Source organism: Haemaphysalis longicornis, unplaced genomic scaffold, assembly GCF_048455015.1.
Source record: "Haemaphysalis longicornis isolate Haplotype H1 unplaced genomic scaffold, Haemaphysalis longicornis Haplotype H1 scaffold_10, whole genome shotgun sequence".
Lineage (NCBI taxonomy): Eukaryota > Metazoa > Arthropoda > Arachnida > Ixodida > Ixodidae > Haemaphysalis > Haemaphysalis longicornis.
In genome coordinates this window covers 103709925-103854103 of record NW_027526204.1, presented here as the reverse complement: position 1 = coordinate 103854103, position 144179 = coordinate 103709925, and the positions used below count along the sequence as shown (strand labels likewise).

Below are 144179 nucleotides of genomic sequence, written 5' to 3'. Positions count from 1 at the left end.
ATGGGCGCTGCAACAGTCTTTCGAGATTTGAATTTTTTACCACTAGTGAAGCCGATGTTAAAGAACTCGGTATATAGTGTTTTATAGGAATACGTTGGGTTTTGGGAGAGAACAACTTTTATTATGATCATGTGGAAGTGGTTCCCTATTCAAGGGAGTCGATCCGTAGCCTTGAGCGAAAACGCTCCGGTATCTTCGTACTTTAGACCTGATTTTCCCAGAAATGCAAGTATGTTTACTAGGAATCGGACTTTAAGTTGGCTTGGTGTATAGCAGGGCGGCTTAAGCATTTATTAGGGACTTCCAACTTAACAGTTTCTAAAAATTCCTGGCGGGGAGTTCGCGCCTTACCATGGCGACGAATTAGGCTTCCGTAATCAGGATAATTGTCACGAATTACACCAAATTGCACTTGTCATTAATTACACCTAAAATCTCCACCCCGAATCACGAATATTTTGGACCATGGATTAAAGCGAATTAATATCTTACGAACAAATTTCCGCTACGTAATGCGCTAACACCTTTGAAGTCCCAAGAAATACAAGATGGAAATGTCGTGGTGATAGAACTGTGATAATGTCTATGCGTGCGGGCGAACACTTCAAGTCTTCATCAGCACAAGCCGGGCCAGAGTCCTTGTACTTAGCGACGCAAGTTAGGTCGCCACTCCGTTGAAGAAACACGCCTTCCGGTGGGCGGCCCGTTGAATGGAAAATGCTGGAAGCCAAAAGGTGGAGGCTGAGGTGTTCGTCGTGTAATAAAGGGCGGGGGGTGATCCGTTGGTTGGCGATTAACCAATAATGCCCTCGGAATCATCGCCCTCGCTCCATACGACCCACGTGACGGCGGCGAACTCCACAGCGGCTTCCTAGCCCCTACGCCCACTTCAGGGCGGCTTCGTTGTACAGGATACTGAGGTCCTCCGCGCGGCAGTATCCCCTGGGGTGTACGCCGCATCGGCGGCGGTTGAGGTCTACCAGGCGTCCTCGGAGCTGATGGTCTTGGTGCCATTCCCGTTGTTGACGGCCTTCTAGGTGGGCCCCCAGCGTCGCCACCGCTGAAGACCGGTGGCTTCGGCGGCTGGTGCGGCTTGCTCAGAGGAGGGTACAGCCGCCTTCTCTGCGGGCACATGGCGAAAGTGGCCGCGTGGGGACCGCCACAGTTGGCGCACCGAGGTTTCTTCCGACGGTTGCACTGGCGGTAGGTGTGACGCCCAGAGCACACCTTGCAGCGGGTGGGCGTCTTGCACATGCGAACCACGTGTCCAAAGCGTTGGCAGTTCATACACTGAGTGGGTGGGAGGTGATAGGGCTCGACGGCGTACGTGACGCCACAGAGCCCAACGCTGGACGGAATCTGGCTGATGTCGGGCCGGAACAGGAGGACCACGCTGGTCTGAGGAATGTCGTGATGACGTCCGCTGCGGAGGGCGTGGTAGGCGACGAGACGCCGTGCAGAAATGACGCCCGCCGAGGAGAAAAGGGACTCGCGGATGGCGGCGTCGTCGAACCAAATGGGGACGCGTCGGATCTTGGCGATGTTGCGGCCGTACCATAGCGGCAGCGTTACTTCTACCGGCGTGTCGTCGAGCCGCTTGAGCCGCTGCAGGCGGACGGCAGCGTCCGCTGTTCTGGCGCCGAGCAGCAGAAGACCATTTTGCGTTAGGCGCATGTAGTTAGCGGGTTCACCTGCTGCTGATCGAAGCTCGCTTGCTACACGTTCTGGGTGCAGATCCTTTACCGTCTTTGCAGGGTCAAGGCTCCGAATAAATATCGGTATTCCGGTGTCGGAGTTCTTGGAACTTGTGTGCAGGACCGAAGACCAGTAGTCATGCCCGTTTTTTCCACCTATGTTCTCTACTAAATGGTCTGTTTTTACCATTGGAACTTGTTCATTCATTATGCTGGGCTGTCTTAAAGAGCGCGGCGTTTTGAGAACAGGTAAGCTTGCGGAGAATTAGGTATGCGACTCAAGAAGTTAAGGGTAAGTCAACTCTTGCTTCCCGTAGCAGAACAACTTCAAAACCTCCAGCAACAGTTATCACGAGAAGCGTTTACAACAAATCTCGCATGTGTTTCATCGAAGCCACGCAAGATCATATAGCGTTGTTAATGAGGCACGAGCCATTCAAATAGTCCAAATGTGCTATTTAAGAGTTCTTACTTGTTTCGTTGATATAGATAAGGTTGTGGAGATTGAGTTACACCCCTGGAACACAGAATACATGCCGTGGTGTAGACGTCCAACTGAGTGCGGCAGCTCTGTAGGCTCAAAGGGAAACGCAGCGAAGTTGCGGAAGAAGAAGGGCTGCGCAGAACAAGAGGTCGTAAACTTAGTTGAAACGGAGGGCTGGTGGCTGTGTGTCAGCCCTGGCGTGAGATTTTGTGAGGATGGGCGAACAAGGCGATACGTAGTGCACCTGCGGCGAAATGATTAAGAACGGCGGCGTTTTAAGGCAGTGCAAAGGTTCCTTGGCGTGTGGGATGAAGCTAAAAGTTTATCCCCTGGTTGCGTACACTTTGCTACAGTGCTCTTCTCCTGTAAAGCGCTGTCATCTGCGGGAATTGTTTTAAAATTTGAAGTTCGAGATCTGGGGAACGCTTCGGGAATGTTCCAGATCAGACGGCTAAGTGGGCACCCAGCTACACTGCCCTGTAATTATAAACGCAGACTTCATTTTTTTGGGGTACCTTTTTTATATTTGTCACGTGAGGGCACTGGGTGTATGAAATTCTAGTGATTTTTTAATACTTTTTAAGTTTTTTGTTGATTTTTGGGCTCCTTAAATTTAATTCGAATCAAATCAATCAAATGAAATCAAAGTTTATTTAAACATTGGTACAACTTCCACAATGTTGATGGTCACTCAGGCACGAAGCTGTAGAGACAGCTTGACGGGGCCAGAGCGCCGGTGCAGCTGCGACAACTTTGGTCATAAACAATACATTGCACAGCTTAGTTTGTTGAAAACAAAAAAAATATGCAGAAGCAATGTTACGATAAACTGAAAAATATGTCACCATTATTAATCAATAACGTCGAAATACAAATTTACAAGGCGTCAAACACATACCACACAGTATGCCACCCCTTAAAGGGGCAGTGACACAAAAATTTTGCATCTTGTTTTTTTTTTGTGTTGCGGTAAGTAGCTAGTGACCTACTTATCACCTGTAGAAACCTCATTTGCTTCTGCATGCGACGGTTGTTTAATTAGAGGCATTTTCAATGCGGTAGTCGCAGTTTCGGTTTCAGCGGGTGCCGCGAAACGAAGGATTTTGTGCGAACAAAGCTAACCACGTGACCGTCGCAGGGATATCACAGAGCTGCCGTAGCACTGTCGAATCCGCATCGCCGGCAGTATCTGCGAATGCCCCCACGTACTGATCTCGTGAGCCGCCTAATTAAAAAGCGACAATGGACGTGACACGGGCGCTGCGAGTGCAAATGCTACAGCGGCTAAAGAACGACGCGCGACGGTCGAGACAGTGGGTGGCAACACGCGCGCTGGGAGCAGCCGGCCGGTATGCCTACAGGTCCGCCTACAGATGTGTTCGGCTTAGCACTGCGGCGGATATTCGATTGCCGCCCTCGTAAGCGTGCAGATGACAATTTTTAATGCAACTTGCCATCGCATCATTAACTCCTTTCTCATATGAGCTCCTATGGTTGGGACTTGGGTACAATTTCGTGCAGCGGTAATAAGCTATCACTCGAGCTACCTGCGCCGGCCTTCGCCACTTCGCGGCCGTGGCCACCGCCAGCACAGCGGCCATGCGGCTCGCTCAGTGGGCTTTTCGTGACTCCGGCGCATTTTCGCGTTCCATGTAAATAAAAAGTCATAAAAATAGAGTGCCTGGAAACGCTGTAGAACTTTGGTCGTGGCCAGCTGCCCGATGAGCTGATGAAATCACGGCGCCTCCGCCGCCAACGATCGGGTCGTTCGTTCTCGAGAGCAGAAGCTCCGCCCTCCGATTGGAGCGGCGAGCTGGGCGAGCCGGCGAAAAACGCCGGCAGTGCGGAAGAGGCAAACACAAACTCGTGACGTGTTTGGATGTTTATTTACAAAATATCCACGGGATGTCGATTGCGCGTGGTCCTCTGCTGGCTGCTCGGTTGCGTTTCGTACACTTTAAAATTGATTTTAAATATATTCTAGGCTGTATTCCCCGCTGATATTTTTAGATGATGTATATGTGTTCACACCAATCTATCTCCGAAGTTATCTCGCCTTCAAAATTTTGTGTCAGCACCCCTCTAAGTATACCATAAAAACAGTGATACCAACATCACTGTAATTTGTCGTTGAAAATTATACAATGCAATTCTTTACGACTTATACGGGCACATTAACCAATATGTGAACGTCATCGGTTAAGCATCACAAGTATGTTGTGGCTAAGCCATTGTAAAAAGTAGTCAGTGTGACGCTGAGGAACAATATATTTGCCTTGTTCACGAGTTCGACCTGTTTCGGTTCGTAATGATAGACCAGACATTTCCACTAAAAATTATGGTGGGCAGTGCTCGAAAAGTAATGCCGATACAAGAGACGGTACATGCAAAGATTCTGAATGTTGATTATGTTGTGATGCTGAAATAACTGTTTGGTGGGATGAAGATACGAAACATGACTGACGCATCGCATGCCCTTTTTTCAAGAAGGAGTGCATTGATGTTATTTTTAGTAGTCGTGCCCCATACCGAAGTGCAATAATAAAAGTGAGATCTGAAAAGGGCGTTATAAATGACGAGTTTAGCACTCATTGGGAAAATGTCACGACAACGATACAGTGCGCCCACAGCAGGGGATAACTTTTTGGCAAACAATTCCATGTGCGAGTTCCATGTCACGCGCTGCGAGAATACCACTCCCAAGATTTCATGCTCTTTTAGAATGTCGATGCATGATTAAACCAGGTATACCATTTCTAATTGGTATACGTTTGTTCTTTGGCGCGAATATTATAATCTTTGATTTCTTAACGTTAATTTTCAAACTATTTTGTTTGACCAGTGGAGCAATTTGGATAGAACAGTATTTACGCGCGAGGAAAGGTTTATAATATTATCACTAGGAATAAACAGACTGTTATCATCGGCGTACAAGAGGAATTCAGTGTTGTCGTTAACGTGCACATTAAATAAAAAGGGGCCTAGGACACTACCCTGTGGAACTCCACACAGAATATTTTCAAAAGAAGGGGGATAGCCGATCATAACAACAGACTGCAGGGGATCTGTAATGTAAGACTCCAGCAAAAGGTGCGGCCCACCAGGCACGCCGTAGCGGTATAGTTTTGAAGTAAGTGCTTAATGATTAATGGGATCGAAAACCTTGCTATATTCAACGAAAACACCCAAAATCAGCTTATCCGATTCTGATTTCTTCTTGCATAAGCAGCGTGGATTCCGTAGGCATCCCTTGCGAAAGCCATGTTGGCGAGATGATAACATTTTATGCTTAAAAAAGAATGATTCCAGACGTGAGATAAGTATTTTTCCGAGTCCTTTCATAACACGGGCAGAACAGAAATTGGCCTGTAATTGGTGGGGACATTTTAAAATTTTGCCTTGTATATTGCTGAAACTTTTGCTTGTTTCATTTTTGAGGGAAAACAACCAGACTCTTAACAGAGATTGAAAATGCGCAGAAGGCACGGGCAAATGTAGTCTAGGACGTATTTAACTGGTCTAATTTGAATGTTGTCATTATCCGTGGCTTTACTGTTTTTTAAAGAAATAAATGTGCGATGTACTTCGTTGTAATCGGTTGGCAACAGAAACAGAGTTTCCGAGGCGGTGAGGTCGAGAGTACACGGTTAAGCGAAGAAATAGCGGTGTCTGCTATTGAACTGATAAAATTTTCATTGAAATGCTCATAGAGCAAAGTGTTAGAAATAACTGTTCCGTCTTCAGTAATCTCCCGTACATCAGTCTGGTTTCGGCGCGCACCAAGAGCGTCATTCATGATTTTCCACGTGTGGTCCGGTCGGCGTGATGCGTCAGAAAAGAGTTGTTGATAGTAGTGAGCCTTCGCTTTCTGCAGCTCAGACTTCAAACGATTTCGAAGTTTTTTGAACGTTGCAAGATCCGATAAATTTTGCGTGATTAGGAACCAACGATATAATTTATTCTTTCCCTTGATTAATCTCAACTGCTGTGGATCAATCCAGGGTTTTCGTATTTGTCGCCGGGATCCAAATTCTTTCATTTGGAAATACTCACTATAATGTTTCCCCAAAATTTGCATAAATGAATCGTGCGCGCTATCTGCCGAGCCCTGACCAAGTACCTGGAACCAGTTACTTCTTCCATAAATCTATATTTGCACCATTATACCTCCGAATATGGCAACTCTACCAATCATGTATTTTTGTGCAGATAGTGGGAGTTAAACGGTGGGAGCCTTTCTGCTCTACATATGCCTTTCTAGTTTTCTTGTTTTATCGTCGCCGTGTTGGGGCTGTGTATAAGACAGGAATTTCGGTTTTTGTTGGTTCTTTTGTTATTATTTTACAGTTTCATTTTAACGTCTTGTTTTATTTGAAATAAATATATCCACTTTGCCAATCATTTGTTATTGTGCGAATACGTGTTATTATACTGTTTTTGCTGTGTGGTATTCAGTAAAATATTCCAACTCGTAAAATAGCACACCCTCCTCGCCGAGCGCCAAATTTAAACTGCCATGAGTACCAAGGTCCAAAAGAGCACGCAATGGTGCTGGTACTTACAGTTGCGCATGCGGTAGACCGTATAAAAGCGGGCATGCGTTCCACTGACTAGTAAACAAAAAGAAACATGATAGGTTGATAACGTCGCCGAAAACATCGAAAAAGAGCCGCAGAGGGGTATGAGGAGACATATTGTTCTCCTTTCGTAGTGCGACAGTTACAAAAGGCTAACAAGAAATTGTTGAATCATTGCTGGCTACAAATTGCTGCGGATGGGCATTCGGGAGAAAAATCGTGTGCGTTGAAGAGCCTCAAATACTTATCTGGATGACCTGAAGTGTGCTAACTTTACAAGGAAGGGGAGCTAGCAAGGCTGCAAAAAGAGTGTAAAGTTATGTGGGAAAATTTTGGAAGGGATTTCTGCATAAAATATCAATAGGATGAAGTCAGGTGCTTTTTTTATTAGTTCTAGTGATTATGCGACTTTTAAATGTTATAGGCAAATTAAGTCGTTCCGCATGACGCCTTCCTTTTATGTAACGGTATCACCTGTCGGACATCAGCTTCAGCGTGCGCAAGCATTGACCACTTCTTCAACCGTGAAAGTCGCACCAGACATCAGATTTTCTCGAAACAATATCGTCATCATTATCAGCATGCTCTTTTTCTCAAGAACCGTCATAGTTATCATAAATAACATGGTCGTCGTATTCAGTACTGACTAGCTGACGTATTTTTCAAGTTTGCCCATCATTTTCGAGTGTGCATCCTGGACTCTGATCTGACACAAATGCGTTTGCCGAACTAAGAGGACGCATTTTGAATCCCAGGCCATCGTGAAAAGTTTGCAACTTCTTCTCGCTGGGCTTTCCCACTTCCCGTTCACTGTCGTCTTAACGACGCCCCACTCATACAGACGCGAATGAAAATGTCGCCGGTTGGACTGAAACAAAGTCTCTATAAAGGCCAAAATTTGAGCGTAACGAAACAGCACTGCCCCTGAGCTATGAAACCAAAATACTGTACCTGAAGGGCATGTTTAAAACCTGTGCTCCTTGTAACGTATGCGTCGATACACTACGATCATTTTAAGAGCAATAAATCTGGCCGCTGTATAATAAACGCATATCGTTTCTTAGAACACCTGAAAACTGAGCAAATCATAGCGGCCACTTATCAGGCCCTCCATATAGAGTGATGCACTCACTGCACTGCCATCTCTATCAACGAAGCCGAAGGACGTTCGCTGATAATCTCTTTTAGCTTGAAGTATTGCGTCAAATAAACTGATAGGTATCAGGCCGAAGTACAGCGTGATGACGCCAAATGGGTGTCAGTGCATTAAAAACCGTGGTTTGCCGACTCCTCCGCTAACGTGCCCTGCCCCACCAAGCTTCCGGCAACTTCTGTCATCATTGATGACGTCATCTATTCTCGGGCCCTCTTAAAAAATAAACAGAGCGGATATGTAAATTATATGGAGAGCATGGTAGGCCTTCATGCCTGGGAGGTGTCCTCAGTGACCCAATATCCGTAACCTCCTCGAGGATGGAGGTGGAACAAAGGGGGCTCGGCACCCATGCTCGGCACGGAGAGATAAGGCGTGATGCAGGCGGTCGCCACCGGATAAAGGGGAGCGTTCGGCGCTTCCTCGCATTTCGAAAGAGGTAGGATTTCTGCTCGTTTGAAACGAGAGCCCGTTAAGTCGCCCTTGGTGCGTGTCTGCCCAGCGAACCCGGAGCGGAGACCGGAGGCAGCTTGTCGCTCTTGTACCTCTCTAGTTCGGCAAACAAAGAGATAGAAGCAATCTACGGGCATCGCCAGACGCCAGTCTGGTTTTAAGGAGTGTCCACTGGGTGGGACTGACAACAAGGGCGACATTGGCGTTGTGGGGAGATTGCAAAGAAGGGCGCTGCTGTCGGAGAACAACCAGCGAAGGTAAGCCATCTGTTAGAGTTTTGTTACCAAAGGCGGTAATAGGAGAAAGATTCACGCATTCAATTCCCTCCTGCAGCGTCTTCTTTTTTTTTTGTAGAGGCAAAAAGAAAGACATCCATTTTAAGGGGTCTAGATGCATTTTAGGTCTAGCTAGTTGGTTCTTATCGCTCCACTACGGAGATCGTCATATAGCTTTTGAGCTTAAAGGTACAATATGATTTTAATAATGCAGATGGGAGAGAAACGAATTAGGTAACGCTAATGACGAAAAATCACAACAAGTAGCTGTACGAAACAATAAGTACCGTCGAAGGACAGCGGTATTCTCAAGCTAGTCGAGGATTTTAGTGGTAAACACAGCTGTTGCCGCCCCGGTGGCTGTCAGTTCTGATGGAGGTGAGTGAAAAATGATGATCAGTGCGAGGTTTTGGGGCCGTTTAAAAAATCAGCAGCTGTTCAGTTATGATTCGCATCCCCATATATATGTAGTGCTTCGGTCCGCCTTACTCCGAAGTTAAATTTTTAATGCAGACTTCGTGATATACCACCAACACCACTCTAGGCTTCCGCCTGGAAGGTGGTATTCTCATAGAGAAGCTGTTTCGCCTATTATATTTTCGCCCAGTTTTGCCAGTCTAAACAAGGAAGCCGAAAGTATCGATAAATCCATAGTTCGTCTTACCTTCCAGCGTTTGACCTTATCTTACTGCCTCACAAAAACTGTGAGGTGAGTTTACAAACTGTTGACAACTTGGTTTCAAGCAAATACAAAAAAAAACTATGCGTGGGGAACCACGGTGTTTTATCTATGCATACTCTCTTTGATCGCCTAGCTGCAAAATTTGATATTACGTTTTCGTGCTATCCTTGCATCGCATATTGGTTTTATGGCGGCACTGGAAATACCACTGAGCTTTATTTCCCAACCTTCAGTTACGGATGAACGTCAATTGTGCGCGGTTATATTTTGCAAATTTTCTGATTCGAGTAAACGCAGTTGTGCCTAAAATAGCCCCCCGTGGTGTTCTTGTGTATTTGTATTTGCAATTGTTAATTGGGGTTATAGCATTTTCAACTGTCGTGGTTGTCTTTTGGTATGGTTCCACGCGTATCTGAGGGCCTCGTTGTCAGAGTGGCCGGTTTTAGTAAGGACTTGTCTTGGAAGAGATTAAACTGTTTAATGACAGGAAAACTGATTACATTGCGTTATAGGATGGGGAAATAGCACTGAAACGTCCGTCGCGACGCGCGGCGGTGGGGCGACTCCCCGCGCACGAAGTTCAGTTTACCCTCGCAAGCGAGGGTCCGAAATCCGAACCACTCGTACACAGCACGTATGAACGCGGGCGCCGCTCGGGGCGCGTGATGGTAGGTATAAACACTGGCGGCGACTCGGGGAGGCGTTGGCGGCGTAAGCTGTGGCGGTGTCGTATACGCTGCAGGGCCGTCTTCTCCGCTTTCCGTTCGTTCTTCTATTTTCTTTCGTTCGTCGCCCCCAGCGAATTCTTCGTAGCCCCTGACACGACCTCCCTTTAGAAGGATCTGTCCCCAGGTCCTTCACCGAGTTGGCGCCCGATGGAGCTATCCGCGAGCTCTGTGGGGTAATTGATGCGCTCGTAGTATGGACGCAACTGTTCCACGTTAACAGTTTTATCACTTGGGCCTCCGAGGTTTCCGATTCTCTTGATGCGCACCAGGTTTTCGCCAGCAAGGTCCGTGATTTCGTAGGGACCGTCATATCGTGGGTCGAGTGTCCACTTTCTGGCTCCAATAGAACACAAAACCTTGTCTCCTACGTTGAAATTCGGAGGATCCCTTCTCGCGTCGTATCGTCTCGTAGAGTATGCTTGGCTCTTCTGTAAGTTTTCTTTAGCTTCTTTGCGTGCCATCGCAAGCTCGTGAAGCCGTACCGAGTCTTCAATGTCATTTCTGACGGAGCCAATGTTCAGCTCACCGGGTAGTCTCGGCTGGTATCCGTGCATAAGCCAGAATGCGCTGTACCCTGACTGCTGTGTCTTTGCAACGTTGATGGCAAACACTGCGTCTGCAAGCAAACGATCCCAGTCGCGCGTCTCATTGAGCAGCTTTCTGAGAACTTGCTTTAATGTTGCCACCATTCTTTCGACGAGACCGTTGGCCTGAGGCCAGTAAGGTGGCGTGTTGACGTGTTCGATGCCGAGTCGTTTGTGAAGCGAAGCGGTCTTCTTGTTCACAAATCCTCTGGCTTGGTCGGTGATTATTACCTCTGGGACGCCGAAACGTGGAATCCATCTGTTGAGTAGATAATCAATGTAGTATGTCGATGCCGTACTTGGCACTGCTATTGCATCCATATAGCGTGTCGCGTGATCGATGCATACCAAGACGTAACCCTCGTCTTCGCTGTCATTAATTGGACCAAGGTGATCCAAGGAGATAACAGTGTTGGGGTCGTTCGGAATTTCTCGTGGGTGGAGGCAGCCTTGATTTCGTTTTGTTCTGGCGTTTATAGTCTGGCAGGTATGACAGGACTGAACGTATGTCCTGACATCCTTTGATATGGAAGGCCACCAATATTTGCGTTCGATGAGGTCCTTCGTTTTCGTTGCGCCGAGATGTCCGTTACTGTCGTGGAAAATCTTCATGACAGTGTCGCGCAGAGCTCCCGGTACAATAATTTTCTTCGATGAACGCCCCTTGTTGACGATTTCTTTGGTCAGAATGCCGTCGTCCATCTTAAAAGCGCTGTCCCGTCTCTGGCTGTCCTCCGTGAACCTGCGGCAGTCCGCGTCCAAAGCTTGGAATTTCCGCAGCGTCTCGTGATTGCCGGTGATGACGGTTTGAAGTACGTAGCCTCTCGCACCCTCCGTTTCGAGAATGTCTCCTGACATTCTTTCCGTTTCTGTCTGGCGTGATAAAGCATCTGCGGCGGTGTTGAGTCGGCCTGGGCGATGCAACACGTCGAAAGTGTAGTCGGCCAAGTCGAGCATCCAGCGAGCAAATCGTCGATTGATTGCTCCCTTCTTCATGAGGTACGTTAGGCTGAAGTTGTCCGTGAAGACGGTGAACCGTGGTCCTCCTCGTAGATACAAAGCGAATTTCTCTGTTAGAGCCCAGTGCAGCGCCATGCATTCCAGTAGGTTGGAATGAAGCTTAGAGTCGTGTTCGTTGAGCGCTTTGCTTGCATACTCGATCACTCGTTCCTTTCCGTCTTGGAGCTGAGTCAGTACAGCTCCCAGTCCCGTTTGGCAGGCGTCGACGTGGACTCGTGTCTGACATTCGGGACGAAACGTTGACAAAATTGGGGGACTCTTCAGCGAGCTTTTGAGGTTGTCAACGATGCTTTCGTGTTCTGAAGTCCATCGAAATTCAGCCTGTTCCGAAACTAGATTCCGTAGAGGTCGTGTGATTTTCGAGAAGTTCGGAATGAATTTGCGATAGTGGTTCGCAAATTGCAAGAAGGAGTATAGCTTCTTAGCGTTGACGTGCGGCTCAAACTTATCAATGGCTGCGATGCGTGAACCGTCTGGAATTCGGCCTTCCAGTGAGATCTCGTAGCCAAGAAAGTTGATGCTGCTGCGTATGAACTGGCATTTACGGATGTCCATCTTGAGTCCATTGATCTTGATTCGAGCTAAAGCTTCTTCTAGAAGTTCCAAAGCTTCTTGAATCGTGCGTGCGCCTTGACCAACATCGTCCATGTAGGTCGCCGTACGTGGTAGACCGTCGAATGTGTGGCGCATTATTTTCTGCATTGTTTGTGGCGCTTTGCAGAAACCGAACGCCATCCTTAGATATTCGTACTTCCCATCTGGGGTGACAAATGCTGTTTTGTGCACGTCGTCTTCCTTCACTCGAACTGTCAAGAAGGCAGCCTTTACATCCATGACCGTGAAGTACTGCGCTTTGTCCGCTGTGATATCAAAGATGACGTCTTCCATCACAGGCATCGGATACGTTGGGTTTATGGTCTTCTCGTTTAGCTTTCTGTAGTCGTGCACCATGCGTCGAGGTGTGGTCGGGTGATTCGGTTGGTCAACCACAATCGTCGGTGCGGCATACTCGCTTTCGCTTGGACGAACGATGTCTTTCTTTAAGTATTCGTTGACTTGCTCTTTCATAAAGTTACGATCCGCTGGAGAGCATCTGTAGGGTCGTGAAGCAACCGGTATGTTGTCTCGTAGTTCGATAGAGTGCTCGATGTGTGGACAAAGTCCAATCGGGCTTGTTTTGCTCGCGAAAACCGAAGAGTTTTTCAGGAGCAACGCTCTCAACTGATCACGTTCTTCGTTTGTCGCGTCTGTTGTCATCGAGGAAACGGCAGTTTCGATACCTTCACGGATGACTGGGTCGGTTTCGATTTCTAGGCCCTCGATGCGTACGAAGTCCGTTCTTTCGTTTTCGCGGTGACGGCAGAACGAGGCTATGAGTGTCTCTCCGATTTCATCCGGTTTCGATGAACTGGTTGGATCGTGGACTGCGAAAGTTGGGCACTGTTTGTCCTCTTTCGTTACGTTAACGAGCGTGACGTCATTCGTTGGATGAAACGTGACTTCAACGTTGGCGTTTCGTCGCCAGTCTGAACCAAGAATGATGTCCAAAGGCTTCGGAAGAGGGCTTACCACAACGTTCGACAGTGTTGTGCGTGTGTTGCCTACCGTGATGTCGATAGTTGCTGAAAGCTTGGGCTGGATGGTCCTGTCCAATATTTCGATGCGGTCTTGCGATTTCCAGTGGGTGACGGGTGTATCTGGAGGCAATGCTTCAGCAGAGATTAGTGACACGTTGGCACCACTGTCGATGCAAACTTTCACTGGTGAGGAGTTGTTCAAAAGTCCGTCTACGATCGGCAGCGTTCCACCAGATGATTGCAAAAAGCAATTCGCTTGTCGGCTGGAACTGTGGCGTCTATCTTCGGGCGCTGGTTGCGATCGACGCCTTTCTTCAGCTCGTAGTGTGGCGCTCGTTTTCGGTTTTGGGCACTGGCGGGATAGATGACCAGGCTCGTTGCAATTGTAACAGGGTCTTCCGGTCGGTGCCCTGAATGGCGAGAAACTGTTCGTTCCCGAACCCACACGTTCTGATTTTCTTTGGTTCGTTGGATTTGGTGTTTTGTCGTCAGTTTGGTCGCGTTCCGTTGATCGGCGGCAGTCTAGCATGGTTGCTCTGTCGATGAGGTCGATGACCGAAGTGCAACATTGCGCTGCCAACGGGTTGGCCCATTTGTCGTCCGTGATTCCAGCGAGAATGAGTGAAATTCTTTCTTCCGTTGCGAGGTTGTACGGTGCTTTCTCAAGCATGGCATTCTTCGCGTAAACGTACTCGGTTATGGTTTCGTTTTCGCGCAGCGTTCGTTGGGCTTGGTAGTTAAGGAACTCCTGCATGGTCATTTTGCGTTTGAAGCGTTCTGTTAGTGCTTCTTTCCATGCATCCCAAGTTTCTATTTTTCTGCCATAGCTCGTGTGCCAGTCGCGGGCAGGACCCTTCAACCGAGAGATCGCGTTCACCAAAGTTAGTGATGGAGTCCAGTGGGCTAGCGATGCGATGCGCTCGGTCTCCGCTGTCCAGGCCTTTACGTCTGCTCTTACTGAGCCGTCGAAGAAAGCAATGGCTGTGGAAGTATCGCTCGTTGAGTGGACCTGCAGAGGCTGCTGCGCTCGTGCTAAGCATTCGGCTATCGTAACTTGAGACTCGACCATCATAGCCATTAATCGAGCCATATCGTTCGTCCCCGATGGGGTTCTGCGGACTCCCAAAGTTTCGTCTCGTGGGTCAGCAGGCGTAACGTGCCGTGGAGTATCAAGGGTTGACTCACGTTGTTCGTCGATGCGCCCGGTATCAACTTGGTCGTCGTGACGTTGGCCAACTTGTTCCGAAGGGCGCTCATTGGCTGTTGCCATGAGGATCTGGAGCTGAGACTTCAAAGCGTCGACATCGGCTTGCAGCTTTTCGTTGGTAGCCGCCAGGCTCTCCATGCTTGCCAGCCGTTCGTTGCTGGTGTTGCGTAGCATCGTCAGAGAGTCGAGGGTACCGTCAGCTCGTCGCCGTGCGTTGTCTTCGAGAAGCCTTTTCACAAGTTCACCTTTGTTGCCCGTGTGGCGCAAAAGGCGAAACTTGAGTTCGTCGGTCAGCTCTTTCTTTGTGAACAATTCCAGGGAACTGGCGTCTTCCGATGAAAGGAGGTCAGACCCCGGAGTCGGGCGTGTCCGAGTTGAGTCAGCGTCGTGGCACCCTTGCGTCGAGCTGCAGGGCCGTCTTCTCCGCTTTCCGTTCGTTCTTCTATTTTCTTTCGTTCGTCGCCCCCAGCGAATTCTTCGTAGCCCCTGACATCGTACTTGGAGATATAATTTATTCTAGAGTTGAGCGAAAGCTTTCGCCCATGTCTCGCGTAGATGCCGCATACCAAAGCAAATATTCTTACTAATTGGTAGGCCTTTCTGACAAAACGTTTATTGCAGCTGAAAGTCACTCTAATAAAAACAAAAGTTCCCCACGGTTTATCTCTTTGAAAGCTAATATAGAAGCGATAAAGTAAAATGGAACATGATAGGTGTAACATTAAGGGACAAGAAAAGAGCGGAGTGGGGCAGGGAACAAACGCGCGTTAAGGACATATTAGTAGAAATTAAGAAGAAGAAATGGACGTGGGCAGGGCATGTAATGCGAAGTCAAGGTAACCATTGGTCATTAAGGGTAACAGAGTGGATCCCTAGAGAAGGCAAGCGTGGCAGGCGGCGGCAGAAAGTTAGATTGGCAGATGAGATCAAGAAGTGTGCGGGGATAAATTGGTCGCCGTTAGCATAGGACTGGGATAATTGGAGATCCATGGGAGAGGCCTTTGCCCTGCAGTGGGCGCAGATAGGCTGATGATGATGATGGCGGCGGCGATGATGATGATGACGAATATGTCGTTTATGGTGATGGTGATGATGGTGATGAGGATAATGATGATGATGAACCATGCCGAAATCGCGCAAATGGTTATGATTGTTCTCAATGGCTGGGAAACATCGAAAATCCGAATTCTTCGTCTCCTTTTTTTCCAGGCATCCTAGCAAAATGTGGCCTGGTGGCAGGACGCTGTTCTGCGTGGCGTTCCTCGGCCTGCAACTTTTACAAGACACCGGAGCCAATCCACGTGCCAGAAATACGTCCTCAAGCGTAGGGTAAATATTTGATGAGAGGCTTTGAACGCATGACCAATGTGCTGCTCAAGTCTGTCCCCCTCAAGTCTTTCTCCCAGGGACATCTGCTGGTTCATTGATGACTTCAAACGAAAAAGAATAAGCTTCAACCACCTGGCCCCATGGTTTAAGCAATTAACTGTAAGGGAGCTTTAGGCATTTTGTAGCATGCTCCACAGGTATCAGGTCACAAAATACCAATTTGCGTCAGTCAAAATATAGTAATTGCGGAATGAACAGTGCGTCATGTTTACGCGAACTGCATTAAAAAAAATTTGCTGTGGCTTAACTCAGTTATTCCTGGGTGTGCGTAGCGAGCGGTAAGGTTAATATAATTGTTTAGCTTGGTTCTCTTATGGCTACGACGCTTCTCGAGGCGTGCGGCTCGTCCTTCCTCCGTCTCCTCCGCTCGCTGCCTCCTCTTCGTTTAGTTCCGACGAAGACCTGACGATGATTCCCTCCGAGCCGCCCCTTCTCTGAACAATTTCTTCTATTTTAAATGCAGAGCATTTCTTTAACTCACGATGTCACCCGGTGTTGTCGGCGTGCCTCGGCGTCCGCAACAGCCGTTCCAGGTGCGCCCTCTCCCCCACTCCTCTTCTCTCGCATCACGCTACCCTCCTCGCTCTCAACAACAGGTCCGCACCCCTCCCCCTACACTATATAAAAAATAATACTTACCGGCGCCTGGTTTCGATTCCACGACCCTGCGGGCGGAACGCATGGTACATGGTGCTCTACCCACTGCGCCACAAAGCTGACACAGAATGAAAGGCTACGAACGCGCCTTATATCCTTGACTCATTCAAACTACATCAAGAAGCTGCTGATACAACGCATTCACTACCTGTGGGCGGAACGCGAGGTACATGGTGCTCTTCCCACTGCGCCACAAAACAGACACAGAATGAAAGGCTACGAACGCGCCTTACATCCTTGACTCATTCAAACTACGTCAATAAGCTGCTGATACAACGCATTCACTACCACCAACTCCCTAAACACTAAACGTTAACGCAATACACCCACCCGCTATGCGACGCATTTACTCGAGTACCCCTCGCGGGCAGATGGGCCCTTTTTATTCTTTGTTATTTTTATTCTTCTATTTTTATTTTTTTGTTTTATTTATATTTATTTTTTTACTTTTCTATTTTTATTTTTAAAATTTTTTATTTATTTATTTTTGGCGCTGCGAGCAGCGCTGCCAGCTGCGGCGGATAGGGAATCGTTAGGTTCCCTAGCCGTCGCAGGTTCCCTAGGAATGGCTGCCAGCTAGGGAACCGAGGTGCGGCCACCGGTCACAGCGAAACGGCGAGAATACGGCCATTGTAGCTCTCGCTACAAAAGGCTGAATAAACTGTGGGAGCCAGAAAAATTGACATGATGTCAGGCGGATGGCTTGGTGTTGCAAAGTTCATTACCGGTGCAAGCGCGTACCTTCCGTAGCGCTGTAGTTCATTGGTCTGAGCCGCAGGTTCATCGTTTCCATTAAAGGGAGTGCATGCGCTGTATCGCGTCAAGCAGTAATACGCCTGGGCTGGAACAAGCTGTTATACCTGTTCTGTGGCAGGAAGCACATCGAACAGAGGCCGACTTGAACACGCTGACAAACCGCGACCAGCGAGCTCAGCTTTCTTCATATCCAAGCCTCGTAAAAGCGCGACACAGAAACTGACCTACATCATTTACTACAGTCCTGCCTTGCCTTGTGTCGGACATTTGGCGGCGACGGGATTCTGTGTAGACACCGGATTTTCTTAATTTCTCTGAACACAGAATCCTTATCATTGTTCCCTTCGGTGCGTCATCCGCTTAGCGAGTCTTTTCATGTTCAATTATTTGATTTATTGATTGATTCATTCATTCACTGATTGACTGATTGATTCATTGATTGATTCATTAATTCATTTATTAATTCATTAATTAAATCCTTCATTGAATGATTGAATTATTCATTACGAGGTTTAACGCGCAGGCGCTACACAGGCGATGAGGCGCGTAGCGGAGGGCCGCGGATTAATTTTGACCACCTGGGGATCTTTAAAGTGCGCCGAAATCTCGACACACGGGCGTTTTCGCTTTTCGTCTCCAACAGAAAAGCGGCCGCCGCGGCCAGGAATTGAACCCGCGTCCTTGGGCTCAGCAGCAGAACGCCTTAGCCATTTTTTTCGTGTTCATCTGGTCAACTTCCTCATAACCACGTAATCATGCACTTTCATCTGTGCTTTGCGGCAATTTAAATGCTTAAAAGTGTTCCCCGAGTGTAGATAACAGTACAAATTACGTATAAATGTAAATTACGACAGCGGAGCACACCTTGTGCTTGTAGGCATCAATCGTAAACGCTTGTGTTTGCCGACTTAAACCGACGTGGGTTGATGGTATTACGAGTAAAGTACTCACGTTGTCAAACCGGCATGCTCACTTTGGTCGTCAGGTTTTTATTAGTATGCAGTTGATGTTAGTCTTGGCCTTAGGACTTAGTGAATGGGGAGGCAATCGGATTTAGACCCAGGATGTCAGGTTACCGTCTCTAATGCAGCTCAGCAAGACGCGGTTGGCAAATTGCGTGGAGCCACACGTCTTGCAGCAAATACAAGCCTGCCGACGTCACATGGTTTTCTGTGGCATGTCCGTATCAAAATTTTAAAACCTTCCGAGGTCCTAGTGTCGAATCAGGTAAAGTACGTTACTGACCCGTTGGAATCACCTTTTCCCTTCTACATCTGGCCGGGGTGGAAACGTTCTCCCGTTTGGTGATGTCTGGGGAGAAAGGGCCGGGAATAGTAGTTCAGGAATTCACGGACAGCGATGGAGGTCCTCTTTGGCAGTCATTCGTTCCCCCATAGATATACTGAAAGAAGGGCGGACTAAGACGAGAACGGGAAACAATACGCCAGCGAGTCAGCATTTTCATTCACGGTAATGTTGGCGTGGTCAGGCATCCACTATACACAAACACTTTACTTGGCTGTGGAGCTGGCGTATGGTTCGGCGGATAGGCATAATGCGGGGAATTTATCTCATACAGCAGATCATTCACGTGAAGGCGCTGTGATAACGTCCGCTACAAAGAGGCGGATGGGAAGAGACGGCACACAATGTGGTATCAAGCATATATCCTGCAAGCCCAACAGAATTGGGGGTACTTGTTGACGAGGTGTAGAACATACTGCCTTCCAAGTTTGGGTGAGCCGGGCATGGCTGGGTCCGTACGGCTGCCTGCCAAGGATACGGACTTGTCTTGCTTTTACGAGCTGCTGTTTGCATCAGAGTATAAATTAGCCGTTGAAAAGTGTGCCATGACTCGGTAGATATGGCCGCGCACTGCCGTATGCTTTGTCTTCGCGGCGGAGACAAAGAGACCGAGCACCGAAGGGAAGGAGGATATTAGTGCTAGAGCATTTTGCTGCTTATACTTCTTGGTAGACGAGGCGAAGCTAGGTAGCATTCGGGTCCAAAGCATATTAAAACTTAACTGAATCAGCGATATTGAGGGAGATATAAATAAGCTAGTTCATTCAAAATATCGCCACTCCCCAACATGTCATTCGGCATAAATGTTAACCGCGTGTTATGCACGCGGCAAGCTGGTGAGGAAAAAATTAGCTGTGGCATAGCGCGGTTATGCGAGGATATACATATCGTGAGCTAGGTTCAGCAATCAAATCCAATTCAATCCAGTCCAGTCCAGTCCAGTCCAGTCCAGTCCAATCCAATCCAATCCAATCCAATCCAATCCAATCCAATCCAGTCCAGTCCAATCCAGTCCAGTCCAGTCCAGTCCAGTCCAGTTCAGTCCAGTCCAGTCCAGTCCAGTTCAGTCCAGTCCAGTCCGGGTCCACCAGTCCAGTCCCTGCTCCTCGCGCATGCGCTGCATGACTCTCCAGGAGCCACGCGAAACGGCTATCAAGTGGCTCCGGTGCAGCGTCAGACTTGGCTACTGCGCCACGGAGGCGCACAGCTGGGCAAGCGCCGGCGCCAGTGCGTCTGCCGCGGCTATGACGTCACTCCTCTGGAGTGCGCAGACCGGCGAATGCGCAGACCCAATTCTCTACACACCCGTACTCCAATTGGACTGGATATGCAATCCAATTTAATTCAATCCAATCCAGTCCAATCCAATCCAATCCAATACAATCCAATCCAATGCTTCTCGCGCTTGCGCAGCATGGTCCTTCAGGGTTCACGCGAAACTGCTCAACCTCGGCCAGCGTAGCTTAGCTACAATAACCGTCGGTTACAAGCCTAAAAACTTCGCGACTTGAGAGAATGTTTTCAGTGTTAATATAGAGGACGACCATGGATGTGCAATACATGAGTCTCCGACTAGACACCTCCGTCGTAACCTGAACCCCAGCATTGTCTTCCGATTATACTTTTTAAAGTACACAGTAATTTCCGACAAGAAACCAAGAACCTGTTTCTGTCCAAAAAATAGCAGGCCGAAAGTACAAGCTTTTCTAAGCAGGAATGTCTTGTTGCGTCACGGCGTCCAGAAAAATGAGCCGCATTTTGTCAAGTAGCTTGACAAATTTTCTTTTTTAGAACACAAGCTGACGTGTTATCCAAGATAAGGGATTTCCTTGCTTCATTCTTTATTGTTTGCACTCTAGAGAACAAAGCGGCGAAAACAGAGTGCTACCGAGTAGACAATAAAATACCATCGGTCGTGGCATCACTGAAACGAATAAGGGTATTAGAAGGAATGGGGAGCCTCTGCGAAAACGTCTACTATTTAATGTCGACAGAAAACTTGGCGAGTTGTGAAATTAAGTGACGAAGGTGCTGAGAAATATGCCAATGCGTATCTACCAGCGCGATGCACAACTAAACGACTTTGACACAAAGACGAGCGTTTCTCGCTCGAGCGGTCTTCTTTCCTTTCTGGCGTCACATGCGTTGCTTTGGGAATGTCGAGGCAAAATGATCATTTCATTTTACGTTTCCTCTCGTTGTCGTTTTCAGTAAAGCCTCGTTATAATAGAATCGCTTCATTCTAATTCTGGCTCCATCCAAAATTATCCGAGGTCCCAACACTCCTTATAAGCGTTTCGATGCGAGCGATTATGACTTAAACGCCTATAAGGAGCGTTTGGACCTCGGATAATTTTGGATGGAGCCAGAATTAGAATAAAGCAATTCTATTACAACGAGGCTTTACTGAAAACGTCAACGAGAGGCACCGTAAAATGAAATAATCGCTCGCATCAAAATACGACTTACAACGAGCTTCTACTTTGTCCCCGTGACTTTGGTATTATGAGAGTTTGCTGTACGGGATTTTCATGAGGCGCGAAACTGTTAGTCAGTGAATGTAAGTGTTCATAACAATACGCATCTTCGTTCCTTTGTGGCGTCACATGCGTTGCTGTGGGCATGTGGAGACAAATCATTTCATTTTATTTTGTCTCTCGTTGACGTTTTCAGTAAAGTCTCGTTATAATAGAATCGCTTCATTCTAATTCTGGTTCCATTCAAAATTATCCGAGGTCCCAACACTCCGTATAGGCGTTTAAGTCATCATCGCTCGCATCAAAAAACAACTTACAACGAGCTTGTACTTTGTCCCCGTGACATTGGTATTATGAGAGGTAGGTGTACTGGATCTTCATTTCGCGGGAAACTGTTAGTCAGTGAATGTAAGTGTTCATAACAATACGCATGAAAAAGGTTGAATTTGCGCGATGTAGTGGTGGGCTCCGGATTAATTTTGACCACCTGGGGATCTTTAACGTGCGCCGAAATCTCGAACACATGGGCGTTTTCGCTTTCTGCCTTTATTAGAAAAGCGGCCGCCGTAGCCGGGGATCGAACCTCCGTCTCTGGGCTCAGCAGCACAACGCCATAGCCACTGAGTCACCACCGCGGGTATCACTAAAAAAGACACATACATAAACGCACATACTTTTATTTTCACCCTACTGATATTCAAAATATTTCGCATGATAACTAATTCGCTCAAAAAATGCATATTCATATGATGAGACTTTTAAGCTTCTTATTGCTTTTCCACGTCCAAATTGATAGGGTTCGCTGACCGTGTTTCTAGGCTATCATACCTTTGGTAACTAAAGATCTTCCCTCTCGCCTATAAGCAGAACATTTATTTAGCCTTAGCTTGTTACACTGAGCTTGTGATGATTGAGCGTATTAGTTCGGTCATTGGAAAAAAATAATAATTTCTCCTCCTTCTCCACGCCAACAAGCCGTACCTCCTCCTTTGCCACCTGCATATTATTGCCCCAACCTTGCACACGCAACAAAAACAACAAAAAACGAACATTTTATTGGGAGGGGTGGCTCAAGGCCGCATGCGGAAAGATGTGGGAGGGAAGATGAAGGCATCAATAATGTCCTAACATGGAGGAGTCGGACACACATAATCTGGGCTTGCTCCCACATTCCTCCTCCTTCCATCACACGCATCCCCTCCCTCGGTATGACCAGTGGAAAGGCATGCTAGCCAGCCCGGGCCCCGGTGACTAGTTTAAGCTTGTCAAAAGGGCCCGCGAGGCACCGATTGCCTACAGACTTTTAAGCTGAAAAGACCTCCCATCGCCACAGGTCTTAGATTAGCCATCTGTTGCTCCGAATAAAGTTTACTACTCTTCTTTGTCCCATCCCGAAGGGGGACGCGTATGAAATAAAAAATAACACTCATGTTGTTTCTCCATCCTTTGTCTACTTTCGGTCACCTAATGTTTTCATTCAATTAAAAAAAACACCGGCTTTGACACTTCTTTCGTGTTCTCAAAAATGGCATTTATGGAAGAGGTAAAAAAAATAAATCAACGACGGCTGCTCTTTGTGAGCCGAAGCTGGTCCTATTCTAAGAAGCAGTAAACATACGTGCTTGCTTCCGCTGAACACATTTCTTGCCTTTTATTAAAGTGAAGCTTTTTATATCTCACTGATGACGACCGTCCCATCATCAAAACGCAGTGCAGGAAAGCCAACTTTGAACAATCGGTTCACAGAACGATGATGATGATGATGATGATAAGAAGAAGAAGAAGAAGAATACGGAGGAGGAGGAGGATGGTGGTGGTGGTGGAAGTGATAAGCGACGACATATAAGGTGCCTAAAGAAAAAAAATTACACCATCTTCCCGTAGGGGAACCCTGAGTAGTATGCGAAGCATCCATGGGGTCGACTGAAGTTCCCATTACTTGTTAGTTCGTCGTTTCCGTTGGCGTTCAGCTTCGCGTACCTTCGTTGTATCAGTAGCTTCTTGACGTAGTTAAAATGAGTGAAGGACATAAGGCGCGTTCGTAGCACATGCTCCCGTCTCGGTTTGTAGCGCAGTGGGAAGAGCGCCACGTACCTCCCGTTGCGGCCAGAGAGTCGTGGGATCGAAGCCGGGCGCCGCCTACTATTTCTTTTTATAGTGGACTGCGCTGACGTCAGCCCAAACGCTGACGGGGCTGAAGATACGCGCATGCGCCGTAGAGTGCGGACGGCGGACAACAACAAGGGAGGGAGGGACACAGCCCCGAGCATATGAGATGCTTCGAATCTAAAAAACATTTCCCGTGGTCAGTATCTAGCCCGGGCCCCTTGAGTTATGAAGCCGACGTCTATATAATCGCACCATTCCGACACGGTGGACGCAGTTTGGATTTTGAACTTTGACTTTGACTCAGCTTGCACGGGAGAAAGCTTTGCGTTTTAACAATCTCGTTAGATGAGAAGGGCTGTTGTATTTTGTGTTCTCTTCACTTTTTCAGGGGAAACGCGGGTGCACCGCTCTTCCTGACCGAGTACATTCAAGGTGGCCGCATTCGAGAAGGCCAGAACAGAAGTGAAGTCCCCCTCTTCAAGAGGCTCGCTGGCGTGAAAGCGCACTCCGGATACATAACCGTAAATGCCAGCATGGGCAGCAACCTGTTCTTTCTCTACCTGAAGGCTGCAAAAGTAAGTGCTTGATTTCACCTTTCCGCCAATAACAGCACCAAGTTTCCATTGAGTGAATTTCGAAGCATCTGGCGCAGAAATAAAACCAGGCCGTAAAGACGACCTTGCAAAGCAAAACAATATGTTGAATAAGCGGTTTAACGCTGCTTTGGTACACATAGTGTAAGCCGCGTTTCTGTGGCGCCTCAATGCAACCTTGGGCGGATAGAAATGTTGCTACCAAGAAAAAGCTTCGTGAATCTAGCAACTTATTATTTAAGACTTTGGGTGTTAACTTTAATACACCCAGTATCACCTGTACAAATATTTACGCTTAACTTTATCTGTTTTCTTGTAAGGAGCGAACGAGCGCGGGGACTTTACCGTCGCTTTTAGTGCCAGGAATGTTTTTGCTTTTTCATGACTTCTTAAATCAGTATGCGTTATTCGTCGATGCCTAACTGCCTGCAAGTCATTTCAACTGTTCTAAGACACTATACCAACTACTAGTTTCCAAAACATCCTGTCATGACAGTGCCACCTATCTTCTTCATTATCTAGGGAAAAGTTCAAGTTTTGCTTTCGCTCGACATACACAAAAAATTGCGTTAAAACTATAAGAGACGTGTCAAAGACAATTCTAAAATTAGCGCCCTCTTGTGATGCGATCAGTCGAGTATACAAATTAAGGAACTGGGTAAGTGATTTTATGGCATCCTGAAGGTGGGGTACTCGAAGTCAGCGTGAGTCCTTGACCACTACGCCACTAGGCGCTGCTTTGAGAACAGTGACGCAGATTAATGTATGATGAAATGATCGTCCATAATCGATGGAAGCTATTTCATGGTCCCGTGTCATCGCCATTGGCCAGTTATCTTGAAGGGGAGTGTGCGGGTGCGGAGGGGTGACACGGCCGGGAACTTCTCTAGGCGAGCTAATAACTACTTCTTAGCTCGCCGACAGCAGCTCTCGGCCATACGAGTTACCATTACTTTTTTGTTGTGTTTGCTATTGTGGAACCTCTTTAGATCGTAAATTTACTCGCGTAATGAACGCACGTTTTCCCGCTTAAAAGACAAGGAAAGTTGGCGGTGCGTTTATTATGCGGGGTAATTTTCAGGAAACTTTTTCGAAGTGACCAAAGAAGGCCGCAAAGAATACCTTTCGCAGTAAATATACGCGTACACAATTGGTAAATAAACAGCGCTTTTATTGAACTGCACTCGTCTTTATTTTTCCGGGTTTCACTTCGTCAATTCCTAAATGCCTATACCGGCAGGACGGTTCCCATACTCAACTGCGTACTCCAGAACCTTTAAATTAAAACTGCTAGTGTAAGTACCATTTCAACCCATCGCAGACTGAAAGGTGCAAGAAGAGCAGAAAAGCAAGTAACGACGCTATCACAAAAAAAAGTAAGGCTGGACGCTCAGGGGAGTGAGCCGACTGCGCGGCGTTGTGACTGGCTGTCCAACGATGCCGCGCCGGAGTGTTTGTTCGCATTTACTCCGACAGATGGCTCTAGGTTACATGCGCGGTAATTATCAGCGGTAGCGAGTGACGAGGGAAAGCCACAGTACGGCCATTCATGGAACTGCAGGGTTAAAAGTATAGTGAACTAGAATACTTGAGTGAAAAGGCTGGGGGTGCGTTTATGACGCGGGGAAAAAATAAGCCTGATTTTGACGACTAAGTTGGGGGTGCGGTCTTTATGCGAGTGTGTGCATTACGCGAGTAAATTCGGTATGTTGTATATTGTGTTTTACCTAGTGTGTACTTTGCACCTATTTGTGCTTCGTTGTTGCTTCTATATGAACTCACTCTGTGCCGCTTCTCACACCTACTGTTCACACTTATAACCACAGACTTGATTTAAGGGACAAGGTGTTGTGTTCAATGTCTTGTGTGCACTTTGGTGTAGTTTGGTATCATCTCTAAGACTCAACTCAGTGATCTTTGCAATGACATCATAAGAAACATACACTTTACGTGAGGAGAAGTAGCCCGCTCTCATACAAGACGTCAACCTCTGCTTCGACTTAGTGGACTTAATGTGGCTGTCCCCGCTACTGATCAGTTCTGAAGGGTATGTGCGCGTTGAGGAGAGGGTCAGCGGTCTGGCGGTGACTTCATCCCCGTCTACTAAGGCGTGGAGGGGGTGGATCGGATTTTCCCCTGTTGAAGCCGGAATATGTTGGGATGCTGACAGCAACGAAGCTCACTCCTGCTGAGTCCACATATTACATTTGCGACGTGCGGGCGAATCGGCCATGAACTGCTTCGGACGAACCATTAACTTTTGGAATTTCTAATGACAGCTGCCAGAGTCATTGTCCAATCTCCCTGTGCCCTAGGAATCGGGGAATTGGAGTTCTGACGACGAATTCCGGAATCATGAAAAACTGAGGTGAAAGAGATACCAACAGCTTCGCTTTACGACGGCAAAGCAGAGAAAGACCCTCAATTTCCGTATTTCTCGGTCATCGGTCAATGTTACTACAAAACTCTAGGAACACTGGTATACTCGTTGCGCTAAGTTGGCCTGGTTTGAAGCTTTGCTTCGCATATGATTTTACATGGTTTTTGCGTGGAAGGAAACGTTTTTGGGAGACATTTACGGGGAACAATCACTTATAAAATCCTTTTAAAACGTTCGTGTGCATATCATTTTTTTTTTGCTTGGAGTCGGGGATGTTTAGTGTCTCCGGATTGAAATCTGTACAGCGACAGCATCCTTAAATTTACAAGAGAAATTAACTTGACGGAAACTGCCGGCAGAGACAATTGCGAGGCAATACACATGTTTGTTACTTCACCTTCGCTCGACAGACAGTACCCACACTTTTTCTTTTTACCAGGACCCAAGAGGCGACGCTCCCTTGATACTGTGGCTGCAAGGTGGGCCGGGAAAGTCGTCGCTGTGCGGTCAGTTTCTTGAAGGAGGGCCGCTGGGTATCGCGGCTGATGGCAGACTATACCGGCGGAAGCTGACGTTGCAGGAGAAAGCCAACATCGTGTATCTCGAACAACCAGTTGGCAGCGGCTACAGCTTCACGAGGGACCCGCGGGGATTCGCACGCACCCTGGACGACATCGCCGACTCCATCGAGGAGTTCCTGCGGCAGTTTTTGCTGCTGTTTCCAGAGAACACGAACAGGCGCTTCTACGTCTTCGGCGAGTCGTACGGCGGTAAGAGAAGGGATTAGGAGCACCTAAATGCACAAGCATTTATGTAGAATGCACAGTCGTCTTTCGAATCCCATCCCTTGGTCAAATCTCAGGTAACGCGGACTGAGCTCAAGGAGACCCCGTTCCTATTCATGCGGGCACAATCTCCATGAAGCAGCAAGAAAATCGCGGGAAAGCGTTCAAATTTGCTTATTTTAAATAACCAAATTGTTTATTTTAGATATATCCTCGAAGTGAACACGTTTTTTTCCAGCCAGTCACCTCAAGCCCTTAATAAACGTGCATTAGAACTAGACTTTTGGGTTTTCATAAGGAAGAACCGATTTGTATGCAGAAATATTCTTTTGATGCCAGAAATGTGGGTTTAGCAATAAAAAAACCTGGCCTTCAGGCAGAACAATATTGTCCCAATCTATATTTCCCACAAAAATTGTAGTAGCTCATTAAATTGAGTGAATGAATAAGCGAATTTCAACGTATCTACTGCAGGGTGCTGGTGTCCCTTAGATTTTCATGTATGATTAGCCATGTCACCTGCTCTCATACCCTTATATTGGATCTTCTCGGCTCTGTAGCTCATAGTGTAACCATTAGGGCTGGTATTTTGCTTCTTATTGAGCCTTCTAGTAGCCAAATGCATTGGCAATTGTATAATATTCATGGTCATGCAATCCTTTTTCCACAGTAAGAAGTACTATTGTTATCGGCTTTCATTGTTTACTAGAAATCGTGATTTTTTATTGGCAGTGACGTTTTACCCACACCGTAATAGTGCTTTCCTTTTTTTGTTTCTTTACTCGTTTAGCCCGGTCAGCAGTAGGCATCGTGAACCGGTTGCAGACGAACCACAAGCTTCCCTTGAACGTGTCCGGGGCGATCTTGGGTGTACCGTTCCTCGGCCCTCTCCTCAAGCTCTTTGACTCCTCCGATTACCTGTACAACACCGGCTTACTCGACGAAGAAGGTCGCCAAGCATTCGCGCAGCGCTTCCAACAGATCGAACAGGCTGCCAAAGTGAATCGCACCCTCGCTGCCGGACTGCTCCTGAGAACAGTGTTCAATGCCAACGTCGAAGGCGAGCCGAGCCTCTACGAACAACTCACCGGATACACAGACCACAACAGTGCGCTCAGGACAAAGGCGGAGCCGGAGACGATCAAGTACAAAGAGTACGTCACAAGCGACGCTTTCAAAAAGGCGGTACACGTCGGACTAGAGGCGCAACTGGAGGCCCAAAGGCTACCCCTATTCCTAAGCCTAGCTCAGAGCGATTACTTCGATGACGTCAGCGATACCCTGGCTCGTGTTCTTGACTCGGTCAGGGTTCTCTACTACACGGGACAGCTGGACACCGTTTTTCCGGCTGTGAACATCGACCGGTACCTGAAGAAGTTGAAGTGGAGCGGACAAGGAGAACTAGCGAGATCTGAGCGGAAGCCGTGGTTCTCAGCTTCAAATGCCACAACGCAACTCGGTTACGTCACGAGGGCGCGAAATTTGACTTACGCGCTTGTTCTGCGCGCAGGACATCTGGCGTCTTTTGACCAGCCCGCCGCGTTGTTCGACCTCGTGTACAACTTCATCCACAAGAAGAAACCTGCAGTTTAAAAGGAGAATTATATTAAACTCATAGCTAGTGTCTTCGTGTGTTCCTCATTTATAAAAAACTCGTCTGGTCTGGTTTTCTGTATAGCCAGTCGTTACATCGAAACCCACACTAAAAATATTACATATTCGTGAACATTGCTGCGTTGTCTTTACAGGGTCGAATACCCGAAATTTTGTTTGCAATAAACAAATGCGCCATAAGCAAATAACACGCGTGATAAAGGAAATGCGTTTCAAGAAAAGGAAGGAATTAACAAAAGTGGCGACCATGAGATTTGCACCTGGTTCATGCTATTGCTACCCAGAAGCGGAATCTTTACACCGCGAGACCGGCCGGCCAAATGTCGTTGAATCCGAGCATAAACAGCACGTGTATACATATTCAAACGTTCCCCAAGAACACGCAACGCGTCCTTGCCCCCACCCCCCCCCCCCCCCTTCCCCTATGACATTGAATGCGCATGCACGGCCCGGCCCGGCTATACAATCAACTGGGCTTGACAAGACAGATCTTCTATAGAAAACTTCTTGACCTCAAAAAGAAAAAAAAAATCCCGCCATCTCAACGAAGTGAATGATGATGAGAGGGGCGAAGCTAAAATGCTTATCAGTAAAACCGTGAAACCTTCTCCCACACATCATTTAAGACTCGACACGTTGTTATAGGTATTCTTGACGGCGCGCACCATCTAAATGAGTGAAGGACCTACGGCGCGTTCGTAGCCATGCTCGCGTCTCGGTTTATACCGCGGTGGGAAGAGCGTCATGTACCTCCCGTCACGGCCAGATAGTCGTGGGTTCGAAAAGACCACCACTCCTCGCTCGCAAAGCTTGAGACTTCCCACCGCTCCGTTGACAAGCCCGTTGACGACGTCGATGTTTGTGGTGATCATGTAGGGCTTGTTTGGGACGATGAGAATCTCCATGGGTAAGTTGGCAAATTCGGTGTGTGGCATTTTAGCCACCTTGGCCGTCGCTTTCTGCAGATCGTCTTGTGTCGCGTACCCCCGGTACGTGTCTTGAGCTTGCAGACGACGAACGACAAACTCTTCTTCCTCTCCTCCTTGTTGGGTGGCAACGAACGCGTTGAGCGTTTTGACCTCTTCATCCAATCTTTGGTTGGCTAATCCCTAGGGGCATCCTGCCATAATCATCATCAGCGGTATGTACACGGCAGCAACGAGGGACGGGACAGGGCCCAAGCAAGAGGAGCTTCGCCCCTAAAAAAACACGCAGGATTGGGGGAGCTCGAACAGAGGTAATTTTAAAAAGAACCAAAGGCTCCACCACAAAGCCACGAAAACCGAACGGCGGCCCCTCTGTAGCACTTGGTTAAAATAATTTCGCTGGTGTTGCAAGCGAAGCAGTAGATGGCGATAGGCGCCTTCACTTCGCATTGCATACGAAAAATTCAAGCCGTTGAACTCAATGTAAAAGCTGTCGGATGTGCAGAGCAGTGATTCGGCGTAATGGGCTGCAGCGCCGTTATCCCCTCAGTGCTACCACCCATTGCAATTTAAATTTCCCGCCTTCGCAGTGCTGGCGCGCACCCTGCCTGAAACTGCGTCAGCAGGAGTTCTGTTCATTTTGTGATTGCTTTTCCCCCCGAACGTGCCGGCGTTCTACTGCCACTTTTTTTCGTTTGCTATCGTAAAAACCAACCCAACGAGCATTCCTAACTAAATGAACGCGGGCGCTGCCTGTTAATTAAGTATATATTTCCTCAAATGTACCTATTGTTTTCTGTGCGCTAAAGATCGGGGAGATGTATGTCAGACGCCAGCGGTTCCCGAGTTTTCAACGCTTACCACTATATAAACCGGTTGGCTTTCGAAGCCTCTGGGTTACGCCACGACGACAGCCGCTACGACGGAACGCCGTGTGGCTCCATACTTCGGTCTAGAGAGAGAGAGAGAGAGAAATTAACTTTATTGAAAATATCCTGCGGAGGTGGGGGACCACGCAGGGTCGCCCACCACCCGACTTTGTTTATGGCGTCTTCGTGATGTTGCCTCCCCAGCCTACGCTGGACCAGCCCGCAGATGGCCGTTGGGGGCGTGCCCTCGACCACCCGCAGGCTCAGTCTCCCGCGCTTGCCGGGAGAGAGCCTCCTCGAGCCGCTGGACTGCCAGTAGCTGATTTGCTAGTTCGTGTGAATGCACTGCTCTTTGTATGTCTTCTGGCAGCCGTCCAGCGAAGGCTGCCACTTCTGTGGGGTGTAGTTCACAGTTACACAAGATGTGGGTCAAGGTCGCCTTAGAGTTGTTGCACACACTGCACACGTCGCTGCGGAACACTTCCGGGCACACGTGGCGCGCGAGCGCCGGAGTCAGCACTGATCGCGTCTGTATCTGCCTATAAAGCACAGCTTGTTCTCGCGTGAGTTTAGGGTGAGTTGGGGGCATGGTTCGACGACCGTACCTGTACCACCCCAGCACTTCTGCATACTCTTGTATTGGATCGTTTTCTTCGTCGTCTCGCTCGCCTGTGTCGGCGTTCACTGCACCACACCTTTCACAGTCTTCGCAGTCCGCCCCAGCCGTTGAGACGAGGGAGGTGGTGGTCGTCGCGCATCTGGTGAGAGTTCGCGCGAGCGAGCTACGACGACAAGGCGAGCCCCTAAAGTGCTCGGCAATAAAAGAACGGAGCGGTCGGGTCCGGGCTTTCTTTCAGGCCTGAGCCGGTGCGCTCCTCTAACAAGCGCACCTGTAACAGGTGTGTGCGCGCGCGCACGCAGAGACACATACACAATGACGAGGAGGAAAGGATAGTAAGATTAGCTGGAAATGAGTGGTGCTCTGAAACAAAAGTATTGAGGCTCTCGTGCTTTTATTTCAGTCCCTTAGAAATAACAAATGTTCGAAGCGTTCTTTTTGAGCAAAGGAGGGAGGTGGGAATTGAGTTTATAAGCACAAACCTGTAACACAACCAGAATCACGCTTCCATAGTATTCCCCATCCATCGAAATGATCGCCCATGAATTTCTGTTCCGCGCGTTTCCTGAGGGACAAAGCGTTGTTTACTGTTGTGGCAATGAAATGCCATGACTCACTTCGTCGCCAGAAAACACGCGTTTGGCAAGAATAAAAAGGCACGTCTTATTTAGGCTGGGGTACAGAGTTGTTTTTTTTCCTTCGCAGTCGGATGCCTTCAACAGCTGATGTGACGACTCGCTTTAAATGTTACGGGTCACTCTGTCAATAAAACGGGCTGAAATGTATTCGGAAACAGGTGTTGATTATTTTGTGTAAAGTCGGCTTTTTCCCCCAATACGTACAAGGGACGTTTGGATTACGCATGGCGAGAGGCTTCTGACCATTTTAGGTAATCAACGGAATAAGAGATGCTCAAGAAGCGGCAGAAAAGCGTTTCCAGCTTCTTATGATTGAGGAGAAACTGAAGTCCGTCTAACTTCCGAACTCAAATACGTTACACGGGCCCCTGCCACAACTTTAACGATAATGTGACGTGTTTGTATCCTAAGCTGTCTCTCTGTAAATGCCGATCGCTCAAGAACCGAGTAAAACAAGTCCGGGTAAGTGACATTTTGAGCAAGGAGTCGACCTGGGCATTAACACCGTAGAATATTTTGCAGAACTGTAGATCATTTTTGTGTTGTTGGTTGTCAAGTGTTACAGCCCATACATTTCAATGGGGTAGCTTGTATGCCTGTGTAACCTGCTATAGCCACGTGCTTATCTTGAAACTACTTCCAAAGCAAGCTTTCGCCCTACATGTTACCCGTGTCAAATACGTGGCATTGAAGTGACTCACCTCAAAGTAATAATTTCTGCAAGAGTTACGATGAGCCGGAAAACTGCACCTGCGGGCTGGCCCCGCAATACGCAAAAAACAACTTTTGTCCTAATGGAAGAAAATTACGCAGTTGAAATTAATCGTGGACTTGGGATAGGCTAGTTATTATTACATGCCATGAGTATTTCAGGAAAAAAAAAAATTTGCGCGAAAAATAGACAGGTGTCTCCAATGTAATGTAACCGAGTTGCCCGAAATAGTTTTTATACAGATAAACGAAACACACTGTAGTGGTGCATTGTATTGATAAAAGTGATGCGCTGAAGCGACCAAAATTAGTTAATTTGGTGCAGGCATGTAATTGCAATAAAGGTAAATTATGAATTAGGCCGTGCTAGTGACACCAATCCCGGGTATAGTGGTGATTTAGGCTGAGTGCTCGTCTTCACGAAGCAGCTGGTTCTGTGGCTGCGTTGCAGCGCATAAGTCCTGCCAAGTTTACTTCTTAAACAAATATAGTTTTGCTACTTATGACGGACGTATTGTCCATTCGCTAAGGCTGAAAGTTGGGCTAGTTGTTGTTGACTTAGAATCATATTGCCAGCAAAAAAACAGACAGGGACGAAGAAAGAAACGATTGTCCTGTCTATTTCTTTCTGGTCTTTTTTTGATGGCAATATGTTGCTATGTCCATACGCTAAATATAGCCACTTTCTTTAAAATACCGCACACGCGAACAGAAAAAAAGCTACAATTCTTACATTCACGAAGCTCTCCTTGGTAGAGCCAATGGAGCAAACGACGTCCCGGCAGACTATTCCTTCTTCCGTCCATTTCTTTCTTCCTTCCTTCTTTGTATCTGCAATGCCCAAACTCGCCCAACAACACAGTTCATCCAACTAAGTGGCGGAGCAGTTACAGAGGGGTCACCGCAGAGACACAACCCATTCTGTGGACTATGATTATTTACTTAAGTAATACTAGCGTTGTACTCGTCGTAGTAGGCAATTGATGGGGGACGTTCCCACTATGACCTCTGCAAGTAATAAGCCCTGTACCTCGTATGTTTAAGTAGGGACGACGAATACCAGCTACCACACGCGCATGTCTGGATTCGTGGCATCGGGTTACCCTACAGCGACGCCTCTAAGCGCGGCGGTTGGGGGCGATCGCTTCATTTGCTGCGGTGTGGTCGGTACTCAGAGAGAAATCGAGGTTGTGACAGACGGAATTCAGTAACGGAATTCAGTTGACCCTCCATACCTCTCTCATAGCTCCCACCACACGTCCACGCCAAAGTGTTCCCCTCTCTACTTGCGCCTGTGCTTCCCGTGTAGATGGCTAGACGTAATAGGTCAGACAGACAAACCAACGAAGGTGAAATAGATCAAGAATGCTAATCGCGTTGAATTTGCCCTGCCACATTCCTTTTGAGAATTTCTGTTGCAAATACGAGAGAGAGAGAGAGAGAGAGAGAGAGAGAGAGAGAGAGAGAGAGAGAGAGAGAGAGAGAGAGAGAGAGAGAGAGAGAGAGAGAGAGAGAGAGAGAGAGAGAGAGAGCAGAGAACGCGGCCGACGTGTCGCCACATGCTACTCTGCGGGATGGGGAACAAGGAAAAATTACACGCTCTTCCCTTAGGGGAACCCTGAGTAGTAGGCGATGCAGCCATGGGGTCGACTCAAGTTTCCATTAGTTTTCAGTTCGTTGTTTCCGTTGGCGTTCAGCTTCGCGTGCCTCCGTTGTATCAGTAGCTTCTCGACGTAGTTTGAATGAGTGGAGGACATAAGGCGCGTTCGTAGCACATGCTCTCGTCTCGGTTTGTAGCGCAGTGGGAAGATCGCCACGTACACCCAAGAGCAGAAGTTTATGGACCATGAAAGCAGCAATTTTGAGTTATTCCTCTGCCGCACGGCAGCCCAGAGTACTATATGCGGTATTTTTCATTAGTTCAGTACTTATACGACATCTCGCACGCGTTCGGCAGTTTGTCGGGCTGCTATAGGAACAGAAATAACCTAAAATTGCCATTTTCATGGTCCGTAAACTTTTGATCATGGCTGTACCTCCAATCCAATTGCGGCCAGAGAGTCGTGGGATTAAAACCGGGCGCCGCCTAACTGTTTCTTTTTATAGTGGGCTGCGCTGACGTCAGACCAAACGCTGACGGGGCTGAAGAGACGCGCATGTGCAGTAGAGTGCGGACGGCGGACAACGACAACTAGGGAGGGAGGGACGCAGCCCAGAGCATGACATGCTTCGCATCTAATAAAGTCGCTAAATACGAAATGCTTTCTGGAAGCAATCAATGGGCACGCCCAGTATTGGATTAAGTGGCCGCGAAGTATTCCTTTGAAGACCAGTAAACTGAGGGAGTTGGTATAACTTCATCGTAAAGAATGCGCAAAAACAAACACTTCGTAAGAACAAATGGACGACACGAGCACCGTGCCGTCAATTTCTTCTAGCGGAGTGTTTGCTTTCTTGCGCAGTTTTCCAGTAAATAGGGCACAAGCCAGATTGCACTGCTTTCGTCCATCGAATCACCTAAATGCTGACTCAACCATTTCTTTTTCTTTCTTTTTTCTTTTAGATGGCATTGTTTCCGTACTTGAGCGACGCCACTGAACTGATATTGCGACTCTTGGCAGGCTTCCTTTCTGTTGAAGCAATGAATGCATCCGATATTCGCTTTAGATAAAGTCGCAACTAAAGCACAGCAGAATTAAAACAGGTATCGGTACCTGCTAGGACGAGGAAATCATGCCGTCTCTGCTGACGACACTATATCTATCGAAGGGCTCCCAGGAATGAAAAAAAGAGTGAAAGTGTTGCAGGCGAACCTGAGAAATATTCTGGAATGCAAAATATCGAAATACACTTGCTTTGCACCGATGAAACAGATGAAACAATGGCTACTCACCTGCCGCTTTCTTGGCCAGGCCTCATGGAATGAACAGGACATGTTTTCGCCATTGGCGGCCGTCGATCTAAGCAACGGCTGAGTAACATGCCTGCGTATTTACAGCGGGGCCGCTGGTTCCGTTTTATTTCAGCAATCGAATGCTGACATAGAGTTAACGCATTGCTAACACTGCGTATTAGCTATTGTATTACGCTAGTCCACACGTTGTGTGGCGCAAAATTTGACATTTTTGTTCCAGTATTTTCCTTTCAGTGAACAGAGTGTCCTCTGGAGCCAGAACGGAATTGAGTGAGTTGCTGAAGACTTGTTCCAAAGAAAAATAAAAAAAAATATATCCCACGCCATCTCCACTAACGTGTAAACCTGGGGAGGGACGAATCATGCAGTCTGTAAGCGTATTCTTGGCGACTTGGTGGTTTTGCCAACGGAAATGAAACCGTTGGGGGGTCGAGGTATACAGCTTTGGTGTAAAAGTCTCGTGCCATTGAAGCACGAAGCTCTCTAGCGCAGGCGTAAACGAGTGTCCCGGTGTTTTAGTACCGTGACTACATGAGACGGCGATTACGACGACAACAGGAGACGCCAACCGCCAAAGCGCATAAAGAGCTCCGCCCCTAACAAGCTTATACTTGGCCGTTACAGTCTCTTTAGAAACCCCACAATGGTAGTTGAACTTACGATTCGAAAGAATTATCTATTGAAATGAATCCAGACATTTATTAGTTTGCGGGCTTACCGGCTGTTGGTGGCGAAATGAATCGGCAAATATTTTTACTTGGTTCCGCGTGGCGGGAAATTACGATCGCTCTCGTGCATAAACACGGGAAGAAACTCCCGCTCGACAACGTATGACCCATCTTGGTTACTTTCCGTGCAGGAAAACGTATCGAGCATGTGGCCTTGTCCCAACTTCATGGATACAAGCAATCTTCAAGCTATTGTACCATAAAAAGTCGGTTTTGGAACAGTATCTCTGCGAAAGACGTCATGCTTCAACATGTAAAGCGGGGGCGATATAGCACTCGTTGCACTTGCCTTTAGTTAAGCCTTTGAGACCGTCTGACATATCTGGTGGCAGGGAGCTACACGGATGGATGTGCGCTAATATCAAGCACAGCGATGTTTTCGGGAAAAAGGCTCACCGTCGTAGAATTGCTGACCCGAGAGCTCTGTGCCCAGTGTTCCCCCTTTGTTTTTGCCTTTCAGCACCCGCTCTAAGGTGCGTTTCCGACTAGAGCACCAAGCTGCTATCGCCATCTGCATCGAAGAAAGGTTTTCGGTAATTAAAATTATCATTACAATCTTCTCGCATCACGTTCCACCATGTTTGCACACAGAAATATCTCCATTGATTAACCTGAAAAAAGGACGTGGCAAATGAGCAATGTCCTCGCTGCAGCTTCTTGCTCAAAGAATAAGTACCCATAATTTTTTCACATTACATTTAATACAGATGATTTTACCAGAAAACGAACGATAAATGAAAGTCTCTTGTACAAGTTGACTTTGTGTTGCCGCTATCTCTTTGTCATTGATACCCATGAAGTTCAAGAACCACAATGAAGTCCTACTGCTTGTTATTTGGTTCGTAACACTTTCTGAATGATGTAATGGCAAAGAAATTAAAGATTGCAGCTACATAACCGCAAGGTAAGCAGCTACAACGCACATTTCACAGTCGAATGAAGCAGACATTACACAGAAAGGAAAACCAGCAACAAAGAGCGTATACCTAAATGGTGCTCCAAATATTAATGAATATTATTTACTAATAAATATTAAAAATAACCCTGGAATCCAAATATTTACTGCCTTGAAAGCGGCTCTCGAAAAAAACCCCAACGTTCCCGCTGACTACAGGAATTCAAGAGCAAAAAGTAATCCATACAGCTTACAAAAAAAAAAGTGTTGTTAGGGAGCTGTGCTACACATGCAGTCCTTTTCCAACCGTACATTTGTTCTCGTCCTATAGCGTGTTCGCTGAAATTTCGAGCTTATTCGATGAGGATATTGAACTAGTCAACATCGCGACAAGAAACCTTGACAAGAAGGACGTCAAAGCTAAAAGCGAAAACTCCAGTGTGCCGAGATTTCGGCGCACGTAAAAGATGCCCAGGTGTTCAAAACTACTCCGGAGCCCTCCACTACAGCGGCCTACAGAACGAGCGCTGACAACGTTCGTCCTTCTGTCTTTCTGGTCCGCGTTCCTTGTCGCTCTGTTAATTCTCTCAATAGGACCTACCATCTAGCCCAACTGTTCACTTTGCAATGACGACATCCCATGGCCGTCCCGTATGATACGGGGCCTCCACTGGCTTTTCCCATTGCCTCTGTCTTCCCCGTGATACGATAAGGAGCAGCGATTTGTTTTACGTCCAAGACCAGGGGCAGAACTATGAGTTTGTCTGTTTTAAAAAGTGCCCATTTCGCGCCCACTTCGAAGGTTACGTAGTTGCACTTGCCAGGCCTGTGACCAACGAAATCCAGAGACACCGACGTCACGCCTCGCGCCACATCCGGGTCATCTGCTTTCAGAGGTCGCTCAAAATTGACACTTTGAAAAGAACCCAAAATGAACAAAATTGAGAATTTCCCCAAAGGGCTGGTCTTGAGCACACCCAGCCATAGTGGAGCACGCCCAGCGGGAACCATGGCAGTAAGAAACGGTACACACACTCTGGCGGTCCTGTTCTGTGCTCTTGGGAAACGACGCGGCGTGCTTACGCGAACACTTTCAAAGCGTGCAACGCGTTGATCGGGTATTTCAACCGCACCGGGACTCCGCATTACATACGTCTCGCAGTGCTGTTTGTCCGCCTGTGGCGCAGTGGTCCTTTTAGAGTACACATTACAAGCTAGCGGGGTAATAAACACTTGTTTTTAGAGAGCAGCTCTTATGCGGGTGCTCGTGCGCGTGCTCCCACAGGTGGTAAACAGTGTGTGGGATTGTCATCCCCCTCCAAATAAGACGCAGGGCCCTGTAGTCCGCTGCGGCGGAGCGGGAAAATGGGTGGCAGCTCGATACTAATTGCGAGAGGCAGCGGTGAATGGCAGAGTAGAGTGTAATGGCCCGTTATTGTAACTCTGCAGGAGCGTGATAATAAGCCCTCGTCTAATAATTCGGACGGTAATGTATTATCCTAAAGAATCAGAGCAGAATCAGGGCACACTTTCCCAGCAACACTGGTTCTTCGGCTCGTTACGTTCGCTAGGGGCGGAATGTTTAAAGCCAATCACCCTTTCTTTGTTAATTCCGACTACAATGGCTTCGCCTGCTTTCTGGCCTCCTATCACCACTTCTCTGGAGGACGTCATAACAGTTGTAGTAACGTAGCGAGCGTTACACATGGAAACGCACACAAAAAACATGCACACATACGTGATGGTAAGCCTCCTCTAAGCCTCTACCCCTGATCTGAAACCGAAAGGTGTGTGTAATTCCAAAATACGCACTGATTCCTAGGATTTTAAGAATGTCAAAAAAGTGCAAGTGATTTAAAGCAATGACATAATTTGCCGTTACTTATTGTAGTTCGCCAAAAGTCCAACAATGCTTGACGCCTACAAACAATATTCGGAGATGTATTCTCCTGGTAAGTTTTTTTTCAAGGACGATGATGCCAACTTCTCATACACTGAGCGGAATGTTTCGGACTGGTGATATTTGCCGCGTATCCACAAAAGTTCCTAACCCGCGAAACGCATACATTTACAGTCATTGTTTTTTTATTGGTGCTGGCGCTAGCGAAGCTGTATGTCATAAGGAATTTTTGTCCAGTGGGCGCCTGCGCCATTTTAATGGTCGTTGAGATATATTAGGCGTTTTTCAAGGGAATACACTTTGTTTACTGTTTGAAAACAACTCGACGCATTGCGTCCTAAATTCGCCTACGTGTCACCTCTGTTTTCGAGGACAAGCAGATATCCTAGCTAAAAAAGGCACAAGTTGCCTTAGTTGACTGTCAGAGATATTCGACAGACGAAGACAGCTTGACACTTCACGCAATGACAGGTTTCTTTGTCAGCCCCATATTCCGAAACACATATTTAAAGAGGACATCCAAATGATTTTTCTGTGAATAACGTATAAAACACATGTGCATGTGAACAACATCATTGACAATGATACTCCGATGCGACGCTTAGGGAGGTTGCTGTGCAAGTCTGCGGGTTACTTCAAGCAAACAACAAGGTAGGAGGTGGTACAGAAACCACGAAGGAACGTTCGAGAACAGGCCTTTTAAGGACAAGAAAAAAGGCGGAGTTCGGAAAGTTCTTACTAATAGAAGCGCTACGGGTATTCGACACGACCTTGAAATTCAGGTAACGGAATTTATGTCCCCCAGTAACAGCAGCATTCCTATTGGACGAGATGAGAAAGGCGCGTGTCTTCGTTCCAACACAGAATGTTAGACCAATACTGCTGAGCACTCATGTGTAAAGCCCGAATAACAACTATTTGCTAAATACGACGCGGAATTAAGAGTGAAAAAATTGCGATATTTTTTTTTTGAGTTGCAACACTAAAATCAGCTTATACAGAGATGTGCAGGTTTAGTTTACAAGGTTGCACCTAATTGGGGAGAGAAAGCTTGTTTTACGGGACCAGCGGTTGCGGCCAGTGCTCTCTCCCGTTTTCATTGCCCGTTCGAAATGATTATCGTCATGGTCATAAGGGGTTTGATCGTTTTCGTCGACGAATGATATCAGCTCGAAAGGTAATTATATACCCTGTTGAGTTTGACAATGAAATGTTGTTATGGAAATATGTCGCTGCACTACCGGACCATCATGGGACCACTGGGAAGCATTCTATTTACTTACTCGGCACAGCTCGGCAGATTATTTTGTAACTGCGGTTAGACGTCTGTCTCTCCTCCACGGTTCTTGGACGTTTGTTCTTCTGCGTGTGGATCACTAGCGGGGCAACGTTCCCAACATGCTGATTCGGCGGGTGATAATTGTTTATTTGAGTTGTTGTTGTTGTTGTGGTTATTAGAGAAGAAAGGGAGTGAGGAAAAACCCGGTAACTGTCTCTCAGAGAGGCCACCTTTTTTTATTTGAGTGGCATGCTGCTCTTCCTGGGCTTGTATTTATAGTTGGAAGCGAGTAAGGATACGGAGCAAGGGTAAGCACAACTGCCGAAAATCGTTGTAGCTCTACGTACATGCTCGAGTCCACCGCTTCTACGAAGCTAAAGGTGGGCTGCGGACGAAGGAAGAAATTACATAAGGAAGACTGACGGAAAATTTTTTTTCTCGTTCGTGTTGCAAGTATCTGCTCAAAAAAGGCTGCGTCCAGAGCACCGTCTGCCTCATTTTAGGTGCGGAGTACCTCAGGACCGCACAATGTCCGTCCGTGTCCGTGCGAATAGCATTTATAATCGTAAAAAACCACACAGGCACCGGAAGGATTCGAGCCTGTGTCTGGTAGACCAGACAGAATTAGTGTCAGTCGTCTTACCCACTGGGCTACGACCGTGACTTAGTACCGAAGAGTCAAACGGCTTATTTCCTCGCCTGTAACGGTGTGTAGTATCTTAGGATCTCCCAATGTCCGTCCGCGTCCATCCGTGCGCACACCACCATCAAGCGAAAATCAAGCGAAGTTCAATTTGAGCCGTGAGTTGCAGTTTCATTTAGGGAATAATCAAGGTGCAACTCACGGCTCAAATCGAATGACGGTCGGGGCGCAACCTGGATGTAATTTTGGGTGACCGTACTCCACACCCTCGGCATCATCCAGGGAGTAGAGATGCTGCCATTTTTTTCTCAAGTAACGCCGCATTAATTCGCTTTCCCTAACCCAACTTAACCTAAACATACGAGTGAAATTCATAGATGGCGACATGTCCATGATCACCGATTGTGCATTCTGAATTTGTTTTTGCTTGTTTGGCTTTTCTGCAGTTTTCTTCCGACTATACTCCCCGGCTTGAGCGGCATTTGATTTTTCATCCACATTTATCAAGGTGTTCGGTCGTCTGCTGTTCGTGCGCTTTATGCGCGCTTGGTCGGCCTGCCGTCGATGGTATTTCGTCTTTTTTGTCGGTCGGTTTTGCTTATTATTTGCCGATTAACCTTGGAGGACGTGCATACCTGCTCTGGGCTTGAAGGTATGCTTTATTGAATTACTTTTTAAATGGAAAAGCCTTACTTGACTAGTTTGGCGAAACCACTCACCCGATCGGCATCCACCGAAAAGCCACCACAACAGCTAGCGATTCATTCCACAGCATCCCACGCGTTTCAGAGTGGTGCGTAGCAAAATAAAAGAAGCACAGAAACATTCAGCGCTCTTCTTTTGATGGCATCAATAAGAAAAAATAGACAAAAAAATCACTTGTCGAGTGTTGTTGCATACACTGAATCAAAAAAGAAAAAAAAAATCAGGAACAAACACTCTACGCAGGGTCAATTCTAATTCGATTCCGACGCGTTCCATAGCACGTGGATCACAAAACGCCACACAAATAAACGCCCGGGCGCAGAAATAGCGCCCCTAGTCTTATTTCGGCTTCAGCCACAGTCGAGGCTATGTCGCAGCAGCATGGATAGTGAATCTGCAACAAGTAGCTGCAGTGCGCTTGATGTTTAGGGTGTAGGCGATAGTCGATATCGACGGAAGGTTCGGCGACAAAACTATACAAAAGAAACGCGTTTGCAAGAGGACCTGCTGAAGGACCCTGTGCCACATACATATCTGCTCCGTACTTTCAGCGAACGCATTATCGTACGCAATGGTATATTCTTGCGCACAGGGAAGCAACATCTCCAGCCGCACGCTATAGGGAATTTCGTTTCACCTGGTTCCCATCGCTTCGTTGCGGGCCCGGGGCAGTGGTTAAAAGAGATGTCCCGAAAATCACTGCGTTTCCTAACGCAGGCATTGGCCAGGGATGGCTGTCATACCCAACTTTTCCATTTGTTGGACTTGTATGCCCCCCCGAGGGCGCTCCGATACAATCATGGCTATAGTTATTCTGAAAATGCTGAAGCCGTTGAAGAAGTTTCCGTTGACAGTGCTCCTTTCGCTGGAAAAGCGTACTGTTTTCGCGCAAGAATCACGGTGCTTTCCCGCACACAAGACTTTGTTGGAGCTGCTTCCCATAAATTCAACTGAATGATTGATATATTGATCAGCTTGTTCATTGATTGTGAGGTTGAACGCACCGACGCTACACAGGAAATGAGGCACGCCGCCCCGGTATAATTTCGGCCACCCGGCGATTTTTAACGCGTGCCGAAATTTCGACACACGGGCTTTTAAGCTTTTCGCCTCCATAAGAAAAGCGGCCTCCGCGGCCGGGAATCGAACCCGCGTCCTTGGTCTCAGCAGCACAATACCTTAGCCACTGATTGATTGATTGTAGGGTTTAACGCGCCGACGCAACGCAGGCGATGAGGCGCGCCGCAATGGAGGGCTCCGGATAAATTTTGACCACCTGGGGATCTTTAGCGTGCGCCGAAATCTCGTACACACGGGAATTTTTGCTTTTCGCCGCCATCAGAAAAGTGGCCGCCGCGGCAGGGAATCGAACCCGCGACCTCGTGATCAGCAGCACAACGCCTTAGTCACTGAGCCACCGCGGCGGGTACAATAATTCCCTTCTGGATTTTCTCCCTTATTTTCCCTTTATTTTCATTTATTTGCGTTTGCTTAATTTTATTCTTGTTTACACCCCGGTTCTACGCCGCTTACAATCGAAGTTTAGCGGTTGAGCATGGAGTCGTTAGGCTGTTCACCTCGACGAGCGAGATGTTAAGCCTCCATAATGGTCGGAGTACTTGGCCCGTGCATGCTCTCAAAGTATTCTATGATGATAAAAAAGTATACGCTGCAGAAGCGGAAGATCAAGTAGCGTAATCCGGAAACCGTGTATATACGTTAACCACTTTTCGGTACAGTGGCACTCTGTGCATCCTGCGCAACTACCACTCCGTCAGTTGGCACAAACAGCAGCTGCTGTCCCCAGCATGCCCAATGCCTCTGGGCGTCGCAAATAAACGTTATTTATTATTCCCGCGGCAACCTTTGTTCTGTGAAATTGATTGACCGGAGTAAAGCTCCGAATGAAATACAGACGGGATTTGATGAAGTGAAGCACGTAGCGTTACCCTGCTGGAGAGCTCTGTAAATGTGTTACTTTGCGTTTCTTTTTATGTTTTAGGGATATGACCATGATGCTCCAAAAACCCACTGAAGCTCTACTGCTTCTTGTTTTGGGCCTGACCATTTCCAAATGCAATGGAGACGGAAGCAAAGAGCACTGCAAATACCTTCAAAAGTAAGCAAGGAAAGTACATATTCAGAATAAAATAAAGCGATTTTATCCTAACAGGCGATATTTACCAATCAAACCGAGTACTTGTTTCATGGCATTTACGTTCTGAAAAAGTTACGTGGGAACTTTGATAGCCACTGCAAAACATTGAAGAAACGATGCTAGAAGCACTTAAACTATTATAACCGTAGTCAAGTATAATGAAGTGTCCAAAATGCTTTAGGTATTTTATCTGAAACACCTAGCCCGCACTTCAACTTTTGCAATCGTGGCGCCATTGCACTTTTGAGGACGCAGAACCACAAGTGGTTATTTTTTAAAGGACGTTCGCATACAGTAAGCTTTACTCAAAAACTGGTATCGTTGGTTGCCACTTTAGTAAAATATGTCATTGCTTACATAAGCTGGTTCACTGCAGTAGGGGTTCGCGAAATTTCAGGTGGGTTCGCCTGATATAAATAACTGTGTCAAAGAAAAAGCGCATTTTTATATGCAAGAAGCGCGCAGCACTTTGGCGGTCACTACTGTGGATTGGCAGCGCTGACGGTGATGGCGTTGTAAACGAGCGAGCGATGACAAAAAGGAAATGGCGGAGGAAAGTGTGACGAAAGTGTGAGGGGGAGGGCAGTATGCTGAGCCCGCAAAAGATGCTCATCGGAGCGTCTGGCGAAAGTGTGAGAGGGAGGACGGCACGCTATGCTATGGCATCATCTCCCTCACTGCCTTTCCCTCACATTTTCGGTATGTATGGAGGACGATGAGCGCCTTCCCCCTCACGCTATGGACAGACGCTCCCACTTCTTTTGTGGCTCATCTGACCCACGTGACATTTGTGCGGGCAATTCAAACACGATTTGCAACAGAATTCTCGCCGGCGGCGGCGACGCGCTGAGAGTAACGGCAGTGTAGCGTGCTCTGCCGTGTGTTCGCTTATCACGCATGCACTTCCTGAGACGCCGAAGCTAGGCGCCATGACCGAGAAGATAGCTGTTCGCGCTGTCCACAAACTTCGCATTAAGGAGTATAGTAATCATCAGGGCTTTTTTGTTTACTCTCCGGGCGCTCGTTTTAAAGCTAGTAGTCATCACTGTGAAGCGATGACTCTTCAGTTTTCGACAGCGCCTAAAGAGAGAAAACAGCTCGTACGAGGCTTCGAAAAGAAAATGGATGTTACGTGATCTTATGTGTAACCGTTTAAAGCAGGTAGAGTGATTTTTAAATATTGTAAACATAATTGTCATGAAAGCGCCATACGAATTTTAGGACCACGTAATAGCAGACTGGTGTTTTAACACTGACAAATGGGACATTTAGTACGTGGTAAAATTTATAATTTCTGCATTGTTCCACGTTTGTATTGTGCTTGGGAGTACTTGACGATGAACGGGAACGGCCAGCGAACCCGGGAACGCAGAGCTTCTTTACGGTTGTAATTCCGTAAGTTCACAACGACAGGAAATATTCAACCACAGCTTGGAATGGGGCTAGTTGGTTTACACACACAAGTGCACTTCACTTGTGTCTAATTATTCGTCCTTCTCCCGCCTAGCGCCAGCAATGTACCGAGGAAGTATTCAAGCTGTATGTTTTCCCACGTTTTCTAAGTGACTGGTACTTCATGCGTGTTTATAGAAGGTTGATATGTTGTATAGGTTATCATACTTGGTTTTTCCCCGCTTGTTCCCTTAGTTTTAGTAATATTTCTCTAGAACGAGAAAAAGGGCAACGGTTTCAAGAAAAAAAATCCTTTAACGTGTCGCTATACGGAGTTTGCAAAATGCAAGGCCTCATCGGAAGTGACAGCTTCTTACTGAAGAGATGCACTTCACAGCGTCTAGAGCTCATCTGAAACGCAAGGTATTACAAAACTGTAGATCACAGTTCACGACAGTACACGTACCTTTTGAGTACTAATTACCATTACTTACACTAGTTAATGTTTTCACACAAAACACTTAGCAACATTGGAAGCTGCTTGTATGTTATACCGGTCTTCGCTGAAAGAAACAAACTGCAATTGTTTTATATAACGACCTAACTGAGGAGTTTCCTTGGTTACGAACGCGAATTCTACTAGCGTAGTCTGAGGAGATCAATAAGATGAAAGAACGTCGTAAGATTAGGTTTTCAGAATTCAATGATTGACTCTTTTCAGTGACCCATCTGACGACCTTATTTTAAATGCCACAAGTGACCTGGTAAACAAGGAGAAATTGAAACAGATGAAGACGGACAGCCGAGTTTGTTTGCCACAGCCATGTGATCACCTTGAAGCTTATTCTGGATTCATCCCTGTGGAAGAAAACAAGTTCATGTTTTTCTTGCACATCAAGTCAGAGGCAAGGACTTCTCGAACCGTCTGTCACGGGGAATGCGTTGTATCAGGTTGCAAAAATCACAGCCGGGTTAAATGTCTCCTTCGATGTTACCTGCAGCGAGGAAAAAGTTATATTAGGTTTCTAGTTTTCGCGGGCCCTATTACCCTGTTTCGGCGCGGTTTTTAAGCAGGAAGAAATCACTTCATAGGCGTGTCCGCGATATTATCCTTTATTATTGAAGTACCCTTAAGGGCCCCGGAAAAGTAAGAAACATAAAAGAAAAAGTAAGAAACATACGGTAACACTGTAAAAGTGGTACAAGATATTTTCAGCGAATGTAAATATTCAGGGAAAATGCAACTTGCAAAATGCAACAAAAAAACTACGTAAACGAAACGAAGTTTTTTTCAATGGTGGGGAAGGTGTAAAAATATTTTCTTGCTGAGATATGTCACTAAGTTCAGTGTAACTCAGCTTTATCCTGTCGAGTTCAATGTTACTGAAAGTACGACGTTCCGCCTTACTCGTTTGGGGGCTACTTGGGTGGGGCGCGTTGCTTCGGCGCAACCGTTGGCTTGTTACATTCCGCCCTTAGCATCACGCTACCGCTCCTCCTCGCCTCTAAACGGGTCCCCGGCGGCCACTTTTTGGCCACCCACTAAATGATTCAAACGCCTCTTCCATTGTTGTTGCTGCGTTTCTTCACCTAAAGCCCGTTCTACATGGTGCGAATTTCCCCGCCAATTCTCAGCTTCTTGCCGCTCGTGCGGCAAAACAATCAATGTTTCTAATTTAGTGCCGAGAAAAATTGCCAAATGCCAAGCGGCGCTAACGGGAGATTGGTTGCTGAAAATTCAGCTTTCAAGGGGTCGTGTTCTTAATTCCGGGCCCGTTTGCTGCTAGAACCCGCCTTTTTCGGCCCATCAGTACGCCCTGGTCATTCAGGGCTGTTCTGCAAAGAGCGGCTTCCCATCCGGGGGAGGAGGAGTTGGGTATTAGAGTTTGGGTAGGAGGCTTGGGGAAATCCCATTCCTGTGTGCTGATATAGGTTTGGGTGTCCGCCGCAGGATGGGCATCAGTCTGAGTACCTGGTAAGAAGAGGGTGTGCCGGCGAGAGAGGCTATAGGGAACGTAATAGTTTAGAGCTGGCGCCGTGCAACGGCTTCTTCACAGGCGAGTTGTGAGTGTGGCGGAGGGAGTGTCCTACGGAACAGTATATAGTGTTGCAGTATATGTGTGTATATGTGAGTGGGATGCTTTCTGTCTTGTCTGGGTTAGGTTGGTCCTCCGATGGTGCCCGGAGGGTGGGGACTCTTGCTGTCGCATGAACGCACCCATTGCCAGGGCAAGACGCATGCCCATGTGTCCAGATGAGATCGACTGGCGGAATCTGTTCATTTCGGTACAGGACGAGGAGGGCGGTCGGGGAAACACGTCTTTGCACATAATTTCGGACTGCTTGGTGAGAGTCAGATCAGTTCGACAGTTCGAAACATTTGGAAATTTGCCACCGCAACGAGTATAGATGGTTGTGTCACACGATCGACGCCGCAGAATTCGCACAAAAATTCGCACTAACTACGTGGCTAAGCGAGCTTGCCTCTTTTGGTACATGTCAAACACACGCACATCCATATATGGGGAATCGCCCGCCAGGTGGGACTTTGCCGACAGGTCCCAGATGCGGCGTGGTTATAGGGAGATCAGAGGACGCTGCATTTTTTAAAATTGAGTGAAGCAACGCGTGAGTGATGCAGATAAATTAAAAGAAAGTGAAGACGCAATGACATGGTAACACTCGTACATAATTGGGGCAATGAGCTTTAGTCGTTGCAGTTCATTTAGACTTTCTTTTCGTTAGCGTTCGAGGTCCCGTTCCGTTGTGCTCTTACCAATTTACTAGAACAGCTCACGTTGCATTGCCAATGTGAGAATAAGTCCTCGCGCACCCAAAAGCGGCAAGATCTTGGGCATAGCGTGAGTGAATCCGCCTCTCGCAGTTTTCTAGTGTTTGTAATTACTTTACGGAACGTGTGGGAGACTTGTTTCATTCCGTGATGAAGTATCTGGAGATATATTCTACAAATCCTGATACATTATTCTTGACTACTCTTCAACTTCAGTGTACCGTGACAAAGATGTGTTTGTAAAATCCCGAAGTTGTATAACCTGAAACTTACTGAAACTGTAAAACCTAATAAGGCGAACGTTTCCCTTATCGAACTTCGAAATTAGAGCAGACTAGTCTTCATTCACAGCAGTTTCCAGGGCATTTTACGTTTCAAATATAAGGGAAAATATTCACACAAGCACGGGCATAAATTTGAAGATGGGTTGGGTAGTTCTACAGCCATTATACTTAGAAAAGCAAAAGCTGAACTATCAAGCCCTGCTATGGAGTGCAGTGTTTCTCAGGGCAGCGTGAAACAACCTCAGGGCTCTTATCAAATAATTGCCTTCGTTGCCATCAGTTTAGAGATTTAGATGTACATGAAGATTCCCACAGTGGTCTCCCAGCTGTCATATCCCCGGTGAAGTCACCGCATGTATTATTCAAAACCATAAAGAAAGTGAAATTTTACAAAGCAGACGTGTGGAGGCTATTATCCTATCCTTATCGCAGGCGTGCTTTCTCGAACAGCGTGCTGTTCTTGCTTATGCGTTTAAATGTCAATACTGCCACGTGAAGGTGATGATGTTGGCGAGTTGCACACACTACCATGCCCCCCATTCTAAGATGAATACAATGTGCACAGTTTATGATACCAGTTCTCATGCGAAGATGGCAACTACTCACTAAACTCCATCTCATTCACTTTAATTTAACCATGGTTCGCGTCATTTGTCCTGCCGCGCCACGTAAAAATATTGTTGCGTCTTGTCAAACAGGGACACAGGGAAGTTGCCTTCGCGACAACGCAGGGGCAAAGTATTTATTAGGCGAGGTGCCTAATTTGTCAAGGGAAACATACCGAGAGTACCGGTTCGTGGCTAGAAATATGGCGACCAAGAACCGAGCACACGAGCCGCTAGCTAACGCGCTCCTTTGTCATCCTCTGCTGTGGCGCCCCACACGGCACGTACCCACGCGGGGGTTAGCATGTCCGTCCTACTTGATAATGCCCTCATCCCACAGATTGGCACGAGACAATATCAAACCACCAGCCCCAATTGCGGCGGTAAACGGACATTACAACATTTTACGTGGGAACGTACAGATGCATGGTAAGGCAGTACAACCGCACAGCAGAAACAAAAAAGGATGGGAGCAGCTCTTACCAGCTCTGTGTTGGAGGTTCAAAGGAGGCTGATTAACTTGGCTCGGGAGATGACAAGATCCAACGGGGTCTTAAAATGAGGATCCCAACCTTACCTCTGCAGTGAATATCTATTCATCCTTTTTCTGAAAAAAAATTATCAACGTTGATGGCTACAGTAATGGCCACGATAATGCCGCAATTTTTCCGTGTTTCCAAGGGGAGACAGATGGCTAGCTGTCTAACACTGATTAAAATAGTCCAGAACAGTGGCCGTGCTTCATGGGGTCTAAATTGTGGAGAATGTTGTTGATGTTGTCTTTCCATGGCCAGTTGTTTTGGGTGTGGCGTTTGTGAAGCAATGTCGAATTCAGCTAAAGTAATGGGAACATTATGGACTTGGTTGTAATTTCATTGTATGGGGGAATCACCCAAATGCCGCAGGGACGCACTATCCCGAGCTACTTGGTGTCCCGCACGGGGAAAACGAGGAAACGTGAGGTTAGTACACCGACCGGGGAAACTCTCCTGGCTTAGTAACGGCTAGTAGGCCCGGACCGATCTCCTCTGCCAGATGCAAGGCAATGCCAACAGACTCTTGTTCCTATGAGCGAAAGAGTAGGCAAAGAGGAGGACATAAGAATAGGCCCTTAGCTGCTGAAGGGACCTTGCGAACGGGCCGTTGAGGCATCGTGCGCATACAAACTTCCGGTGTCCGGAGACCGTGAAAAGCAGGTGTTGCGAGTACCCGTGTATAGTGGAAAGCTTCAGTGGTGATTCGTGAGTACCTGGTGCGGGGCCGTCGATCGAGGACGTTAGTACGCATCAGCCGCGGAGCTAGGGGTCGGGGGGGGGGCGGCCGTCGCCACCAAATAGGGTACTTCCTGTCTCCGACGGTTCCTGTCTCCGACAGTTATCGGACCCTATGGGTGAGCGGTTACGAGTGGCATGCAGGGACCGCATATTTGGCAATTGGCACTGTCTGATGCCCTCGCTGAGCAATCAGTCTTGGAAAAGAGTCAGACAATTAGATTGGAGCAAAATTGCTCCCCCGATTCCATTCCTTTTCCCATAATCCATCCCGATGCCCAAGTTCCCGTTCCCAGCAACTTAGGGGGGACAAGGGGGGTCCCTCCTAGGGGGGACAAGGGGGGTCCCCCCGGGCCCGTCCCCCTGGCGGTGGGTCGCAAGATAGCTTTTCCCGTTAATTTCTCTCCACCTTCGGGTGGACAAAATTCTCTTTGCCGGTTGGCCTGTTTCTGTACTGTTGCAATTGGGTATAACCGGTTATACTTCGGTGGTGCCGGGGAGCTATGAAAGCTCCATTTACTCGATGTATATGGGATGGACCCGCTGAAGGTATTTTAACAGCGTTTTCCTCCCAAGATGCAAGCGTTGTGCGAACTATGGCCACTCTGACAAACACTGCAACATCAACAGGAGACCGCGAGGCGCCAAAGGTGGTGGGAACCACTACTACCAGAACTGCATTAGTATAGAACATCGTTCTTGCACCTGTGCGGACGAGAGCCAAAGAACGGTTGAAAATGTCGGCATAAGACACTGAGTGATGGCGAACACATGCCCGACGCACATTTACAGGCAGCGATAAGAACAAGAGGCGATACCTTTCAGAATTACCTGAACCGCGTGGTGGAGCCGCTACACCCAAAACTGCTTCAACAACGCAAGCGGAAAGTAGTGAAACACTTTGCAAATTTCAGTGCTACGTGAATTGAAGTGGACGGTCTAAAATTGTGTGTTGCTACGGAGAAGCTCATGCAATTACACTCCCATCACTACAACACTCACGGCACACGCATACATAATACTATGGCGAAACATTACTCGGACAAGTGAAAATACTCGCAGTCACGGTCTTCACTGCACACCATCCAAGTTAATTTGGCAAGGTGTGCCAAAGGGAACGAGGCGTTCGGTTCTTACTTTAACGAAAATCATATTTACATGTAAGCAATACAGGAACCTAATCATGTAAAAAGAAAGGTTATGGGTTTTCCTATCCGACATCAAGTCATAGCACAGAAAAATATCCCTAAAGTCGCTCTAGGAACTCATTCCTCAGATGAAAAATATTCCTGCAAATAATCGAACAAAAATGATTGCAGCTAAGCTAAACTGGGAAGAAAAAGAATTCATTATAAATAATTTCAATGCGCCTCCCAGAGACGACTTCTAAAACACGTTAAACTGATTAGAAAAATGTTTTTTTCAAGATTTTTTTACAGACCACGTAATATTGCACGGTGACGTTAAGGCCATACACATAGAATAAGGAGGGGATATTACCGATTCAAGGGGGGCGATTAACTTGATGTTGCCCTTAGGCATGACCTTTCTGTTATGAATAACTTTAACTCACCTCCGACATTCGAAAACAGTATAGGTAGGAGTTGGATCGACGTAACTATTTTAGAACAAGCTTTGTTACCAGAAATTATTCACTGGAAAGTACTGAAAGAATACAATAGCAGTGGCCATAAATTTATTAGATTACTCTTACGCTATATCGTTAACAATCCCAAGTACCGTCTCACCCTGATTGATTGTAGGGTTTAACGCGCCGACGCAACGCAAGCGATGAGGCGCGCCGTAGTGGAGGGCTCCGGATTAATTCTGACCACTTGGGCGTCTTTAACGTGCGCCAAAATCTCGCACACACGGGCGTTTTTACTTTTCGCCTCCATCAGAAAAGCGGCCACCACGGCCGGGAATCGAACCCAGGTCCTCGTGCTCAGAAGCACAACGCCTTAGCCACTGAGCCATCGCGGCGTAAAAGGAGGACAACGTGCCTTAGAAGAATTAAAAAAGAACAGCTGATGTGAAACCGCGAGAAACGGCATTAAAACGGCAGGAGCAATCGAAAATGCTGTAAACAGCTTGTATGATGAAATAGAAAAATGAGAAATAAACATAGAAAAAAAGTTAGACCATCGCACGAGCAACCGAAACCGTGGTGCGCAATGCAACTAGAAATCGAGAGAAAGCCAGTAAGAGCACAACGAAAGAGGTATCAAAAATTGCAAGGAGATATTAGGGAACAGTTTAGGGGAGAGTATTGTAATGAACACACAGCTTACAATAACTTAACCAAAGCAAAAAGAAAAAGTTGGGAAAAAATTTGTTCACAAGTTCATAAAAATTTCTTCACACTAGCGTATATGTTAGCCAGAGAAACAGTAAAGAACCAATCATCATTTCAAGTTTAGAAAAAAAAAGTGGAGAGAAAACCAAATCAACCGAAAAAATAGTTCAACATATTTTAATAGAGGTATACGAGGTAGACAAGTTTTTGACGACGAAGAAATTTTGCCTCGTAAAAAAGATAACAATAAAACTGTTATACCAGAAAATGAAATTAACACAGAATTGCGCAGCAATGTACCCCTGTACCAGACGAGATGGTCTACGAGCAACGTTTGTACAATGTATATATAATAATACAAAATTGTTTCTTCATGTTAACCATGCATGTATAAAAACAGGATACCATCACGGTGGAAGGAATGAACATAATCCCAATACCAAAATCAGAAGATAATCAAGGCGGCAACAAATAGAGACCCATAGCAGTCAACTCTATATTACGAAAAATACGGGAAAAATAGTTAAGGACATAATATATTACTTCTTAACAAAGAAAATGCTCCATATAAAAACAACAATTTGGATTCACTAACAACACGTTGGTAACCATCGAATTCACCGAGTTAAAAAAGAAAATTGACCAAACAAGATTAGATAAAGTGGCATGTATAGTCATCTCTTAAGTTGTAAAGAACGCATTTAGCTGCATCAAATCATCCGTCATTGTAAACCTCCTAAAGAAAATCATACTGTCCAAGAAGCCTGATCATTTCGGCTCATAATTTATTTTTAATATAAATAAGTTACCTATAGCACGGAGAAATCAAGAATTCAATTAGATCTTAAGTCAGCGTATTTCCTAGCGATGTATATATCGAGGCTTTTGCCGACTTGTAATATATCTTGTAATAAGAGGCAGCAACTGAAGAGATAATATTGAGCAAAATGCAAACAAAGCTCTCAAAATAGTAGAAAAGTGGTGAATAGACAAAGAACTGACATTTAACACAAAAAGCAATAGGAAAATTTCCACCCTACAACTGGGAGGACACCAGCCCCCAGTTGTAGGCTCTAAAAAACCTACAAAAATATATATAAGAGCTATAGGAAGGTTTACAGTTTATGCCGCGCCAATTTAGTATCAGCAACAGGTCGTAGTGAGAAAAATACTAAGAATTATAGGAAGAACAAGTGTCATTAAAATTACCAAAGCATTTAAAACAGTAGCCTATCCGTTCTTAAACATCATAGCTAGTTGCCCACCAATTTATTTAACAACCGAAAAAGAAATCGAAACAAAACGTCCTCTTTGACGAAAAAATGTTTTTGGTGGAAAAAAATGTGCTTTTACAGGAGTCCAAATAAGCAATAAAGTAGATATATTGCAGCTGCATCCAGCAGATAAGAAATCTTTCACGTGTCTTACTCAACCAATTTTGCCGAGAGACTTCACAGTTTATACCGGCGGATCGCAAGATAAAACTGACATGCGAGCAGCTTCCATAATCTTGAGATAAAGCCGGTAAAATAATAGAAACCAAACAATAAAAACTACAAAACTACAAAAAAAACGACAAATAACAACAAAGGTAAATATAGCCTACCAGCAGACAGCTTCGACCAGTATTTAAAGGACATCCCCATAACGAAAGAGCAGAGAAAATAACTTTTTACCGTATAAAAAATAACCTCAGAAGAAGGTAGCCTGAGCTAATACAAAATACAGAAATATTAAAAATTCTAACAGAAATGAGCATTCCATTTAACGGTAATATTGAACACTACCAACTCCTCAAATATTTTGGTCAAAATTTCACACACACGCAGACACGAAATACGGGGCAAATAACGGTGTGATAACTTTTAAGTCTTGTGTATTTATCTGGTGTTCTTGATTAAGTCATTTTCTGTGCAACTATTTTGTGTCGTTACCTTTTTACATCTGTTTTCGATTTTAAATTAAAACATACAATTTCAATGTATTTTTCTTTACCCGTTATGCCTTGTTGCTACGGGAAGGGTCTCTATGCCCGTTAATTGAAGAAGTATGGCGAATGGTTAGACCGCGAGGTCTACGTACTGAGTTAACGAAATGATTTTCGTTTCAGTGTGTGGGTGGTTATGGATGAGAGGGGGCTCCGCATTGTTTGGGTTTGACCCAGAAAGGAGCAAATGATGTTCTTCGTGGACCAGTACTGAGTGTACCCCGTAGGCATTTGCAAAATTCTAATCAATTGTGGTTGGGAACAGTAGGGGAACACTCGATGACCTCTTGTGTAAGAAGAGCTATGCGTTTATTAAGCTTTCGGATGTGTTGAGACCTGTGAAACGAACAATCTCGAAAGTTCACACTAATGCTATACTTCGAACAAACATACAGGGGGTATTTGAGGATCACTTCATTATAAAAGGCACTTAACTACGAACCGGGTAAATGAAAGTTGCGCTGCGACTGCCACCCAACGCTGTCGAATGAAAACGACCACCTCCCCCTCCGCTTCCTCTGCTCTATTTTAAATAAACAAGGCCTTTAATTTTTCCGCAGCCGCGAAACAACTTGCATGGGGCAACATGTCTTCACTGGGAGGAGCTTATCGGCTCCCTTGTGACCTAAACTTCCTAATTAAGAATGCATAGACACTAAAGGGGGAGTTTATATAGTGAATTTAGACAACATAAGCCGTTAAAACAGACAAAAGTGTTCATAAATAAAATCACGATAGTTTACAGCTTTGCATCATGATCCCTCAGTTTATATGCTGTTGTATCTCCTTAAATTTGAACTTTCGTTAAGCATTTTGTTAAATTGGGAACGTAAGCTTGATGTCTCTCTTAGTCTTTCTAATTAGTGCCGCAGGAGATTTCAGCATTGGTAACGTACGTAGTTTTCAACGTGCACAAACATTTGAAGCACTCGATAGAGCACACGGTATTGATTGTTACCCTCACAGTAAACTTGACAAAAGTTTTGATGCAAATCCAAAAAAAAATTTCCAACTCCCTGATGTTAATGCTCTACTTTCGCTTTTTATTTCATCCGCAGGAACACTCTGAACAAAAGCCGCTCCTTTTATGGCTGCAAGGGGGGCCTGGGAAGTCCTCCCTATACGGCGAGTTGCTCGAGAATGGGCCTTTGGGAATCAACGCAAATGGAACGCCGTACTTCCGAAGTCACACCTTGTTGAAACACATGAACCTCCTTTACGTGGACCAGCCCGTCGGAGCAGGCTACAGCTTTGGGCAGCCACTCACCGGAAAACTTGAAGAAACGTCCATCCACCTCATGCGGCTTATAAGACGATTTTTACGAATATTCGACGAGTACAATGACAGAGATTTCTACGTGGCTGGAGAATCGTATGGAGGTACTGTGCTACATTATTTCTTTTTTGTGTTCCGTAAGCATTTTAGGCTGGCTTCCTTTCACGTGAGAAGCCGCATGTTTCTCAGCAAAACAAAGCAGCGAGGTCCACTCCTTCCTTTATTTTGTTTTTACAGCCAGATTTTGGGAACCGAAAATTTGACTTAGTCGAAACCTTTCCTCCCCGAGGATTACTTGGCATACCGAGGATTGAGCTGACGGCTTCCCTACAGCCTCTGTGTGGTGCCAGTATTAGAAGGCGAGATAGATGCCATTGGCTAGCCCTCATAGGTCAGGTGACCCTTAGCTGGAAGGTCTCTCCCCCCCCCCATCATCATCATCATCATCATCACCCCATCAGCCTATCTACGCCCACTGCAGGACAAAGGCATCTCCCATTATTCTCCGATTACCCCGGTCCTTTGTCAACTGTGACCAATTTATCCCCTCAAACGTCTTGATCCCATCTTCCCATCTAACTTTCTGCCGCCCCCTGCCACGCTTGCCTTCTCTAGGGATCCACTCTGTTACCCTTAATGACCAACGGTTGTCTTGCCTTCCCATTACATGCCCTGCCCAAGTCCATTTCTTCTTCTTAATTTCTACTAATATGTCTTTAACACCAGTTTGCTGTCTGACCCACTCCGCTCTCTTCTTGTCCCTTAATGTTACACCTATCATTTTCCCCTCCATTGCAGTCTCAGTCGTTCTCAATTTAAGTTGAATCCTCTTAGTGAGCCTCCAAGTTTCTGGCCTGTAGGTGGGTACCGCTAAGATGCAACTGTCATAGACTTTCTTCTTCAGGGACAATAGTAGGCTGCTATTCATTATCTGAGAATGTCTGCCCTATGCACTCCACCCCATTCTGATCCTTCTAACTATCTCTACCTCATGGTTGGGATCCGGGGTCACAACTTGGCCTAAGTAGATATATTTGCTTACAACTTCTACTACCTCGCCCCCTATTCCAAACTGCTGTGCTGTCCCGAGGTTATTGATCATTACTTTGGTTTTCTGCATATTAATGTTCAGGCCCACGGTTCTACTCTGTTCGTCCAGTGCGGAAAGCATGCTCTGCAATTCGTCCCCCGATTTACTTAGCAAGGGAATGTCATCAGCAAATCTGACGTTACTGAGGTATTCTCCCCCTCATCATTTATGAGTAACGTATGTTAACCATTCTCTATTATATAACCAGCCACATTCTTGGTATTAAAAAAATCTACAGAAAGTCGGAGAATTGGCTACTAATGCGTAGCATTCTTATGCCGTTTGTCTTAGGTGTGAGTTTTTACAGACAAATTTCTCGGTTTGTTCCAAATCCTGCCCGTCCAATTATCTTCCTTTACGCTATTATAACAACTACAAGGGTTACTTGCGCCAAATACGCATTTTTTGTTAATGAAGGGCGTTACATCGTTCGCAGTTGTCTGTATTTTTCCTATTTCTCTTGTTTTTCTTTGTTTTTCAACACCCTGTTCCACCAACTACCTCCATTGACGCTGCTATAATGATGACAGTGTGAACTTCTGCAAAATCTGCTTTATTGTGGAAATGTAATGTGAAAGTTAAACGGTTCAACATTTTCCGTAATTTTTTGTACTTTTCATAGTTTTTAGTTTCTCAGAACTTTGTTCTATGTCCATTTTAAAAAATTATGACGATTACAAGTGAAACTTCTGTGAAATCTGCATTATTGTGGAAATGCGCGCCGTTGCGCGGTTCGCCGTTTTTCGGAATTTTTAATATTTTCTTTTTTTGTAGTTTTTCAAAATTTATTTCAACAAATCATCTCCATTTACACTATTATAACAAATAAAGGTTGGCACTTCCGCAGCAAAATCTGCATTATTCTGCATTATTCCACGAAATCTGCGCCTCTACCGATCAAGGCTTTCATCGCCGTTGGCAAAAACTGTCTCCTTGGGCCTGGAAGCTAAGACATCAAGGCCTAAGCGCACGCGTCAGGCTAACCAGTCATTCAGCATAGAGGTTACAATTAATTTAAGCAAATCACAAAACAAGCATCGAAGCCGCATTATGGATGCTAAGGCACCCCCCCCCCCCCTTCCCCATGTGTTCCTGGTAAACATTGTGTTTGCGGATAATCTATGACGGCTGGGCAGGACTAATGCTACTAAATAGAGCCGTTCGGGCGAAGACGCTGAACGCATACGTCAGGCTAGGCAGAACCCAGGATTTGCTGCATCTTTGGACACACTTCTGCTGCTAAAATGCTGTTACACGCGTTACCTTTAATTCGCATTCTGAACGACGTCAGTCGAGCGCGTCCGCAGAGCAGGGAGGACAAGCTAAGCCTACCAGAGTTGACCGACGAAAACGCATAGGCAAAAAAATGGCGGCACCATGAACCGTCGCATTGTAAACAAATGCCACGTAATGCGAATTGACTTATGATCATGACGGTGGGACGGAACAATGGCAGAAAACAGTGCCAATGCTCTGTACTCTTATCTAGTGATACAAGCGGAGCGCAACCGACAAGCCCGCCGAGACGACGAGAAACATTCCATACCCTCCTTCATCACCATTTGTAGTGGTTTACAATATGTTTGCTGGACATCCACTCCCGCATGGCAGGATGGTGACCAATTTTCCATAATTTGTTTAAATAATATTCTTATTTATTGGTTTCTAAAAATTTTATTGGATCAATGATCTCCATTTACGCTATATGACGATTACAGGTGGAACTTTCGCGATGTGTGCATTTGTGTGGAAACGCAGGGCGTTGCGCGGTCCTGCCGGTGGGGTACTCGGCAAAGAATGCCACGCATTAATACCTCAGCCCTGAAGGCCTCAATCTGCAATCGCACTCCGTATTTTAACAGTGGAGCTGTTGTTACTGGCCGTAAGTTTGGGGTTCGTGCGCGCCGAAAACTCCCCGAGAGGAATGTTATCGCGCAGGCATCATGCATATATCTTAATACCCACTCGACAACGAAAAGACACGTGATAGTGGCCGCGGCAACAGTCGAGAGGAGCTTGCACATGCGTTCAGTATCGTAGGAGGGCCCTTCGAGCGGGAGCTCGCGTTGTCGTGCGCATGAGCTCAGTATCTTAGAAGAGACCTCGTGCGCAGTGTCTTCGCAGTTCTCGTAATGGCCCGGCCTCGGATAGTTGGCGTGGCCGAGGAAGAGGTTGCGATCCAAAAGGCACGGCGGGGTACTGAAACTAACTATGTGTCCGTCAATGCTCAAATAAAACTGCTTCGCCATTCAAGTCTTGCGCATGAGTGCAAGCTTTCATGAATTTTTAGATAAGCCGAGTGTATGCATACACTTAAGTAAGGTGAGGTTCCCTCTCCGTCGCCCACGGGTACTATCTCACGGACTGTCGAGTGACCCTTCTAGCATTAAAAGGACCCTGCAACACTTTTGATAAACGTTTTCACTCTTTCCTTCGCGTCTGGAAACACTGTGAAAGATGGTTATCGCTAGCACGGAGTGGCACTGCGTGATTTGCTCGTCGCACCAGATACGCCTTCCGTTTCTGCTTTGTTTTTGTGGCTTTATTTTAACAGTTGCTGCCGAAAAGCATTCATTGCTACTACTGAAAGAAAACCAGCCAACAGCCGTTACACGGCCTCAGTGACGTAATTCGGGCCGTCGAAGAATGTCAAGACCGGGAAACAGACATAAATCTTTTGAGCGAGTTTCCAAGTTATCTGAAGGGAATAGAGCAGTAATTAAAAAAGTCAAAAAAGTGTTGCAGGGTCCCTTCAAACGTGTGAGCTCACTTGAGCCTATTTTCTACACCACGGTGAAAAACAGAGGTGTTGTTAATGACAGCTGCGATCGTGTTCGCTTTTGTGACAAACCGATCAATCAGTGGTGGCGCTGCATGCGGGGGGAGCAGTACAACTTAGCATACTTCCACAATGCTCACACACTCTTTAGCAAACATTTAAAACACGATATCTGAAGGTAGGTGTGCTTCATAATTTGCGTCATGTATTCTTTGTTCGCAAATGTCCTTTTGCGCGCCAAGATGTGCTAACGCAAATTTTTTCCATAAAGGAATTGTAATTTTGTGTGGTGAAGCGTGAAAATTAGAATTACTGAATAATACCGAAAGGCGCAAACGGAATTTAAGTTACAAATCTTAGCTAGTGCAAATCAACCCCCTGTCATACGGCAGGTCGCGCAGCCCACAGTTTTCACCCTCTGGTGAAGCCCTTTCAGTACCCATTTTCGTGAAGAGATTTATATGCACATTCCAGCCTTGCGGAGCAAATAATTTGGAGGGCACAGTGCTATTCAGATAAATGCGGTGGGTGTAAAAAGAATTCATATACTACAACGCTCCTTTGCAGCATTGGGAATCTAGTTAGGGGTACTGATTGCGATAGCTGTGCCTAGACATGTAAGAAAAGGGACAACAAAATGAAAGTACAAATGGTTCAAGATGACCATACTAGAAATACCTACAGTATCTTTTATAAAACAATACACTACACGATTACGTTTACTTAGACGGCACATTGCGCGTATACCCCATTTTATTAGTAATAGCCCTGTTAAATAACGTTTACAGTTTGCGCGCTGTTGTTTTGCATTGCCTTGCCTTTATTGTGTTCCCCTTTTCATGTACTCTGGAGCAGGACAATTCCAATCAAAATTTGATTCTTGGTTTTTGCCGTAAGCTTTTACCATAGGACTGCTCTGAAGGCTGCACGTTGAAAACGCATAGGTGGTATTCATTGAAAAGTTTAGCTGTCAATTTATTCGCTTGGCAATATTGAAAACGGCCGATGTGCCAAGGACATGGCTCGGCTTGTGCCACTGCGCCCGCACGCTGAAGAAAAAAAAAACAACTCTGGCGTGCGTCGTCTGCTCCGTTTCAACTAGATTCTCAACGGTGGGGTCAACAGAGATGTTATTAATCGCACTCAAATTGGACTCGAGGCATTACTTTGCGTTCGGTGGGGTAGAGTTTGGAACGTCCAACACAACTCATGTGCATAGCACGGACAAGTACCACCATCCCACGGAGCCCGAGTAACGGCGCACACACATGGTTGCCTGCATGCGTGCCTCTCCCGCGAATACAAGCTATAAGAGCGAGATCTTCGGATCTCGCCGCCGAAAACAAGCAGGTGACGTTATTGACCCGTTACGGTATCAGATCCCTGGTCTCGCTTTCTCAGTTCGTTTTTCCCCGTTACGGTGCACCAAAATTAAACTTTCGCTGCCAGTAAACTTCTACGAGGACTGTAAATATGCGAAATATTAGCCTTTTTAATGAGGTGTTACTTGGGCGTCCGTCCCGTGTGAACTATTAAAAACCAAGCCAGACCTACAAAAGCTTTAAATACGGCAATAATCCCACTTGAGAGTGGGAAGTTCATACAGTGCGTTATTAGTTCTAATAAGGTTTCTCAATAAAATTGGATGTTTTGTAGCTACAGGAGCAAACGTTTCCTTTCCCAGTAAAACAGCGTGCTTTAGTAATTATACTGGTGCAAAGGAAGTATGACAAGTTTGCGTGGGGAATTTGTTTGGGGAATTTGTGTGGGGACTATATCAGTTTATGAGAAGTGATGTGGGTGGTTTATGGGGAGTTTATTTTTAAAAATATGCGTTTAGCTTTGCCGGACCCATAGAAAATTTGTGTCGCAATGTACCAACGTTAAATATAATAAATAAAGATCTTAGCATACTCCCACGATGCCTACGCACAATTTAGCAAATATTTACGAACACGATAACTGAAGGGAGGTGGGCTTCATAATTTGCGTCATGTTGCATTCTCGGTTCTGAAATGGCTCGTTGCGCGCCAAGATGTCCTAACACAAGCTGCTAGAAAGCTACTAGAAGCCCACGCTACTAGAAGCCCAAGTTACTAGAAGCCCAAGCTTATGATGCAAAGCGCCGATGCACACGGAATACCTTATATAGCGCACTGCTAAGAAAAAAGGTTGCCAGTATATTTGACGCTGGTCACTTAACCAACGAATTCCCATGTTTTTTTTTCTATTGCAGCGCGGTCAGCAGTTGGAATGGCGCAGAAGATAATAACCCGCACGCCGGAGCAACTTCCTTTGAAGTTCAAGGGAGTCATGCTGGGCGTTGGATTCCTCTTCGATCTGATCGATATCATAAACTCCGGCGACTACCTTTACGCTTCCGGACTGCTAGACGAGAACGCCCGCTACAAGTTCGCCTCGCAGTTTGAAGTGATCCAATCATTTGTTGACAAACATGATTACAAAACTGCTGCCGGCTTGCTCAGCCAAACTGTGCTCAATATGCGTCCAGGGGGTGAAAAAAGCCTATTTCAAAAGCTTACTGGATTTGAACAACATGGAAGCATCGCCAAGCCTGAAAGACCCAGGGAAACCATAGCATATATGAAATATGCAAACAGTACCGAGTTTAAAAAAATAATTCACGTGAAGTCGTCCAGAGTCCTGGACGGCACAAGGTATCAATTAGGAATGATGTTGGCTTTACAAGACTTCTTCGTTGATATAACAACAATGGTTGAGTTTGTGCTGAACAACGTTTTTACGCTTTTCTATACCGCCGAATACGACGCCGTATTCCCGGCCGAAAACCTCGAGCGCCACTTTATGAAGCTGAACTGGAATGCATCTAAAGATTACCAAACAGCTTGCCGCAGGCTCTGGAGCAAAAAAGACGAAGGTGGTAAAAAACTGCGTGGGTACGTAAAGCGAGTTCAGACTCTTTTGCACGCAACCGTGCTTTTCGGCGGCCACTACATCTCGTTGGATTGTTCTGAAGCTGTCAGTGAATTGTATGAAAAATTTTTAAATTTCGTAGCCCGCAATGGCGAAGACAAAGATGGGGAGGCAAGTGAAGAACTCACACCAACGTGCCCAGGATTTCCAAAATAAACATGTGACAAACAATTGTCAACGTTTTGTGTGAAATAAAATGTGCCCCTGCTAGAAACATGACGTTTGTTTATAATGTTTTCATATGAATTATTGATTTGTTGAATGGAGCTTGCTTAGTGTAGCTGACTACGAAAGACAGCCTCTGGTTCATGTAAAGAAAAATTCTGGCATTCTATTGGAACTGCACGTCTGAGGTGTGAAAAGTGCAGTATGTTTGCAAAGTTGGACTAGTCTTGGATGAAGTAAAATGGTGAGTGGTAGAGCTTACCTGTTCTCTTGTTCGGTGCCTGGAAATATAGACGACACTCTGCAATCCCAATGTTGTCGAAGAAGGATGCAAATTACTCGCCTTTAATTCACACTCCAGTAGCAGGAAATAAATGACGAAGCTGGAAGCGATATCATCCTGTAGAAACTGAGACTGCTGCTCTAACCATCAACCACAGCATTGTTCGACGCACTTTCTGTTGAAAATTAGGTTTTCGAACATACCTGGGGCAACGACAGGATGTTAGGGTTGTATGAGTTATTTTAAAAATTTACTTGAATATTTTAATGCACCGGACGAGATTTTGATAGAGATCAAAAAGAGCAGTCTTTGTCGAAATGTTCTAGGCCACGCCAAAGCTGCACAGGCCACAAAAACATCAAATTATAAGGTTACCCTTGAGTGGGCCCGAAAAATTTCATTCTAGAAATGAAAAGAAGACACCCTTTTTTATGGTCATAAAATAATTTGGTAACAGTAAAAATTTTAAGCTTGTGCTTTGATTTTTTTTGTGTGGCCATAAATCTTTGGCTTGGCCGCTGCCTCTCGCGAGATCGAGACCGAGGCAAAAGCCATAGCTGCGGACCGCGAATCTGTAAATATATCTGTACGCGATGGGTCTTTCATTGCTATAGCAATGGCGATTTGCTCAGCCACCGTGGCCGATACATTTTTTACTAAAGTTCTTTGTCTGTCTGTCTGTTTGGCTTGGCCTAGGAAATTTTGACAAAGGCTTTTCCGCGTGGTTTAAGTGACACTGAAGTTATAATCAAGGTCATATTCGAGGTTTACTCTGTAACTAAGCATATGTAATTATTCATTCCCCGCTTTTGGATGTTTAGAGGGTTAGTCTGTCTTCAATGCTCTAAAGAAAACGAACACTATGCGGCATAAGCTGCTGCACCGGTCTGGGAAAATTCCGCTTCTCGAATATTTTGTGTAGAAATGATTCAAGGCTCCATTCAAACGACATGATGCCAAATGCGGTGCAGGTGTGGGGATAATTAGTCGATAACGTGACAAAGCGGTCACTTGCTGAGAGGTGATCCTAAACGAACTCATTTCGCCAGAGAATGTGGCACACTCTACACCGCGCGCCCTTTAATGCTCTTCGTCGTCGGTTGAGGAGCGGGAGTTGCCTTACATAGGATGCCTTACGTAGCCCTATACCCTCTATAGTAGCACTTTGATCCCCGCCGTCTGAGAGGAGAAATCGCTACTTGGTGCGTGACGTCAGGGGTCACGTGGAGGGCGCTCCTCTGAGCCGTTTTCCCGCGGTTTCTCCACAGGTGCCATTTCTGACCGAAAGGGTGAGACCGACACTTCTGAATCACAATCAACGGGAGACTGCTGGTTTGCTATTTACGTTATCTTTACCGCTTTGAATTTTCTAGTCGGACGATATACGCAGCTCTGACAAAATCATTATCTCTCACCAACCGAAGCTGGGCTGTTAAGAGAGACGGCAATACGACTGCGGCGCCGTCTCGGGGTGCCTCCTTAACTATTCGTCAGGCAGGCAGGCAGACAACGCTAGTGTAGTTACGTAGATACGGTACCTTTGTGATGTTCTCACAAAGTGTTGCTTTTTGAACTGTGCAAATATTTACTCCAATTCTCATGTAGAAACGATGTTCTTTCCGTTTTCAGCGCGGCCAAGCCTTCACAAACAGCGAACCCTGTGGATTCGCAGTGTGCGTTGAGCGAAGTACGTGGTTGTTTAATTTCGTTGTAAGTTCTTGTACGGAAGACGAGCGTAGGTTCTTTTTTACACAGTGGCGATGAAACTGAATGTCAGGCGCCGAAGAGGATAACCATAGGCAGTTGTGACTCCATAGGTGATGTACATTGACGGATACAATATCTCCGCCATACTGGCCTTCGATTTTTCCGCCGACAAACAGAGACTCAGGTTACAAATTACCCGTCTGTACCGTATATACGGTTTAGCAGGTCATATTTTTTGTGTTTTGGAATCACGTGAGCGTTTTTGATCACGGGAACGGAGGGAGAATTTTGTTAACTATGAACATCCATGTGGTGTTCTTTTCTCGTGCCCCGCGAGGCTTTTTTCGAGCCATCGCGACTTTCGGTCACTCTCAGCTGCAGCTAACGACTTTTTAATAAGGCTTCTTTCGAGTTGATGAGCACGTGTCTAGTTGACAGTTTGAAAACCCTAGCTCAAGCTGGGCTGGATACGCACCGCGAAGAGTTTTTCCACGCGTGGCGTTTTTTTATCGCTCACTGCGGCTACCGAACGCATAATTTTGGCGAGAAGTACTTGTTGATCAGCAATAGGGGCCCGAACGTGAGACAGGTGGCGCTGCTGGCGCCGTTCAACAGCGCCACCCACGGAAGAAAATCACAAAAATGGTCGAAACATGCCCTGGCGTGGCATGTGGAGCACGCGTGTTTCAGTCTTGTTTAAAAGTGCAACTGCTCGTTATCGTGGCGATGTTTGTTATATGACACGCACATTTCTTTTTGTCAGAAATTATGTCCGGGCGACGCCCGTTTATTTTCATTAATTACCGAATATATGTTGATTATGTATTGATAGTCATTGATTGGGTAAATGTCAAATTCATGCCACTAGGGCTTGCGAGGTATCAAATTAAAGGTCTCGATATGAAGAATCACGTGGGACAAATTAAAAATAGCCTCCTGGTTATATTCATGAGATCGTTACGTGAGTGATAAATTGGGTTACAAGTCAAAGCGATACCACTAGGGATAATGAGCTATAAAATTAAAGGTCTGGATGAAGGGAATCACGTGGGACAAATTGAAAATTGCTTCCTGGTTGTAGTTATGGGATAGTCAAGTGAGTCATAAATTGGGTTACAAGTCAAAGTGATGCCGCTAGGTATTGTGAGGTATAAAATAAAGGTCTCAGGGAGGGGAGTCACATGGGACAAATTAAAAATTGCTTCCTGGTTATAGTGATGAGATAGTAACGTGAGTCGTAGATTGGGTTAAAATTAAAAATGATGCCGCTAGCGCTTGTGAGGTATCAAATTAAATCTCTCAATGAGGGAAATCACGTGGGACCAACTAAAAATTGCTTCCAGGTTATAGTCATGAGATAGTCACGTAGGTCATATATTGGGTTAAATGTGAAAGTGATGCCACTAGCGCTGGAGAGAGATCAAATGAAAGGTCTTGAGCTAGAATATTTTTATACAAACCATTTCTTGAAAAGATAACAAAGGATTATTTTTAAATAAAAATAAGATAAATGATTGGTTTAGGTGACATCAGTTGACATTACAACCCGAGATAAGTGCGCGAAAAATCCGTATTAGTGTAGAGTGCGCAATGTGGATGAGATTTTCTTTTTATCTAGTACTTGTTTGTCTTTCTTTATTTTAAAACAACATGAGGGGGAAAATATGTAAAACTGTAGACTGGGCTAGTTGGTAGTTCATAGGGATCAAATGTAGCGCAGCAGAAACACACGGGGCGGAAAGAATACACACAGACGAGCGCTCGTCTGTGTGCATTCTTTCCGTCCCGTGTGTTTCTGCTGCGCTACATTTGATCACTGGGAAAATATGTTGGCGAACAGTTTTTTAGAAACCGTATTTTTTGGTTTATTACTGAACTTTCTTCTCTGGCGACACGCCACTGATCACGAGGCTACTCATTTCGCTGGTGAACGAGCTCCCGAACCCCAGTTAGCCGCTAAATGTCATTAGTCGCAAATGTCATTCGGTGTTGTTGTGTAGCGCTGAATTAATGACATCTAGAGCAAATGTCGTTCGCTCTAAATAACATTTAATCTGCCGCCTGAAAGTGGTATTACACATGCTACGCAGTTTCGATCGTAATGTCTTATTGTTGCTCTTAAAAGAAAATAATAATGATCAGGTGAAGCATTTCTCGGGCAGCCGCTTGTGTACCCAAGGTAAAGCGGCCTTCGTAGAACACTCCGTGCCAATACATTGCCTTCAAAACGTTCGCGTTGGCCGCTTACATAATGTAGTCGGCCCACGCGGCGCGCGGTGGTAAAGTAACACAAGGGCGAGGAGGGAACAGAGTGAGGGGCAGGGTGTCGAACCGGAATTTTTTCAGGTTCGGGTTCAAACCTATCGGATTCAGTTCCGGTTGGGTTCCGGATTGTCATTCCGTTCCAGTTTGAACCGGTTCGAACCGGTTCAAACGTGTTCAAATGGGTTCGGAGAAAAAAAGCAGGAGTGTTTTTTTTTTGTGTGTTTAATTTTTTAGGGCTGCGTTTTCGTTTCATTGTAACGTCGGTATAAAATTAAATTCATATTGTAGGTTTATTTGTGTAAATGTTCGCATTTGGGTGATTCAAAGAGACCCGGCAACCATTTTTCGAACTTTTTTCAATATCTCAAGTGCTTGCAGAACGTAGCCAGGCAACACATCGAATACTTAACTTAGAGGGTCGCAAAGCACATCAGCCAAAAGATTGCTGCTGTATGCGCATCAGGTAACTTGAAAACTTGCACAAAAGATTTTTCTTTCTTCCCCTTCTTCGACGGACGGAATTATGTAATTACTACGGTGCAGCGCCTATTGGCCGGCTTTGCTTCAGCTGCAGCAATGAACGCATTCGATAGCCACATAAAAATTTGGTGATGCTTGCACTATATAAGTCGCTCAAGGCTTCAACCAAAGCGAACTGGAGGATTTCGTTCTATGCAAGCACTGAAGGATACACCACTTCGTATGGCATCAGTGTTGCAATTGTTTAATTACATGTACCGTTGTCGCTTTTCACTGTGGTAGTAGTAGTCATCGTCATATCCATCTACATTATCGTCTTCTACATGTATGACTGGCGGCCCAGGATTGTTTCGTCTGCACGCTTTCATATTTTCCGAAAGTTGAAAGCGTCAGCATGGTCTAGAACGGCAATTTGTTTCCCGAACTGGGCGTCTGTAGCACGAGTGGTATTGTCCACCTCCCCCTTGAGGAGCGCACGCACGTGAACTGTTTTCTTGGTATTTTTTATGAGCCCCAAGCACAAGCCGGGACGACGCCTGGCGCTCCTCGTTAGGCGCGTGCTAATATGCGCGGCAAGAGGTGAGAGTAACTATGACTCGGGGTTTTCTGATGACGCCGCACACATTACGGCCAGCAACAACAGCTGCGCTGTTAAAATGGTGCAACTTGCACAGGTGGCGCAAGGCTGGATTAATAGCGGAGCTGAGGGCCAACCTAGCTCCTCCCGATTTCACTGTTTTCCTATGTTCTCGTAAGATTCGCTAGGTTTTTTAGGTTTTGCGATATTCTTGCTAGGCTAGGCTAACTGTTCAGGGGTGAGGCCAAGTTTACCCCCATTTTACAAGGCCGTTCCGGTCGGTCCCCAGCACTGACCGCGGATCCAAGGGGGAAAGAAGCTAGGTCGACCTCCAGCTGCACTGTTTCTCCAGCCTTGCAGCACTAATGCAAGCTCCACCAATTTGTTTTTGCGTTTTGGTAGCCAAACAAAGACTATTACCATTAAAATGGTATAATAAAGGGTGCGCGTACGCACAAGCCTCTTGTGCTCACGCTCTAGCCTGCGCGAAAGCCGGCCTCGCTATTATAACACCGTTTTTTCGGTGGTGCACCCTTTACAGGCGGAAGATGTTTTGTTCTTGGTATTTTTTTTTGCTAACGCCACCGGACCAAGCTCAAGCTTCAACAGCTCCTCTATAAAATGAATCCAGAAAACCAAAGCATAAATGTAAGGAGTATCTGCTGCGGCGAGCAAAGCAGGCAGGGCCGCTCCCTGCTGACGATAGCTAGAGCTTTCGCAGTGCTTCCAGACGCGATGGATAGAGTGAAAGCGTTTATTGGAAGTTTTTCAGAGTTGCTTTAACTGTACAATCTGCAAAATGAGTTCCTCTGGAGCTGAAAGACTACAACATTAACTGAAGCGATATAAAAGGCTTACAGGGACCCTTAAGGCCGCTTATGTGTGTGAATCTGAAAGAATTACTCTTATCGACCGCAAATTTCTTTTTCTTAACTTAGTTTAGGTCATTCATGTAATTCAATTTAATGTTATTCTGGGCTCATAAAACCAAAGTTTTATAAACAAGTAAAATGGACTGACGATTGCGATACTGTAATGTGAAAGTTGAGAGAAGCACGAACTGCAGTCTTCTTGGTGATGGCGTATAGGTGCTGCGTCTCAAGAAGTGGCCGCGTCATCAGCGAACGCATAACGGCTCGTGCTATACTCTGGTGTTATCTCGTATATAGCGCGTAACCGCCGGGGAGCATGTCTCGCGCGGCTTCGCATACCGTCCTCCCCCTCACACTTTTGCCATGCTTTCATCCTCCAGTTTCCTGTTCGCTCTATCATCGGTGGTCTCTTCGTTCTCTCGGTTACAACGAGGCCGACCCTGAGGGACTACGCGAACCGAGAGCAGTGGGTGCTTAAGAGCTGCGTTCTAAAACGTGACTTAACTGACTCGCCGCAGTACCGCCTTGAGTTCCACTACCCTCACCGACCACCTAGTTTCCAGATAATGCATCCTTGCCGCAGTCTTCCGGCAGGCAGGCATTTAGCCTCCCGGATAGTGTGCAGTGCCCCGGTGCCGTGACGCCACCGACGCCTCCCCCTATGTGGCATCATCACCTGAAGCTTCTGGCAATGGCCACCTTCACTGCAAACGGCCCATAGCGCTGCCCGTCCACTAAGCACGCGACCGTCCGTGTACCATCGTTTTCTGGTACCATCGAGTGTCGCCCCCCGTGTGCCTGGTGACGGGCCGCTTCTCGTCTCCAACCACGCTTCCTCGCCGGAATCTTCTGGCTGGCAGGAAGACAGGCAGACAGACAGTTTAGTTGCAAGCGGGCACCTTCTCGGAAGGGCAGGCAACTTCTCTGGGTAGCAGAGAGCCTGCCCGAACGCCATCGCAGTTGACACCATGAAATACCTACACAAGCACGCGCGCACACACGTATTTTAACACAATGAGGCGAAAAATCTTGCTCTGAAAAAAAAAACGCTGAGATCAATGACGCGGGTTCAATTCCGGGCGCGGCGGCCGCTTTTCTGGTGGAGGCGAAAAGCGGAAACGCCCGTGTGTTCGAGATTTTTGGCGCACGTTAACGATCCCCAGACGGACAAAATTAATCTGGAGCTCTCCCCTACAGCGCTCCTCATCGCCTGTGGAACATCGGCGCGTTAAACCCAACGGTCTATAAAAACAAATTGGTAGATCTACTATGATCTTCATGTACCTATAGTTTCCGCTTACCAAGTAACGGAAGCGGTTTGGAACATCGTCCTGCCTACCCTCCAACCAAGAAAAGATCCCTTGAAACGTAAGGAAAAGCGGTCACGTTTGGTGACGTGTAGCTTCAGGAGCCCCATCGCCGAGTCCCGAAGTTAGGCCCAAAGTTTGCTTTTCAGCACCGTTTCACCAAAGTTTCACCAAAAGGTTAGCTACTAACTCCATGAATGCGGTCGTGCGGTCTTCAGCTAGGCCCGAAAGAAGCTTAAACTGGAATGGTATGGGGGATTACGTGGTGAACAATGACCTGAAATTGCTTTTGTCCGGTGAAGAGGACCAATGCGTTGTTTTACAGGAAGGTATGTACGGTGAGCAGACTTTAAGAGTAGTGCATAAGAAATTTAGAGTAACAACAACGCTTGTTTGTTCCCTCCGCTTCAGTGTCTTCGTCTAGTTTTTGCGCTGTTAGACATAAGGGGACAGTACCAACTAGCCCAGCGCACAACGTTCCTGCAGTCGATGATGTCTCTGAAGGCCTTCACAAGCGGACAGGGATGCATTCGAAGTAACAACACATTGAAAACTTAACTCACTATGAACCACCATGTACATGAGAACTACGACAAATTAGCCATGGTATCTAGCCTCGGAATATACGTTCAAACTTGACTTATTCTAATTTAAAAAGGAAATTTGGGGAAATGGGCAGTATTGAAGAAACTGATAGTATATACGGACAGCTTTACATAAAATTGAAGGTAATAACAGGAAGAGAAACCGATGGATTGTGGTACTACAGACTATGCATTATATTTGGTGGCGCTGTCGGGCGAGAGGTAAAAATATCTTGATACACAAGGTAGACCGTCGTAATCAAAAACTAGAAATTACAGTTTTGAAGCCCCGGAACCGGTTCGGAACGGGTCCTTCGATTTGTTCCGGTTCGGGTTCAGTTACAAAATGGCGGAAAAAGTACATGTTCGGTTTGGTTCTGGTTCCAGTTTTTGGTTAGGTTCCGGTTCCGGTTCGACACCCTGCTCACATGTGTTGCTCTCCATCCAGCCCCGAAAATATTTCTACGGGGTTATTTCTAAATATGCGCTCAAATTTTCTCGGCCACTGCAAAAAAAAAAAGAAAAAAGAAAAGGAAGTCGGGTTTGGATATAATTGCAGCAACGGTCCAATGAAGTGAGCCTCAAAGCTAAGCTATCCGATGAGATACCAGATGTCTAGCTAATGAGCTGCAGAACATCGATCGTTACCATAATAATCATAACCATTTATTTGTCGAGACCTCGAATTCATACGGTATGGGAATGAAAGTGGGAGGATGAGTATTCACGTTCTGGAACCGCACATGTGGCAATGATTGATCTATTGTTTTTGCGTAAATCCAAGTAGGGTGTCATGAGCCCGCTCTACATAGTGCGAATTTACGTGCGAATTCGCACCTGCGGCCTCGCTAGTGCGATAATATGTCGTTTTGCTGCACAAGCCAAAACGATACAAACTATCAATTTTCGTTGCTGCCGAAGCTACAAAATAGGCCGTTTTGATGCTCGAGAAGTGCCGCAAATGCGAATTCGAAAGTAAATTCACCCCATTCGGACTAGGCTATAGGCTATTAAAATCTCATCGAGAAACGCTTAGAAGAGTTCCCATCAATCCGGCATATTGCTAGAAATGTGGAGGTATTCGCGTTTCTTTTCACGCCCTCAGGCGTCGCTAGTATTGGCGTTGTGGTAATGGCGGAGTGGTGAGGCACCGATCAATCGAAGACCTATGTCGCAGCAATTCAAACCAGTGCCCACAGGTCGAGAGGCGTAGTTGGAAAAGACGACGCGAGGAGCGACTTAAGAAGAACAAGAGGGAGAATGGGCTCAAAATACAATAAAAACCGAGCACTCCTAAGATGGCGTTACCGGTTGCGCGGAAGAGCTGGTCCCCCCCTCTTCTAAACTTTCCTTATCTTCATGGTGGAATAGTTTACAAATGGTGGCGTAACTATTCAGGTAGTTGGGATAGTTGTACCGGGACAATACAAACAGGTATCTCAATATTGAGATACATGTATGCCGATTTATTCATTACACTAGAAAGGATTAGAAAAAAGTATAGTGCTGTTACCTTAAAAGAGTAACCCCTGCGAAACGTCTTGAAGGGCGCATCACGGTGCTGTTGCGCCACGCATTCCATAAGAAAATGGCGACGTTGCCTGGAGTATTCTTTGTGACAGTCATCCTGGACGGCGCGTCACGTGACTGTGGCGCCCCTCGTTCCTTCGGCGGCTTGCAGCATACTCTCTAGAGCATGAAGTCGTTTATACCAAATTTCACTACAAAAAAGTCTGGCACTGCAATCAGGTGCCGTCACGGGACTGCTGGAAAAGGCTACATTTTTACTTCACCTGCCTTTCAAATTCCTGTGCTTCGTGATTGACAGCTCTCTTTTCCCAACGGTGGCTCGAGTTTCTTTTCCTCCTAGCAGCACGACGCTCCCTATGCACAGCTTTGGAGCAAGCACTGCTTGTTTTCTTGAGGGGCTGTTTTTTTTTTTTTGGGGGGGGGGGGGGGATGCTGTTAATTCATGGCAAAGAGCCATAGAAAGAAGAGCCCTGAACAGATGGAGCGAGCGCAGGAAAATTGGATCGAATTGAGCAATGATGGGGAGGGGGATCGTAGGGGACCAGCGCGGGAGGGGAGAAGGGGGTGTTACAGGCACCGGTGGCTGAAGACTACTGTCTTCCGATGACATTTATAGCAAAGGAAGCAGATACGGGGCCATCTTTGTTTTGTTTCAGTTCAAAATTGAAATCATGGGGGTGTAAAGCGCCGCGGCTGTGCACCTGGGCAACGAGGGCTCTGGATTACTTTTGACCACCTGGCTATCTTTTACACGCGCGACGAGATACCGCAATAGGAGTGACATAGGAACGACCCATGGCCGACTTTTGATTTTAGGACGCAGGGATCTCGTGCAGATATTTGATCGTCGCTTTCACTACCAGCGCGAACACACATTCGTAGCACAATTTTTCAACAAACCATCAGCCCCTTTCTCGCAGGTGTGACTTTATTTTTACATTCAGGCTGGTGGCGACAAGCCCACGGGCATCACTTTGACTTCTAACCCAATCTACGACTCACGTCATAATCTTAAGGGTATCACCAGGAGGCAATGTTTAATTTATCCCACGTGATTCCACTCATCGAGACCTTTAATTTGATACCTCACAAGCCCTTGTGGCATCACTTTGACTTTTAACCCAATATATGACTACCATGACAATCTCATGACTATAACTAGGAAGCGCTGTTTAATTCGACCCACGTGATTCCCCTCATCGAGACCTTTAATTTGATACCTCACAAGCCCTGGTTGCATCACTCTGACATTTAACGCAATCTATGACTTACGTGAATATCTCATTACTATAACCAGAAAGCGATTTTTAATTTGTCCCACGTGATTCCAGTCATTTGATTTGATACCTCACAAGCCCCAGTAGCATCACTTTGACACCTAACCCAATCTATGACTGACTTGGCTATCTCATTACTATAACAAGGAAGAAATTTTTAATATGTCCCACGTGATTCCCCCAATCGAGACCTTTAATTTGATTCCTCGCAAGCCCTAATTCACTTTTAACGCAATCTATGACTAATTAATAAGTTACTAACTAAACTAAATTAGGTAATTAATTAAACTTAACGCGCTCACACGAACATAATATCTGACAAAAAAAGATCTGCGTGTCATATGACTACCATCATCCCGGTAACGAGCAGTTTGTACTTTTAAACAATACGGAAACACGCGTCCTCCGCATGCACACACAGGGCTAGCCCCGCCAATTTTTGCGATTTTCTTCCATGGGTGGCGCTCTTAAACGGCACCTCTAATCAGCATCATCAACAACAACAGCAGCAGCAGCAGCGGCACCTGAAACGTTCGGGCCCTACTTCCGCGGAAAAAAAACTCCCGGCAAACGAAGACCGCGTTCGCGCAAAAAGAAATAAATAAATAAAAATAAAAAGGCCGCGTATCTGCTCCTTTCGCTGCAAATGTCGAGAAAAGACGATAGTGTTTGTCGACATTTGCCAAGTAAATGCCTCCCTTTGCTTTCCCGCTCACCTCTCATGTTGTTCCTCTTGCGTCGCTCTCCTCCCAAGGTATACACGCTAATGGTTTGCCTAAGTAAATTTAAATTTACCGTGTTCCACTGCTCCAGGCCGGGTGCCTCGATGCCAGCGCTGCCGTACGGCGGAGACGCGCGTGAATCGAGGCGCCCTACTTCAACGTTTGTAGAACCACGTTGCCTGACTCCACATGCGTTCCAAGCAGAACGTGGAACCTAGCTTGTGGAACCTTTTGTAACTGTTGCCGCTTTATTTCTTAAATGCCGCCAGAAGCTATAGTAGCACAGGCGACAGCAGGCGACGGTGTTAATTTATTTTCTGGAGTGGATGGAGCATTTCCTTTTGCAAAAATCAAGAATCCATCATTTTTTAAAGGAACACTGTAAATATTCCTTATGTATTGATTTTATCCCTTATATTGGCGTAATGTGTAAGCTCTTGTTCAGAAATGTTGGCTAATGTAAAGATTGACACCGGACGACTTTTATGGTGGTTGGGTATATAAGGCTATTGCGCCCCTTGTTACAGTTGTACCGGGTGTCTGAATCGAGCCACACATAGACAGACAGACCAAACATAACTTCTTTCACTGTCGTGTAGCGCCAACGTTTTGGACTGTATTAAGCAGGATGTTAGGACTCACACTTCGAATGAACACTCGTTCAAATGATGTGTTGGCCAACTTTCTGATGTGCGCTGGTGCTTTTGTTTTGTGGAGAAATCGTGGTGCTGCATGTCTTCGAGCCCGGCTGCAACGGGCAATGTTCCCACTGCTATGGCGTGTCCAGTTGATTCTGATGAGTCATTTGGAGCATGAGTTGGCAGCTCTAGGGGAAGAAGCCTTCCTTTTGCGCTGGTCTACGCGCTTTATAGTGGTCAGGAGCAACATCCTGATCGTTTCTTTAGTGCCGTACTGAGTTCAGTATAGTTTATGAACCGTTTCTTTGAAGAATGGTGAACTTTATGTGGCTTGATTTGCAGTAGCTTGTTAAGTCTACACCAAAAAGTTTGTGCAGTATGTACAATGACCATGTTGCATGCAGACTGACTGGATAATTTTCTGTTCCTAGGGCAGCGCTGTTATCACTAGTCACTGCGCCCTGATGTGTGGGTTATAATGAATTCTCTTTACCCCCCTCCCCCCCCCCTGCGTTTAAGTAGCCTAAGAAAGAATATTGGCTTTAAGAATAACTTCAGCACTATCGTCAGGCGCTTCTGCGCATGTAACACTTGGAATGAGGAACAAGGCGATATCGATGCACAGGGCGATGACTACTACTAGCACAGCGCAAAGCAACGACGGAACATGTAAATAAAATCAACACATTTTTCCCCTTTGCTTTCTGGACTGGCTAACCCTCTTGTACAAAGCGTGGTGATGTGTCTTTCAGTGTTCACGCATAAGGAAACCCTGCAGCTTCGCCATGGTTCAATCATTGCGGGACTTAGTGCAAGCTTTGCCGGTTGAGCTGGTGGAAGTCTACAGTGCTGACGATGACTTTGCATCCACCACTCGCCGCGAAGAAGAACACGACCTCTTCTGTGCATATGACGACGATTACTAGCACGGCAACTATATGCAAATAAATAGTGATACTGAAACTTGACTTTGAGTCAGGCAATGCCAACCTACAACATCGTTGCCATTCAAGTCTTGCGTGTGAGTGCAAGCTTCCTTGAATTTTTGCTTTACATAGTCGGCCTTATATTGTTTGGATGATGAAGTGAAAAACTTAAAAACAGAGTCGAAGTAACGGCAGGTAACCACGCCGGGAACACATGCGTAAAATCCGACGCAATCGGCACATACGCACCATGTTTAAGCATCGGAACGTACGCAAAGTAGCAGATGTGTCATAGGAGCGGGAAGATTGCTACAAAGGCATTGCCCCGGACACGTTACTGACAAACGGAGCGCAGCTGCTGAAAGCAAGGAAATTTGCGTGTCTGCGAGTACGCTAGGACGCTAGGACGCGCATGCCCTCCGCATTGGTACGGACAGCAGGTGCTTCAACCTGTAGAGTGCTCAGCGGTTGTTTTCCCACGAACTGGCGCTGTCCGGAAAATTCTGCCACCGCCTTAACCGCCTTGTAGATGCAATCGCCCACATACTAGAAAACAGTAATAAATGTTAGGTAGGAACAGTGATTGGTATAAAAGCAGCCTAGTTTTCAGGGGAAGTAAGGCTTCGTGTGGGTAAAACGTACAGTCATGGAGAAATGTAATAAACACAAAGATATTGACCACAACACGCAAGATCAAAGAACATAGAGACAGTGGAGATAAAAGAACGGCCTGCTCATTATATAGTAAATGAGAAGACACTTCAAACTTTGTTACTGTAAGAAGGCCGGGACTGGCTTGCACGGAAAGAACTCGCGCTTTTTTGTGACCTGGTTTATTTTTTCGTGTTTGCGTTTCATTCGTACAGGACTGTACGTGTCAGCCTTAAAGGTGTAGTTGCGACTTGAACAGTATGTAAGCTTCAGAGCATGTTTTCGGAGTAGGTTTCTTCCTGTAATGTGTAGTCTTAAATGAATAGCACTTCAAAAATATGTTTTATTATGGTCCAGTTGTTTACCCTTTTGGTCAAAATACAACAGCCTTCATTTTGGAGTGTTTATACCTAGTTCCTTACATTATACCCATTCACCATTTTTAAGGGAAGTAATATGTCTCTGTTTCCATGAACCTTCACAGTTAATTTCGCGAATAAATAGGCTAGTATTATCTGCCTAAATTACCAGTACTACTGATGAATCTATTTGAACATCAGTTACATAAATGGTAAAAAGTAAGCATTTATTTTACTCTCTTGAGGGATGGCAAAGTCTTTTTTTAAGAATTGATTATTATTCCATTATTTGTATTGAGTAGGATTACTGAAATAAGGTTCGATAATATTACGCGAGGTGCCTTGTGTTCTATATTAATTCAAATTTCGCAACAATACTGCTCTATGAAATGAATGGAAAGCCTCGCAGAAATAAGAAAGCTTGAAGAACTAAATTTTTTTTTTGAAAAGCATCAAGAATAAACTCCTTTTGATTTTAAAGCATGACTACAATCGAACGCGATATCCGTAAAGCGATTAAGTGAATGAATGCTGCTTATCTGCAAAAGCGGTCAGTCTAAAATAGAAATGTTTTTGCAAAGCTTTAAAAAGTTTGACAAAATATAAATTGGCGTATAATTGTCCCGATCGGCTTTGTCACCTGCTCTATATACTGTGGCGGAGTCCCGTTCTGTTCGCTTTTTCTATTTTGTAGCATCCCTCTTTGGTCGCCAAGACCTGTTTTTTCTAAGAAAGGCATGCGGAGTGCGCGCTGACAGTCTGGAAGATTCGGCTGTTAAGAGGGAACATTGGCCCAGCTTGGATTTCGGCGCGACCGTGGCGTTCCCTACCCCCGTGGCGTGTGCACTGGTCGCTTTCGGGCTCCGGGTCCTCGGTGTAGTTCAGAAGACCTTTCTGTCTTTTCGACTCTTCATGTTAGTGTTTTCTCTGAACTACTTTCTTTTCACCCATAATTCTCCAAGCGCGCGTTTTCGAGTTGAAACCTTGTTTCTGTGTGTGAATGGTCCTTTTCACTTTGGCGGGAACATGGCTTATTGGTGTTTACAAGCGTCTCCCCGATTGGCTGCAGAAAGTGGGGCCAGAATGCGCTTTTTTTCCACGAGTCAGCATGAAGCGAATAGAAACCCTCTCCGCCGGGTTCACGGGCCTGGCGGCCTGCACCAGGACTCCCTTCAGAAAACACTGCACGTCGTCGTGTCCTTGTAGCCGGGAGACCGTGATTCAATCAGCCATGTCCCGTTCAGTACTCCTGTTCTCCTGAATGTTTTTCTCATTTGATGTAATCAGTGTACGCCTTCAAATTTGTAAGTGTTAAAGATCACTAAATGTCACCAGTAAAGTAAACCATTTAACATTAAACCTTTCTTCGACGTCTCGACTCATTCACTGGGATCATCATGCTACCGTAGCGACAGGTATTGGACAAATTTTGCCGTTACAAAAGTGGTGGAGAGTGTGCGGTATCGAACACCCCGCTCTACCATCATGAGCTCCTTATCCCCCTCTTCTCACGCTGTTCTTCAGGCTACTCATCGTTAAGCTCTCCATCCATTGCACCGGACAAGACTCATCTGAGTTCGTGTCAATCGTCCGGGCAACGTGGGCACCAAAGGCAAGGAACGAAATCTTCAAGAGCGAGAATGACTTTCTCTTTCCCCTACGGCCACCAGCGTGCTACCATCCTGACGCACGCCAAGCTCGTCATGATGGGCACTGGCCCCGGAAAAATAAGCTTGTGGCCCATACGTGAAACGATCGTCGCCACGACCACCGATCTTCATTGCAGCCACAAACTTTCAACTGATGCAGTAAGGTGGCAGATTTTTGCCTCTCGGCGCACCGCATGACTGTGGGCCTGTGGGCTTCCCTTCTCGGCTATTCTGGGGCGCCCACTGGTTGGTTATCTTTGGTTCATTCGCTTCATCACCAGCAGATAGCTATCTGTACTCAGCCGCTGCTGATGCTGGAGAAACGATTAGGAGGGTGCAGCAAGTTTGTTGTGGGGTAGTGGGCTCTTCGTGTGGGAGTTGAAGGACGACCTTGTAGTCAGAATCTAAACGGCACAAGCGTTCGGCTCTCCCAGCGAAAGGGCCGCCATGGAGAGGAAGACCCCCACGTGCCCATGAAAAGGCTGATTTTTGAGCAGATCTCACTATATTTGTGATCGCTGAGATCCGTTTTCTAGGCTCCTTTCCACCGACGTTAGGTATTGTCTCGTAATAAATACGGCAACCACTTCAGTGTTGGGGGTTTGAGGGAAACGAGGAGCTGAGAAGAGATGTTTACGCTGCACGGCGCTGTTCGAACTATCAACAGACACCAGAAGGGGTGCCCGGGATATCGCGGACGGGGAGGGCTAGCGGGTGTGCAGTTCTGCGAATGCGTCGGGTTGGCGACAGTTTATTGTCACCGCTGCTGAGGTTTGGCAGAACCTCTTTATTTTTCTTTTCTTAGCATGAATACTAACCAATATGTAGTCTGCAAGCCCTCGTTGTTAATGACTGATCGTTTTTACGTTGATGAGTGCATTCGTTTGTGCCCATTAAAAAATATGTATGAATGTTTGTTCGGTTTAATGTTTGTTTCTTAGTTTTCACCGGCGAGAAGGGTGTGAAATGTGCTTAAAGGTTTCGCAGGCGCCCACCTCTATTTTGTCATACGCGCGACTGCCAAGTTTTGTATTTCGTATGTTTTATGTTTACAAGTCGCCGTTTGCTCCTAACAAGTTTTCAGCTGTTTCTTTGTGTTGTCTTCCATGTTGGAATGAATGTGTGGATCTATTTTAAATGCAGCGAGGAGGGCTGTTATAGAATGAGTAAGGTGGAATATAGAAACGTTGTGTCAAGTGAACTGCCCAACAGTTGCGGATGTACGTAGATTTTCACTGATGCATGAGATCTCACTTCAGTAAAGCGCACCCTTGTATATATTTTTATTTATTTATAGTACCTTATATCTTATAAACCGCTTGTAATCTTTGGCCTATCTGTAAGGCACTGAATATGTACTTGTGTGGCGTTTGTCGATAGAACGATCCTGGGTTTTGTTATGTGATTAATTTTGGCTGGCTAGCTGAGCTGCTTTTTCAATCTCCTTGGTATGTGACTTTTAGATCGTGCCTGCTTTTCGTATGTTATTTCGGGCGTCCGTGTTGTTATTTTTTTGTTATGTATAAGTGGAATATTTTCGCCTGTGGTGGAGAAGAGATGTGCACATGTGGGGACTGATTCCGTCAAGATACTTTGTCGACTACTGTGTTAGAGCCTGTGTTTCGTTTTCTTGAGTCTGCCTGCCCTGTTTGTTCATTATCATTGCAACTAGTTGGGAATTTTGTCCTATATTTTGAAACTTTGTACAACAGTGGGGACACTCTTTTTCCCAGAGGGGAAGGTGTCACGGATCCCCGTTCTGCTTGTTTTTTTCTATTTTGTAGCATCCCTTTTCAGTCGCCAAGCACTGTTCTTTCTAAGAAAGGCAAGCGGCGTGCGCGCTGACCGACCAGAAGACGCGGCTGGTAAGGGGGACCATCGGCCCAGCTTGGGTTTCGGCGCAACCATGGCGTTCCATACCCCCCGTTGCGTGTGCACTGGTCGCTTTTGGGCTCCGGGTCTTCGGTCTCGTTCGGACGACCTTTTTGTCTTTTACACTGTTTACTTTAATGTTTTGTCTGAACTACTTTCTTTACACCCATAATTCTCCAAGCGCGCATTTTCGAGTTCAAACCTTGTTTCTCTGTGTGAATGGTCCTTTTCACTTTGGCGGGAACATGACTGATTGGTGTTTACAAGCGTCTCCCCAATTGGCTGCAGAAAGTGGGGCCAGAATGCGCTTTTTTCCCATGAGTCTGCATGAAGCGAATATAAACCCTCTCCGCCGGGTTCACGGGGGTGGCGGCCTGCACCACGACTCACTTCAGAAATTCCGCCGTCCATCGTCGGGTCCTTGTAGCCCTGTGACCGCGATTCAGTCAGCCATGTTCCGTTAAGTATCCTTGCTCTATTGACTGTTTTTCTCAATTGATGCAATATGTACATTCGTTCAAATTTGCGTATCGTAAAGGTCAGTAAATGTCACCAGTAAAGTAAACCAGTTAACCATAAACCATTCTTCGATGTCTCGACTTATTCACTGCGATCATCATGCTACCGTGGCAGCAGGTATTGGACAAATTTCGTCGTTACAATATAAAAAAAATCCAGCCATCTCAACGAAGTGAATGATGATGAGAGGGGCGAAGCTAAAATGCTTATCAGTAAAACCGTGAAACATTCGCCCACACATCATATAAAGACTCGACACGACAAGCTTTCCACCGCTCCGTTGACAAGCCCGTCGGCGACATCGGTGTTTAGGGTGATTATGTAGGGCTTGTTTAGGGCGATGAGAATATCCAGGGGTAAGTTGGTGGATTCGGTGTGTGACATTTTAGCCACCTTGGCCGTCGCCTTCTGAAGAGCGTCTTGTGTCACGTATCCCCGGGACGTGTCTTTAGCGAGCTCGCAGGCGATGAACGACAACCTCTTTTTCTTCCTCTCCTCCTTGTTGGGTAGCAACGAACGCGTTCAACGTTATGACATCTTCGGCCAATCTTTGGTTGGCCAATCCCTAGGGAGATCCTGCCACAATCATCATCAATGTGCCGTGTACGGCCGGGACAGGGCCCGAGCAAGAGGAGCTTCGCCCCTAAAACGACAACCTTCCCCATTTGAAGACATGAAGGTAAAGTTGTGCTAGAAAAATAAATGTTAAATACATGCTTTAATGGAGTAGTAACAATAGCCGCAAGATATTTTATGGGACCTTATTGTATATGAAATTGCTCCAAACATCCACTATCAATTATTAATATTATGGTTTATGGAAGGCTTTCCTCGGTCACCACCACATATTTTCTCGAATTTATTCTGAGCAGAAAATAGGAATAAATTTTCTTAATAGAAAAAAGGTTGTACACGATTCACAGGGAGGGCGAAAGGCAAGCTAATGACATAATTGTTCATGCGCAGTGGAGCACTTTATAATCGTGATTTCCGGAAGGAGCTTGAATGAAATTTTCTTTTAACTGAAAGATCATACGTTTCGTAGCTCAATCGGCTTTTGGTAGACGAGCAACGATGCGTTATTAGCTAAGAAATAAGTAAATAAAGCTGGTGTTTCTATCACGCGCTTCCCTTTCATGTTTCCGCGGCGTCGCCATTGCGTCACAAAATAAGAGTGAAGCCCCAGTGGGGTAGAGAGCGGAAACGCTGGTATCGGTAGCTTTTACGTCTCTAAACCATGGACGACGGAATAATTAAGCGTGTTCAGATTCTCGAGTGGCCGGCGTGCCTGCCTTGATCTTCAAAAGCGGCTTGGCCGCTTTTGAAGCAACCAGTGCTGTTTGGAATATCAAGAGCGGAGACCCGGGCTCCCAGCTGGCGTCGTTCAGGAGGGCGCCTTCACTTCGCCTCGTCTGGCGATCACAGTCATCTCATATTACCTTCTGTCGCACGTGGTGAACTTAGCGTGAAGTGAACACTCTTCGTGGCAGCCGTGTGGCGTAGTCGTCGTGGCCCTCGTTCCCTCTGGCTGAAACATAACAAGGGCAGAGCGACGCACGCTTTCCGGATTCTCAACGGCGGCTGAAGGAGAACTGGCGGATCGGTGAACTAACCAATCGCACTAAATTCATTTCACGGGCGATTACATTCGAACCGGGCGCGCTTGACCGATAGCAACATTTTAAATAAAGTGTTGCTCCTCCGCGCGAGGAGAACGGGAGATTGGAAGCTCAGGTGGCTCACTTAACCACCTGCAGTCATCATTTTCATTTCGCCGATTGTAATGAACACACTTTAGCGCCTTCCTGCCGCGTACACTGCTTGCAGACGCTCTGGCACTCACCGCCGTAGGCTACTGACTTCCCGCACCAATGCTTTTAGAAAACGAAATTGTAAGCATGATGGCTCACTGAATAGTGAGGGAAGCAGGCTGCCTCGCAGTGTATAAAAGCTGTAACTTGTGGTTTTTTATATACGATGAGCTCACGCTTTGATTTAGGTTTATTTTACGTGATCAACCACTTTGGAGTTGTGTGTTACAGAAAAAACTTCAACAGATGCTTCTCTAATGAGCTCTCGCCGTTCACCACTGTTGTGACGTCACAAAGCGCAGTGACCAAAAACGTACAGGGGGTCGTCATCTGTTTGACGTTTCTGGCGTTTCCTGCATTATTCAACAACTGCCAGTTGCGAGCGAGAATGGTGTAGTTATATTGTCTGCACCGTAGTCCATCGGTACAGGCCAACTTGTTTCAACAATTCACTGTAAGTGAGTTTACATCAGTACCTGATTTTTTTTTTGTAATACAGCTCCGCTGCCCGTGAGGTGAGTTCGGGGATTTCGGAAATATGCGTCGTATCCTAGAGTAATAAAAACATCACCATCGTCTGTAAATAGTGCTTCTGACGACACAAAATATAAACTCAAAAGCAATTTCGGTCGACAAACTTGGTTTAATGACGTCGAACCGCAACCAATTTTTTGTACATCATTTACTCCCTGGTCACTTTGTTTAGACTGAAGCCACTCAACTTGTCGCTATGCGTCAGTTACTTCCTTTGCATTTTCAGTTAGCTTCTTTAGGACGGAGTCTCACTTGTCGGATAGGATCCATACGTTTGTTTCAGTTTATAATTATTTGTGGTTCAGTCGGCGTTGGCACATTTAAGCGTTGTTTGGGATGCGTGCTATTTATATGAGTTTTTTCAAGGGCGCATGCTTTGTTTAGCGCTCGCAAATAACTGGACACACTTTGGTGAAAGATTTATAACACGTCATGAATGTTTTCAAGGGCAATAGAGGATATATGTAAAAATAACAGTTTGTTTGTAGCTGTCGAATATCTCTGACACTCAACCTGACAGTTCGCACAATGGCTAGCCCCGCATGCGTCAGCAGCATGTGTTAAAACATGTCATTCCAAGAGAGATTCAAACGTTTTGTGCATATCACGTATAAAACACGTGTGCATGGGAACAACGCTTTTTACACGCATACACAAAAACGCAGCACTCAGGGAACATATGGTGGAAGGCAGCAGGCTATTTCACGAGCAGACGGTAGGACGCGTTCTATACTGCGCATAAAAACGTTTTGAAGTGGGCAGTTTAAGAAGGAGAGAGGGTCGGAGTTTGCAAAAGTGTGGTTTAGGAGGCACCCTACAAGAATTCAACGCAACCTTGCAGTTCAGGTAAACGCATTTGTCTTAACGGGTTACTACAGAGCTTTGAAAGGCTTGTCGCGAGCTAAATACAGGAGGTTGTCACAATATTATTGAACTTCCTGTAAAGCACAATTAACAAATAGTAGTCGAACTGAGGGGCCGTAGAATGGTGCGCTTATTTTATTGTGAACGTATTTCTTGCGCCGTACCGCAGATCACGAACCGTTTATGGCTTTGTATCAGAAAAAAATGCCGAATTGGCGAAGTTAAGACATAAGCCGTTATAATAATACAAATGTAGTTTGTGGCAGAAAAAAAATGTACCTCCCACGAGCGATTAAGCCACAAAAACAAACAAACAAACAAAAACAGACATCAGGGATTTGTAAAAAGAAAAAAAAACACGAGAGAGAGAATAGTATTTAATGGTACTGGTGAGGTTGACCTCGAAGAGGCACTAGCTTGCTACACAAGGTGTATGAGAACCAATGAAATTGATGAAGTGATGATGATGACTAGGATGAAGACTAATGAAGCCTTATTTTAAAGAGTCTGATAATGTACAACGCCTGGTATCTGTACAGGACTACTTCATTTTAGGATAGTTTGAGACAATCTAAGAGTCTATATGTAGATAATTTGTCGCATAAACAAAACAAAAACAAGAATTTCGTAACACAAACGAACTAAAACTGAGCTAACAGAACTTCAAAAGTTTATCTAATCCACCGTCTTCACCCGACAAATTTAAATAAACAACCATAAATACGAAGAAAGCTCTGAAAAAGCCCCAACCGGGTGAGCTTGGGCCTTCACAAAACTGCATCATTGGCGAAGTTAAGCCATTGATTAGCCGTCATCATATAAATAGAGATAATTAAAACCAAGCAAAAACAAAAACTACGAAAACATCAAAACGAGACGAAAAATCGGACATATCGTATAGCCCAGTGGACTAACCAAAACTAAAAACGACAAAAAGTACCCCGATTTGGTCACACCATGAAGCCAAATCTGACTATAAAGCAACAAAAAAAAATGAAGATGAGCGGTTTAAGAATTATTCGCGCTTTACTTAAAATATATGTTATGTCTGTACCATTTCTTTTTTTTTGAAGTTGTGAGTCACGTCATTGATATATTACGCAAGCCCTGCTTATCATTACTTCGCCACGTGCTCGTGCACCACGTCGACAGGAGGTAAGCCAGAGCAAAAGCCGAGTACAAGATCTATGGCAATCAACCAACAACGGCGTATACGGAAGCGGCGTCTTATCCGGGTAGGTCCGCAACGGTATTCGCCGTAGTCGTCGAAAACAAGCACCGTTGCAGCCTCTCACTTGCCGCGACAATACTACACAAGCGGAGGAAGTGGCATTGCCCACGCCGTCGTACAAACTCATGCAGCGGTCATTGTCGCTTACTCGCAGCAGGCTTGTCGGAATTTCGCTAGCGGACGCCTACACACAACAACGCTACGCATCATCCAGCATCAGCCCCCGAAGAGACTAATCAGGATTCTATGGGCTCCGACACATCACGGTATCCCTGGAAACGAGGCGGCGGACGCCATCGCTCGAGAATTGACCTACCGAGCGGGCGCCAAGAGCAGCGTTGCCGAACCCGAGCGCATGCAGCCCTTGACCTCTAACTCCGGGATCACGCAGCACTACAGGCTGTCGCGTCCGACACTCGCTCCCCCCTTCCCCCCCTCCCCCCCGCAAATCTCTACCCCGAGAGCACGAATGTCATTTACGTACACTCCAGACGAATACATTCCTCATCCTATCCGGCGTCACCTTTTCAGCCGCCAAACTCCATGCTTTGCCGATTTTGCGGAGAACCCGGAACGCTACGCCATATGGTCGGAGGGTGTGCCCAATCCCCACTGATTCCTCCCAACCTGCAACTTTCTACTGTCGAGCTTTGGGAGAGAGCCTTGGCGAGCACCAGCCTGGACGACCAGCTTCGGCTCTTTCAAAGGGCTGTCGATGCTGCTCGCGCTCAAGGCATCCTAGACTGAAGACGCCTCCTTCAAGCTTCAGTACAATCCCCCCTATTGATTTAAATAAACCTTTATTCTCTCTCAGCCATTGAGCGAGGAATGCCCACAAGTTCTTTCGAGGACGGTTCCAACCAGTGTGAGCAACACCATGCAAGAAAATCCCACCTTTCCAATCCGTACAATCTGATCTTTTGAGCCGTTTCTCTGCTATGGATACAAGATTGTAAAAGTGCAGACCCCAGGCATGACGCCTCCATTGCTCTCAGAATAGTTTGGAATTGGCTGATTCGTGGGACATAATAATTTCTTGGGTGTTCCATGCCATTAATACCCACAGAAATGGCTGTGCGAGCACGTCGTATGAATGCTTAAAAACTAAGTAAGGTCGGTTACGTAACTCATTCGTAAAGAACAAGCTTTTGTCCAGTCTTTTGAATTTTGAAAGCCCGCTTTCCACCTACCTCGTCCGCAATTACTTGCTGTTTTTTTCGTCAAAAGTAAAAAAATCGTCAAATTGCCTAAAAACCTTCAACACTGCACGTAATGTTCAATTTTATTTCGAGATCTCGGTCAATGCGGGAAGAAGAATCTTACTGTGCTCGTGGGCTACGCTTTAGCCGATTCTTATGTCGTGACGCCGAATAACAAAGCTCTCATCAAAGCACACGCACATAGAAATAAAAATAGAGCAGCGCCACGAAGCTTTGCAGTGAAAATCAGGCAGTTTTTAGGAGATCCACTATCCCGTGCTTTTATATGCGTTCTGTAACCGCAATTTACTGCACCTCATGTGGCATAGAGCAGAATACCCCCTCTGCATCGACCTAAGGGGCGCTGCCGTTGGGCTGATTAAACTGAAAAAAAAGCGAATTACACATATGCAATTTTAATACATGGATCATAATTAATTTTTGGCTACGCAGCTGCCCAATTGAAAGCTCGCGAACTTGGTGCTGACGAGCGTGAAGTTTCCTAAAAAGTTGCCCTGAACGGCCCAGTCGATTTGCGGGATTTGGCGGCGAAGATTTGTAGAATTTTTCTTCGGCTGCTATTGACGTCGTTCGTTAATTTAGCCCAGTGCAGTTCGTTGCGAAGAACCTTTGTTGCAGACGGGTGTTTGTTAGGTGGTGGGATCTTTTCTGCGAAATAAACAATTTCTAGTGAGGGTTAGCCTCGCGTGTTCTTCATGCATCTTGTGGCAATCCTGCGGCGGTTACATCTAAAGGAACATGTCATATGGAGATAAGATATGGTGCTAAAGATAGCAGTAGGGCGTATCGATGCTTTACACCTTTTTCGTATTCATCGCAAACAAATTTCGCAACAGCCAGATAAATAGAGAATGTCTCTTCGCTTTCCCTTCTTTCGGTTGTTACAAGCATTGTGGCTGTGGAAATGTGATCTATTCAGACGAGTGACAACCGCCTTTTTAGCGCAAAGAACAAAAGTCTGAATTGTCTTGAAGTAGGATACAAACAAGTGGTATTACAAATACAGTTATTTAGGACTTGGTGACATTGTGTCCGGGAGCCATAAATGCTGCATGGTAAAAGTTACGCCAGCTGATGGCGCCTGTGAAAGGACAGCGGTAGGCGTTGGTACACAGTGGAAGAGGATGGTCCGAGAGTTTCGTTCATTTCGCGTGTATAGCGTCCCTAATTTTAAAGGCACCATTGTGTTTTAATGCACCGCTTTCTACGCTCATACCACCAAAACGTCCTACAGGAACGCCAACTTTACGCAACGGGTTTCTACGACGGGCACATCATAAAAAAGCGAAGAGCCTCACAAAAAAATAGCTTCCCGTGGTCGAAAATGAACCTGGGTGACTTGCGTTATGAAGCCGACCCCTATCCGATTGCGCTATTTTTTTTCTTCAGTGCATTTTAACAAACAGTCACATCAGTGTCGGTTTAAAACCCGCCTATACCGAACTTTGGTGGGCGAAAACTATTATAAACACTGAAAGTAGACCATTTCTCCGAAATGGGTAACCACGCAAGCTCCGGGCACTGCATAATAATTTCTTCCTTCAGCATGCAGGAATCCTGAGCAATGTACTTGCTGACAGTCCTCGCGTCAGCATCATAGTGGCGCACCGCCATACGACTCAGCCAGATGGCGTGTAGGCGCAAAAGCATTATAAGATCGTATGGCACACTGCCATGTTTGTCGACTGGAATGAAACGAATTCCATGCGGTGTCACGGGCAAGTCTTTTTTCAGGGTTTCCTGGAGGACGTCCCCCCAAAAATGGCATCCCAGCAGTCTATGAAAACGTGGTCTCTTGTTTCGGGCTTCTTGCACAAAAGACAAACTGTTGTCCATGGCACAAACAACCCCTTTTCGGCCATCCATGTTTTGACCATCCATGAGTTCCCGAATGAAGTTTAAAAAAGAATGTTTTCATAAATGTTGGGACTGGCATTTTTTTGATGCGACACAGTACATCTTGCCCTGGCCCAATGCAGTACATAGTTCTGTATACAGCGGCACTGGAAAAAGGACATCTTTTAAGTCTCCTGACAGACGCTTTCTTGAAACACTTGAAAGGTATTCAAGAGAAAACCTTACGCTGAGGAAACTCAAAGATTCAACTGTTTCCTTCAGGTAACCTTTCAACGTGTAATGTTCATCAACACTAGAAACACCAAACAACAGAAGTGAACCCGCCAAAACACTTTGCAAAAATGTGCGAAGAAAGGAATCACTCGGATCGCGAAGAAACATAAATTCGCTGACATGTCGCAAAAACAATTGCTATAACCCCACCCCTCCCGCTCGCACCAAACAAAAGAGATTCCTATGGCTCGTTCTTTCCCATTGGGAACCCCAAATGAACACAGCAAAAATGCGGTGCAGTTTCTGCACACTTTCTCGCGAACAGTGTATTACTTGCATCACATATCATAGCTTGTCCAGGAAGAACACGTTGCAGATGGTGGCAAAAGCGAACACCGACAATTTGCGGCCTCCCCACCTCGTTGCCTTTTCACTCTATCTCACGGCTTCTTGCTGCGAATGCTTGCTACTATCTTGGTAGCACTCAAGCGGTGCGCCAAGATATCTTTTCGGCACCTGAAACCAGTGGATGGTTTTTAAAAAAACTCGGGTTTGGTGGGCCATGTTCCGTGCCACGTCCAGAACACTTTTCCCAGTTTACAGCCCTACTGGTTTGTGCACAGAAATCTTTTGTAATCTCCGTCACTTTTTGCGCGCTCTCTATATCTGTAACAAACACTACCACGTCGTCCGCATAAGTCAACAACCGCCCTTCAGTTGAGTTCAAACAAAATTCCCCAACTCTGTTACTTTGGATTATTTTTAAACAAAAAGGCTCTAAAACATGCAAAAAAGGAGATGATACATTGCACAACCTTGCCTAACTGACGATAACACAGAAACGCTTTTGATGACCTTTTTTTACAACTAACTGCGTGGTACATCACTGGTAAGCCATATGCACTCTATTGTGCAACACTTCCCCCACATTTGCATGTTTCATAATGCAGAATAACACTTCGTGACACACTCTGTCGAAAGCTTTTGCAAGATCGATCTGCATCATCGGAACTTGACGGCACATCAAATCACAGCATTCCAAGGCACTCCGAGCAACATGAATATTGACGACAATTCCTCGTCCCCTAATGCCACACGTCTGATGCGGCCCAACTAAGGACGTTATGACTGTTTGTAATCTTAAATTTTTCGCCAAAAGTTTCATCAGTATTTTATAATCAACATTCGCTGACGTGCTCGGGCGGTAGCCATTACTGACCAGCCGCTTCGATTCTTCTGTCGAAACCCACCTATATATTCGGTCTTCTCTCGCACAAAGGCAATTGAAGCCCCCCAAAAGAATTACATGTTTTCCGTAATTTAAATAAGTATCAATGTCCTGAACAAACTCTTTTCCTTCTTGTATTTTGTTGGGAGCGTAAATACAGAGCACCCGAAATTCATCTCCGCCAAGTAGACAGTCACATATAACTAATCTACCAGACCCGCCGGAATGAACATTTTTAACCAACACGCTGCTTGCTGGTCCTAGAAGTATACAACACCCTCCCGATGTTCCAACAGCGTGACTTACGCACGCGTAAGAACTGTTACCGAATGTACCGACCATGCTGTCAGTCTTGTCTTCTCCCTCTATTTTGGTTTCTCAATCATGAGGTGCTTCAGTTGGTTGAAGCAGTTTGGATTTTGGGATTTGACTTTCACTCACTCAGATTGCAAGGGATAAAGCTTTGCGTTTTAACCGTCTTTCTCATTAGAAGGGGGCTTTGGTTTTATTTAGAATCGGTATCGCATATGAAGAGGTGGCATCGCAATACTGGCATGGTAGGTGGTGGTGTCGGTGTGGCTAAACGGCGACAGGGGACACAGAGCATAGTGGAGGAGAAAAGTACGGCGATAACTGAGATAGGAATAGCGAAAAAGATGGTACGTACAGTGGTTGCACCAGAAGAAAAGCGTGGAAAAGGTAAAATGGTGGGAGAGTGATGAAGGAAGTGGAGGAGTCGCGTACAGATGACACTTGTTCTTGGTCGTGCTAAAGCGGACAGGCGGATTACGCAGGCTCTGGAAGTGGTCTAAGCTTGTGCGACGACATGATTCTGCCTGTAAGGGTTGCAATAGGAATTTGGACCCGCATGTTTGAATGCGGTGCTCTAATATTTAAAGAAAAAACATCGGGCAAGGAACTGCATGATTTATCACTGAAAGGTTAGGTTTCGATTTTGTTACTAAGCTTGCCGGGGAATGAACGGTGATGCTTTCTGGGGGCGAGAGCTTACGCGACGATTGTTCCTGCCTTTACTTTACGCAGTTTCTTTCCTCTAAAATCCTATATTAAAACACAGCAGCCCACTGTTTCCGCGTCCACTCTTGGGATCGGTCTTTGCAGTTTGTCTGAAGTGGCTTTCTTGCCGTCTGCACCACTATTCGGCTAAAATAACTGAAACACGGCGGTGGAGAGAGAGGCAAACATTTAATATACTCGCCCCGGTGAAAGGCGGAGTGGCTAGTGTCAGCTGCTCATCGTCCGGGGTTCGACGCCAAATATTGGTCATTACTTCGCAGGAGCGACTACATCACACAGTGATTTAGTACGTTTTCACGTTTTCGCTTTCTGTCGATCACCTCGTTGACCTTTAGTGTTTTACGTTTGGGTACTTTCTTTTGTACCTGGGTTTCACAGTGTGGGCAACTCTCTAACTATACCAGCATCTGCCCATGAGACTGCTCCCTATGTGTACCAGAGTTCAATGAAAAGTTTCTCTCACGAATTGCGTCAGAGCGCAAGGCTGCACCGCTTCCTTTGGAACAAACGAACGACTAAACGCTTTCACTATGCAGACGACTGAGGCGCTGGCTGAACCATGGCTGAGCTAGAAGTTCCGTTTGACGATACGTGGAAGGGGCCGTTTTCTGAGTTTGTACCTAGAGTACTAGAACTTTCGTTCTGAAAATGAGTAAAAAATCAATAACTGCTACTTGAACTTTCATTTCAACAAATTTCCCAAATTTAGTATTCTGACAGAACATACCGATAGATTATTGTGCTTATATCTTGCATATAAGCTGTATTAAGGTGTTAGGCATGATTGTAAGTTTCTCCACCGTACTTGTACGGCTGTCAGTAAACCTTCGCCGGTCGGTATAAAGTGGAAGAGGTGGTTCCTGTAGAGGATCCTGACACTCAAATTCGTTTTCCGAAGGAAATGTAAGCGTGAATAGGCAAGTGGCTTCAAAAAATAAGTGTACTTTTCAACTCTACAGAATTTGGTACAGCTCAATACGCGTAGCCTCACTTTCGCTACCCGAAGAGCGACGTTCATACTCAAGAAGAGCAACGCAGCTAAGACTCGAAGACCGGTCGATGGATGATTGAATATTTGGGTGAGAAGATGACTGGCTCGTAGTCGACGACACGTTGCAGACGACGACGGTCTACTTCAAAAATGAACGAACTTTTTTGCACGAAGTATTACTACTGGTAGCATAGATCAAAGAAATAAAATAGGGAAGAGCCCAAAGCTCCCTCCTTTATAAAAACACCAAACACCTCGGTTTTCTTAGAAAAACCGTGCCTCCGAAAGGAACGTCCCAACAGCGAGTGAGGGGGTGTCTTCGTTAACTAACATTAGGCCCCTGTTTGGCCGCAACAGCCATCCGTAGTAGGTGCGTGTACAAATGGTCCTGTGATCTATCTCTCACTCTCTCTCTAAACTCTCACTCATGCCGCTACTCCAAGACGTTACTTAGAGTAACAGCAAATCTCAGCGCTAACCATCAATCCTCGGACGGCCCGTCTATGCCGTCCACGAAAGGAACGCTGGTAATTATCGTTATTTGTTAGCCCTCTCATGTATTTCAGGAACTCGAGCCGCGCGCGATTTAAAAACAGCCGCCACTCCCTCGTCGACGTATTTCCGCCGCCGTAGAGGCCGTGGAAACCGCAAGACGAATTAACGAATACCGTGTAACTTTGCACAGCGCAACCTTTTCAGACACTCCTTTGCGTTTCTCCATTCATACTTCTGACCCCTCGACTGATCCCACAGTTACCAAATGGCATTTCAGCCATTATTTTAAAAAAACGTCGTGTAGCAGTTCAATGGCGGCATTCGAGTCTAACATTCGGTTCAAAGGCATTCCGAATGCCAGTGTAACAGAGGTATGAAATATATTCCACACGCCCCTTAAGAAACGGCGCCTAAAACAGATTTCTGTACACAAGAAGAAAGCAATATTGTGAAAGGTTTTCTATCGACGCATGCTAAACGGCCATCTGACATCGCCCTGCATGAAAGGTGCAATGGGTTTCCTGCGTGAACGCGAACAAGCATATTTTAGTTGTTCTGGCCAGTTGAGGCAGTTCATGGAACAGCCAAGAAGTGAATAAACGTAAAACGAAACAAGCTAACGTTGCATTAAAATTAGTTAATTTTAAATAAATCAGTTTTAAATTAAAAACTGAGCGGAAGTTCTTCGCTCGTCTCGGGTCAAAAGGACAGCCGGACGTTGCACATATTTGTGAATTGGTTTTCAACAATAAAACAAGAAAGGCATGTGCGCCTCTACCCATTGCCATTGAGAATGTGCGTAGGAGCCCAAGTTTGCAGTAGGTACGCGGATTGCTGCACGAATAATTCACAACTGTTGACCGCCGCTCGGAGCTCAGCTTGGGAGGCTCACTACCCAAGAATATATATTACCTGCCTAACTCAGAAGCTCCCCCATTTATACCTGTCGCCAGCGTGAGCACTCTGGAATCACGCTATTTCCAACCGAAAGATGTCCAGAGCTAATGAAACGTATGCGGGTAATTGAGATCGCCGTAACTGCAGTTTTCTACCCAGGGGATACATGCTTTGAATCATATGGTAACAAATAGATGAGGTGCTAATTTTTTATGCGTTACTTAGTTTTTACTGCTGTCTGCCTTTCAGTCGCACAGCCATGAATGTCCAGAAGCACATCCAAGCTTTACTGCTTTTTGTATTGGTTATAACATTTGCCCATTGTGATGATACCGACGACTATGATCCCTGCAAAGACTTCTCTGAAAGGTGAGCAATAGAGGACACATTTAGCTCTGAATACAGCCAATAAACATGCATGTTCTAGACTAGACTGCATCGAATCGTCTCGTGATGATTCATCTACGAAAGGAAAACCCTACTTAACATAAGTACGGAAGTTATGCATGATTAATCTGAGAGGTGCAAATGACAATGTGATGTACGATTTCAAGTATGAATGCTCTACAAACTGCATTATCTCACACAGGTCACTAAACAAAAATTATTCATTAAGGCGTTGTAGAATCTCCGTGTTCATTCTTTATTGAAATCCCTCTTGCCAGAACAAAATGGTGCCAATAAAATGATAGCAAGGCTGTACGAATGTTTTTCGTGAAGCATAAATCACCCACTCAACAAAGTACAGTTAGGCTTCCTAGAACAATTGTTTTTTTTTTCGCTCTCGATAGGAAGGTATTCGCATGGTATTATTATTAACAGTACCTTACTTTGGCGAGTTACCTTGATCGTGCAGACCTTTCTCTGAATGAGCATGCAAAGAGAACATCGCTTACTGCGACCGCGGTGCTAGCCAGCATGAAATGCATGTTTTCAGTCTGCTCCAAAAGCACCGCTAATATGCGCAGCTTATTAAAGTATAGCATCAAGGCAGCGTTCAGAGAAGAGTGCCGTAGGTACAATCCTTGAAACTAAATAATAAAACCTCCAGTACGATGAGCAAGCCGCCCACTATCAATTCAAAGCCCCGACTTTATTGCCGTAAATAGTCGCCTGACATACGCAGGCCTGCAGTACCTAGTTATTTTGTAGGCAACTCTCCCAAACTTTATGACTTTCCTTGAAAATTCCATACTCATTAAACAATGCCGGGCGGCTTGTAGTTTACAAGCATTTCTGATATTCCTTGATCGCAGTAGTTAGTTCTCTCTTCTTACTCAATAAAATATTGCAACGTGTCTTCTCAAGGACAGTGGTGCTTGAAAACAAAAGCAATATTACTTTTATATAGACAGAGGTAATATTACGTCTGTTAGAAGAACTGCATAAAATATTGAGCTTCTGCAGAACGCCGTTTTAAGTGCCTAAAGCGACCTCATCCCATAAATTAGGATGGAAAAACCAATGAATCAAAACAAAACCAACAGCAAAAAACAGTGGCCAGAAAACCTGGTAAAGTTCAACACGAATTGTAATGCAATGAAAAAAGCACAACTGAGTATGAAAACTTTGATGTTGGTTGTCTTTGCTGCTGTAGAGTAAAATCCACTATAGGATTTGATTTGTGAAGAGAGAACTTACGACATAATAAAATTCACCGTTGATAGAGACAGATATCCTAAAAAGACATAGTATGCTGACACCAAAGAAAAGAAAACTTAGTGCCTCGAATACTGTGTTGTCCTTGAGGACAGCTTTACAAAGCGGCTCGGTGTTGCTAGTTAGTTTGGTACTCTACTCTTGACTCATAGGAAATAAGCCTTGCTTATGGCACACAATTTATTGGATGTGACCTGTAACCGTATATGGCGCCTCTTTATTCTTAATATTTTTGTAAACCTTGTTGTTCTTGAACTTTAACCCTTTTTGGCCACACAATGAAGCTCAGTTTATGCATACGTTAGTGGTGTTTCCCTTTTTCTAAAACACCTATTTGTTAGTGCGAAACATCATTTGAATTTAGGGAAAATACAGGATGTAAGAAGTGTTACCTCAATTTTTAGCTAGTCTCCGAATGCCCACCAATTAACATGGTCTGACCCGACGGAGGAAAGAACCAACAAATGAAATGTTCATCCAAGAATGAAGATGAAACCAGATATTCAAAGGAAGTGTCTATACTTCTAAAAGAACATATGAATAATGCTGCCTGCAGGCTGCTGATTAAGAATTTATTATCGGTATCGGCATACGTGGAGACACCAGAAAAATGATCACATCCTAGTTCTGTAAGTGTTTCATTTGAAGCCGCTCGTGTGCTTCGTAAATTTGAAAATTTCAATTTGTAAAACAACTTCATTTGCTTTTGCCATCTCTTTTACGTTTGCGAATCTGAATTATTAGTGTTTTCAAACAGACTCGCAATCATGGAGGTTTTTTTTGCCGGAATAATCGCAATATGCATAAACACATCGTTTAAAAAGACTAAGAGAAATAAACTCTTTTGATCTTAAGGAAAAGTCTTCTACTGCAGGGTTATTTTTAATAAACCTCAAAATACAGACAACTGAATATTACTGGCTAAAAATCATTGGCTATTGTAATGAAATGCATCGTACTTGTTTTCCAGTGGAGAATCCGATGACGTCGTTTTATATGTTTCAAATGATGACTCGAACGTGGAGGATGGAAAAAAATGGAGGAATATCAGCCGAGTCTGCTTGCCGGGACCATGTAGTCATCTCAAGGCATTTTCTGGATTCATACCCGTCGACCAAAACCAGCTTTTGTTTTTCTTACACATCAAGGCACAGGCAAGAATTCTTAAAACGTGTTATCGGGTTCCCTTGGTAGAAAGGAAAAGCAGGGTATGCTAATCATCATCACCAGAACCATCATAATCATCATCATCATCACCAGCCTGCTGGTGGTTTTAAACTTCGGGGTTTTAAACTTCGTCATCGTAGTGTTTTCACAGGCCAGTTGTCTCAAAAGCAAGCTCTCGCTCTCTTTGAGCGGATTTTGTCAGACCGGAATGCGTCTGCACATTTGAAACCGGAAGCGCATTGACGTGTTTGCAGCGCGATGCCCAAGGGACGGGCAACGTAACGGCGGATGCCATTGCGGACGACGGGGTTCTCCACTTTGAATGGAGCGGAGGTGAGGAGGCACCATAGCCGACCCTACCCTAAGGCGCTAAGCCCCTTAGGGGTTCGGGCTGGCGGCGTCTCCCTTCGTCAGCGAATACCACACGGTACTGAAACACCGGGACACTCGTTTTCCAACGCCTCGTGCTAGAGCGTAACGAGTACTAAAAGTGTTTCAAATGAAAAGGTTTCAAATAAACTAACATGATTTAAAGATTTGCGTAACGCTCCCTACCCGCTTCAGCAATTGTCAAGCACAAGCAGAAGCTGTTTGCAGACGGGCTATATTTTGCTGTTGCACTCAAGACCCCACCTGCTTTTGACGCTAGTCCTGATCGGGGGTGGTCGGTCGAGGCAATAAAATGCCCACTTACTTGTTGCCGGGGGGATTTGACGGCCGGGTAACACGGCAGACATAAGTAAGAAGCTGTGTCTGCCTATTTCTAACGCCAGTCCAGACTTGTAATTGAAGGGGCATCAATGGGTTTCGCAGCCTTTATTAACGTTCTTTTTATACCGGCGCCCTTGCTATTCGTGCCCAAGGGCGATGATTCTCGCTGTCGAGCAGGGGAACACAAATTGCGTATACAGGCTTCGCGAAATTTCATTGATGCCTCTTTCATTGCATCGTTCCTTATTTTGTTTTTTGTTGGCCCCAGCGGCTATCATTGGGTCCCTTCTGGTTGTTGCTCCGTTCCGGGGTCGCGTGACATCGTTCCACGTTGCACACGGCCCCTATCGAACCACCTATATAGTTGCTCCGTGCTCGCGTGCCGCTCAGGTCACGTGCCATTTGTTTGTTCTATTTTGCGCCTCATGAGGTGCGTTCGCTACGCCAGGCCCAAGGAGATCGTGGTATGTTCGGCGTGCGATTCGATCACTGAGCTCAGTGGAGAAAGAAAGGAGCATCAACGCTAAGTAGCGCCTTAACCTTTTATGCTAGTGCACTTTCTTTCCTTGAACGCCCAAGGATTTCAAAACCAGGATAAGCAGAGGGAGGTTATGCACTTTGCTCGAGCGCGAAACGTTGATGTTCTTTTCTTGCAGGAGTGCAATTTTCGCACGCCTCGAGATGTTTCCTTGTTTAAAGAGCGCTTCTGTGTTGACGCTTTTTTTACATTGTCCAACTCGCCTGCCTCAGGAGTTGGCGTAATATTTTTGCGACCCAGTTTGCGCCAAAAAGCGCATGTCACCTTTGGGTTTGACGGCCGAACGATCGCGGTCGATTTTTACCTTTTTTCTCGCAGAGTACGTGCTGTAAACGTGTACGCGCCGGCACAGCGTCACCTTTCTACAAATGTTTTTGCATCGCTGGATGTTTACTTACTCGACAGTTACCCCACATTTTTAGTGGGTGACTTTAACTGCGTTTTAGACCCTGTTCGAGACCTTCGGGGGCCGGGCCAGGGAAGACCACGGCGCGGCGCGTGCGCTCTTGGTGACATGGTAGATCAATTTAGACTGAGTGACGCTTGGGTGCAGACCCACGGCGGCACCTTCGCTGCAACTTGGGCGAGAGGAGCGTCCGCCAGCCAGCTGGACAAATTCTATCTGCCCCCAGAACTCAGTCGATGCCTCGAAAGCTGCGAGGTGCTGGTGTTTCCGTCTGGCACACCTCGTATTTCCGACCATTCTCCCGTCTCCGTAAAGCTGGTGCAACGCGGAACCATCTCCAGCCATGACATGTGGCGTATGGACATCTGCCTGCTAGCAGATCCTGATAGCGTTGCTTCTCTTAAGGACCAGCTGAAACCCGGGCCGCAGAGGAACGAGTGGGAAGACTTAAAGTCGAGTTGGCGCAAGATACTTATGGAGGCGGGACGCAAACGTAAAGCGCGCATCTCACGAGAACTGGATGAGGCTTTGAGGAGGTTGCGCATCATAAAGAGCGGGCAAATGACATTTGCCATGCGTGACTATGAGGGTCTGTTGAGGGCGCGCTACGAGAGGCTTTTGCGTCAGTCGTCTAGCTGAGCGGGTCGCGCATTCGTGCAAGGCAGGCCTTTGTCAGACCCGTCGGCACTAAGGTATATTAGGGCAGGTTCGGTAGATGACGTCGGTCGAGCGCACGTGCCCCACGTTGTGTTGCCGAACGGCGCCGTCAGTTCGCGTCCAGCCGACATAAGTGAAGTGTTCACTCACCACTTCAGGGAATTTTTTAAGGCGTCAGGAGAGCGCGAATCTTCCCCGGAATTTGAGGAGAATGTTCGCAACTTTTGCGGCGAGCTTCCACAAGTTCCCAGTTCCTTAGCTGACACTTTGACCGCTCCTGTCTCTTATGAGGAGCTGTGGGATGCAGTCGGAAGCATGAACCAGTCCTCAGCCCCGGGGCCAGACGGCATCCCATTGAGCTTTTACAAAGCCTTCTTTTCGTGCCTGAAGGACCCGTTGTTAGAGATGGTGAACGCCTTTTTCACCCATGGTGAGCGGCCACTTTCTTTTAAAGAGGGCAACATAGTCCTTATAACGAAACCTGGAGGGGAGCCGTCAGACCCGCGAGCATATAGGCCTATTACTTTGCTGAATACTGACTATAAGATCGTAGCCACCATAATTTCAAGGCGCCTCTCCAAAGTGTTGCCGCACGTAATGAGTCCCGCGAAGACATGTAGCGTGCCGGGGCGCTCGATTTTTTCGGCCCTGTCTCTCACCAGGGACTTGTTCGCATTCGCCACTCGAACAGGCATTCCAGGCTGCTTTGTATCTCTGGATCAAGCCAAAGCCTTTGATCGAGTGGAACATCGTTATTTGATGGCCGTTCTTTGCAGCTTCGGCTTTCCAATGGAACTTATTACGTGGTTAAACCTCTTGTACCGTGGCCTCACTTCCCGACTCCTCGTAAACGGACAACTTAGCGCCCCTTTCCCAGTTGAGCGAGGGATCAGGCAGGGGTGCCCACTCGCCCCCCTACTTTTTGTCCTGGCAATCGACCCTCTACTTAGACGCGTGGCGAACTCTCCTGGCATACGCGGCTTTCCCCTTCCCGGACAGGCCCAGGTAAAAGTGTCAGCGTACGCAGATGACGTGTCCCTGTTTTTGCGGGACGACAGCAGCTTCACCGCGTTCTCGCGCCTCTATTCCATCTACAGCGAGCTGTCTGGCGCGTAAATAAACAGGGGTAAGAGTAAGGCACTGCGATTCGGAGCATTCACGTCAGACCTTTGGGGAGAAGTGGAGTGGATCGCCGCCGTCAAAGTCCTTGGTGTAACGTACCACGCCTCGGGGGAGGTGGCGCGTGAGACATGGACAGGAATTGTGAAGAAGGCTAAAAAGCGCCTGTCGGTGCCTGCGCAATTTAAACTGTCCTTTACGGAGCGCAGCTTCGTAATTAAAGCATGCGTTTCTTCCGCTCTTTATTACGTTGCGCGCATAGCTCGTCCACCCCGAAATCTAGTGCGGAAGCTGGAGAGCAAGGTATTCTCTTTCTTTTGGGGAGGAAAGACGGAGAGGGTAGCTCGGGCTTTCATGCGGCTCCCAACCAGCATGGGGGGATACAGCCTTCCATGCATGTCGACAATGTGCAGCGTCCTGGCGTTGCCTAGGTTTGTAGATTTGACGCGAAACCCGGACTACATAGGAAGCAGCTTTCTAAACTACTTCCTGGGCACATCGCGAGGTGTGTTTTACAGTGACCCTTACATCGGTCCTTTGGCAGAGGAACCGCCGTTGTTCTACACCTATGTCACGAAAACCTTTCGAGAACTGTTAGCACAGATTCCGGACTTGGAAATTTCAGACATTGCCCCAGGCGAACTTTGCGAGCAACTTGCTGTGGCGGAACTCACTGCGGAGCAGAAAGCGCGCTCTAAAAAGGCGCGCTGGAGGCAGCTGACTTCTTCGGTCCTCCCAGCGGACGTCAAAGATTTCGGGTGGGAGCGTGGTTGGAGCGTTCTGCCCACTAGAGACCGCTTGACAGCGTGGGGCGTAACTCCGTCAGCGCGGTGCCCTCAATGCGGACAAAATGAAACTTTGCGACACGCAATCTTTCAGTGTTCTGTAGCGAGGACGTTTTGGACGCTGATGTCTAGGATGTTTAAAGTACGCCTAGGGGAGCGCACAAAATCTCGCGATGCCCTAGTAACTTTTCTGTTATGTGTGGGGGCCCTGGTTTTGTGGAGGCGTCGTGGTGTCGCGGCAATCCGGTCCCGGCCTCACAAGGCTATGTTCCCCATGTTGCTGCGCATGCGCACGCGTCTGTTCGAACACCTGAAAGCGGAGCTCGCCACACTGGGGGAAGAGGCGTTCCTCCTGCGTTGGTCATGCCGCTTCATCAAGGTCAACAACGCACGTTTGGAAATAAGAATAGTTGAATATTAGCCCTGTAACCATACTAAAAAAAAAGTTAGAATATTAGCCTTCTGACCAGACTAAATACGATACACAGTTATCTGCAGTGTTCACTTTACCATGTGTGTATCTGTAACTATGTAAGACTGTAGCACTTCTACCCACATTCGTGGTGTTTCGGCCCTGAAACTACGGTTCGCGTTTGCCAACAACTCGACTTTCTACTCTGTTTATGTTGTACCCTGCGTGGTACAAACTGTTACAACTTGTGTGTAGGCCAGCGGCAGCCACTTCTGGATTGTTGTTTTTCTGTGTGTTTCCCTTTTGTAATGTATATTTGTTACCCGATGCGTAGTTCCATCGAGGCATGTTATGTATCTGCTTCGATGGACAAATAAACCTCTTCACTGATTTTTACCTGTTCTCACGCCGGGTGAGGGCAGTTAATTTGTATGCGCCTGCACCGCGCCACCTTTCCGCCAGTTTCTTTCGTTCGCTAGACATGTTTTTGTTGGATGCCTACCCAACTTTTCTAGTGGGCGATTTTAACTGTGTTGTTGACCCCGAACGAGACGTTAGAGGGCTAGGCCGAGGAAGGCCGTATAGAGGTGCGAGCGCGTTGCGCGACCTGATGGAACAGTTTCGCCTCTGCGATGCATGGGTTCATCTACACGGAGCCGTGTTTGTTGCAACATGGTCTGGGGGTCGTTCGACTAGTCGTTTAGACAAATTTCTTTTTCCGCCCGAGTTAAGTGGCTTGGTAGAGAGTTGCGAAGTGTTGTCCTTCCCAGAGGAGGCGCCCAGAATTTCAGATCACGTGCCAGTTTCGGTTAAACTAAAATCCCATACAGGTGATCCCAACCCCAATTTGTGGCGAATGGATCAATGCTTGCTTACTGATGCCGTTAGCGTGGCAGGAATTAGGGTTTCTCTAGTGGAGGAAAGGAACACGCATCAAGGGGAAGCCGACTGGGACTGCTTGAAAGCTGGATGGCGTACACTTCTTACCCAAGCAGGGCGTGAGCGCAAGGTTCGCACCACGCGTGAACTAAACGAAACCCTCAGAAGGTTACGAATAGTTAAGAGCGCGGATACTGTAACGTTTGCTATGCGAGACTACATGGATCTGCTAAAGGCGCGATACAAGCGCCTTTTGCGCCAATCGTCATGCGCGGCAAGCAAAGCGTTCGTTTTGGGGCGCCAGGTTCAGATCCGTCTGTCTTGAGGCACGTTAAAGCAGGCTCAATAGATCAGGCATCGCGTGTTCAAGTTCCATACGTACAGTCACCGAATGGTGAACGGAGTACGAATACTGAGGATATCTGCAGGACGTTTGCCCAGTACTTCCAAGAATTTTTCAGTTCAGAGCAGGCTTGCCTTGATGAGAACAGCTTCAAAAATCACGTAAGGAACTTTTGCGGGGCACTGCCCAGCGTCCCTAGCTACTGGCACGAGCGTCTCTGTGTCCCTGTCACAGCGGAGGAGCTATGCAAAGTACTGAAAGATATGCGTGACTCCTCCGCTCCTGGTCCTGACGGAATCCAGGCTGGGTTTTACAAAGTGTTTTTCCCGGTCCTCAAAGAGCAGATGCTAAAAATGGTGAACGCATTCTTCGCCGAAGGAAGGAAACCCGACTCGTTTCGCGCGGGGAGGGTAGTTCTAATAGCTAAGCCCGGCGGCGATCCTTCAGAACCGCATGCCTACCGGCCGATAACTCTGCTGAATGCGGACTACAAGCTGGTAGCGTCTGTGCTGGTTAAACTCATCGGCACGGTGCTCCCGGAAATAGTTAGCTTAGCGCAGACGTGTAGCGTCCCCGGCAGCACTATATTCTCGGCGCTGACACTAACTAGAGACCTCTTCACCTTCGCCACGCGGACGGGCATCTCAGGCTGTTTTGTCTCGGTGGATCAAGCAAAAGCCTTCGATCGGGTCGAGCACCAGTACTTGCTCGCCGTTCTGGAAAATTTCGGCTTTCCTCAGGACTGCGCGGCAAGGTTGCGGGCACTGTACACGGACGTGACATTGCAGCTTTTTGTGAACGGGCAGCTCACTGAACCCTTCCCAGTCACTCGTGGAATAATACAATGTTGCCCGCTGTCGCCCCTCCTCTTCGCTCTATGCCTTGATCCGCTTTTGCATCGAATAATTGACTCCCCTGCGATACGCGGCTTCCCGTTGCCTGGCCAGGGCCAGGTCAAAGTCTCGGCGTACGCGGACGACGTTTCCCTGTTCTTAAGAGACGAAGACAGTTACGCAGCGTTTTTACGGCTTTTCACAGAGTACAGCGAGCTGTCTGGTGCCCAGCTGAACAGGGGGAAAAGCAAGGCGCTCCGCTTTGGCGCGTTCGCGTCGGACCTGCCTGGCGGCATTGAATGGGTTCCACGACCCGCCGCGGTGGCTCAGTTGCTAAGGCGTTGTGCTACTGAGCACGAGGTCGCGGGTTCGATTCCCGGCCGCGGCGGCCGCTTTTCTGGTGGAGGCGAAAAGCAAAAACGCCCGTGTGTACGAGATTTCGGCGCACGTTAAAGAGCCCCAGGTAGTCAAAATTAACCCGGAGCACTCCACTACGGCGCGCCTCATCGCCAGCGTTGCGTCGGCGCGTTAAACCCCCGCAATCAATCGAATGGGTTGCACGAGTGAAAGTGTTGGGGGTTGTCTTTCGCGCGTCGGGCGAGGTGGCGAATGAGACATGGAGGCAGTTGAAAAAAAAGGCGGAGGCGCGGCTAGCGGTAGCTGCATCCTTCGACCTTTGTTTGCAGGAGCGCAGCTATGTGATAAAAGCCGGTGTGTCGGCAGCCTACTACTACGTAGCGAGGGTGGCGCGGCCACCACGGCATGCACTCAGGAAACTGGGAACTATGATCGGCTTCTTTTTCTGGGTTGGGAAAACTGAAAAAGTGGACCGCACTTGCTTGCGACTTCCAAGCAGCATGGGCGGTTTCAGTATGCCCTGTTTAGAAACAATGAGTAGTCTCCTCGCAATAAGGAACTTGCCCAACCTAGCTAGTGATGAGGAATACCCGGGGCGAAAGCTCTGTGAGTTCTTCCTTGGCACTGACCGAGCATTGTTTTTCGATGGTGGGCGGGTAGGACCCTCAGCCGAGCAGCCACCCCCGTTTTATAAGCACGTCATAAAGTCGTTCAGAAATTTGAGAACGCAACTCCCTGACATTGACGTCTTCAACACACCGCCGAGTAAAATTTGCGAAACCCTCGCAGTGACGCAGCTCACTTAGGACCAGCTCCGAAGGAGCAGGGCGGTAAGGTGGAAGCAGCTGACGGCCTCATTTTTACCGGCCGACGTCAGAGCTTTCAGCTGGCAACGCGGCTGGTGGGTCCTGCCCACGGCAGACCGCATCGCAAAATGGGGTGTGGCGCCCTCCAACAGGTGCCCACAGTGCGGGCAGCGTGAAACCCTGCAGCATGCGATGTTCGATTGCCAGGTTGCAAAGACCTACTGGAAATTGTTATCTTGGATGTTTGGACACAAACTCGACGCACGCACAAAGTCGCGCGACGCATTTGTTCTGATATTGCTGTGCGTTGGTGCCCAGATCATCTGGAAAAGAGACGGCTTTGCGGCTCTCAGAGCGCGGCCGCAAAAATACATGTTTCCAATGCTTCGGAAAATGCGCTCGGTTCTATTCGATCACCTGGAGGCTAAGCTCGCCGCGCTGGGGGAAGAGCAGTTCCTTCAGCGGTGGTCCACACGGTTTATCCGTGTGGTAAATAAACAAATAGAAGTGTCTATTCTACCCTATTAATTGACTGTTGTATTATTCTTGACGTGTTGTCGTGAACTTTCGAGGATGTGATCTACAGTGGTCTTTCAGAGTAATTGTGCTTCTAATAGTGTGAGTACTAGTGAGCTGTGGAGAACTGTGGAGGGAACTGTTTGTGTGGTGAGTGGTGTAGTGAGTGAAGTGGTACAAGTAGTGTGTATGGTTTAGGCGACCCGTGTAGTATTGAGCACAGCGGGTCTTTGTATCGGCAATTAATAAATTTTCTTGAAGAGGTGGGTAATCAGCAAATAGCAAGATCACGCGGTGTCCGTTGGCATCAGCTGACTTCGACAGAGCTTCCTTCTGATGTTAGCGATTTCGGATGGTTGCTTGGCTGGCAAGTTCTTCCGAAGTGCGACCGTCTGGCGAGATTCGGCATTGTGCGTTCCTCACGGTGCCCGCACTGCGGGCATACTGAAACATTGGATCGTGGGTGAACTTCCTGATGTGTGCTGGTGTATTTGTATTATGGCGAAAAAGTGGTGCCACGTGTCTTCGCGCGCGACCGCAACGGGCAATGTTTCCACTGCTGTGGCGTGTGCGGTCAATCCTTATGAATCACTTAGACAATGAGTTGGAAGTTATAACTGAAGAAGCCTTCTGTTCCGCTGGTTCACGCGTTTCTTAGGGGTCAGGAATAACATCGTGAGCATCACTATTGTGCCGTACTGACTTTTAGTGAGTTTCTAACTCTTTCTTTGAACGCATTTGAAGTTTTTTGTGCATTGATTTCAGAGTAGCTTAATTGTTTCACCACCATAGAGAATTGTTGTGTAAAGTGTAGGCTGCCCAGAGTACTTGGAAGCTGATTGGATTTTTTTAGATGAAAGGCATCTCTTACACTCGGCCTGTCCTTCCATCCGGCGTGCATGCGTCCGCAACCGTCCTCCTTTCCCCTCGCCTGCCAGCTGCGTTAGCGCGTTCTCCTCGACATGCCAGCTGTGCGTCAGCGCGCCGTAAGCGCGCGCATGCTACACTCTCTCTCGTTCTCCTCGCCATGCCGGATGTGCGTTAGCGCGCATGCGCGTCTCTCTCTCATCACTCTCTCTCGCGGAGCGGCTATATAACCGCGGTATCTGCGGCGCGCTCTTCAGTCGCTCGGTCAGTCGCTGTCGCTGCTACTGCCCCGACTGCTGCTCCACCTGCTGCCCCGATGAGTTGAAATGGACACTAACATGCCTGCTACCGCGTTGGCTCACGCAACCGTAACCAGCTCCAGCAAATTGAACCCCGTGAGATACCTTGAATCACCACAGGGTTCCCCTCGCGGGAAGATGGAGAGAATTTTTCCGTTTTTCGGGCAGCGCTGTTACCACTAGTCGCTGCGTGCTGATATGTGGTTTCATAATAAATTCTCTTCTCGCGCCTTGTTTGACTGTAATGTAGCGTCAACGTTTTGAGCTGTATTAAGCAGGATGTTCGGACTTACACTTCGAATGAACAGTCGTTCAAAAAATGTGTTGGTCAATTTTCTGATGTGCGCTGGTGCTTTTGTTTTGTGGAGAAATTGTGGTGCTGCATGTCTTCGAGCCCGGCCGCAACGGGCAATGTCCCCACTGCTGTGGCGTGTACGGTCGATTCTGATGAGTCATTTGCGCATGAGTTGGCAGCTCAAGGGAAGAAGCGTTCCTTTTGCGTTGGTCTACGCGCTTTATAGGCGTCAGGAGCAACATCCTGAGCGTTTCGCTAGTGCCGTACTGAGTTCAGTATAGTTTATGAACTGTTTCTTTGAACACTGGTGAACTTTGTGTGACTTGATTTGTAGTAGCTTGTTGACCACCCGAAAAATTTTGTGCAGTGTGTAGAATGACCATGTTACATGCAAACTGATTGGATAATTTTCTGTTCGTAGGGCAGCGCTGTTATCACTAGTCGCTGCGCCCTGATATGTGGGTTATAGTAAATTCTCTTTACCGCTCCCCCCCCCCCCCGAAAATGGGGCAGGTGAGGCTTGCAAATTGATAAACGTAGTTGAAGGCCAGCGAGGGCGTCACCGCCACAGCAAGCGCGCGATTGCTTCTCTCCCCTGCGCTTTTGCGGTGCCCTATCAGCGTGCTCCGTCTGGTGAGAGAGACTCACAATACACTTATACACTGCATGCTTCACCCCTTCTCAGGCTTTACGTTAGTGGTGATGACCCGAGGTGTTTAGATATCGTACGGGTTTTGGCTCGACGTGCCAAAGAAGACGATTTCTGAGCACTGCTTAAAACTCTGTAATAAAAAATTGTTCTAGCCCTACGAATAATTTCGTACCGAATATCTGATCACGGGAAGTTTTATTTCAGCAGGAACCATGAATACCTACCAGTGAAAGTTTTATCAGATCGGCGAAAGAAGATCACGAACAGCAAATTAGATTCACTCACTATGAACCCTACGAATATCAACTAGGGTGGAGGTCTTGCGTGCAGAATGCGATTGATCTCGCGAAGTTTGCCATTGCACCAGGAAATTATTTGCTAATATACTGCGAATGGGCCTCTAAATGCGCATCAAATTGGTGCAGGTTTACGACTAAGTAAATGAGCAATAGAAAAAAACCCGCAAGTGATAGCGATCTCTCAAAGAGGCAAGCGACGGAAAATGTTCATATCCGATTCATTAGCTCTGTATGGTAATCTCAGTGATACTAGAGGCATTCCGGCATCATGAGACACTCCGGCCTCACTCATAAGCGGATTTTCTACAATTGCCTTAACTGAAGCCCCTAGGGAAGTGGAACAACCTCTCATAACCACCTCTTTTTCCACACGCCTCCACGTCACCCTCTAAACCTCTTCCTGACATCCCAATTTTCAAACCAGACCCAAACCGTGACCTACCTGTAGAACTGCAAGCTGTGGCACAACCTCGAACTTACTCTTATCGACCTGCGACTACAGCTCGCTCCTGAAAAGACCCAGCTCTTGACGGTATACAGCCGCAAACCACCGATTCAATCTGACGTCATCTAAGTAATCAGCAGAATTCATAAACTACAAGCCAAAACGGAACCCACTACCCTACTTCGCTTACCAATCGAAACCGGGGTCAGCGCTGGAATGTGGCTGCAGAGACTGAAGCAAAGTAGAACAGTCTACTACACACCATCTGCACATTTGCGAACAAATAAGGAGCAACCCAAAACGCTACCCTGACTATGGTCAGAGCTGTCACACAAACTACTCTCATGTGCGGCGCCGTGGCCTATGAACTCAACACAACCCACACAAGAGCCCTCTAGGTGTTGAACAGGGCAACCCTTCGAAGCATCAGTGATTTGCCCAAGCACGCATCTAACCAAAGTCATGACGTCTACCGAACTTGCAGCTCTGAGGGTGGCGTTCGCTCACGTCATGAAGCAGCGCGCACGAGAATGGGCCATCTTCACAGACTGCAGGGCTGTCCTACAATGACTAGCATCTTTTCCAAAAGACCAACTTGTGTCTGACATACACGCTCTGCATCTGCAAGCCCTACAAGCCCACCATCACATAGCCGTTCAGTGGATTCCAACCCATTGTAGAATAGTTGACAATGTGAAGGCGGGCATTGCTGTATTCGTTGCGCATAACCATCGTGCATCGACAATAACCATCGTGCATCGACAACCATTCTCCAGAAAAGTTCTATCTGTCCTTGCATCCTGCATGGCATGGAACATGCAGCGTGCAGCCTGGGAGGACATATCAATCCTAGGCTGCACGCTGCATGTTCCATGCCACGCAGGATGCAAGGACAGATAGAACTTTTCTGGAGAATGGTTTTCGATGCACGATGGTTATTGTCGATGCACGATGGTTATGCGCAACGAATACAGCAATGCCCGCCTTCACATTGCCAGCTTGCCAGCCATTGCCAGCGCCGATAGCTTTCATTGATCCAAAGTGCACATTAAAAATGCCACAAGGAGTCTCCTAGCGGGCAGAAGCAATTCTAAATCACGTGCGGTTGAATGTCGCATACACGCGCAACTTCCTCTTTGAGATGGAACTAGCTACGCCGCCACTCTGCCCACACTAAGATATGCGAGAAACCCTCCAGCACCTATGCGCTCGATTTAGTGCGCAAAGAGGATCCTTCGCAGTGTCTTTGGGACTGCCGCTTTCCGTTGACGTTCAGCTAAAAGACGTTTTGGGACTGTGGGCATGTCCCAAGCGTGCTTTACGGGCTACAAAAGCTCTGATAGAGTACCTGAAACACACCGGTGTAGACCAGTCTCTGTAAATAACTCAACGTTTCTGTGCTCGTCAAGTTGAACATCACCGTCATCATCTTAATCACGTCATCAACTGGCGTAGCAAGTTAGGCATTTTAGCCCGGCTAACATCACCAGACTTCATTGAAGATCTTTCTCTCTCTCTCTCTCTCTCATCAACGAATCCAAGCCGCAGGCTGACTGCAAACGTCCATTAAAGGGAGATAGCAGGCAAAACTGACTAAAATTAAAATTTTTTATTATAGTGTCAAGATACTCTAACCCTCTTCGAGAACATCCCCACGAAGTGACATCCTCAGATGCGCGCCAGAGTTCATTTAATAACGGCGCCAAACGCGCCCTGTGTACCCGCCTAGTCACTGCAAGTTTTGTGTGACGCATGGTGATATTTACTTTGTTATTTTTCTTTAAAAGGACGGAATAACGTTTACTTTTATAAATACAAATCCAGCGCATGGTTACTTGAATTTATATAGTTCAGTATATGCCGCGATTGCGCTGCACTAGTTGAAATAGCACGGCGCATGCATTGCAAAACGTTTGTTTACGTATGGTCAGTCGTCCATCATTCAGTTCGTGATCTCGCAATTGTTTTTTTTTTTGTTTTTCGACATTGTACAGCGGTATTTCATATTTAACGGCAAAATTCCACTGTACTATTGCCTCGCTTTTCTCAGAATCCGCGCAAGAAGCGACAATTAAAAAAAAGAAACAAAAACTTTGAAGTGGGGTTTTCCATAACACCGTTTCCGCCGAGAAAAATAACATTTTCTTTTCAACTATTTGTTTCCCAAACCACATTTTGGTTAGTTTTTTACTCATGTTTCATACACATTCTGTACCAGAATAGGCATGTTCTCGCCAAAATGTATTTTAGATTCCACTTCCTTTCTGTCGAAAATGTATAAAAATTGTGTTTGTGCTATGTAATTATTTTTTAAAGTCAGCGATTATGGTCACCATTATTATTCAGGTTCAGTAGAAAGCCCGAGGCATTTAACACAAATAGAAAATGTTTAAGCTCTGTATCTGTGACAACATTCCTGACAATGTCCCTTAAGCAGAGAAAACTTTTTTTAAAGACATTGCAATTTTATTTTAGAAAGTAATAAAAATGTCTATATGAAAATTTTCACACGGCTAGTAGATATTTATTCAACATACGCCCAATATTTCAAGTTGATCGCTCAAAAAGCATCGAAGTTAGCCTCAGACGTCGAAGGGACAGTTACGTCCACTACCCATCCCCACAAGGACATGCCGTGACTGCATGGGTACTGCGCTGCCCACCATATTTTATCCCACCATATTTTATTTTATCCAATGTCGCCTGCTCAAGGAGGCGAGAAAGCAGACGTGGAGCTGGTTTACACTTTCAAGACAACACTGTTTATTTTCAAAAGTTGCGAACGCTGAAAGCGTTCCCAGACGAAGGAAAGAGGGGGAACCCCCGCGTCCTTCAAAAGAGAGGGGAAAAAGGCCCCCAAGCGAGAAGAAGGCAACGGCGCCAGAACTAATGCCAGGAGGCGGCTGGGCGACAAGTGAAGTTTCCCCCGAACGGCGACCTTTGAAAATTTTGTGTCAGTGCCCCTTTAAGTAGTTTGCGTTACGTTAATGTTGTTGCACTTGTGGGAACTGGTGACGAGAGAGCGCTCGTCAGCAGTAATTTGAATGAGTCAACGATATGAGGCGCGTTCGTAGCGTCCCATTCTGTGTCGGCTTTGTGGCGCAGTGGGTAGAGGACCATGTACATTGCGTTCCGCCCGCAGGGTCGAGGGATCGAAACCAGGCGCCGGATAGTATTTTCTTTTATATAGTGTAGGGGAGGGGTGCGGACAACGACGGTGCGGACTACGACGGGACAACGCGGGTGACATCGTGAGTTACTAAAACGCTCTGCATTTAATAGGACACGGGAATGACGGTCACAAAAGGCGTACTGTCGGCGAGCCGGCGGCTATCCGGAGAGAAAGCAAAAGCCCCGTCTCGCGGGAGCCGCTAGCGCGGCCGTGCCGAGCGGCTTCTGCTACAGAGGCTCTCCCCTAGATTGCGGAGCTTTTAAAAAAAGTCAGAAGTTACCGGTTGAATTGCGAAAGTTCAGAGTCCACTGGTTATCACTGAAAACGTACGTGAGAGGCTGCATGAGCAGAAACCTCAATATGAGCAGACTTGGCGCGGTCGACGGCGACGACTTCTCGTTTGCCTCGCACGTCGATTGTGATGGTCTTGTTATTACGTCCCAAAACTTTGAAAGGGCCGTCGTACGGCGGAGTGAGGGGTGGCTTCGTTGGGTCGTGTCGCACGAACACATGTGTAGCTGAGTCCATGTCGGGCAAAGTGAAAACCTTTCTTTTGCGGGCGATGCGAGGTGCTGTTGGCCTGAGTTGCGCAAGCCATGCTCGCAGCTTCTCGATGTGGTCGGAGGCTGCTGGGGCGGAAAGTGTCTGGTAGGGAAGAATTCTCCTGGGAGGCGCACTGTTGAGCCGTACACCATTTCCGCTGCGCTGAAGCCGAGGTCTTCCTTCACCGTTGAGCGTAGACCAAGAAAAACAAGCGGGGGCTTTTCAACCCAGTGCTGGCGATCGAGTTTCGCTGTAAGTGTAGCTTTGAGTTGCCTCTCCTAGCGCTCCACCATTCCATTGCTGGCGGGGTGGTAGGCGGTTGTATGCTGCAGCCTCGTGCCGAGGGGGTCCAAAGCGCGTAAAAGATGTTGCTCTGGAACTCCCGTCCCCGGTCCGTTGTTATGCGGTCGGGGCAGCCAAAGCGGGACATTCATGTCTGAATAAAGGCCTGCGCTACGGTCTCAGCTGATATGTCCTCAATTGGTATAGCTTCGGGCCATCGGCTGCATCTATCGATGCATGTAAGCAGGTACCTGAAATCTTGGCACGGCGGTAGTGGTCCCACGAGGTCGAGGGGATCGTGGTCAAACCGCGACTCAGGAGTCCCAAATTCCTGTAGTGCAGCCCGAGTGTGGCGAGTCACTTCACTTGCTGACACGTTTCGCATGTCCGAGCCCAATGTCGCAGGTCCGCGTTGACACCAGGCCAAACGAAGCGTTCTATTATCAGCCGGTGGGTGGCGCGGACACCTGGGTGGCTGATGGAGTGGACAGCGTTGAATACCATTTGGCGAAAATTCAGTGGGACGAAAGGTCGTGGGGTTGCCTGGGAGGTATCGCAGGTTATCGTGCCTAGGACGTAGGGCAGTGCAATCTCCGAAAGCACGAGTGAAGATCACTCCCCTTCAGTGTCGTCAACTCAGTGTCCTCCCGCTGAGCCGCGGCCGTCGCCTCGAAGTCCAGGACTTTTGTGCCGGAAGTGTTGACGCGACACAAGGCGTCGGCTGCTTCGTATTCGACCCCGGGAACGTGGCAAATGTCTGTAGAAAACTCAGAGATGAATGAGAGCTGAAGGCTTTCCCGTTCTGAGTAAGAGGAACTGTTGCTGTTGAATACGCAGGTGAGGGGCTTGTGGTCTGCCAAGATGTAGAACTCACGACTTTCGAGGAAGTAGCGGAAATGCTTAATGGAAGAACAGATTGCGAGCATCTCCCTTCCAAAAGTGTTGTACCGTACTTCTGCAGGCTTCATGCGTTTTCAAAAGAAGCCCAGTGGCTTCCACTGTGCACCCTCCTGTTGCTGCAGCACTGCTCCGACTGATGTGGAGGAGGCGTCCACCATGAGGCGTGTAGGAGCGTCAGGCAGTGGATGAATGACAAGGGTAGCCGCGGCCAGTTCGTCCTTAGCTTTCTGGACAGCGTTCTGGTGTTCGTCAGACCAACAAAACTCTGGGGCCTTTTGGTCGTCTTGGCGCAGCAGGTCGGTCAACGGCTGGAGTACTTGAGCACAGGACGGAGAGAACTGCCGGTGGACGTTTAAGAGCACGGGGAACTCTCTAAGCTTGCGTAAAGATGTTGGAGCAGGAAACTTCATGACGGATTCTACGCTCGATTCCAATGGCATAATACCCTCGATTCCAATGGCATAATGTCTTCAGCAGTGATGTGGCGGCCTAGGAATTTGAGAGCCTCGACACCAAACATGCACTTTTGAGGTTTCCAGCTGCAGAATAATTTCCAGCTACCCGCCGCGGTAGCTCAGTGGCTAAGGCATTGCGCTGCTGAGCACGAGGTCGCGGGTTCGACTCCCGGCCGCGGCGGGCGCTTTTTTGATGGAGGTGAAAAGCGAAAACGCCCGTGTGTACGAGATTTCGGCGCACGTCAAAGATCCCCAGGTGGTCAAAATTAATCCGGAGCCCTCCACTACGGCGCGCCTCATCGCCTGCGTTGCGTCGGCGGGTTAAACCCCCACAATCAATCAATCAATAATTTCCAGCTGCAGCATATGCTCGAACTCACTGCGTGCAGCTTGAAGCCTGTTGCTGGACAGCCGTCGTGGCCGGCGGTGACTGGTGGCCCGGTGGCGACGATGGGGTAAGTCACGTTATGTTTCACCGGCTGTTACGTGTTGCGGGGCTTGGTGAGGGAAGGACAGGGCGTGGTGGTAGGCAGATGCTCGCTGGAAGGCGGAGATGCCAGACGTTTTACTCCAAACCACGTACTTTGAGGGATGTGTTGTTATCCTTGAGGCAACGGTCACGTACGCTCACATCCAGGTTAAAGTGGCTCAAAAAGTCTGCTACGAGTATAGCGAAATTAACGTCTGCCACCACGAAGACCCAGCGAAACAGGAGCCTGAGTCCGACGTCTATTGTCAGCGAGCGGAAGCCATACGTAGCGATGGCAGTGTTGTTCACCGCCTGCAGCGACGATATGTTCTTGCCACGTCTGCGATCCTCGCGGGTTGCCGTGGCAATAGAGATTTCGGCTCCTGTGTCGACTAGCAAGCGCGAGTTGCTTGCGCGGTCGACTACGAAGAACAGGCGGCTGGGTGGAGGGCCGATGTCGTAAGCCGCCGTTAACGACTTGCCGGAGCGTTTCCCGGAAACGAGCAAGGTTGAGTGCAGCGGCTAGCACCCGTGCTGAAACAACGGTGGTAAGAGCAAACTCAGTTCTGTCTATCTCGTGACTGGCTTCTCTGGGAAGATCTTGGCTGTCTTGAAGGGGATCGTTTGCGTCGTTGCTTGTCCTGTTGGGGAGCGCCCGACAGCAAAAGTTGCTGCATGGTCTCAGTAAGTTGTTGTACTTTCTCCTGAAGGCGCGACAGTCGATTTGGTTGTTCGCGTGTTCTTGCAGCAGCTATGGGCTCGAAGGTCGGAGTAGAGTATTCCGTGATACGATCGGCAAGTTGCGCCAGTCGATCAAGGGACGTCTCATCTGAACCCGCGAGAACCACGCGCACCGGCTGGGGCAGCCGTTGCAGAAAAAGTTCACGAAGAAGTGCGAGCTGGCCGTTCTGATTCGCGTGCACACCGAGTAGTTGCCGCATCCGGTGCAGCAGTTCGGAAGGTCGTTGGTCGCCCAGCTCGTCCCGACATAAGAGCTGCTGAAGTCTGCTTTCTTCAGGCGCCTCGAGGCGGTCGAGCACCGTCTTTTTGAGGGTGTCGTATTCCCCTTGTGTAGGGGGTGAAACCAAACTATCGTCGATAGCGTTGGCGATTTCTGGGGGCAGGGCTGCGACGACGTGAAGGTACTTCGTGGACTGCGAGTTGATGTGCCGGAGCTGAAAACGGGCCTCCAGTTGGCCGAACCGAACTCTTGGATTTTTAGGCCAAAAATTTGGTAGCTTCAGTTCTGTGGCGAAGACTGCAGGCGTGGAGGCAGCAGTGTTGTCGTCGGACCTCATCGCGGCGTGTTCGTGGAAGCGTCGTTCGGGTCCCCAATTTGTGTAGCAGCCCGGAATGTCGGCTGCTGAAGAAGGCGAGAAAGCAGACGTGGAGCTGGTTTGCAGTTTCAAGACAAGACTGTTTATTTTCAAAAGATTCGAACGCCGAGAGCGTCCCCCGACGAGGGAAAGAGGGGTAACCCCCGCGTCCTTCAAAAGAGAGGGGGAAAAGGCCCCCAAGGTAGCAGACGGCAACGGCGACAGGACTAATGCCAGGAGTCGGCCGGACGACAAGTTAAGCTTTCCCCCGAAAGGCGACCTTTGAATAGGACGGGGGAATGACCCCCACAAAAGGCGTACTGTCGACGAGCTGGAGGCAGCCCGGAATGAAAGCAAACACCCCGTCTCGCTGGAGCCGCTTGAGCGGCCGTGTCGAGCGGCTTCTGCTACAGCACCACAACTGCACCCTGAACTTCACCAACTCGTCACAGAATTACGCCACCAAATATCCTTCAAGAGCGGTCTGAGCGGGGACCTCCTCGGTCCTACTCCGAATGGGCTATTTTGTTTGGCCCGCCCGTTGCGATGGAGCCACGCCAAGAGAGGTGCTGAAAACAACTGAACCCTGATCAACGTGAACAAGAGGTTACGCAATAAATTATAAGAACCTTCCGATTTCCCCAGTGCTCTAACTTCCCTGACCCGTTTTTATTCACCTGTTTATAAAACTTGTGCTGAATAAATGCAACGTTTTATTACTACTGCTACTACTGCTACTGCTACTACTACTGCTACTACTACTACTACTACTACAACTACCACTACTCCTACTACTACTATTATAGAAAACGAAGCACATTACAATCACAATTTTTTTATTTTTGCATAAAAGTATTTGCTGCCAGATAAGGGAACAACGACGTAAGAGGACTGTCAGCGCTACCTAATGTCACGCCCCCTCCGCCCTTCGTTTTTGCCTTTTCAGTTCTGACTAAACCATTAGCGTATACAGATTGTTTTCCACTTGTTTTCCGGATTCGACTTCAAACTACCGATGCTCAGCCGGTGCGGCCAATCTTCAATGAACATGCAACTTGTAACGTTCATTACTGATCGTGGGAATGCAGATGCGTGTTCCTTTGGTTGCCCCCCGTTGTTTTGGAACATGGTGGAATTGAAAGTGGGCGTCCAGCTCACGTGTAAACGAAAGGTTTGTTAATCAGAAATTTACCCCCTAGTTATAAGAGAGAAAAGGAGACTAACAGGGACGCTAGCTTAGGACAGTTCCTCCCTGGCCTGATGTTCATCGGCTGACAGGGACTAAGGAGGGACAGGGACAGGGCTGCCGCAATGAGCATCGAGTCCCGAAGCGAGCTAGGATAGCTAGGATTACGTTTCTCCGCCCGGGATACTTACGAACTTCTAATTTATCTGCGGGATCTTCACTGGGACAGCCCCCACCCGATTTTCTCTGGCCTGCTCTTTAAAGCATACTAAGAGAGGAAATTTATTTTGCTGATTTAGATGAGTTTAAATGCTAATGGTTCCTATATAAAAAAAAGACATGATTTTGCCAGGTCGATGAATGTAAAAGAGGCCTTTTGTTGCGGTGCACGAAGTTAACTTCAGTAGTTAAACTATTTTGCACCTAATTTACTTGTTTTTTATTTTGCTATTTGGTCTAATCCTCAGGATGCGCCCGAAACCAAGCCACTTCTTTTATGGCTGCAAGGTGGACCAGGAAAGTCTTCGCTGTACGGCGAGTTTCTCGAGAACGGGCCTCTGGGTATCAACGCCTCTGGAGATCTTTTCTACAGGGAGCACACCTTGTTGACACACTTTAACATCCTCTACCTGGACCAGCCTGTAGGAGCGGGGTACAGCTTCGGGCAATACTTCCCTGGTTCGCTTGAAGAGGCGACTATCGACGTCATAATGTTTCTCAAACGGTTCTTGCGAATATTCCGTGAATATCGCGACAAAGAAATCTACGTGGCCGGGGAGTCTTATGGAGGTAATGCGTTTCAGAAATCTTCGTTCAGCCTCACTTTAAACACATTTGTCTGCCCTTGCTATTGCGATAGAAATGTGCTTTGCCCTGGTGTCGTGGTTTTAACAAGTTCTTTTTTTTTGTATGGGGCGGGGGGGTAATACCATTGACAGCTAACCCTGTAACATTCGCATCAGAACCGCTAGCGCACTTTTTACGGCACGGATTTTGTCATGTGAAGGATAGGAAGCTAGGCCATAGCCTGCTTAGCATTCCCCCATTTTTTTTACCTTGTAATGCGTGGCATTCCTTACCATGTACCACTACAGCCCAAACCAACAACGCTCTGCATTTAGTTTGTGCATTTAATGGTTATGTACACTGAAGGGGAATCATGGGTCAGAGGGATTTAAAAAAAAAAACAAAGACTAGGAAACTAGAAAACGACAAGAAATTTCTGCTCTTGTGAAGGTGGAAGACCATCCAATCTTTATTGGTGGATAACTCTATTGAGTTTTGCATTTAGACGTACTCTATTCCTCGACCAAAGACATACACATAACTTCCTTAGACTTAACTCTAAATTATTTATAACAAACTTTGTTTCGTGATAGCTTCGGTAAAACAAGGCTAACATCCGTTTTCTGACCCGCTCCGGTGGCTCAGTGGCTAAGGCGTTGCGCTGCTGAGCACGAGGTCGCGGGTTCGATTCCAGGCCGCGGCATCCGCTTTTCTGATGGAGGAGAAAAGCAAAAATGCCCGTGCGTTCGAGATTTCGGTGCGCGTTAAAGACCCTTAGCTGGTCAAAATTAATCCGGAGCCCTCCACTACGGCGCGCCTCATCGCCTGCGTTGCGTCGGCGCGTTAAACCCTACAATCAACCAACATCCATTTTCTGTAACGATACTCCCCTCCGTACACGGCCTTGTATTTACAATAAAGGGCAATGATGTAAGCTTTAACTTCCCTGTTAAATAACTCATTCACGACAGGTAAATGAAACTCGGCATAATGGTAGATTTGACTTAACGACAACTGAATATATTTTTTCCCTATATACCTACACTAAACGGAGAGCTACAGAATATTATACTAGCTCTGTAGCGACCGCCTGCAAATCACTGCCGACGCGACCGTACAGAGGCGCGATATTTTGGAGGAGGTAGGCTTTATTGTGGAAGGAAGACTCTACGTCAAGTGGGGGAAGGGGAAGTAGAAGGTGGGGGGTTTGTAACTTGGGACGTCTTAAATTTGTACAGTTCGACCCAAACCAGGTGGGCTCCTTAAGAATGCTGAAGAGGCTGCGTGGGGTGGGGAGAGCAGGCTCACGACTCTAGACTGCTCGCGCTAGACCGCTTTTTAGGGAAAAGTGTGAAATTAAAGCCAGCATGGAGGGTTCCAGGGTACGAGGGTCGATGTAAAGAGAGGTTGTATTTGGAGGAGGCTTGAAGGTTCTGTAGCGCGCGAACGTAGGGCAGTGCCAAATTAGGTGCTGGAGATTGGCGGGAGTGGGGGAGGCACAGAAGGGACATCGAGGCGGTAGAGACGGGGTGTACCATTTACGGAAGGTCTCAGGGGTAAGGCTAGCATTAGCAAAATATTTGTTTATGAAAATCTCGGCTGATCTTGGGTGCGGGGGCAGGGTGGATTAAAAGCCGGTTGGAGTCAGGGCCTTGAGGCGGTCTTTTTTTTTCTTTTTGTAACGTAGAAGCTGTATCGCTGGTGGTAATGTCTCAGTAGGTGGAGGAGCCAAGTCGGGTAGCAGCGGAGGACTAGAGGTTATACACTCCCGCGCAGCCGAGTGGGCTGACTGGTTCCCCGGTGATGACTCCTCGTGTCCAGGTGACCAGTCGATGCGAACATGAATGCCACTAGATTTCAAGATGGAGATCTGATGAATGATTTTGTTGGTCGACGTAGGACATTTTAGAGCCTGTAGGGTTTCAAAAGAGTCTGTCAGGATGCGTATCTGGGAAGGCACGGAGGAGCGAAGGTCAAACATGAGGTAGTCTATGGCTTGAACAATAGCATGGAGTTCCGCTTCGAGGATGGTAGCACATGGAATATTAAGGGATCGTTTGCCTTGGATGGAAGGGAGGTCAGGAGAAGCCCATGCGGTGCCAACTAGCGGAGGAGAAATGCTCGCGTCGGTGTACATATCGATTTCGTGGGGGAGTTTACTGTTTCGGAGAGCGTTGATGCGGGCAGCGCGGACGGGGCGGGCGTTGCGCGGGACGGGATGGGTGGCCGTAGAGTCCGTGACAGAAGGGCAGCTCCACGGAGCGAGAGGCGATGGGATGTCGGGGGGTTCAGGCGGCTTGAGATTATCCCAGGCGATGATAGAAACACCTTGATGAGTTAATGTGCGCTTATGAAGGCATTGATTCACTTGCTCTTTAATTATATTTTCCAGTGGGGGAAGAGCAACTGCAGCTCGCAAGCTCTCCAGACGAGTATGTTTTGGTAGTCCGCTGATGGTGCGAAGGGTGGCTCGGTGCAGGTTTTGAAGCGTTCTCATGGCCGTTTTGTTGAGGTCGTAGGTTTGGGCTGCGTAAGTTATGGTACCAATTGCGACAGCGTGGGCTAAAGTTTGGGTTGCCTTCTGGCTTGCTCCACCAAATTTGTTCGAGAGGCGATGTATGGCATGTTGAATTGTTTTCCATTTAGCTTTCAGTTGCTGTAACCATAATGACGGGCTGTTTTTGTGTCCGATTGGGATTCCGAGTCGTCGTATGGGTTGAAAACTAGCTGTTATAGGAGTACCGGCGAGAAGAAGAGTTGGAAGGTTATAGTGTGGAGGGGGTTTGTGGCCAAATACAGGCAAGAATTCGGTTTTTTGCGGGCTAATTCCAAACCAAGAGAGGCCAAGGAGCATTCAAGGCAATTTGCGGCGGCTTGGAGTTCGGTTTGCATGTCTTCGGAGCATGAAAAGTCGGCTGATTCAGTCCATATGGTTACATCGTCTGCATATATTGTGAATCGTGCAGCAGAGTCACGTTCGAGGTTTCGAGCGACCCTCACCATGGCGAGATTAAATAGTATCGGGGAAAGTATGGATCCTTGAGGTACCCCGCGGTCAAGGTAGTAAGTGCGAGGAGTCCAGCCTGGGTGAGATCCTGGAAGTCGTATTGGCCGAGCGTTCAAAAAATTGCGGATCCAGATTTGTGCCCGGGTGCTGGGGTAGGCGTGCGCCAGTTTCTCTAGTATGGCAGATTGGTTAACGCGATCAAAAGCCTTGCGCAGGTGAACTGCTAGGATCAAGTCGGGAGGAGAGTGGCTGTGATGGGAGCGATTGATCACTCAACGTAATAGCGAAAGACTATCGTGAGTGCTCAGGTTAGGGCGGAAGCCAGTCTGTGCAGGGTGAAAGTGTGGTTTGACATATTCGAGGTAATGGGTGATACGGTTATTGATTAGCCTTTCTATGAGTTTGGAGAAAACAGGAGTAAGAGAGATGGGTCGGAGGTTGGTGAGGTCAGTTGGGCCAGTACCAGGCTTCTTGGGTTTGGGAATAGGGAAGATGAGAGTGAGCTTAAGATGATCAGTAACTTCACCAGCGGTTAACATGGCCAAGTAAGGCAACAAGGGCAGGTTTTGGCAAGTTGCGGAGGTGTTTCCAGGTCACACCGTCATGTCCAGGAGCAGATTTGGGTTTACCTTGGCGAATGGCCATGTAAAGTTCATTGAAGGTGAATGGAAGGTCGAGGTCGTCCTGTGGCGATGGAATGGGTATGTGTGGAAGAGGAGGAGGGGGATGGAGTTGGGCGTGGGGGAAGAAAGCCGTAGTGATATCACGTTCAACGCTGACTGGGTCTTTTGTGAGCGTGAGGGTAGCAAATAGTGGAAGTCGCTGTTTTTTCTTAGGTCCAAGACTTTGGTTAATTTTCCAGAGAGCCCGAAGACCTTTTCCATGACCGAGTGTGGCACAGAGATCATTCCAGTGGTTATTGGAAAGGCAACGTTGATATGACGTGATGAGTTTATACTGGCGGCGGATGCGGACAAGGATTGTATGACGTTTGCCGGTAGAGCGGTACAGTTGTGTGAGATAGTGCACTTTTTTCCAGAGGTTTGTGAGGTGGGCATAGAGAGCTGGTGTGTCGGAAGAGCACTCGATTTCTTCGGTGGCTGCTTGGTAGAAGTTCCAATAGGATTCGCAAAATCATCGAAGGAGGCAGGGGGGTCTTCTTGGTCGATATATTCGCGCCAAAACCTAGGGAAAGACAGCTTCGTTGCAGGAAGCATACCCTTATAGTGATGCCTTAATGGAATGTCGTAATGGTATTCTAATTGTGCAGTTTAACTGATGTCGTTTCTTGCTTTATTATGCAGTGGAAGTCTACACAATTACTTTTACTGTAATGGGTGGCAGGAGTACACCCCCCCCCCCCCTTTGCTGTTCGAGGCCGCCGCGCCAACTAATTATGCCAGACTGCTTTGCAGTGTGCTTATACCTTCAGCAGTTACAAGAACTTGCTTTTCAGCCATTTTATGGTTCACGTTGATGTTTGGTTGTTCGCGCACAGGTTGCCCCAACCACCATCAATTTCACCACCAACACCATCAATACCACCAACACCATCAATTTCTCCCTTCCTACTGGCAGATGTGCCGTCATAGGTGATGTCATCAATTTGGGGGAGATGCCGCGAGGGAAAGGGCACTTTTGAGGCCACTTTTATTCTTAAAATAAATATGTACGTAACTTTCTCTCCAGAAATTAGCACTAGCATATGAATTGCGCACCTAAATCTGCCAAAGTTGTTAGAGTATGCCTTAAAGGCCCTTCATTGCCCTTTTAAACCTTGCCTGTAATATTAGCTCCTACTAGTCGATAAATACCGCGAAACGATTGCGTTCTGCAGCAGTGCCACTTTTATCGCTTTTATTTATGTATTTCCAAATTCTAAATTATTTGACCACGATCAGAAATTTTCATTGCTGTTTTTATGAGAGCTTTACTCCTATGTCAGATCCCAAAAGTTTGCAACTTACGTCTCTAACGCTAAGAGGACCGAAGCCGGCGTATTTATAGGGAGGTAACAACAAGGAATGTCTAAAGAAACAGGCGGAAAATGATTTAATTTGGCACTGAGCTCAGTGAAATCTGAAAAGGGGGGGGGGGGGGGGGGGCTCGTGGTGTCTAAACGTGTCTGTACGTATAAAAACAGCTCAGTCGATTTCAATGCGTGACTCAGCAACCGCATGAAGGAACAGGAAAGGCACATTTTATTATTGCTTTATTTGGGCCAGCGGTTTTATTACCTCTTTGTACCTCACGTGCAGTTAAAATTATGTTTCTGCGCTGCTCAACGTTTTAGGGAAGTACAAAATTAAAGCCGTTCCACTCAATGTAAAAGCTGTCGGAAGTGCAGAGCAGTAATTCGCCATAATGGGCTGCAGCGCGGTTATCCACTCACTGCTGCATTTCAAATTTCCCGCCTTCGCAGTGCTTGCGCACCCCCGGCCTGAAAATGCGCCAGCGGGAGTTCGTTCGTTTAGCGTTTGCTTTAATTTCGTATGCTGGAGTTGTTTCCCGTCATTTCGAACACGCAATTTTTTCTTGCGCGGCTGGAGCCTTTCTACGGCATTTCGAACACGCCATGTTTTTCTTGCGCAGCTGGAGCCTTTCTGCGTCATTTAGAACGCACCATTTCTTTCTTTCGCGGCTGGAGCCTTTCTGCGTCATTTCGAACGCGCCATTTCGTTCTTGCACGGCCGCTTTTTTCGCTTACTATCGTAAAAACCAACCCAACGAGCGTTCCTAACCCAATAAACGCGGTGGCTGCCGGTTATACACATAGATTTTGCTTGTAATGTACCTGCAGTTTTCTTTGCGCTAGATAACGGGGAGATGTATGACAAGCGCCAGCAGTTCACGAGGTGTGAACGGTTGTGACTATTTAAACAGCGTGGTTTTCGAAGAGACAGCGTGACTCCCCAACGCCGGCACAGAAGGCTCTACTTGGGTCCGTTATCTCGCTGCGCCGCCGGATTCCGGCAGTCGCATCGACCGTTAGCCGGCTAAGACGACAAGGTGAGCCCACAAAGTGATCTGCACTTAAAAAAACCGTTTCGGTTCAAGGTGTTCTGAGCGAGTTCTTTTTGTTTGGGATATAGAGCATATACCCCACAAAAATGAGTCGCTTGTCCTTTTATGAGTTTATCGATGGGAAAAAGTAGGACATTCAAGTACTTTTGTCAATGTCAATGCCAGGTTCCACTCGACAAAGTCTGGGTTTACGAAATAGCAAGTTCCTTTTCGCAGATTGTAGATTACGGTTCACCCGGATGTAAAAATCAAGTTGAAGATTCCACTAATCTGGTTAGCCAGTCTGTTAGCGAGTAACATGGAGCATGGCTCAGGTTATCAACCCTAAGTAGACCAAAGCCCATCATCGTTCCCTGATGCATAGCCACAGGTTACTGCCAACACTCTATTTTACCAGCTCAATTCAATCTAAGAGAGAGAGAGAGAGAGAGAACCTCCTTATTTCTAGCAACTTGGATTTATGGGGTAAGGATGGTCGAGCCCGCTTGGTTAGTTATTTGAACCGTCAGGCTCGATAGAAGCAGAGAGAGAGACAGAGAGAGAGAGAGAGAGAGAGAGAAAGCTTTATTTTGGAGCCTGTGCCCAAAGGACTACTCGGCGTTAGGTCCGCGCTCCCCATGGCCAATTCCCAGTGATGGGGGATGACCAGGCGGAAAATGGTTTCTGTGGACATCCAGCAGAGGGAAAGAAAGTGGGTATCCCGTTGTTTTTGTTGGAAACTTGTGAGCGCGGTTTTGTGGAGGAAACAGTGATTTGCAGGAGACACCACATATTGGCGGCAGCTTGCCCTAGCGTTATGAACGGTGTACAGTAGTGCCTGATGGGGAGTCGGCAGTGCGGGGCCACTTCTCGATATGTTAAAGGCCATATTGAGACGCTGCTGGGACGCCGTCGTTCTGGGTGAAAGGGCCTGGTCGGGTGTTCACTGCCCCAAACTGATGGTAGACCGCCTCATCAGAGACCGCCATACCTCCTAGGCTGGTGTGGGCCGGCAGCGACACAGGTTGGGTCGAGTGCTATTCACTTTAAAAATGGTGCCTAGCTCGGCAAAGATGCCGTGTGCTTGTCGGGAATGGTGAGAATGTTTATGGGGTAGGAGTTTGAGTGAAGGCGAGAGACACTTCCTATTCCTCCGTGTCACCGGAGAGTTAGTGATGATTGTTAAGGAAGCGTTTGGAGAGTCGGAGATTAAGGCAAGTACTACTGCAGTGAAGGCTTCCTTGGTAGGGTACTGCGCTGCGTACTCGCACAGCGAGTGTTCTGTGGATGGGTAGTGTCGTGGGCGCGTAGTGCCGAGCTTGCCGTGCACCCAAATTGAAAGTTGCGCGTATGTTTCCGGGAATCGGTGTGATCGTGAGGAGTTGATGCATATCGTTTGTGTTGACCTAAGGTAAGTCGACTGGTACGGGGGGGAGAGGGGGTTCAGCTCATTTTTTTGGAGGATCTGCCATTATCTTCATTTGAGCTGTTGTATGGTCCTCGACGAGTTCCTCTACGGTGTTATGGATACCCAGGGCGAGTAATTTTGATCGGGGTGTGGGGGTGCAGTAGGAGCACAGCTCTGTAGGCTTTGAGGAGTAGCACGTCCAGGTCGTTTTTGCTAAATTTCACGACTTTCGCGTGGGGTAGATGGTACCAGAAACGAGTTAACATGAAGCTTTGGACGACTGTGAGGCAATTTATTTCTGACTTTCCGTGTGTCTGTTTGTTATTCGTTTTATACGGCCGATGGTCTGTAGGCTGTGATGTCGTAGAATATGTTGTGTGAGGGTTGTGCCTCCATTTGCCCTAATCGTGAGGTCTAGGATGCGTAAGCGACTCACATTCGTTCACCATCATCGTCGTCATCAGCCTGGCTGGACCCAATGCAAGACAAAGGCCGCCCCCAAAAATCTCCAGCCACCCCTATTTAGGGCTAGCTGAGTCCTACTTTTCCCCCCAAACTTTTGTAGCTTGTACCACGCGACAGGCGGGAGGCAAGAGGTTGTGCTCTCAACAGGCTTTTGGCAAAAGAGGAAGTGGGTATCTTCACGGACGCCTCCATTAATGACGGTACGAACCAGTCAACAGCAACGGTGACAACCACGAAAGAGCTACTGGCGTGTGCATCCGCTGTAGTTAAGCGCATTGAAGATGCAGAGGAGCTGGCGATTGCTCTTGCCCTTACTCTACCGGACAAGACCAAGTTAGTCATGGATTCCCAGCAAGCCTACAAAAGCTTCCAGTACGGCTGGGTGTACCGGTTGGACCTCCGAGTGCTCAAAGAGAAAACACCTCCGAAGGGAACAGTAGAATTAGTGCGGGTACCGGCCCACTCTGCAATGGAGGGCAACGAGTTTGCTCTCCAACAGGCCCGAGCACTGACTTACCGGGCCACTTCCGCAGTAGAAGAAAGAACCAACCATTGCATACCTACAGGGAAATAACCACTCATTACAGGCACGACAGGAGGAAGCTCCCAGCACCACACGCAACACTCACATAGGAACAACAAACTACATACCGGCAAATCCAGACAAAGTCCTTTCCGCCCCCCCCCCCGTCAACTCAACCGCATGTTCCCAAACCAATTCGAAGAAGCTTGCCCAATCTCTAAAAAACTAGGCACTCTCCAGCACATGATAGGAGAGTGTAGGTTTAGCCCGAAGCACCCGCCCCCATTACTTGAGCCTCGCCTCACCAATCCCACCCTACCCTTTACGCACGGGAACTATATAACTGCATGAGAGAACTCGCACGTTTCCTATACGAATAGGTGTCCGACAGGGGACACAATATCTCAGCGATTATTTACAACCTGCCTGGAGGGCGTTTACTGCAACCTACCCCAACCACAGTCATCTCTGATTCTAAAACCGCAATTCAAACTTTTGCTGCTGGCTTAATCTCCAAAGCAGCACTCAATATTCTGAACCGAAATCCCCCCTTGTCGACCGTAGAACTGGTCTGGACACCGGTGCACTCCGGGTTCGCCGGAAACGAGGCAGCTCACGAAATTGCCCTAAGCCTCACCTTCCGGGAGAGAGCTAGCCTAAATCCAAACCATGGCGCCAGATCTGCAAGGGACGGACTAGTGTCGTACAATGAGATCTCGCAACATCACCGCCTCTGCCTCCGGGTCTACCCTCCGGCGAAAAGAAAACCTAACGAGCAAGCACACGTCTGGCGCCTTCTACAAACAAACGCCTTCTCAAACCCCGCAAGACTAACACACGTTCACCCGTCTGTATACCCCACACCTGACTGCCCCCTATGCGGTGCCCCAGCCAATCTACCTCACATAATATGGGCCTGCCCTCAAAATCACCACCATCATCATCATCATCACCTGCCTACCTACGCCCACAGCAGGGAAAAGGCCACTCCCATTAATTTTCAATTACCCCGGTCCTGTGCTAACTGCGACCCTCAAAATAGCTTTCCCCTAATCACACCTGAGGAGCAGTTGGAGGACGCACTGCGTAGACCGGATCAGGGCGTGCAACCCAGACTGGTCACTCGAGCTACCGACGTCGCCGCTCGGCTCATGCCTGCTGCCACGAGTATCCTCCGAACAAAGGATATGCTCAATAAAATTGGTTTTCTCTCTTTCTCAGAAAGATTAATTCGAGAAAAGAGGGATGCGAATAAATGGGGAATTTCTGAGCCATCTCAGGTTTGCAGACGATAATGTCCTGTTCTGTCAAATTAGTTGGAAATTGGACAGCATGCTTTTTCGATTGCGCTTGGGAAGTTTGGTGGTCGGATTAAAAATAAACACGAAAATATCAAAGGTTACGTTCAAGAAGCATGCAAAGCTACGTGACTTCAAAGTAGGTAACGAAACCTTGTAGAAACTTTTCGATTGTGTCTATCTAGGTGAAGTCATAAGTGCCGATCTAAATCATGAAATGGAAAGTACCCGCAGAATAAACATGGGGTGGGCTGCTTTGGGTTGCAATTTGATATCCTAATTAGTAAGCTTCGTCTCTCACACAAAAAGCTGGAATATAACAAAAACGTGCTTGCAGTAATGGCGTACGGCGCAGAAACTTGGGTCCTGAATAAGCGAGTTGAAAGGGAACTTAGACCGATCCAACGGGCTATGTAAAGAAGAGTGTTAGGAGTCACGCTCAGGGATAAGAACATTACTGCTTGGATTAGGCAACAAACTGGTGTGGGAGACATACAAGCTCAAATTAAGCGAGGAAAATGGGCATGGGCGGGTCACGTCATGCGCATGAGCGACAACAGGTACACCATCCGTTTAAAAAAGTGTCTGCCATTAGACCGTTAATGCTATAAGGGTCACACAAGGATTCGCTGAAGGGAGGTGGAGATGGAGGAGGAGGAGGAGGAATAAATTTTATTTCTATATTAGTTTTTGTAGTAGTGGCAATGGGAGGTCTTCTCAGTCCAGAAGTCCCTGGGCGGTCGCTACCCGGCGTGCCTTTTCAACCAGCCGAAGCTGATCGCCGGGGTCCGGGCTGGCTAGCATGCCTTCCACTGCTCATGGTTGGGGGAGGGAGTAGGGGGGAGGGATGGTGTGTGGGAGCACGCCCAAATCATATGGTAGAGTGTGAAGGGTTGGAGACAGTACTTGCAGGTGGCGGAGTAGGCGGTTGGATGAATGGCGTGGAGGAGGGTGCCGTGCGGGTAGGTGTTGGTTTGAAGGCGGCGGTACGTGGTGGCTTCTTCCTTAGTCAACTTGTCGTAGGGTGGGGGAAAGATGCGACGTTCGAGGCGGTAATGTTTGAGGATGTCTTTGAAGTTTTGAGGTACAGAATGGTGGACTTCCGATGGTGATGCTGAAGTGTTGGAGGGGAAGGAGGAGGAAACTTTATTTAATAGGCCTTCATTGCGAACTCCACAGTGGACAGAGGTGGTTCCCTGTTCACGGGAATCCAACTGCTGCTCTCGCCGCCTGGCCCCTCGTGATCCTCCAGGGCGTGGCTGGTCAGCAAGATCCTCCATCTCTCGAAAAGGGTAGGGTGGGATTGGTGGGGCGAGGCTCAAGTAATGGGGGCGGGTGCTTCGGGCTAAACCTACACTCTCCTATCATGTGCTGGAGAGTGCCTAGTTTTTTAGAGATTGGGCAAGCTTCTTCGAATTGGTTTGGGAACATGCGGTTGAGTTGACGGGGGGGGGGGGGCGGAAAGGACTTTGTCTGGATTTGCCGGTATGTAGTTTGTTGTTCCTATGTGAGTGTTGCGTGTGGTGCTGGGAGCTTCCTCCTGTCGTGCCTGTAATGAGTGGTTATTTCCCTGTAGGTATGCAATGGTTGGTTCTTTCTTCTACTGCGGAAGTGGCCCGGTAAGTCAGTGCTCGGGCCTGTTGGAGAGCAAACTCGTTGCCCTCCATTGCAGAGTGGGCCGGTACCCGCACTAATTCTACTGTTCCCTTCGGAGGTGTTTTCTCCGCGGTGATGTTGCGAGATCTCCGCGATGATGAGGCAGAGGCGGTGATGTTGCGAGATCTCATTGTACGACACTAGTCCGTCCGTTGCAGATCTGGCGCCATGGTTTGGATATAGGCTAGCTCTCTCCCGGAAGGTGAGGCTTAGGGTAATTTCGTGAGCTGCCTCGTTTCCGGCGAACCCGGAGTGCACCGGTGTCCAGACCAGTTCTACGGTCGACAAGGGGGGATTTCGGTTCAGAATATTGAGTGCTGCTTTGGAGATTAAGCCAGCAGCAAAAGTTTGAATTGCGGTTTTAGAATCAGAGATGACTGTGGTTGGGGTGGGTTGCAGTGAACGCCCTCCAGGCAGGTTGTAAATAATCGCTGAGATATTGTGTCCCCTGTCGGACACCTATTCGTATAGGAAACGTGCGAGTTCTCTCATGCAGTTATATAGTTCCCGTGCGTCCGTCCTAAATATATATATATATATATATATATATATATATATATATATATATATATATATATATATATATATATATATATATATATATATATATATATATATAGACAGAAAATAAGGGTTGACAGTCAAGAAAACCTCGGAAAGCAAAGGGGAGGTTGTGGTGGGTCATGGAAACAGATGAAGAATTTTTTGAGTCAGAAAGAAAGTGGCAAAAAAATGCCCGCCGGTTGGGATCCGAACCCACGACCTCCAGAATACCGGTCTGGTGCGATGACCACTACGCTACCGAGACGGGGCTGTTTCCCAACACCTCCTCAGGTATTTATGTTAAGGTACTTTTTGTTTCCTGCACTTGGGGGTGGTAGCCAGCGCCACTCGGACTACTCGGAGTAAAGGGGACCTTCTGTTTAACCCTTTGATGTGCACAAAGTACCGCTTACCGAATCTGGGATTACGCAACGTTTTAAAAAATCCTGTGGTGGAACTTATACAAATGCTCTGTCAGAATCTAGAAATGTCATAAGTACCGGTGTGAATTATAATGTAATTATAATTATAATGCAATTACCTGTGTGACAGCGGGAATAGGGCCCAAAGTTGTGTTCGTAATTCTTGTGGAAAATCTATTGACCCTGCAGTGTTTGCGCCTTCCGTTGCTCCCTTCTCTTGAGTGGTGGGCATAATGGGTGTGGGAGGGTTCGGGGCAGCACTGTGGGTTGCATGTGGCGTGTTCTGAGGATACGTGTGGACGTTGATGTCTTAGTAGGAAAGTGTGCTCTTTCGACAGGACCTTTTCCTGGCGTAGTCTATGATTTTAAGCTCTTAAGTCCTGTATCTCTCTGATAATAGTTTGGTGCGATTTGACATCTTGTTTGAGGTTGTGTTATTGGAGTCGTGGTGATTAAGGGAATGGGAAGACCCACAGGGCTCACCTGCGTGTTTCCGCCTTTAGATGATCGGCTGGGCAAGTTTAGTAGGGCTTCTCTGTAGGTCTGCCTTCCATGATTGCGGTATTGGTATGTGGTGGAGTTTCGACTTGCTTAAAGTTAATTTTCAAAGAGACATTGTGTGAGACGGGATCTGAAGCGGCGGGAGCACCCCGCTGCTCCAGTGAGATGGGAGTGCCCGCAGAGTATGCAGTTGGGGTTTGACAGGTGGTCTTCTGTCGGTGTGGTGGATCCGCGCTTGGTACATCGAGGTGCAGAGGGCACGTGGAGCACACGTTCGTTCGGTGACCAGATTGCCAGAATAAAAACAAGCTTCGTATTTCCTCTTAAAAAGGTAGCAGCGTAAGGCCGCTGCCCTGTAGCGAACCCAAAATGGAATTTCCTTCTGGTGTAGCGTATTTTCATCATAAGGTATAGTTGTGAAATCATTCGGCATCTATTACGTGCAGCGAATGGTTGTAGCCAGTTAGGCTTCTGAGTGTGGTTTTTGCGTCGTCTTCCACTGGGGCATTGAATATGCACCAACATAGGTGTCGCACAGTGGGCCGATTTGCTTGGAGAGGAGGTACATTGCTCTTAGGTATAGAACGGTGTTTAGTTGGATGTATTGTTGGCCGGGCTCGGACTTCTGACTGCGTGCAAATAAGGATGAGACATCGCCCACAACTAAGCTCATTGTTGTGGGCCACGCTAGCTTGTCTTTGGGAGAGGTTTGCGAGGAATGCTGAGCGAACGGTTTGGAGGTCCAGGCCTCGTTGGGGTCGAAGTAAGATTTTGCGGTCGGGCTAGGGGTTTTGCAAGCGCGGGTGGTTTCTTTTTATTGCGTCTCTACTTTTGCGGGCGTGGTCGTCAGGCGGGGTTCCGTGCATATATAGGTGCTTGTTTGAGGGCAGCTTGGTGGTGGTGTTTTGGGGGTTTGGTGTTTTGGCTGGGCAGTGGTTGCGAAACCACCCAGGTTCTTTTAAGGTTAATGAACCTAACGGTCGTTCTTCCACGGGGCAATCCATGGCGTGGCGCTTGCAACGCCAGGTCTTGGGCGTAAGCAATGTGCGTCTGGCTTAGCGAGCTCTTGCGTTGTTGGCGGAACCGTAAGACGCCGCTGCCGAAGCGAGCGGCTGCTAAGAACGCCGCTGAGGCGCGGCGGACGCCTCCCTGATGAGGAGCGCGGAACGTTAGTCTTAGCTTTGGCCTTCGAGGCGGCAGAATAAAACTAGCTTGTGGTGCCAGTTACGCTGACCTCAGTTCCGCTTGGATGATAAGCGGAAACAACGGACGTTTAGCTGGTCTTCCTGGCGCAAATTATGGGTGCCTAGGTGGCTTCGTTGCGGGCACAGGCGATCTCGAAGCGAGAACTATGTGGAGACGCGTCTACTCGGTCCGGCAACTTGGATGCCTCTGCCTGTTCAATTTGAAGCCATCAAAGCGCGCACCAGAACAAACAAGGCAAAGGAGGATCGCACACTTATTTTACGCAAAGCAGGAATGAACACAGCCTATGCTGTTAAAAGTACACACAAGACTTTATTTATCAGAATGACCCAAAGCTTACGTTTTCCAAATTTGTCTGGCCTTCAACTATACATCATATTGTAACTGTACAAGATGGAGCGCGAAACAAAATGGCCCAGGAGTACCACCTAAGAAGTTGATCTCGTGTTCACACGATATACGCTATTGTATTGTGACTGTTAACTCCCGATGAGGCTGTATGATAAAGCTAAAAAAAAATACCGGAGTGCACTTTTTTCTATTTACGTACAAATGCAATTCGTATACCCCAACGTAGCACTAAAATATCTTCTGAATACAATTTTGTTCGAACTAAGGTGGCATTTCCACATCGGCGCTTAGGGCAGGGAGCTTAAATCATATATTGCCGGAATAGAAGCAGTCCATAAGCGCTCTACACATTACATTACGCCGGACTGCACCCGCACTTTAAGCGCACCAGAAATGAAATGCAAGCTGGTCAGCTATAGCGCCCCATGTAAAAATAGGCGTATCTTCACTCTACAAAAATTATTTACAATCCCATCTACCCAACCCGTCGCTGCAGTGCAATGGCTAAGTCATTCCGCTGCTGAGCTCAAGCACCCGGGTTCGCTCGCGGTTGCGTTGCCTGCTCTTCAAATGGAGGCGAAAAGCAAAAATGTTCGTGTGTCGAGATATCGGCTCATGTGAAAGGTTGCCAGTCGGTCAAAATTAATCCGTCCCCCTCCCCCCCCCCCCCCCCTTCGGCATGGCTCATAGCCCAGGAGTAGCTTTGGTCTGTGACGCGCCTAAAACAATAGAGTATCCCTCCCGTTCACAGACATTGTAATAAAGCGAAATCTTTCTTAGTGGCACCGATGGCGTTCTGTAAAAAAAAAAAAAAAGCTAATGCATATCCCCGTAGACTGTATGGTCTACCGAAAAGCTCTGATAACATCTCGGGACACACAGCACGTGCTTGAAACCGGGCGTCTACCGAGTCAAAACGGTTACTTCAAGATGCGAAAAAGGAACGCTTCTAGGTAACACAGTACACGCATCGATCATGAAGGAGGAATACAATGGCATATCTTTACCTCATAAACCACGCATCGGTACACAATTAGATAGTTCGTAGATGCGTTTACGTAGTGCACGAAAAATCTTCGCATGGGAAAAATCTTCGTCGGCGATTGGGTCTCTGGAGCTTTCAACTTTCTTTAGGAAGAAACAGTCCATTTTTACTATGCTTCCTTAGTAAACACTTGTACACTTTCAGAACCACCATTCATCAATTATGGAAAATAAATGGTGCCCAGTCCTATTTAGAAATATGACCATTCCTCTAGTGTGATATGTCGTTTTGGCTTTGTTTCCCTTTTGTGATTTATGTTGTTATTATTACTGTGTTTTTAGTCTTCTAATTTCTCTAAAGCCCATTAGGTTCTAAGGGTATGACACCAATCAAGAAGTAGCTGTAGTTCTTTTACTTGCTTATTTACTTATTCGTGGGCTCAGTAGCCCTCGAATAAGTAAATTTCGAATCTCTCGTGTAGCTATAGAATTTGGTTAGGTTCAAGTGTGTGAAAACTGAAACTTCTGTTGCGCAAGGAATGCCCGGGCCTCTTATCATATATTATCTCAAAATGCTTTTTTATTCCTATAAATATTTACGGTACCCGCAGGTCCAAGGGGAAGTCTTAGGGGAATGGTTATACAAAGAGGTCAACAATACAATAATACAAAAAGTATGGTAAATAAATATACATAAATTTACGTGTTTATACCGTGTTACCAATGCATCGGTACACAAACCGTTACCATGTATGGCCACAATATCTGCCGAAACGCGGCTTCAATATCTCGATCTTCTGAAAATGAATGGTTCAGAAAGTATACGGTAACAAGGTCGTAGTGACTGCCAGTGTAAAATCGTGTGTTAAGCGTAAAATGAGAGAGAAAGAGAGGAGGGGGCTCTTTCTGTGAACATGTGAGGTCAGCCCTGCTAGTGACAGGGCTGACTACGCCAGATGGAGCAAATTATTGATTCTACCTATATGTATTTAGTATGGGAGGAATGAATGGAGAATCTAAAATTAATGAAGGAAGGTAAAAGTTTGTTTGGGAGGGTAATATGCTCATATGCTTTTGTTTTATCACTTTGTGTACATTGGAACCTTTGTTTTCTCTTTCAGCGAGGTCCGCAGTTGGAGTGGCGCACAAAATTTTGACTAAATACGACGACCAGGTTTTACTGAAGTTGGGCGGAGTCATGCTGGGCGTTGGCTTCGTTTTTCCCCTCTTGGAAATCATCAACTCTGCAGATTACCTCCTCTACTCCACCTTACTAGACCAAATTGGCTACGAAAAGTTTAGTCAACGCTTCCAGATTGCTCGAATGTTAGCGGAAGAACAAAAAAATTATACAGCAGCTGCTGGAGTGCTTAGTCACACTGTGCTCAATATGCGCTCGCCAGGGCAGAAAAGCCTATTTCAAACGCTGACAGGTTACGACAACCACGCTAGTATCGCACACACCGAAACACCTCCAGAGTCCTTAGCCTACTTTCAATACGCAAATAGTTCTTCCTTTAAGAAACGAATTCACGTGAGTAGCAAGAGCCATCTTGACGGCAAGAGTTTTCATTTGGCCATGAACTTATCTGAGCACGATTTTTTTGTAGACATTGAGAACATGGTGCAATCTGTGCTTAACAATTCCCCTGCCGTCCTTTTCTACACTGGACAGTTCGACAACGTTTTTCCGGCAGTAAACCTCGAAACTCAGTTGAGGAAGCTGAGTTGGAAAAGTTCGGAAATGTACAAGCGTGCTTGCCGCACTGTTTGGCGCCACAACGATGTGCCTTCTGGTCCACTGCATGGTTACGAAAAAAAGGTCCCCGGGCTTTTGTCCGCCACCGTACTTTTTGGTGGCCACTACATCTTTCAGGATCGATCGCAAGCTGTGAGTGAGTTGTATCACCGATTTCTGAATTTTTCACGGGTTAAGGTAAATGATGTGGAAAAGATGAGCCCTGACAACCATGAATGCTACATGATGTAAATTTCGAAATAAAAGTTCGCCCTAAGGTGTTATCAGGCGCTTTGGCCGAGAATAAAATCATCGCTCAATTACTTACATGGAATGTATGTCTTTCTCCGAAGCGTTGATGTGGCGCTGAAAGGGGCCAGTTTTATAAAACAACCATTTTTTATGAAATGCAATAAAGGCACGTGGGTATAGGCTCTTGTCAATTAATTAAGTACACATGTAAATCTTCAAAAAGGCCACAACTAGGAAGTTTGCAAAACACCGGTTCTTTAATAACAACTGGAAATCGGTGCTTGCTTTTGAAGAGCAAAGAGAGTCATAAATTTTCTACAGTGGAGTGTCGGGACTAAAAGTGAGCATGCTTCTTCAAGGTTTTAAGAACTTAATGGCGTACTGCTTGGTACGCTTCGTCAAGTTTTACTGGAATGGGTGAAAGTCCCGCTCTTCAAAGGACAATGCGAATGAATTCTGTTTCACCCAGTAAGATTGCTGCCAAATTGGAAGCGTGAGAGGGAACATTAAAAGAGTTTAGGGCATTAGTAAATCTTGGGACCCGCCCATCAAAAACGAAAACCCTAAATATTATAGTGTCCAATTAACAGCAGGCGATCAAAAGCTGCGTTCATGAAAACACCGTGAGCGGAGGTGTCTCGGCGCTGCCATGCGTAACATATCTGAGAGCACGAACGATGTCATCACCGTCTTGGTTCCCTCGCATTGCATCACTTGGAGCAAAACAAGCATTCGGGCCTCCTGCCGAATCACAAAGCTCTTAAATAAACGTATTGTGAGAACACAAACTTCTGCAAGCAGCGTTGTTACGTATATCCTTTGTTTTTACGGGATAGCGTTATTAGGCAAATTTTTCGATTTCGCCGTGCGGGCTAGCCGTCAGCTATCAGCCGTGCCCATCAAGCGTCCATGGAAGTACGTCATCGGTGCTAACAGGAAACTACAAGTGAGGAACCAGTATTTAAGGGCTGGCAGGAATCGGGAGAACAGAGCAGCGGCTATTTGAAGGTGGAAAGGAGGACAAATATACCAGAGCTGAGGAAAAGAAATTCACGCATCTCCACGAAGTGAATTATGACGAGATGGCGAAGCACTGGGGATCGCGGATGTAAATGAGTGACAATGCGTGTGTAGTATATACTATGGGGTAGCTTGTTGTCGGCGTTGCTGTTGAACCGCTGCTTCCCGAGCACTCAACTCCGGCTCCGCTTGGCGTTTTTACCGTTTTGCCGTCACCTCCTGAGCTCTCGCCTCCGGGTTAGCTTGTCTGCGTAGACGTTGAGCCGCCGCATGCCGCGCCTTACGTTCGTTTTCATCCATGGCAGAAAGAGAATGTGTGATCTGGAACACGCTTACACACGCATTTCCACCGCAGCACTCTCTCTCTCTCTCCCTCACTCCCTCTCTCTCTCTCTCTCTCTCTCTCTCTAACCTTTTGTAAACCTTTATTTTGTTCTTGTTAGCCTTCTGTGAACCTGTTGTTCACAGATGTTTCAATTTACATGGTGCTGTGCGTCTCTCTCTGCCCCCCTTTTCTCTCTCTCTCTCTAACCTTTTCTGAACCTTTTATTTTGGTCTTGTTCATGTTTTGTGAACCTTTTGTTCACAGATGTTTCGATTTACACGGTGCTGTGCCGTGAGCACGAACGCCGGACGGACTAGCCTCGGCTCTAAGCTGCTTCGCCCCTAAAAATGATACGCGATTTGAACTGGCACCACGCCTGTACAGTGACCTTCGTTCTACGTTCCCTGCAGTCGCGTGCTTGGCAGACACGGTCACCAGCCGTGCCGCAACTCACGCCCCCCTCCGCAAAGCGCCTCTCCACCGACGAAAAATGATGCCGGCACGAACATTGTGTCACCTAGTTGAAAAGGGAAAAAAGATTAACGCGAGGCTCTTAAAAACCGAGGAAAGCCTTGGTCATAACTAGAAAGAAAGTAAAAGGCGTCCAAATCAGAAATAAAAGCGAGTATATGGCGTCTAATCCCACAAAGTTTAAAATAAAATTTCAAATTTTTCGCGGCCCTTTCAGCGCTGCAAGCTCGGCTCGGCAAACGATAAACAGCTCCACGCCGTAAATTAAACAAAGCCCCTAATAATAGGTCAGCATGCATGTGATTCCAGAGAACAGCCACGTAAGAATCCGTGTCATGGCCCTACAGAGAACAGGCAGAACCAATCTCACAATTCCGACACTACAGAAAATCTTTGACCATTTGGCCCATATTGCAAAATGACTTTACAGGGAAAGAGCGGAAATGGAAGAAATGATAAAACTCACAAAGGCACTGATCATGAACCCGATATTATACAGTCTGCCGTAAAAGAAACTTTCGCGCAGTGGAGAAGGCCAAAAAAAAAAACAATCATCAGGGCAGTACATAGGGCAGGGGTCTTTAAATTTTGTGTTGCAATAGCTCTGAAAAAACCGGAGAGGCCACTCTCCTAGCGCAAAACGAGCGTCTGGGAAAAACGTAATTGGGATCAGTCACCCTATCAAATATAGGCACAACTCCAGAGAAGGAACGGCTGGATGCCATGACGCATATGTTGCCGATCCAGCGACTTTGCATTAGAGCTCCTCCTACCGAAAAACATAAATCTAAATCTAACCAAGGAGAGGTGTAAACCACAGATCGCATTCCTTCGAGAAAAGTTCAAAAACCATGGCAAAATTGTATACGCGGACGCCGGGACGACCGAAAGTACGAAGGCAACAATTGTCGCAGTGGACTACCGGCAACCCCTGTGACTTCACTACTTTCCCCTCACAGTTACGGAAATAGAGGAAATCTGAGCCATTCTCTTGGCGACCTGCCTAGCGGAACTGTGGAATGGATGCTTCATCATCATTACGCACGCTTCAAAGTCCATTATTCTCTACGCTACAGGCACTGTACCCAAACAGTTAAGAAAGTTTATTCAATGCACAATGACGAAAGTTACCATCCCATTAACACCCGGACACACGGGTCGGGATGGAAAGAGGCACCCTACCAAGATCCACGCGAACTCGCATACCATGCTTTTCGTTACCACACTCTACCACACTCCCTTTTGTTACCACACTCTACCACACACTACCACACTCCCTTCCCCGTGAAATATGGAAAACGCCTCTTCATCCTACGCCTAGGAACACCAATCATTCCTTTTGCATTCAGTATGGAACAATCTCTTTTCCGTTCAGTACGGAATCAAATGGAAGACTTAATTAGGAGGAGGCTAATAAACCTTGTTCTGGGACATGGCAAAACAGTAGGGGAGGATGATTCACATGTCTTTTCAAGGAGCCGTTCAGGAGCTACAAAGGGTGTGTTTGGGGGGTCATCTATAGAGGGGGTGAACGATCCGCCATCATGCTACTTTACAAAGACCTGTTTTGAGACAGAATTCTGTAATTTGTTGCAAAATTTTGGGGTCGTGTATGACTTGTTGGACATGTTCTTCAGAAGTCGTCGGGCGTACTTGCGTTGTAGGGAACTGGTCGCGGTCAGTTGAGTAAGCTGAACATGCCCAGATGAAGTGGGAAAGGTTCGGCGTATTGCTGCTGCCTCAGTAGGGGCACCGAGGACTAGCAAGGTGCCTATGCGTTGTACATTTGAAGATAACGTCCGGAGCGTAAGCCGAGTCAGCGTAGTTGTTATGGGCAAAAATTTCTCCTGTTCTTGGCAGGGACTGTAGAGGAGCAAGAAAACCAGGTGGTGACGTGTCGGCAAGCCATTGCCGGCGGAGGTTCTTAATTCGGCGGTATTTTTGCTACCAGTCCAATTCGCATGTCTGTTTGGTGTCAGGTCGTTCCTGGGTGGACGCAGGAACCACGAGAGGATTGTGTAAACACTGCCGGGCAGAATTATGCGGCGAATGGTTTCCGTCCGCTCTATCTGTGTGAGCAGGAGTCCAGACCAGGCGTGTCTTGAACCCTTCGTGAGTGAGGTCTAAGAAACTGTTGTGCTACAATTGCCTTAGCGGGCATGGTATCACTAATACTGTCTCCCGGCTCTGGTTTGACAGTTGACACGTCTAATTAGTGTCAATGTGAGTATCTATATAATATACATGAGAAAGATAAAACCCAAGTTGAACTATTTGAATCGGGGAGTTTTCATTAGAACAGACAAGAAATGGAGTGGCAGCTGTGCTCTGAGAGCTAGCGCTGTACAAATTAGTCGTTCTCTGACAAAACATTCTGAATTATTCAGTCACTTTTAATCAGTCCGCATCACATAGGCCACACGCACCTCGCCTTCCAACACAAAAAACAAGAAGAACTCGACGTGCTGATTCGCAAAACTTACAAAAGAGCCCCTGGACTCCCCGTTCATTACTTTACTTCTCGTTTCAATCAACTCGAAATTCATAATATCCTCGCAGAACTCATTGAAGCTCATCACAACAGCCAAGTCACCAGGATCCTCCTTACCGTCACCGGCCGTCATGTCCTCCAGACCATCGGTTACGCTACCCCACCTGCTTCACAAGACCTTCAAGTCTTCCCCCCGGTTTAGCCTCATTGTATCCAAAATTGCCATTGATATGCACCCGGATTTCAGCCAAGCAGAAGGCTCTCGCAGGTTAAACATCTTCGACCCCAATTTCACTAACCTCGATACTCGCTGTACGGACGCCGACCGTACCCCTCATGCCAAGCTCATAGTCTTTCGGTTTTAAACGTGGAAGGCACGCTGCCCACCTCTTTCATCACTCGCCACGTAAGCCACCAGTGCTGAAGAAATGGTCATAGCCCTAACAATTACTACTAGCCCCGGGTGCAGAAAGTACTGTTATTACACATTCACATCAAGCCTCATTGTACGTGGATACATCTCTCTTCCCGCCTAAAAAATACTCACATCAATCAGCCTTCTGCAAAGACATGTACAACGTCTGTACCTATGGTCACTCGTTCCTCGAGAAAAATAAGACGCCTCATGCCGGTGCTCGTGCCCTTCCTCACTGGTAATTTCCCTCAGGGTCAGAACTCACGGCCGACCGTTCTCAATCTCCCGCTGTTCCATCGCGCTACCACGACATTCTCCAGCATTATCGCAAACTTCGCCCTACCCTGCCTCAACGCCATCATTTACCAACCAAAAAGGAAGCTTTCATCTGTCGTCGTTGACAAACACGTACTACAAAAAACTTTTCAGGCGCTGAACTTCAGGCTACAGGTACCTGTTAACACCGTTATACCTCAACGCGTAACGCTAAGCCTAACATCCGAGCGTTGGCGAAGAGATCATCGCAGGTATGTGCTGCTCTGTGGGTATGTAACCCCATATGAGTTTCTACTTTCACACGGACAACAGTGAAACCCCAGACGAACTATGGGAGATGACAGCTCCGTCGTGAAAGATAAACGAGCGCCGAAGTTAAAGCTTAAAAACGGATGACAAAATATTCTTGAATAAGTCGAATTGGATACGCGCTGAATGAGAAACAAATGCACCAAACCCCCAGAGCCATAATTAAGCCGGAGGACAAGGTTAAGGTTATCGCGGTGCCCGTTCTCCTCCCCAAAACACCCTCCAAACGAACAAACAGGGCCACAGGCCGACGTGTCGGTTAAACGCGGTACGGAACATGCATTAGGACTTCAGCTAGAGCAGTTTTCATGGACCATGCTCCCGCCCTACACGTATATGACATATGGAGCCTACAAAAAGTTACTCAACTCGTCTATGCATTGCGGAACTTTCCTAATCAAGTGGAGCTTCCCGGCTCATCGGAGTTATTTCAGTAGTGATTACTCTGTACTTATTTAGCGAAATGGAAACTATTTTCACATTAGGGGTGAAAGCTTGCTTTGCGCGCTCTTTTAAGGTTAGCACGTTAATATAGCAAGCTAGAGGTTGGTTGAAACTATGCGATTGAAATGTATGGGGAGCAAATTTTGCTAACCAATTATGCATAAAGTATTAAGAGTCCTAGAAAGTTTTTTTACAGTTTTTATGTCATAGTCTACCGCTTGCTCTATGCTAAATATCACTTTCCTGCGATAGTTTTACTAGGTTTCTGAGAGGCCGGAATTTTGAGCGGGAAAGGCAGGAATGACGACTCATACTGCAAAGGTTGTTACCGGAAATTAGAACGAGCGAAGCCAACTGCCAAGGTCGGCTATAATCATACGTATGCAACTATTCTCAGAGCAATGGATAGCACTAAAAGTACAGCGTTTATTGCGTGGAACGCCACAATACAGCAGCAGTACTGCTGAACATACCTGCGAGTGGGCGAAAAGAGGGCTCCTGCTCGATGCCGCGCGGCCAGCCACTTAGCGCAAACAGGTGGCACACGCTATGGAGAGCTGTCATTGAACGTCGCGAGCCGTCAAAGCGCAGCAGCCTGGTCCACTGTGGCGGTGGTTCTGCTGATTCAATGCAAGCCACCCGAGACCTCCGGAAGGTACTTCATCAAGTGCCCACATCCCAAACCATCCAGGCGAAGGCTGCGACCTTTCGATTTTGAGTGAAGATAACTTGGGCCCAGAGGAAGTCGACCCCTGGACAGCGGCAGGCGGATGCGGCTACTCTTATACCTCCCACGACGCATCCACTGCCCTTATTTCCCGTAGACGCAATTTCAAAGTTGGCCTCCGACAAAGACGTCCTTCGCCGCTCCACACGCGCACTTATTGCACCGTGGGGATCAAACCTCCCTGGCGGGCTCACCCGCCGTGAGGAGGTGGCGCTACGAAGGATTAGCGTCGGGGCTGCTCTTACACCAGCTGTCACCCACACCTGGCCTCCGGATCAACGGGCTCCGTTTGGCCGGACATGTTCCTTTTGCTCCCCGTCGGCATCGACCGCAGATATTCGCCATCTTCTGTGGACTTCCCGGGTCTCCAACGTTCCCGACAGCAAGTACTAAATATTCTGGGACTCAACCCAGGCCGGCCGCCCAACTACAGACGCTGGCTCTTTGGGCCGTATCATCGGAACATTTTATACTTTCTCAGTGAAAACTTCCTGTTTGCGTACATTTAGACCCTCTCGCCCCCACCGTTTTGTACTGCATAGCAAACTTTCGCAACTAAAAAAAAGTCCAAAAATACCAAGCCACCAAGTAGCCATTATTGATAGAATGTCAAGGCTAAGCTAGTTGACCTTCCAGAACGAAACCAAAATTGGCATATGAGTAGGTTAAATTTACCTAGATATTCAGTTAAATGGTTATCAAACAATTTCACAATAATCTTAGATTAGGAAAAAATTGAAATCAGCCGATAAGGGGAAATTGAAATTTCGTCCTCTTTTTTATACACCGGAATGACATCAGCGCGTTTTAATCGAGGAGGAAATATGCCAATTTCAAAACTAACAATAATTATATTACTAATGGGTTCGCAGATCAAATCTACCACAATTTTTAAATGCCGTGCGCATATATTGTCCAATCCGGGACTAGTGCTTTTCAATTGGCGAATTGTGCGAAATACTTCTTCAGATGTTACAGGAAAAAGAAAGAATGAACACGACGAACGAGACAAATCGGTTTGATTTATACCGTGTTGATTTTCGGGAGTTAATGAAACGTAAGCGCTGAAAGCATTGGCTCGGTAGCTAGGTTGACTGTATGTTTTGTTAGTAAAACAAATTTTCCATATGGTTATCAGAGTAAAGGAAAGCTTCAAAAATTGTTTCAAAAGCTTCCACTGTTTTAGGAGAATATTTGTATTGTTTATGAAGGCATTGAGATAGAGACACAGGTTGGCCACTTTAAAAGCTTATTTAATGCATTACATTACTGTACGCTTGAAGTTCCCAATTGTGTTCATTTTATGAACCGGTCGCAGCAGACCCCCAATGTTCCGATTTCTGAAAAGTTTCCCAAGTCGGTATGTGTCGCGAAGGAAGAAGCAACAACGACAGAAATTTTGTTCCGCAACTGGCAACGTGGGGAGACAGCACAGCGGCAGCGTGTTGCACTGCTAGAGCAAAGAACCGGGTTGTAATCCAATCACCTCACACGAGTTATTTCCTAATTTTCTTTTTACACCAGTGGCCACTATTTTGACTGGACAACAGCAACGACTAGGTAGGTTTTTCGCAGAATGGGACACTAAAGTCTTGCGCCTTAGTAAGCTGCTGAAGAGGAAACCAGAAAATAGGCATGCAACCAACCCACCAGCTGCTTTCCCACGTGATACTTCGTGTACTTATTACGCGCCGCTTGTTGCAATTTGCTGACGTCGAGAAACTACAATGTAAACAAAAAAAGTGTTATAAGTCTGCACATGTACTCATATTTATTTAGAGCCCCACGGCTGTGCTTTCTGATTGTAGTTCATCAAGCATTGTTTGCTGGTGTTATGCAGTCTGACTAAGCAAGACTAGGTCGACTGAAAACCTCAAATGGCCCAAGTACTCCCCCTTTATCCTTAATGCTGCGTTTTTCCACTCAAGCGTTCTAAACACATCCACTTCGTTATCTCCACGTAATTGTGTTTTCCCAGTCGAGCTTTCTAAATACCGCCTTCGTTATTTTGAATTCGATAAGTAGGATTCAGTTCTTGTAACTTCATTTCATGTGTCGACATATTTCTTTACAGTATTGCTTATAAAACGTAACTAAAAAAGACACAGGACGCGGGTTCGCTTCCCGGCAACGACGACCGCTTTCCTGATTGAGGCGAAAAGCAAAAACGCCCGTGCGTGCGGTATTTCGGCGCACGTTAACAAGGTGGTCAAAGTTAACCCGGAGCACTCGACAACGGCGCGCCTCATCGCCTGCGTTGCGTCGGCGCGTTAAACCTCATAATTAAACTTGCATGGAGCTGTTTCGAAATACTGGTTTAAATTCACACTTTAAATGCCAACAGGCATCAACCCCACACATTACATGCACTTCTTTTCTTGCCACCTCGTGGGCCAAATAAACTTTATGATAGTGAGCAGAGCAGAGAGTTTCCGTATTATTCATTACGTTCTTCCATTGCGAATGGTGTGCGATTTGGAATGAAGCAAGATGACTCATATCGTCGTAAACAAACATGCGTCATGAATGTTCCTCAGAAGTCTGACATTCCAGGTAGAGCACATCTGCAGTGTCGTGAGGCACCCACATGTCACTTTTAAAGGCGACAGGTCACTTCGCCGACAGAGTACGTTAAAACATGTTCAAAAACTCCCTAACTTTCTTCTGTAAACACCGCGTAAAAAACACTCGCGCACACCAGATAGTCCCCAGACAGCATTAAACAGGTACGTCGGCAGAACAACAAGTTCCGACCATAGGCTGCCCATCATTTAAGACCACTAACTAACCTACATATCCTCAACACAGCACAAAAACAACGTCGATGAACCAGAATTCTAAAAGCAACAATTGACGTCCATCCAAGTTTTATTGCCAAAACAACCTAAACACCACCAAGAACGACCCTGCATTCAAGGTGTTGATTTTATAAGTTGAAAAGGGGAGAGGCATAATTACAGTGTGTTTAGACGCTTAGACGGACAGCTTTATAGAAAAGATAGATTTTAATTAGGCGGACGTGAGATGAAATAAGGGCTGGTACATTGAAATCAATTTTAAGCGCTGAGTTGAGCGGAAGTTTCTCATTCACACGAAGTGTAAAGGCAGAAAGATCCTGCTATATCTATAAATTTTTGTTGAGTACTATAAACTTATAACAGACAATAATGAAGGCTTTTGAGAGAAAAAACTCGCCGCGCCTGTCAACGCAGCTCGGGAGGGTTGCTCGTGTTGGTTTGGAGTTCTCTACACCGTCGGCACCGTTTGCGTTTTTTTATTCACCTTTCTTTTTAGAATTTCAGTTCTTGCATTTTTCTCCGTATCGTTTTTTTATGTTCGCCTCTCGTTTCCTCTCTCATTGCAGTCTTCCCAATATCCCACTTTCCCCCAGCTTCATTGTAATCACCCCCATCTGTCGTTGCAAGCACTGCCGCTGGCAAGGCTGACCTTTCCAGTTAACAATTCAGATATCTCTCCTTATGTCTGTTTCTCTCTCTCGAAAACTGGTTCCCACGTATTTCTTACTTGCTACCGATGTGAACATTAAGGGCCAAGAACAGCACTTTTCACAGTAAAGGGAGTAAATGGCACCGTGTTTGCGTAGTTGAGTGTAGACGTCTTTTTTGCTGACGGCATTAAGGTATCGGACATTGTGGTCTCTCTACCTCACAATATGCATAACCCTAGCATTGTACAAGGAAGGCATTCATGCACACTGCGAGGAACCACCGCGGGTTCGAGCTAGTTGAGCACGCTTGAGAACTGTTGAGAACTGAACTGAAGAGAACAGTTGAGAACTGAAACGCCGTCGCCCAAATCAACACCGCCTCTGTTGGGCCGGTGGAGAAAGGGGCGACAAAGGAATATGCCCAGGGTACGGAGGGAAGACGTTTATTTTATACTAACGTTCTAGACACATATTTTACAGTCCCAATTACATAATTTACAGTACAAGTACGTACTTCCCGTTAGGTGAAAGGGGCGATCGGGCGCCACGCGCAAGTGCGCACGTTTCGTCGGCGCAAAGCCAGTGGGCTCTTCTGTCAGGGCAAATTCCGGGGTACGCGCATGTTGTGCGCGCGCGCGCATCGCCGTGCTGGCCAGATCGGCTCGCAGTAGCGAGGGAGACGGGGCCCATTCGCTCACAGGCGCGTACTGCACGGCGTGATCGTCGAGTGGTAGGTACGGCCTTACTATATGCAAGCGTAGGGGCGACAG

At 47.0% G+C, this 144179-nt stretch overlaps 3 protein-coding genes across 4 annotated transcripts; all 3 read left to right on the top strand.

Annotated features, from left to right (window-relative positions):
* Window positions 1-8329: 8329 nt before the first annotated feature.
* Window positions 8330-28511, top strand: LOC144159013 (venom serine carboxypeptidase-like). The gene is made up of 5 exons (XM_077690243.1): window positions 8330-8618; window positions 15644-15763; window positions 23516-23702; window positions 26540-26870; window positions 27676-28511. Exons 2-5 carry the CDS (start codon window positions 15657-15659, stop codon window positions 28476-28478), a joined length of 1428 nt encoding a protein of 475 aa, XP_077546369.1. The 5' UTR covers window positions 8330-8618; window positions 15644-15656; the 3' UTR covers window positions 28479-28511.
* A 10716-nt stretch (window positions 28512-39227) lies between these two features.
* On the top strand, window positions 39228-62414 carry LOC144157887 (venom serine carboxypeptidase-like). Of its 2 annotated transcripts, none has more exons than XM_077688603.1 (5): window positions 39228-39350; window positions 43329-43445; window positions 45598-45781; window positions 55169-55490; window positions 61492-62414. In XM_077688603.1, the coding sequence occupies exons 1-5, from the start codon at window positions 39292-39294 to the stop codon at window positions 62364-62366; spliced, it is 1557 nt and encodes a 518-aa protein (XP_077544729.1). In that variant the 5' UTR covers window positions 39228-39291; the 3' UTR covers window positions 62367-62414. The 2 variants fall into 2 exon arrangements, with proteins under 2 accessions (XP_077544729.1, XP_077544730.1); XM_077688604.1 differs by having other exon boundaries at window positions 39270-39481.
* Window positions 62415-83705: 21291 nt separating this feature from the next.
* On the top strand, window positions 83706-133599 carry LOC144159012 (putative serine carboxypeptidase CPVL). Its single transcript, XM_077690242.1, has 5 exons — window positions 83706-83784; window positions 93222-93341; window positions 95602-95785; window positions 115808-116129; window positions 132615-133599. The coding sequence occupies exons 2-5, from the start codon at window positions 93232-93234 to the stop codon at window positions 133481-133483; spliced, it is 1485 nt and encodes a 494-aa protein (XP_077546368.1). The 5' UTR covers window positions 83706-83784; window positions 93222-93231; the 3' UTR covers window positions 133484-133599.
* Window positions 133600-144179: the final 10580 nt, after the last annotated feature.

What these genes read in the sequence shown, in the direction of transcription:
- LOC144157887 (XM_077688603.1), top strand. Translation starts at nt 39,292, where the DNA reads ATGCGACGCTTAGGGAGGTTGCTGTGCAAGTCTGCGGGTTACTTCAAG. An exon ending in TACTTCAAGCAAACAACAAG is followed by an intron (nt 39,351 to 43,328) that starts GTAGGAGGTGGT and finishes TTTATGTTTTAG; the next exon opens with GGATATGACCATGATGCTCC. An exon ending in TCTTGCACATCAAGTCAGAG is followed by an intron (nt 45,782 to 55,168) that starts GCAAGGACTTCT and finishes TTTCATCCGCAG; the next exon opens with GAACACTCTGAACAAAAGCC.
- LOC144159013 (XM_077690243.1), top strand. Translation starts at nt 15,657, where the DNA reads ATGTGGCCTGGTGGCAGGACGCTGTTCTGCGTGGCGTTCCTCGGCCTG. An exon ending in TCTACCTGAAGGCTGCAAAA is followed by an intron (nt 23,703 to 26,539) that starts GTAAGTGCTTGA and finishes TCTTTTTACCAG; the next exon opens with GACCCAAGAGGCGACGCTCC. An exon ending in CTTCGGCGAGTCGTACGGCG is followed by an intron (nt 26,871 to 27,675) that starts GTAAGAGAAGGG and finishes TTACTCGTTTAG; the next exon opens with CCCGGTCAGCAGTAGGCATC.
- LOC144159012 (XM_077690242.1), top strand. Translation starts at nt 93,232, where the DNA reads ATGAATGTCCAGAAGCACATCCAAGCTTTACTGCTTTTTGTATTGGTT. An exon ending in TGCAAAGACTTCTCTGAAAG is followed by an intron (nt 93,342 to 95,601) that starts GTGAGCAATAGA and finishes CTTGTTTTCCAG; the next exon opens with TGGAGAATCCGATGACGTCG. An exon ending in GGCCGGGGAGTCTTATGGAG is followed by an intron (nt 116,130 to 132,614) that starts GTAATGCGTTTC and finishes TTTCTCTTTCAG; the next exon opens with CGAGGTCCGCAGTTGGAGTG.